This window comes from Lithobates pipiens, unplaced genomic scaffold (assembly GCF_037356315.1).
Source record: "Lithobates pipiens isolate NorthernLeopardFrog02 unplaced genomic scaffold, aLitPip1_a1.2 Scaffold_16, whole genome shotgun sequence".
Lineage (NCBI taxonomy): Eukaryota > Metazoa > Chordata > Amphibia > Anura > Ranidae > Lithobates > Lithobates pipiens.
In genome coordinates, this window is record NW_027507748.1 from 571,862,126 (window position 1) to 572,006,304 (window position 144,179).

The 144,179-nt window shown below is 44.9% G+C and overlaps 1 protein-coding gene across 2 annotated transcripts; it reads right to left on the reverse strand.

Annotated features, from left to right (window-relative positions):
* Window positions 1–24,908: 24,908 nt before the first annotated feature.
* LARP4 (La ribonucleoprotein 4) lies at window positions 24,909–113,908 on the reverse strand. Of its 2 annotated transcripts, none has more exons than XM_077483729.1 (16): window positions 113,740–113,908; window positions 86,528–86,672; window positions 73,550–73,711; window positions 63,977–64,064; window positions 62,933–63,069; window positions 62,588–62,691; window positions 62,226–62,336; window positions 56,019–56,072; window positions 46,368–46,577; window positions 44,297–44,400; window positions 41,877–42,092; window positions 38,732–38,780; window positions 37,537–37,695; window positions 36,692–36,825; window positions 32,053–32,212; window positions 24,909–29,781 (listed from the first exon to the last, which is right to left on the reverse strand). In XM_077483729.1, the coding sequence occupies exons 3-16, from the start codon at window positions 73,665–73,667 to the stop codon at window positions 29,446–29,448; spliced, it is 1,980 nt and encodes a 659-aa protein (XP_077339855.1). In that variant the 5' UTR covers window positions 73,668–73,711; window positions 86,528–86,672; window positions 113,740–113,908; the 3' UTR covers window positions 24,909–29,445. The 2 variants fall into 2 exon arrangements, with proteins under 2 accessions (XP_077339855.1, XP_077339853.1); XM_077483727.1 differs by lacking the exon at window positions 113,740–113,908 and adding an exon at window positions 113,286–113,642.
* Between the last annotated feature and the right edge of the window lie 30,271 nt (window positions 113,909–144,179).

Consider the following 144,179-nt stretch of genomic DNA (forward strand, 5'->3'; position numbering starts at 1 on the left):
CCTAATTAGAAAATAGAGTCCACCAGGTTATACATATTATAAATACAGCTGTTCTGTGAAGTCCTTGGAAGTTTGGTAGAGAGCCTTAGTGAACAAACAGCATCCTAAAGACCAAGGAATACACCAGACAGGCCAGGGATAAAGTTGTGGAGAAGTTTAAAGCAGGGTTAGGTTTAAAAAAAATAAAACATATCCCAAGCTTTGAACATCACACAGAGAACTGTTCAATCTAACATCCGAAAATGGAAAGAGTATGGTACAACTGAAAACCTACCAAGACATGGCTGTCCACCTAAACTGACAGGCCAGGCAAGGAGAGCATTGATCAGAGAAGCAGCCAAGAGGTCCATGCTAACTCTGGAGTAGATGCAGAGATCCACAGCTCAGGTGGGAGAATCTGTCCACAGGACAACTATTAGTTGTGCACTCCACAAATCTGGCCTTTATGGAAGAGTGGCAAGATCGGGAGCAGGACCTGCATACCAAGAGCTCCATCTATTACTCCTTCTTTTAGGTAATCCTTTAGTCCAATAATCCTCACATCCAAGTTGGCTGCTTGTCTGGGGACCCTCTCCATACCCCACCTGATTTCTGACCCTTGGCGGCCTGATCGGAGAGACGATCTTCCCGCACGGTGACCTCACTCAGGCAAGTCCGTGGCTTCGCCCTACACACGGAGGTTCACGGCCATCTTGGAACACCCAATCTCCGAACCAGTGCTGGGCCCTGTGCATGCCACCCTCCCCCCTCCAGTCTGGCCTCTTCAAACCTTCATCCACCCGACTGCCCGAGCGGAGAGGTGAGCCTCCCACACGGCGACTGCACTCAGGCGAGTCCATGGCTTCAGCCTGCACATCTTGGTACACCCGATCCTCAAGCCAGCACTAGACCCTGTCTCTGTCACTCTCTTCCCATTCTGCCTGCCCTACCCTGACTGGCTCAAATTGTCACACTTAAGCCTGCTATCATTTCCCCTCCGAAAAGCCAAAAATCTGCTGCGGCAAAGCCTGCACAGAACCGCCGGAATGAGGGAGAGGAGGCTGAGGAAGATGGCGACACTGAGAAGACGAGAGGAGAGCGTGGGCAGGGAGACACAGATAAACTACTGGAAGTGATCACACGCTGCAGGACATCCCTCACTGCCCAGATTGAGGAGGTCAAGATGGACATATCTCTGATTAGACAGGATTTCCAGAAAATCCGCATCAGCATGGTAGAAGATATCCTCCTGACATTACAGGCTGGAACTGAACGCATGCAGGGGCAGATTAACCAGCTGCTCGCCAAGCAAGACGACATGGAAAATCGCCTGAGGAGGTGTAATCTCCACTTCATCGGTCTCCCGGAGGGAGCGGAAGGTAAAGACCCGGCATGTTCCTGGAACAACTACTGATAACCACATACGGTTAGAAGGCCTTCTCCCCCCTGCTAGTGGTGGAATGGGGCCCATAGGATGCCGGCTAAACCTCCTCCTCAAGGGGCTCCACCCCGTACCTTTAGTGCAAAACTTTTAAACTATAAAGATCGGGATGCTGCATTGAGGCTGGCAAGAGAGAGGTGTAACATTCCAGTAGCAAACATGAAAGTGGCAATATTTCCTGACTTCTCGGCCAAGATATAGAAACGCAGACAGAGCTTCATGGAGGCCAAACGTAGACTGCACGACCGTCAACTGAAGTATTCCATACTTTTCCCTGCATGCCTGAGACAGGGGCGGATCCAGAGTGCAGTCTCGGGAGGGGCACTGCTATAAAATATGTTTTTTTGGGGGCAATTTATATGGGAAATGGCTGGTATTGGCGCTTCAATCATTACGGCACCATGGTTGTTATGGTGTCAGGATGATTGAAGCGCATTATTTCTATTAATACATTGTAATATAAAATTAAATGGTTCAACTCACCATAATGCAGAATCAGTGGGAGCCCTGAGGGTGTCATTTGCCATGTCGCCTGCCACCAAATGCGGATTGTCACTTGCCACATCACTTGTCACCAAATGCGGATTGTTACTTGCCACGTCACCTGCCACACATTGCGGATTGTCACTTGCCACGTCGCCTGTCACCAGATGCGGATTGCCACGTAGCCTGCCACACATTGCGGATTGCCACTTGCCACGTCACCTGCCACACATTGCGGATTGTCACTTGCCACGTCGCCTGCCACCAGATGCGGATTGCCACGTAGCCTGCCACACATTGCGGATTGCCACGTCACCTGCCACACATTGCAGATTGTCACTTGCCACGTCACCTGCCACACATTGCCGATTGTCACTTGCCACGTAGCCTGCCACACATTGCGGATTGTCACTTGCCACCTCGCCTTCCACACATTGTGGATTGTCACTTGCCACGTCGCCTTCCACACATTGCGGATTTCCACTGGCCACGTCACCTGCCACACATTGCGGATTGTCACTTGCCATGTAGCCTGCCACACATTGCAGATTGTCACTTGCCACATCGCCTGCCACACATTGTGGATTGCCACGTAGTCTGCCACACATTGCGGATTGTCACTTGCCCAGTCGCCTTCCACACATTGCGGATTGCCACTTAGTCTGCCACACATTGCGGATTGCCACTTGCCACGTAGTCTGCCACACATTGGGGATTGCCACTTGCCACGTAGTCTGCCACCCATTGCGGATTGCCACTTGCCACGTAGCCTGCCACACATTGCGGATTGTCACCTACTGTGTCACTTATCTGCTAAGGTGTTCTTTTGTTGAGTCCAGAGTGAAGATAGGCAGCAGAAAGATGATGTAATCTCTCTGCTGCACACAGCTTCCCGCACAGTGAGGGCGGAACTGGAGGGATGCAGGGCAGTGAGAGATGATGTCATCTCCCTGCTCCCCTGCCTGCTGGCTTCCTGATTGGCCAGCAGCCCCCCTCACCCGCCCAGCTGCCCCCCCTCACCCGTCCAGTCAGCGCAATCCCCCGCAGAACCGGCCGCGCTGGAACCTGCGGAACCGGCCACGGAACCGGCCGCGCTGGTACCCGCGGAACCGGCCGCGATTGCACCCGCGGAACCGGCCACGCTGTCATCAGCTGGCGGTATTCTCGGAGGGGGTAATTGACCCGTTGCCCCCCCTGGATCCGCCCCTGGCATGAGAGTGGAACATGATGGCCGAATATCATTCTTTGAGGATCCTTGAGAGGTCATCTCCTGGCTGGAACGCAGACCTGCACATGTCAGGGGTGACTGATCGCACACCAGGTGAGCCATATGGCTAGATGCTCTTGTTACATGTTTCCACCACTACTTGGCCTGACTCAACTACTCTTGCTGAATTGCCACCCTGACCTACACCACAAAACTGTTCCTCATCTTCTCCTTACATGTGAAGTTACGGTTTTTCCCAGATGGTAGTTCAGAGTTGTTAAGGGATCATGCCTACACAAGCTGGGGTGGGTGTAAGGCACGGAGGGGGTTGTTAAAGTTATTTTTGCAATTTGTAAATGTGCATATAGAGTCTCAGGAACCGATTATGGGAAAATGTATATTTGTGGAAGCGATGCCTCATACGGTGTTTAATGTACCTCAGTTCTATTATATACTATATTTTCCACTAGACCTTAAGATGTGCTTTACTGAGGCGAGGTTATGGTCCCTGTATAGCACCATGGCAACTATAACATTTCTCACGTGGAATGTTAGGGGCCTGTGTGGGAAAATTAAGCGCTCAGCTGCCCTTACATTCATCAAAAAACATGCAGACGTGGTGGTGCTGGTTGAGACGCATGTCAAGGGCAGACTCCAAATGGCCCTTCGCCGCCCCTGGGTTGGGTGGGTGTACCACTCCACTTACACGACTCATGCTAGCGGTGTCTCGACATTGATTGCCGAATTGGTACATTTTGAACTGAGTGTGCTTCTCACTGACCCCAACAGCCGGTATGTATTACTGCATGCGGAGCTATACGGTGAACCGTTCCTTCTCATGGCTTTCTACATATCTCCTCCCTTTAGTATAACTGTGATCCTGGACGGCTTTACCTTTATGTCACATAACCCCACAGTACAGGTGATATGGTTAGGTGATTTAACACTACATTATGTCCAGCCCTTGATAGGCTCCAGACGACACAGGCGACAGCCGCTAGTGCAGATACGACCAAATTCTCTAAACTCATCTCTCCCTTTCATCTTGTAGACACATGTAGGCACAACTTCCCACACACACACACACACACACACACACACACACACACACACACACACACACACACACACACACACACACACACACACACACACACACACACACACACACACGCCTACTCCTGTTTCTCCCGTACTCACAATTCTACATCCCGCATAGATTTCATTCTTGAATCCCATACCCTAGCACCACGGATCCTGGAAACAGCGTTCTGCCCCAGGTTACTGTCTGACCACAGTTCATATTGGACCACCCTCAGTATCCCTATTGATAAACCACCGAGACCATGGCGACAGAACCCGTTGGCTCTCACTGCTTCCAGAGGATGATGGGCTCATCACCAGGGGCGATAATGGAGCTAGTCGCTACTGAACAAGAATACGCGGCCAATCCCACCCTAGCAACGGCAGCCCAGCTTCAAATGCAGACTGGAGTGGTAACTCACCTCCAGTATACGAAGGCTCGTCAAAAGCTCTTCTTTGCTAAACAAACGGGGAAAAGGCAGGCAAGCTCCTCACATACCTGGAACATAGAGAAGACAGGCCCCCAGTTGTCACCACCCTTCATGGACCAGGGGGTAGTCAGATCACGGACCCACGCAGTGTAACCTCTAAGTTCAGGGAATTTTTTTCAGATCTATATAAAACAACAGTAACAAACCCGACAGACGTGCAGACCACTTTCCTTCACAGCATCACCTTCCCCCAGTTGATGAAAGAACAAGTGAACTCACTTGAGGCACCCCTTACCACAGAAGAAAGAGACACCGCGATCGCCAGCTTCGCTAGATCCAAATCCCCTGGATCTGACGGCCTCCCTGTCGAATTTTACTCCCAATTTAGAGAATTACTAACTCCCAAACTGCTTTCACTATTTAATCACCTATTTGAAACCTTCACCCTGCCCCCCTCCATGTGGAAAGTGACGATAGTCCTTATCCCCAAACCTGGGAAGGACATGGGCTACCCCAAATCCTATCATCCTATTTCCCTACTACAAGTAGATATAAAAATACTAGCCAAAGTACTGTCCCTTAGATTAAACCAAGCCATTCTGTCCCTCATACATGTAGATCAAGCAGGCTTCATGCCAGGCCACAACACATCCTTCAATCTACGCAAACTGTACATTAACTTACAAGCTACACACGCAGAAGTTGGGTCACGGTTGGTGGTGACATTAGATATGGCAAAGGCATTCGATTTGGTGGAGTGGAGCTATCTCTGGAGCTGCTTGGAGGGATATGGCTTTGGACCATGCTTTATCAAGTGGGTTCAACTGGTATATCAGGTGCCCATGACCAAGGTTGTGGCCAATGGCTGGCCATCTAGAATGTTTGACCTCAGCAGAGGCACGGGACAAGGCTGCCCTCTTGCACCACTATCATACACCCTGGCCGCGGAACCCTTGGCAATGTCCATCCAAGCTAACCCAGAGATCAGAGGACTGAGCCATGGCGCCCTAATCGAAAAGATCAGCATGTATGCTGATGACACACTGTTATACCTGGCTTTAAATTTAAGCCCTCTAATTTCCTACATTAAATCCAAACTACGGGCCAGGGCCCGTCTGCCGCTGGGGATTTGGGGCCGGATAAATCTCATCAAAATGATCCTCCTACCCAAGGTACTCTATATTCTCTGGCATTCCCCGGTGTACTTACCCCTGAAGAATTTTAAATCCCTCGAGGCCCTGCTCAAACCCTTTGTATGGGGAAACAACAGACACAAATTAGCTTGGCAGGTGCTTAAAAACCCCACGGACCTGGGGGGCACAGCCCTCCCCGATTTCAATCTCTATAATGAGTCATAATTATTCCAACTGTATCATATTGCCAAGATGGACAGGGGGGCTATTTCTCAAGCTGCTTTGCCCAAGATGGGCTTGACGCACTGAGGACTCAATTTACACGCTGGTGATGGCCTCTAGTGGTACGGGTCATGGGGACAGCAGAAAGACCTTGTTATAACATTATAGACGCATATGGGACTTAGCTTCTGCCAAGCTAGGGATACCACTCTATAATGATTATACTCCATTATGGTATAATAAAACGCTGTCAGAATTTCTACAACTTCCTGATGCAGACCTTTGGTCTACTTATGGTATTCTCTATATGCACCAATTGTTTGTTGACAGAACACAGAACCCTTAAAACCTTGCAACACTGAGAATTTTCACTTCCCAGATCAATGCTCTTTCGATTTTTACAGGTGAGACACGTGGCCCGGGCTCAGTTTTCAGAATCCACCCAACAGTCTACCCCTAATGCACTAATGGCCATAATCAAGAGTTCTGACCCCCGTAAATTAACCTCGTCCTTCTATGGCATGCTCACTACCCCCGTTTCCACAAAATTGGCATATAAAATCAAACCTAGTTGGGAAAGAGCGATAGGCCCTCTGGAGGATGTGGAATGGGAGGAAGCTTTGGAATCCTGCAAGGCTGTCTCACCCAAACTTGCCAACAGACTGACTCACATTTATATTATCCACCAGGTATCTCTCACCCCCCTTTCGGGTTGCCAGATATAGAAGCTCTCGATCTACCCTCTGTCTGATGTGTGGGAGGGAGGTGGGTACGACGTTCTTTCACTTAATATGGTCATGTCCCAAAATACAAGGCCTATGTGCGCAAGTTGTAACCTTTATACACAATCACATGGGCTCTCCGGTCACATTAGACCCAAAACAATGCTTACTTGGTGTTGGAATACATATAAAGTTCTACACATCTGTTTGTACAACCGAACTCAGCCATATTGATATTTGAGAGGAATGTGGCACCAGACAGAATCTGCATAGCAGAATGAGTTCTATTCAGCCCACCTGGTGTGTACGGGGCTTCAAAGACATTTAGGACAATGGCGGCGCCGGTCTGTCTGTAAGGGCAAAGAAATAACTAATGAGCAGGAAGGGCGTCCGAGATCGAATCACAAAATATGAACCCAGTCGGAGCAGTTACAATTCATGGGCAAACACTGCCCCCCAGAGGCCAATTATGGCAGGACTGTCAGAGGTAGTTAGCCTGGGGGAGGAGACGCCCCAGAGACGCTGACTGGTCCACAGGCAAAGGAGGGAGGGCAATGGGGTGTGGCTGAGGTGTGTTTATCAAAAAGGGTTTCATCAATGAGTTCTGCCTCTGATTCCATCAGAAGGTCCAGTCACGAGGGTCTGATAAGTATAATGCTTGTATTGTATTCTGATTGTATGTTATGTACTCTGGTAACTTCTATTGATACCTTATGTAAGCTTTCTTATTTCCTTGGAAAATAAATGAGATTTGATTGATCTTAGACCGTGTATTAATTTCATAATTGTGGTAGTATTGTGATATTAACGATAGCATGTGCTTGGAGTATAGATAGACTAACTAAACTATAGGGACTAGACAAAGTAATACATAACTGATAATAATAATAGATTGCATTTATCAGTTACTTCACTTGGGGTGCTTCTAGATACCACAGACAAATACACAAAGACATTCCTGCATAAGACTTTGTTCTCAGTGCGGAAGGTTATTGCCCGGAATTGGATGCGACCCATACCCCCTAAGCTGGTGGAGTGGAAGGTGAAGGTCAGTAATAATTTACCATATAAAAAGGTTATGTATATTAACAGGGAATGCCCAGCCAAATACGACAAAATATGGGATTGTTGGTTACAAGACTCTGATACCTGCACGTAAGGCTCCTTGAATCTATGTTGACAGATGGGTAGTTTGCCCCTAGCTTGTTTCTTGTTAAAGATCTAGATGACCCACAGGGTCGGCACCAGAGATCGCTCTTTCCCTATTTTTGTCCTTTTTTATATTTGTACTCGGAGTCAATCTGTGGATAGTAAGGAAAGGAACAAAGAGAAACAAAGAACAACGACCTGAAGTGTACCAGGGTCACGTGGTCAGTATGCCTACAAGGGGGCATACTCAAGTATGAAATGTAATGAATGAAATAAAAAGAAAAAGGGAATGGGTGGGTGGGACACGAGAGCCGACGTCCACGAGAGGAGGAGGCAGAGGAGGGCAGGCTTTATGCAGCCTGACAACACCTACAAATACAGGCTGACCTGCGGTCAGCCTTACAACTTGTACTCGGAGTCACTCTGTGGATAGTAAGGAAAGGAACAAAGAGAAACAAAGAACAAAGACCTGAAGTGTGCCAGGGTCACGCAGTCAGTATGTCTAAAAGGGGGCAAAAAATAACACAGTAGGATGAAAGTTTAACAACCAGATCACGCAGTGAATAACGTTTAACCTGGGGTGGCGGCAAATTAGGTATGTATTTGGCTGCAGAAAAGGAAGCGCTAGGAATGGCAGTAGAGGACCAACCCAGCGTTAGACAAACGTAACACAAACACGCTTGGAATAATATGCACCAAGACGCAGGAGTTAAATTATAAAATCCTCACGAGATGGTACCTGACCCCTAGTCGCCTCCACCTTGTCTTCCCTGACGCATCTGCATATTGCTGGCGCTGCGGGGAGGATAGAGGTACGATCATACATGTTTTTTGGTCCTGCCCCAGGCTCTTGGACTTTTGGACGGCAGTCTGAAACATTGCCCAACAGTTTACGGAGTGGCAAATTCCGAATGACCCAGCCTTTTTCCTCCTACATATGTCAGACATACCCCCCAAGAGATATGCGCGGTCAATACTGCGCCATCTCACCAATGCGGCCAAATCTTGCATCCCTTTGCTCTGGAAGCAACAAACTCCTCCTTCCGTGGCGATGTGGCTACGGCGGGTGGAAGAAATTAACAAACTGGAAGATCTGATAATGACTGCCCAGGATAGGCAGGAAATTTACCGAAAGACCTGGTCCCTTTGGAACACGTTTGTGTACTCGCCAGAAGGCAGAGCCCTCCTTGGGCGGTAAGAGACGATACTGTTGGGAACTCCGAATCTCCTCCACTCCTTTTCCCCTTCCCCTAATCTTTCTCTTACTTTCCTTCCCTTATCCCCGCCCTCTTCCACCCCTTCCCTTTCCTTCTCACTGCTTTTCTCTTTTATTCCACCCCCCTTCTCTTTCTCCCTTCTCTCCTGTTCTGTAATTTTCACCCCCTCTCTTTTCTCTCTTGTGGGTATGCTAATTGTTGACCCCCTTTTTCCTTTTTATATCAATACGACCTGCTAACTGCTTACTATGGCCATGATCCTGGCCTATGGGTCCAGTAGCTGAGAAGTTGACTGGCTCTGGTATATCTTCGGCCCCCTCTGCCGGAACCGACAGAGGGGATGTTTATGGTACAGTCGACTAACTATTTACGATGTATTATATCAGCTGGGAGTCGTATTTCTGTTAATGTGCTGCACATTCTGGAGGCTGCGACCTCCACTGACTATGTTGTTATTTTTTATTTGGGGGCTCTACCCTTTTTTGTGTGAAAAATTCTTGAATAAACTTATATTTGTAAAAAAAAAAAAAAACAACACCAAGCACCACACCTAGCCAGGTTCCAAGAACCTAACAGTGCCACCCCCGAATGCTATGTCTTGCGAGCATGCAGATGTAACAGAAAGGGCCGGGTGCCAATCAGTAGATTAGCTACAGTAAGTGAGACCCTGGGCCAGAAGCACCACTCCTCTGGCTTTAGGAACCACAAAGCCAGCTATAGCACCCCCTCGAGCCCCAAGCCGGTAACCCACGCAAAAAAGGAGACCTGCGAGAACGTCAAAACGTACACGAAAATAAAACCCACAAAGGAAAATCAGCTGAGCACAGCAGGGAGTCTACTCCGCTGGAACCCTGGACGGCCTCAAACAAAAGTGCAGAAAAAATAAATAAAACAACCTGACGGATCATTCAACATGAAATACTGAGACTTAACTCGATACGCCCAAAAAGTGCTGAGGGCCGATACAAGCTGGAGGAGGCAAAAAGGAAACAAAAACAAAACAGAAAAGCAAATAGGAACTAGATGTCAACCATCAGGACTGGAAACCTGACCGGGAAAGCCCAGAAAACATGTCAAGCAGTGTCATGAGCCTTCCTGGTATGCAAAACAAAACCCAATGATCAAGGCTGCTGCGTCAGCCAAATGGAAAACCAATCTACCACAACTGGAACTGAAAAGAAAGTGCGACGCTGGTACCTGCTTCCACGACCCGAGCCTACAGATACTGGCCCGGGCCCGAGATCCACGAAAGCCCCTGAGCCCGTAGAAGCTGCAAAGCAGCGAAAGGCCGACTAACCAATCGCTCTGTACCCTAGCGCAACTCCTGGCCGGACGCAGCTAGGAAATTTAAAAGATAGTGACGAATGACACCCAATTGGACAGGAAACACAACTAGCGAGAGAACCGTGAGCAGATAAAGAAAACCTGCAACAAAAACGTCACTTGCGAGAAGGAAATGTGACTGAACAAGAAACATGAGTAGTGTGATCTGATAACCGTGAGCAGCATAAGAACCGAGGTTGCTAGAAAACACGACCTGCCTAAGAACTGCAGGTTGCATGAGAAACGCGAATCAACGAAACCACCAAGAGAAAACCCTGGGGGTACAAGAGAAAACCCTGGGGGTACAAGAGAAAACCTGGCAAACGAGAGAAACCTGGAAAACGAGAGAAACGTGACATAGCATGAGAAAACGTAACATTGCATGAGAAAACGTAACATAGCATGAGAAAACGTAACATTACACGAGAAACGTAAATTGCACGAGAAACGTAAATTGCGCGAGGACAAAGCGTATGAGAAACTAACTGCATGAGAAACGTGAGTTAGAACAAAAAGTGAGTGGTGTAAGAACAGATGAGAATACTTGCCACTGACCAAGCTAATTAAAAATGATCACCTCAATCTGTAACCCATAGGCGTGATGGGAAACCCGAGGTGGAAGAACATGGACAACCTAGCTGTGTGAGACGACCAGAAAACCTAATAACAACCCACCCGTGACACAACAACCCCCTGGTGCCTAACAAGTAAAGGACATAGGACCTAGAGTGTAAGAACGTGGGTGCTGAAATGACAGGACCAACAGCGCATGAATGTGAACCTGATGATACCACCCTAATAAATGCAGAAGTGAGCCCGAGCAACCTGCAGCGCCAAGACAGGAAATTAAAAATGAACACTCAGGGCTAAGGTAGTAAAGGTGTAACGGTGAACGTGTACGTATGATGTGTGGGCTACAGGCGAGAAGATTGTGGGACGACAATCAATTAACAACAAAACTTCAGCCCGTATGGACCTGTAGACGTGACAGATCCTGGATGTAAGTACCAGCTAATGAAAATGCCGCAAACGAAGGGCAACATGAAACATGCGACACATGGGAAAACGTAAACATATTGGGAAAAACTTAACCATATTGGGAAAGACGTAACCATATTGGGAAAGACGTAAGAAACATGGGAAAAACGTAAGTAAACATAACATAAACATAACAGTCACCCGTAAATTAGCAAAATGTAAAATTGCGTAAAAGACTCGTAACTTGCATGAGACCGCAAATTAGCACGACTGCAAATTAGCACGAGAAACCGTAAATTTGCATGAGAGACCGTACACTCCACGAGGAATCGTAAATTGCATGAGAAACCGTAAATTACATGACACCGGAAAAAAATTTGAAAACGGCAAATGCATGAGAAAACGTAACTTAGCATGAGAAACCATAAATCGCATGAGGACCATCACCAGGCAGACAGACTCCCCCCGGCGACCAAATCCTCCCCCCAGCAGAACCACCAGGAGAGGGAGGCAGGCGGGAGAAGCAGCTCCCCGGAGCCACCAGGTGGACGAACCCCCCCTCCACGGCAGAAGCAGGCGACCTGGCCCTCCCCTGTAGCAACACCGGGAGAAGGTGGCAGGAGGGAGAAGCCTCCCCCCTGCAGCCACCAGGCGGACTACCCCTCCCTTTCCCTCAGAAAGGGAACAAACCACCCTCCTACCCCAAGCAACAACCTCTGCCCTCTGGCTTGGATGGGAAGCAAGTTCCTCTTGTCTTAAGTGGAACTGGTGGACCCAGTTGGTTCACGGTCTCAACTACGTGAGATGTGCCCTTGAATGCAGCCCTTTTTGCTTTCTAAGTTCTCCATCTCAGTGGGGCTCTGGAACGTGCTCCAGCTCGCTGGCTTGTGGCCCTCCCTACTTTCCGACAAATGGGTCCACAAGCTGATTGTGTCTGGGTACAAAATATAATTACGTTCCTGTCCACCAGAGGTTCTTTCAAGTCTCTTCCCATCTCACCTGCAGGTGCTCTATGGAGCGGTGCAGGATCTGTTGTCCCAGTGAGTGATTTCTCTGGTTCCAGCTTCGGACAGGTTTCAGTGTTTTTTCTCCAACCTGTTTACAGTTCCCAAAAGGGAAGGAAATTTTAGCCAATCCTGGACCTCAAGGCCCTAAATTGCTTCATGAAGGTGCAGAAGTTTGAAATAGAATCCAACTATTCAGTGGGTGGCCTCCCTTATCCAAGGGGATTTACTGACCTTGATAGACATCAAGGATACCTACCCACACATTTCTATTTGTACCAGGCACCGTTTCCTCCAACCTGCAGTAGGAGAGGCACACGATCTGTTTATGGTGCTGCGCTTTTGGTCTCTCCTCCACCGCTAAGGGTTTTCACCAGGGTGCTGGCCCTGACTTTGATCTTGCTGAGACAGCAGGGGATCACTATGTTTCTCTATCTGGACAAGCTGTTTTTCACACTAGGACTCACTCAGCCCTAACTTTATTGTACAGCAGATTGGAAAATTTCAAGGGGTATGAATACTTTTTTATTTCAAACCAGAAGAACCGCGCTCTCTAAATGCACACACTTCCCACAACCGTGTTTGAAAATGTAAAAAATTTGAAAATGAATAGATATAGTGTACAAGTGATTTAAACGATCATAGTGAACATGACTACCACTAACCCATAGATACAGTTGTGAATCACATATAAACTTACAAATTGATAATCTGAAAGTTAAAATTAAAGAAAAAAACAAGCAAAATTGCACATATAAAAAATGAATCAAAAGTGTCCTCCTTAACAGCTGAGTGTGTCCTCATATGACGGTCCTCAAAACAGATCCAACTAATGAAATCAATTATTATCAAATACAAAACACCACGTGTTCATTATAGTGTCCAAGAGTTCTGATTCCTTGCTTCATAAACCGTGAAACATGACGCAGTGTACCACCACCAAAGATCAAGATTGGCTCCTTACCAGATGTTCAAAAATTATTCGCACATCAAAAGATCAGATCACGCTACACATGTTCCTCAATCTTCCAGAGCTCTACCCTCTTTCGAGATCATGGTTAAAACGGGCTTCCAGTATGAACAGATTACCAAATTCACCATAAAAAAGGAGAAAAAGGCGCTCCAATAGTGTAAAATCACTTATTTAATAAAAATTTAAAAATAAAAAAAACACACTTACAATAAAGCAGTGAGATATGGCATAAACGAGTGGGAAGCGTCGGCCGTACGCTGGTCTCCACGGGTCTGTCCTTCTCCAACTGATATAATTCACTAGGCAATAAACAGCATGTCACACCGCCCGACGCGTTTCGTGATACTTCACGTCGTCTCGGGGCATGGGTGACACGCCATATTGCCTCTCTTATATAGTAACAACTAGCCCAAGCATCCTCCTCCATAGAACGCCCAGACCCTGCTCGTATTTCCGCGACAGAAGTGATGCTGTTGCGCGTCCTCCCGCATACCCAATCACCATATCGCCGGAATCTAATGGCCAATAGTATCTGGTTGGCCATAGTTCGTGTGCGAGGACCAAGCCTCGTTCTCGATATCACAGCGGAAACAACCCCCGATGTGACGTCAGAAGCGGAAGTCATGTACAAATGCGTCCCCGTCAACACAGTTAGCTGTAGTGCGTTCCAGCCCCACAGCCAATCAGTAATGCTATCCTAATGTCCATGAGTGAGGACCAAGCCTCTCTCTCAATAGTTATTACTAGAAAGCTCATTAAGGGCCAGGCCTCGCTTCCGGATGCTTTGCTGGGACATGACACAATTTAAGTACCATCCCATCGCCCATCCCAGCGGGAACATCAATAAAAATTCTAAGATTTGTAGTTTCTCTTCCACAAGCACACAGAGGACATATGAAGTAGAACCGTTCATTACGTGTTCTTCAGAGGCGGTAGTATACCTTATTCAATGTCCCTGTGGTCTTCAATATGTGGGGAGGACCAAGAGGGCCTTGAAGGTAAGATTAAATGAACATATTGGAAACATCAGACGGGGGTTCGACAAACACCCAGTATCCAGACACTACGATGAGGTTCACAATAGGGATCCGTCCAATATCCTTTACATGGGGATAGACAAATATAAACCACATTGGAGGGGAGGGTCATTGGTGAGAGAAATTTCCCGCCTTGAAATGTCGTGGACTTATAGGTTAAAGACATATACCCCGTTTGGGATGAACGTAGACACTGATGTCAACGCTTTCATCAATAACGCTTGAAGTGTCTGGGGATTTGACGAAGGATGAGCTTTGGGTAATGGGGCGGTTCAGGGACCTAACATGTTTTTCTCCACTGTTATGGAGTTTATGTTGGGCAATTTTTTGTCTCCGATTACTCCTTTCCGGTTATTTCATGGAATTCTTGATTTAATCTGGAGTTTTGGGGTCCTGTTTGACTCATGGTATTTTAATTTTTGACCAATTCATTGATTTAGATTTTTTGGAATTCATATATATGTTTTTGAAAGATTAGATTTTTAAAAAAGATATTTTGTATAAAAAAAGTTTTTTTAGAAAAGAAAAAAAGTTTTTTTGTATGTTATCCACATGTATAAAAAAAGTTTTTATTTTTATAATCATGAGTGCTGACAGGATTAATTTGATAGTAGGAAGTGAGTGCTGACAGGATCAATTTGATATTAGGAATTCTGTGTTATCTGTTTTAATGGCATTTGTCTTTGATGTAATTGTTATGAATTATAGATAATATGTGGGTCTAAGCTTCCTCCTCCGTTGATACTACATTCTGCTCATTAAACTGCAGTCATATATTTGAGGCGACTCCTCGCCAATTTTTTTCCCTCTCTAGCCGCAGCTTTTGCTGTGTGGGTTGAGAGGGGCGGGTGGATGGGGGAGGCGCCGCTGGGATTGGCGATGGGATGGTACTTAAATTGTGTCATGTCCCAGCAAAGCATCCGTAAGCGAGGCCTGGCGCTTAATGGGCTTTCTAGTAATAACTATTGAGAGAGAGGCTTGGTCCTCACTCATGGACATTAGGATAGCATTACTGATTGGCTGTGGGGCTGGAAAGCACTACAGCTAACTATGTTGACGGGGACGCATTTGTACATGACTTCTGCCTCTGACGTCACATCGGGGTTGTTTCCGCTGTGATATCGAGAACGAGGCTTGGTCCTCGCACACAAACTACGGCTAACCAGATACTATTGACCATTAGATTCCGGCGATATGGTGATTGGGTATGCGGGAGGACGCGCAACAGCGTCACTTCCGTCACAGAAATACAAGCAGGGTCCGAGCGTTCTATGGAGGAGGAGGCTTGGGCTAGTTGTTACGCCATATTGCCTCTCTTATATAGTGTCACCCGTGCCCCGAGACGGCGTGAAGTATCACGAAACGCGTCTGGTGGTGTGACATGCTGTTTATTGCCTAGTGAATTATACCAGTTGGAGAAGGAGAGACCCGTGGAGACCAGCGTACGGCTGACGCTTCCCACTCGTTTATGCCATATCTCACTGCTTTATTGTAAGACCCCTTTCACACTGGGGCGTTTTTCCGGCGCTTTAGCGTTAAAAAAAAGCGCCTGTAAAGCGCTTGAAAGAAGCCTCATCTGCAGTCCCAATGTAAAAGCCCAAGTGCTTTAAGAGCCCTTTCACAATGTCAGCGCCCAAAAAACGCTTGTAAAGAGCCGCTTAAACTAGCAGCGTTTTTTGAGCGTTATTGGGGCATTTTTAACCCCTGCTAGTGGCCAAATAAAGGGTTAAAAGTGCCCACAAAACGCTGCTGCCAATAGCGTTTTTCAGGCGCTTCCCATTAATTTCAATGAGAAGGGGCGCTTTAGGAGCGTTGTATTCACCGCTCCAAAAGCGCTGCAAAGAAGCTGCTTGCAGGACTTTTTTTGACGCCCCGCCAGCGCAGCGCCTCAGTGTGAAAGCACTCGGGCTTTTACATTGGGATTGCAGTTGCAGCTTCTTTCAGGCGCTTTTTTTTAACGCTAAAGCACCTGAAAAACGCCCCAGTGTGAAAGGAATCTCGGTGTGAAAGCACTCGGGCTTTTACATTGGGATTGCAGTTGCGGCTTCTTTCAGGCGTTTTTTTTAACGCTAAATCACATGAAAAACGCCTGAAAAACGCCCCAGTGTGAAAGGGGTCTAAGTGTGTTTTTTTTTTTTTTGTTTTAATTTTTTATTAAATAAGTGATTTTACACTATTGGAGAGCCTTTTTCTCCTTTTTTATGGTGAATTTGGTAATCTGTTCATACTGGAAACCCGTTTGAACCATGATCTCGAAAGAGGGTGGAGCTCTGGAAGATTGAGGAACATGTGTAGCGTGATCTGATCTTTTGATGTGCGAATAATTTTTGAACATCTGGTAAGGAGCCAATCTTGATCTTTGGTGGTGGTACACTGCGTCATGTTTCACGGTTTATGAAGCAAGGAATCAGAACTCTTGGACACTATAATCAACACGTGGTGTTTTGTATTTGATAATAATTGATTCCATAAGTTGGATCTGTTTTGAGGACCGTCATATGAGGACACACTCAGCTGTTAAGGAGGACACTTTTGATTAATTTTTTATATGTGCAATTTTGCTTGTTTTTTTCTTTAATTTTAACTTTCAGATTATCAATTTGTAAGTTTATATGTGATTCACAACTGTATCTATGGGTTAGTGGTAGTCATGTTCACTATGATCGTTTAAATCACTTGTGCACTATATCTATTCATTTTCAAATTTTTCAAACAAGGTTACCTAGTTGGAATACTGGTATCACGTGGGAAGTGTGTGCATTTAGATAGCGCGGTTCTTCTGGTTTGATATATCTTTTATATATTATATATATATATATATATATATATATATATATATATATATATAATTTTTGGTTATATAATAGAACTGCAGCATTTCACAGGATTTAAATTTTCTTGTATTTATAGTCTGTAGCGCGATTTTTCTTTGTTTTTTCTATGAATACTTTTTTCACAGCACTGTATCTACATACCCAGGTCAGATTTCATGAATGGGTTTTACATCCACTTTAAGGGAAAAAAAAAAAACACATTTAGACTTTAAAATACAGGAACTGTCAAGGTTTTTACTTAACAGACAGCAGCCAAATGCAGTTGTAGTTTTGTCTCTAAACCTGTTTTGTGCACCATAGTTTGTAATGCACTTATTTCAGCTTTGCTTGCTAACAACCCCTGTCCTACTGACATGTTTTAATACATTTTAAAATGTTTACATTTAATTATAAGAATATATATATATACACACACACACACACACACACACACACACACACACACACACACACACACACATTTGAGCTTTGGGGTGCATACCCCAATGCAATAGGCTGCACACACCTATGACTAATGTTTCATTGGTGTTTAATGCAAACCTCACTCTGCATAGCAAAATGTTATGACACTTGCTAGAAAGAAAATGTCTAAAGATAACACTTTTATAAAAAACATTACAACTAATGTAATTGTTTCACTGCTAGCAGTGTAATACAAATTATTCCACATACAGCAATGTGTGTAATAAATTCATCTAATACACCCAAATGTTCCTTCTCCTTCACAAAGTTCATCTTGCAGAGAAGAGCTTACAACCTATGTGTATCCCTGGATCCCAGTATAGTAGACAGTCTATTCAACTAATGCTCCCAACCTGACATGTGTACCCACATACTAATCAGGGTCATACTATTCTCAAGGGTAAAGCCCAAGTTTAAGGTTTGTTTGTTTTTTCAGCACAAGGGACTTACAGACTTGCATTCAATGAAAAGTCCTGGTGGTTGCTGTCTTCGTTTACATCTTCAGTCCTCTGCAGCAAATCTTCATTTTTTTTTTAATCAACAAAAAGGTTTTTATTGATGAGAACGAAGGCACTACAAAGTATTTTTGCACAGGTATACAATCAATGCACAACAGTGTTTGGTACATTCTAAACAATCTATAATTATTTGAAAATGCATATCCATCTGGTCAATTCTATATCATACCATAACCAAAGGGGTGCAACAAACAAAGCGGTGAAAAGAAAAAAGAAACAGATCATAAAATAAAATAACTCTCTCTAGTCTCATTGGTGATGTGTATATCGATAACATTAAGTTACTAGTAGACCTCCTCCAATAGGCCACCTAATCTGACTTTTATTTCCCAGGAGTTCCTGTGTCAAATCTGCTATCCCATTAGCAGTCTGTATAATGGCAGTTGTGGTGGTGCCACATCTGGCGCGTTCAGTCAATTCTGTTATATACCATAGAATTTTTTTTTTGGTGATTTCTTATGATGATATGCATTTTTTTTCTCAAATGAGAGTAGCATTAACCTGTTGGATCCATTGTGTTATTTAAGGTGCATGTGCCGAGAGCAATTTTCTGGCTATGTACAGGAGTCTCGTGAGTGCAATGTACACCAAGGGGGTGTACAGTTCCTCAATAAGGCTCCCCAATAGGCATGTCAGTGGCTCCATTTCCAGCTTTACCTGGAAAGCGATATCAATTTTGGCTACAATGGAGCTCCAGAACCTCATCAGTTTAGGACATCTCCATAGCATATGGATAAGATCTCCTGAATGGGCTTGACACTTCAGATAGGGGTGTCCCTTCTTCCCCATTTGTGCAACTGCACCGGCGTGCGATACACATGATGCAATATGAACAGATGGGATAGTCTCTGCTGCGGACACTGATACTAATTGTCCCACCTCCAAAAACTGCTCCCATCGTTCTCCATCAATAGGGCCGACATCCCTCTTCCACTTCCACTTCTCACTAGATGGTAGAAGGTTGGGGGCTTGTATATGTGATAACAAATGAGTATAGATTCTTGAGAAAGCCCCTTTCGTCTCAGGTTCAGAGAATACAGAAACATCAGGAGTCATCTAGTTTCAAATTAGAGTGTCTACCTTGGCATCTAATAGTACAACTGAACATATTACAAGTGGTGGCCTCTGAGCACAGGGAATTCCTCTAGCAATTGAGAGTATGGCTTTGATATGGAGCCATTCAGAATTTGGTAAAGAAATCTAATCCCCACTCTCTACCAATTTGGGTGTTTGGGAACCTTAGAAAGGTCTGTGTAGAGGCGATTTCGTCAGATGGGGGTTTGACACATAGGAGTACACTTGGAGTGACAGCGTATATATAACTCCCTTCCATATTTTCATTAGTAGTTGGGTTGTGGGGCAAGTTAAGGGGGTGTTAGGGAATCCAATTTCCATGCGAGACAGGGCTGTGTAAGCTACATCCGTGGCAACCAGAAGGCTCCTGGAGGGGTCCCTGACTGTCACCAGGTTCCACCCCATAAAGTGCTGGAACTGGGCCGCAAAGGAATACATTTTTGGATGCGGGACAGCCGTTCCACCTTGATCTTTTGGGAGCTGCAGAGTGGCACGCTTAATACATGCTACTCCACTTCTCCAAATAAGGGCCCTGAATTGCGAGTCAATGCATCAGAACCAATATTGTGGTATCTAGATTGGTGCGTTATGTAAAATGTATAATAGTTGTGGTGCCCAGATCATCTTGATAAGATTTACACTCCCAGTAACTGATAGTGGTAGCCTAACTCCAACTAGCTTGTTTTTGTTAAAATTTCCACAAGAGGTTCAGTGTAATGTAGTTTCCTGGGTTTTTGGTCACCACAATACCCAAATATTTGAAGGCGGTAACAACTTGTATATATTAGAGATCTTCTGATAGAAGGGTTAATAAAGGTTAAAATTGATTGATAAGGGACATAACTGCTCTCAAAAAATCCCCAGTATCTGCCAAGTACAGCAGAGTATCATCTGCGTACAATTAAATTTTTTTTCCTCAGTTTGTCCACGCCGGAAGCCCACGATGTTAGGGGAGGGCGGGGGGAATTAGAGATACTGGACCTGTCATATGCAGTCGTCAAGAGTGCAAACTAGGTCCACCCGCTTTTTCCATTTATGGAAGCTGTACAATAGGTGCCAGCAATGAAAAGCTATCTATGAATGGAGGATGGGCAGGATTAGTGTAAATCCACATCTGCCATTCATAGAGCCCTTTTCATTTTCGGAAGAAATAGTACAGCTTGTGAATGGATGGACATAGCTGGCACTCTTGTTGAATACCAATGATAGGTCCAGCAGTTTGTATTAATCCCCCCCCCCCCCCCCGGGGCTGGAAGGGGGTGGGGTACAGAGAATTTCAGCTAAAACAGCTGCCAACAGCACAAGGGCAACTTCTCATTGAATGTAAGTATTGTACTTTGTGCAGATTTAAAAAATAAAAAACACACTCTAAATGTAAGCTTTAATTGCACAGACTTTAGTACAGTGATGACCCTTGGCACCCCAGATGTTTTGGAACTAAATTTCCCATGATGCTCAACTACACTGCAGAGTGCAGGAGCATCATGGGAAATGTAGTTCCAAAACATCTGAGATGCCAAGGTTCACCATCGCTGCTCTAGTGCTTCAGCATTCTCTGCAGCACATAAAACTCCAGTTGCTGCTCTCCTTCACAAGCATTTTCTTTCCGCACTGCACGATCTGTGAAGGTTGCACCTCTTTCTGCACTGCTCCATTTTGGCGATGTCGGAAGCCAGGACTCAAAAGCCTCAGTCGATCAGATTGTTGGCCAACGTTAGCCTTTTGTCCGAAGGGCATGTGGCAGGAACTTGTCTTGCATACTAATTGTTGGCTAACAAACATGAATGTTGTAACGTACTACGTAGAATTTCAGCTCTTGAGCACCACCCTTTGGGCACCTTTTCTGCTAATGCAGTGTTTGGTGAGCATTTAATCTGAGCATGTTTGTGTACAGACGAAAAGAAAATTTAACATACCAGTGTCCGCCGAAAATTAAACTAGCCTGCCATGCAACATTTGTTGGCAGAAAGTTGGACAATTGTCTGAAGGAGCATACCAAGTCAGATTTTAGTCTCATCACACAATTCCCTACCAAAATTCCCGATCCTATGTACGAAGCCTAAGAGTACTAGGGGGCCGATATCTAAGGTGATTTACTGAAGAAGGGAAAAGTCATGTCAGCACAAATCTTATTGGGGGAGATCAGCCAGAAAATTGACCATGCTGTGCTCTCATGCTTAGTGTGGTCAGTTTTTAGTACAAAAACAGACTGGCAGAAACACCAGGTATTTCACACAAAGGAAGATTTTAGGTACCCAGCTCCCACTTAAGCTTCCGATCACCTAGACGATTGGAGCAGAAGTTCTCTAAGCCAGTGTCTTCTGGGACATGGGCAAAATTCTTACCGCGATGCAGTTTGCCATAATTGCCGCACATTTTATCACATGGCAAACCGTACTACGATTTGAGGTGTCAGTCAAAAAGATCGGCATCTCAAATGCGAGTTCCGCAATTCGTCATTCACACCTCAGCCCTGTAAAATCGTTGGCACATTTGCAGGAAATCTGACCAAGATTCTAAACACTGTAGCTAGTGTGAATGCAGCCTCAGATCCCGACAACACAAATTTCCAGCTCCTTTTATCTCCTTAGCATGATAACTGACAAGTTCTCCAACAAATAGAGGAACTAAGCAGACAGAAGCCAAAATGCAGTTCTAGTTTTGTCTCTAAATCTGTTTTGTGCAGCAATGTTTGCAATCCACTTATTTTAGCTTTGTTTTTTAGGCAGCGACTGGGAGGACTATGACCCACTAGAGGTTACCACTCATCTCTTCTGACCAAAACTCATTGCTAGGACCAGTGCATATACATAACTGATTAGGCAGTGATGAGAAAACCGGATTTTAACTCTTTCATAACTAAGCCCATTTCTGACATTTGGTGTTTACAAGTTAAAATCTCTAATTTTAGATTGAATTTGAATATAAATAATATATTATATATTCTGAGATAGGTCCTCTCTCAACAGCGGTTGCCAGGGAGCGTCTGCGTACCAGGGCTGCTGAGGCCAATCTGGGGCAATCAGGAGTACTGGAATCCCCTCGGCTTCCACTCTGCAAAGCAGACATGGCAACAGTTTCAGCGAAGCAAAGGCGTAGATCAGCTGGTACTGATCCCACGGAGCCACCAGCACGTCTGCCCACGGATCTCGTCCTGGACACGAATCTCAGCACCTTCCGATTAAGCCCGGAGGCCAAAAGAGCCACATCTGGTGTGCCCCATTTCAGGCACATCAGCCTGAATATCTCCGGATGCAATACCCATTCTCCTGGGACCAGCATCTGTCGACTCAGTCTGCCTGCCAATTTTCCACCCCCGGGATGTAAATGGCCGACAGGGCAGGAACGTGACGCTCTGCCCACCGAAGTATTTGAGCGACCTCCCGAGCAGCCTGTGAGCTTCTTGTTCCCCCTTGGTGATTTATGTACTCTGTTGTCTGACTGTATCCTGGTTGCACACCCTTGAAGACATGTCGACCACGTGTGGAGGCACAGCCTGATCGCTCAATTCGAGCAGATTGCTCGGCAACTTGGATTCTTCCGTTGACCAGAAGCCCTGAGCCGTTTGAATCCCCCTCACTCCAGCCCAGCCGGACAGACTGGCATACGTAGTGACCACTGTCCATTTCAGAGGAAGGAACGATTTTCCGGACTGAATCACCAGGGACCTCAACCACCAGATCAGGGAGTCCTGGCTCAAAAGGGACCGGTACATCAGCAGAGGAATCCGTTGGCTCCTGAATCATCACGGTATCACGCAAAGCTGTGATAAGTGCTCCAATAAGAAACTTGTCGTGCCTGGACGGGGAATCCTCCTCACTATCTGAACGGTCCTGGTCAGCCACGTCTGATAGGTGAGAGCAGGGGTCTCCAGCCGCAGCAGGGCCCAAGTCTGCATCAGAGCTCTCCCCAGAGGACGGGGGGGGGGGGGGCAGGGGCCTCTTACGTGCACCTTTCCTGCCACGTGCCGCCTCTTCGCAACATAGGAGTCGAGGACCGCCATCAGGGTGTCCATGCAAAAAACGCTAACTGTAGGTGACCCGGTTGCTATAGCCTGGATTTCGGGGGAAGAAATACCAGTTTCTGAAGCCTGCTGCCGCCGCGTGGGTGTGTGGGGGGGGTACTTAGCAGTAGACTCACCACTCTGGGGCATTCTGTGATAGCCACAGCAGTGCCTGTAGTCCCTAGGAGGTTCCCAGTTGGAGAGGAGAAAACTGTCAGTTTTTGGAAGTTGCAATTTGCCATAATTTTATGGAAAATTTTACACTTTAACATATCTTCACCAGCGCAGTACAGTGTCGTGACTGGGTGGCGGCGATCAGGAATATTGACTGGTGACAGGTAAAAATTGTAATCAAATTTTAACTTTTTTTTTTTTACACACACATAGTACATTGTCACAGTATGACTGTACTACCGAGGGCGATAAGGGATTTTATTATATACTTTGCTGTTAAAATGATCATCCCTGTAACAGCAATATTTTGAACATCATGACTGGGTTATATTCATAACAGCAGTGATTACTCGTGATCTACTACAGTTAATCACATGGTACAGGGTGCTGTGAGAAAGTAAATTCATAACAGCTTTGTAGATGTGATCGCACAGCAATCACATGTTCCCCCAGCTGCTGTACAGGATCTGCAATCATGGAAGCAGTGTGCGGCATGCCCCTAATCCAAAACAGGCTTGATGACGTACATATATGTAAACCACCCTGCTCATGCCAGCCGCAAAAGTGTACTGTGGACGGTCGGCAAGTGGTTAAACACCTGTGTGCATGGACAAATGGGCTAACATGCAGGGACATTTAGAGGTGGTGGCAGGGAATACACCAAATGTCCCTAGGAGCAGCAAAAGGAGAGAAAAGAAAAAAAAAAAAAAAAAGTCTAGTGTGCATGAGGCCTCATTGTAAAACTGGTGCACATAAGAACTGGAGTAGGGAAAATTTATGAATTAAAGCACGTTCGTATTAATTTTTTTAACAGTCTCTGCAGACCTTCCATTTTAATTAACCCTTTGTATAATGCTCGATAGAGCGCAAAGTATTTTTTCTCTTTTGCACCCTAGCTTCTTTTAGCTTAAACCCCAATATGTTCTGGTAAAAGATAACCATAATCAAAATAAAATTTTAACTGGACCTGACATTAAAACCACAAATCAAATAAACAACCTCCCGTGTAGTCAATATGCATGTTGTCAATCTTTGTGACTAGACTGTACAAAATTTCCAATGTCTACATAAGGGATCGAGAACATGAAGGAATGAAGTCAACCTCTCATGTACTTTTCTAGAAATCAAATATGGTAGACCGAACACTACAAGAGGCCATCAACTAGACAAAATACACTATGTGGCGTGTACTGTCTATAAGAGCACATGCCTGTAAATTTCTGAAAAAGCCATAGGCTAACATGGAGGGGAGTTTCCGGTCAGAAAAAAGGAGAGCTCAAAAGCCTTTAGAAGCTTTTGAGATGCAGTGTGCAAGAGCCCTTAAACTAAATGTTTTTTTTTAAAAAGGCGATGATTTACAATCACCAATAGTTGCAACATAAAAAAAAAAAAAAGGCTTGCAAATATTCTACACAGATACAAAAAGAAAACAAAAAAAAAAAAAAACACACACCAAAAGACTTCTGTACCCTTTAAATCAGCTTTATTCTTCTAAATCTGTTATTCAATATTTCATAGCACCTTGGCAATGTCCAGAATAGAATACAAATACATGTATACATTTAAAGCATGAACCCTACTTCACAATTTTAAATTAAAATAAGCTGGAAGGAAGGAAAAAATAAAAAGAAAAAGAAAATGCATGTTCATTTTGACTAAAAAGCCCCATATATAACTGACAAGATGCCAAGGCAAGTTAGAATTACCGTGTAAAAGTTGTTACAATTTCTTTCAGTTCGGCCTAAGTTTTCCAAAGATGAATTTTGAGTATAGTTCAGATTTAAACATAAGCAGCTCTTTAAGTGCCAAAAAGTCTATTTTATTTTTAAGTGTTTCTCAGGTAAACAAAGTTCCAAATCATGTTCCAGATTGAGTATACAAATATTGTCATGAATTCCTTGATTATCCACATTTAAATTATACAAGCTGACAACTGAATGGTACCATAGTATAGAAAGCCCTGACACAATATACAAAACAAAGCCAGATTAATGAAATCACACGGTTACCAGAATAAAACTAAAAAGGGAGAATTAGGGCAAGGCGAAAAAAAAAAAAAAAAATTGCAAATAAAATACATAAAAACAAAAGCAATCACCTAGTGCATATGCAACAAATGATGCACTATACAACATTACTGGGGGTAAAACTAACCTTCTTAAAATGCTGAAGTGTGTGATTTGTGTTTTAGTAGATCATAATCCAACAATAAATTTAAGCAAAGGCTTCATGTTAGCCAACAGGAATGTTACACCACACCGTTTTAGATGCAGAATATACTTGTTTGCCTAGAACTTTGCAATGTAAAACGTATTAGTGGTAGAAATATTACAAAGAATAAAAAAAAAAAAACAGCTCCTGAAACATGCAAGTCAAAAGATCTATTAAATAGATTATGATTGCTATGAACAAAGCTGAAAGTTTAGGCAAGTATTGCAAGGTTTGGTTAAAAGTAGATGCTTTAAGTTACAAGATTGCCTAACAGAACAGACAACTGTATAGTCCGGTATCTGAAATTTGCCTGAGAATATACATATTATGTGGAGAATATGACAGAATGCAGCCAGCCAAACGAAGGCTGTGTGCTTGTCATGCAACATACTGCATTTGTAGTTCATACACAAATCTAAATATTTCACAGCCTTAGTTATACTTTGATAGCCCCAGTCCACACACGAGGAGAAAAAAAAATACCTACAAGGGCACCAAAACATCTTGCACAGGAAATTTAAATACTTTTTTTAATGGAAAAATCCTAACATAGCGCTTATACTGAAAAAGCAAAAGCGCTTCCACACATTATTTCTGTACATGAACTATAAGTCTGAAAAACAAAAAATGCTATACACACACAAAGCATCCTCTCAAATTCACATATCAACTTACATTATAGGATTTATGCAAGTCACAATCAATGATAATTTATTTTACATCTAAAAAAAAAAAAATTTAAACATACAAGAAATACTCAAGTCCTATTTCAAAATCATATGGTCAAACGCACTGCATCAATATGTTCAGATTTCCACTAGAACAAGATACAGAGACCAAGATATGTTAAATGAACTGTACCAAGATCAGAGTAGGCCCAGCATGTCTTCATGTAAAGATGAATGACAACTAGTACACTTAGACATGTATTTGCTATGACAAACGCAAATGCCCAGCAAAACTAAAGAGTCATCTAGATGGATTAGGGAATAAAAGATACTCATACCAGCTACACTATACACCTAAAATGTTAGGATAACGCTTTAAACTTGAAGGTGGATATTTTACACACCATTAACTGTATTGGTATTGTTGCTGTATACAGCCACTAATTGCTTTGCTAAACTGGCGTTTTTCCAGTTTCAATACTGCACATCCCAACAGCCACCACTAACCTACCAATCATAGGATTTCAAGTGATATTTAGGCTTACTTACAAGGTTTTAGGAACACAGCAGCATATGGTCATATAATGCCATCAACGGTCACAATTGTTACAAAACGTAGTCTCCGATGTTATCCAGGTGTGCAAGATCAAGAAGCTCCCAGCATAGCAAAATCTTTGAAACATTCATAGTAAACACACCATGTGCATAATGTGAAGCACGTGTTAACGCTAAGCTGCGTGGCTGACTTCAGCATTACTAAAACCAACCATGGTTAATCGAGATGGTGAAAAACCTAATGGAGCAAATCTCAAATGCCACCCAATAGCACATTTGTGTGCACTTTATCACGGTTTCTTGCTACTGCAGGGAGCCATTTCTCCCCAATCAGCAAACAATCTTTAGTGACTGGTCACAAGCAATTTTAGCAATACAGCTGCTAAACCTGTGCAGCCCAGGCCCCAGTTGTCAGTAAATAAGCAGCATTATACATCCAGATATTAATCTAGTGTATACATAATATAGAACAAAAACCAGATCAAGGTCAGAAAGACCACTACAGTGTGTGGCAAATTTGCTGCATGAGAACTGTAAAGTTGTGGTGTATACATGTGCTGAGCCTAAAATTGTGGCAAAAGCAAGCAACTGCCAGTTTTTATAATCCAGCTGAAATTCCCTGCAATAGCATAGACAGTATGTTAAAGTATGGTTCTGCACTCCTGTGACCTCTTTTCAGAGGAAAGCAGACTAAAGTCTGCCGTTATCACTCGGCAGATCAGTTTGCAATCTGCCAAGAGCCTGTGCCAACCACTCCACAGCCCAGCGCTACAGTAAGCGCTGGAGGGGCACAGCAGAGAGCCAATGACAAAGTCATAGCTCTCTGCTCAGAGCCGAAGGGGGGAACTGAGCGATCAGCATTGTTTGATTGCTCAGTTCTCAATGTAGAGCCGGAGGGGGTCAGCTGTAGTAATGGTCAGATGCAGTAACGGATCGATGCTGCGCCCACCTAGGTGCATATAAATGTTTTTTGTAAGCAAACACTTTTAACCTCTCTAATAGATTCCTTACTACCCTCCATCAGGCTCTTTGCCATTTAACACTGTTGGATGTGTCAGATGCCTGTGCCCATCATTGCAGACTGTGGTGCTGCCCTCCAGTCACATAAGTCACATAGGTATCAGGCAGATGGATCCAAAGCAAACAGGGGGACACATGCCAAATAAATAGTTTGATAGAGGCTGCAATGCTGAAATGCAACAAAAATGTATGAGGCCCAGCCTGCTAGAGGAGACAATCTCTTTTCACTGCAAGGAACAATCAGCTGGGGTTTTTTTTTTTTTTAAAGTGACTGTCACTTTCAATGCTACATCAAAAACCTTGAATTTTTTTAAACATGTAAAAACGTTTTTACATTTTCCAGGCTTTAAAAGTAATTCTGACTTTAGGCAAAAGGTCCCTTGAAAATCACCTGCTCCAAAAATGAGTTAACAGCAAATCAAGTCTAATTTGCTTTACAAAAGGAGACGTGCCATTAATATGAAAAAAGGGGGGGGGGGGGGAGAACTACTTAAGAACTCCTAGCGTTAAATTTGCTGAGAAGATGAAAACATGTAGGGCAAACTTTAAAATGTAACTATTTCAGTGTAATTATGTCTACCAAAAAGCGTAAGATTTTACAGCGCTAAATTAATTTAGGTGAACAAAAATCAGACTACTACTTTATAATCTTGTACTAGGGTAGAAAAAAAAAAAATTATCAAAAAACAAAACAAACATTTTTCAATGATAAAGGAACAATTATATCAGTCACGCCAATGAGAACCATATGAATTCATAGGTCAGTTATGCATAGCCCTTTCTGAAACAAGACATACACATAGTTTGGATTGATAGATTTACAGTTGTGACTGAATCATGCACAAGATGGGAAAAAATTAAATTAAGAAAAAAAAAAAAATTACTGATGCACATGCCTTTGCTTTAACTAAGCCTTTTTGCTATCTTTCAAAGCTTTTTTTTCCTAAAGATAGTGAAAATGCTTAGAGAAATTTTAGTAAGGTCAAAAGACAAACTAATATTTCAAGCTAACTGACATTACATATAATCTGTACATTCAGGTTTATAATTTGTGACGAAAACAGTATCTGGCCACAGTTACACACTGACCACACACCGCATCCATGATTTTAACTTCAAGGCCAAAATGGCATACACATACTACCAGCAAAGCCTTAAATAGATTAAAAAAGTAATTTTAAATTTCTATATTTTTTATATTTTTTTTTAACATCTATTTTTCAAAAATATTTTCTTTAACCCTCTTCTAGGTTTATGTCACAACCCTGAAACTGACATATGGCAGGTAATTTCTGCAACGTAAATTCTTAAAGATGAAAACAAGAACAAAAAAAAAAAAAAAAAACTGAAAAAAACATACTGATTTATATGCTTTTTTTTCAAATCGCATCTGGAACTCACTATCACCTCAAATCCATTATCTCTGAGATGAATTTTGGATTCCATTATGTCCATATTGTGTTACACATTTAATGACCATTTCCAATTTCAGTCTTTGCTGTCATCAGTCCAGTTAGAAATTTTAAATTAAAGACAAGAAGTTTTTACTTTGGTGATCTGGGTGGCACATATTGCTCCTTGCCATTACGCCGTGTTGCTCCCTGAGGTGAAGACCTGCGCCCAAACGGTCGTCTCTGTTCCCTGATTTTCCCTGTACCTCCTCTCTGGGTTCCATTGTTGCGATATACAGGGGGATCTTTTACTTTTCCTTCAAGCTTCTCATGGGGCTTTTCAGTGTTTTTCTCTGGAGTAGTGCTTTCTTCATTTTTGGCAGGTGGTGCTATGTTGGAGCGAAGCTCACGAAGTGGCTGAACTGGAGCAGGAGTAAGCTCCTTAGGAGGTTTCTGACAAACTTCAGCATAACTTAATTTACGTGGTTCCTTAAAAAAAAAAAAAAAAAAAAAGGGGGGGGGGGGGGGGGAAGAAAACAGTGGTTACTAAATTCTGGAATTAAATAAATATTGAGATTACTATTAGTCAACCTGATTTTTTCAGACCGTGGGCTCAAGTCTAAAAAACATCACATGAGAAAACTGAAAAACTTGACACTTTTCCCAATAATCTCATGCGATGCTGAAAATAACAGCTAACAATCGCTTTATGAGGTATCAAACCACAAAAAGCAAAAACAATCAGTAAATAACTCCTAAAACTGCATTCATTTCACAAAAGGGAAAAAATTCAAAATAAATGCATGGAGATAAATAGGGAGTGGGCCGGGCATGCAGTATTCAACCATTTCCCACCCGCACTATAGCCGAAAGACAGCTACAGCGTGGAGGCTACCTGCCAGGAGTGCGTCCCTGGACGTCCCATTTACTTCCGCAATGCGCACTCCTGAGAGCGCGCGCAGTGCGGAAGTTCTGTGCTGGCCATGTCCCTTGGACACAGCCAATCACAGCGGCCGTTTACAGAGCAATTGGAGTGTGCAGAGATGTTCTTATATGTAAACACATGAGATCATCTCTCAGCGCCGCTCTCCCTCCTCACACAGACAGCGTGTGAGGAGGGAGAGATGAACAGCTGCAGCGGCTGTAAGTTACATAAAAAATAAATAAATAAAATTAACTGCCATCCGCCCCCAGTGCCACGTATCAGTGCCGCCAGTTAGCAGTGCCCTGGTGTCATTGTCCCGGTGCTCCAGGGCCTTCAAAAGTGTAATAGGTAGTCAACAATTTAGATGTGCAATTTATGCTCCTAGAACACGTGACGGTGCTCCCTGCATGTTGGGCCTCTAAGTGGCTAGGCTGTGGAAAAGTCCCACACAAGATATCGTAATACTCAGGAGTAGCAGAATTTATTTTGGGTTGTCATTTGTGGTATACACATGCCATGTGAGAGAAATAACCTATTACAATGACAATTTTGTGGAAAAAAAAAAAAATCTTCATTTTGCAAAGAATTGTGGGGAAAAAAACCATCAAAAACCTCACCATGCCTTTAAATACCTTGGAACGTCTACTTTCAAAAAAAGGGGTCATTGGGGGGGGGGGGGGGGGGGTATTTGTACTTTCCTGGCTTGTTTGGGTCACAAGAAATGATAGGCCACCAGTACATCAGATGTGATCAATTTTGTATGATTCGCACCACAGCTTGTAGACTAACTTTCAAAGACCAAATATCCACTAATTTGGGTTATTTTTACCAAAGATATGTAGCAGTATAAATTGTGGACCAAATTTAAGAAAAATAAATTGCATAATTTAAACACAGAAAAAAAATGGGTTTCCTCAAAACTTTCGGTCTTTTTTCCATTTATAGCACAAAAAATAAAAAACCCAGAGGTGATCAAATGCCACCAAAAGAAAGCTCTATCTGTGGGAAAAAAAGGACAAAAAATTTATTTGGGTATAGTGTTAAGGGTTGATTCAGACATTCGGCGGCATTTCAAGCTTCTGTAAGCAGCATTATAAAAACTCTTGGCTCTCAATTGGGTTGACAAAACAGGAATAGAAGGGAAATTTTCCAATAAGGACACTGGTTCTGATGACACCAGGATTCCATCACTGGAAGAATTTCCTCACTTCCTGTTTGGGCTATGGGACAGGAAGTGAGGAAATATCCCTAGAGAGACACAAAAGGCCAAAAACTGACAGGGGCTATAACCCTCCCTCACCTAAAATTAAAAAGGCTTGTCTTTAGTGACACTTTAAACTAGTGCTTTTATGAATAGATGGCTTTGTTCTGCACATCATTTTCAGTTAAGATGAGGAATTTGTGAACAAAACTTGTAAATACATAAGCATAGCTAGTCGGGTTGGGGGGTATATATATATATATATATATATATATATATATATATATATATATATATATATATATATATATTTATTTATATTACATATACATACACAATCCCATACCCACATTTGAGGGAAGGCTAAAAAAAAGACCAGAAAGGCAGGATCCAATTTGCTACAGCAGGGGAAAAAATAATTCCTTCCCAATCCCAGAGAGGCAATTGGATTTTCCCTGGATCAACATTACCTAGAAATGTTAGTACCCAGTTATATTACTGCATTAATAAAGGCTGCCAGAAAAATAAATGAAGGAATCTCAAAATAATGGCTGTTGACAAATGAGACAAAAAAAAAATTAAAAGCATCAGCATGGTGACAAAAAAAAACAAAAAAAAAAAAAAACACTCTTACCTGCATGCTCTGAGCGGGAGACACACTTGCTATAGGTGCAGCTGTGGTAGGTTTGGGTGGTTTTACAGAAGTAGCATTGCACACTGGTAATACTGCCGATGTCTGACTGGCAACATCTTTGTGACAAGAAATTTCTGTAGCCTTTTTCTCATTAGGATTACTAAAAATACAATAAAAAAAATCATCTATAGCTATCTCCTAAACAAATAGTAACCATCCCCCCCCAAAAAAAAACTCACTACCAGGCACCCATAAGATAAAGGATGCCTCAATATAATAAGTATAAAGCCCTCAGATCTCATAATCTTGCAATCATTGGAGAGAACACTACAGTCATATTCTGAGCATAGCGGGGGGAGGTAAAAAAAAAAGAAAAAAGAAAAAAAAAAAAAGAAAAAAGAAAAAAAAAAAAAGAAGGAGTGTGAGCAAGATAGGGCAAGAGAAAGGAAGAGAATATAAAGAGGAAAAAATGGGGGTAAATGAAGGACAAACTCAGATTGTGACTGCGTGTCCTTTTTTCCTCTAAGCGCGATACTTAATCATCACAGGGCTAAACATACATTAACCTCGCCATCCACACCCCAACTTTATTTCTGCAAAAAAATATCTGGCCTCAATTAGTGAACACTGTGCCAGTCAAAAGAAAAACATGTCAAGAAAGAAATCTAACCCCCACTGCCCAAGGCAGGTCCACTTCAGAGAACTGGTTACCCAAAATCTATTTGGACATTAACTCTTTCAGGAGTCAATGCAGTAAAAAAAAAACAATGCGAGCTGTTGGGCGCCCACAGATTGATACTTATGGAAATGTAGATTTCATAAATGACTTCAGGGGACCAGTTCTCTGCAATGGAGCAGAGCATGCAGCAGGAGGGTCAAGTATTCATTACTGCAGTGTAGGTTTCCCAGCAGACGAGTTCTCTGCAATGGAACGATGTTGAGTGGCACAGGCAGCAGAAGCAAAGTATTCAGTCTCTTCTTCACAGGTATGTGCTTTGCTGAAAGGGATTTATAAATGTAAAGTGCAGGACATTACGGTTGACAGTTTGACCATTTCCAAACCAATACCCTTAGGATCCCTTTTACCCAAACACTAAGCAACCAACCTTCAGTTCCTAAATTTAATGGGAGTGATCCCTTAGCAGAAAAAAAAATTGAATTTTGGCTTAACTGTAAATTCCACATCTTAGAGTACAGTTCATATTATTTAAAGAACCTGGGTTGTAGGCTGGTACCTTGACTGGATACCAACAGTATTTTTGACACTCCCCCCTGGGTGATCCTATAGCCCTACTCAGTCAGTTTTGAAGCATGCAATACAGAGTAAACATGGACTATAAAAAGGGAGGGTGGGCCATTTCTTGTACTAGAAGATAAGGCAGGCACTAGGACCTGTCATTTGGATCACCTTGTTGAGCTTCGCTAAATTGCACTATATTTTAAAAAGGTTAAGGACATTTTTTGAAGGATTATATTTTATTTGTTTTACACTGAAAATTTTGGTTGGAGGAAGTTATACATGTAAAAGCACTAATGATATGCAAGCCATGGTATAAAGTTTCTATGGTAATGGTTTAATACATACAGGACTTCCTGTAAATTCCATTTCATTCTTAAAATGTACAGCAAAGGACACAAGCTGGTGACTTAAGACTCTGGGTGTCTGAAAAATTAATAAGTGGATAAAATGAACAGTGCCTGCAGGCCCAACACTAGATTTCCACTGCAAAATCCTTGTGGCTGAAAACTGTATCCTCAGAAGACTTTATGACTATCTGATAGAAATTCTTAAGGCTGACCCCTGGTCCCGAGTAAGCTCTTGCAATGGATTCTTATGAAGCAGCCTGTCCCTTGCAAGAACCTGGAGGGAAGGATGCTTAGGCAGTCATTCTTTTTAACTGAAGTTGTTGCTTTGAGGTAAACTGGCTGACTGCAGTTAAGAGCCAGGAAGAAGTTATGGTCCTGGGCACAAGACTACTTTGTGGGGGGGGGGGGGGAAAAAAAAGGAAGGATTGGCACCTTTACGAGAGCCATCAGCTCCTAAACATCTGACAGGCATGATTATAGCAAACAAGGCGGCCACTTTAGAGGAGAGATCTAAGAGGATTTCCCTTCTGAAGGGCAGAGTGAAGCAGGTTGAATCCCAAGGAAGCATAGCATGCTGTAAAGGGGGTCTGATCTGAGATGTTTGGAATTTTCAGCTGTGAAAGAAAAAACACTTGCCTCCGAGACATCTTTATGAATTTTTCAAGTGCCTTACCAAGGATGTCCTCAAAAGGCATGTGTGTGGTGTCCTACAGACAGCTTCAGTTGTCCAAACTTTGACCCAGATTTTTAACAAGTAAATTGAGATTAGGGCAGAAATCAACTGCGCAGTCAAAGCACCTGGAACATAGGATTGGGTCAACTTATAATTGCCCTAGTCATTAGATGCAATTTGACAGAAATAGCAGCAATAGTTGGTTGCAGAGCTGGGCCTGCAAATGTAGAGAGTCTTTAAGAGCATCTCAAACATCTTAATTCAAAGACTCTGATTTTAGGAACATCTTCAATTAGTACAGTAAGCCATTTAAGACTAAGGCGGGCTCTACTACTGGAAAAGACCACTTTAAAACTTTAGCCACCGGATAGTGTTTGCCAATGTTTTTCGGAGGGTTGAAAATCTTCTGTTATGACCCAATTGTCATAGTTTGCCATTTTATTTGTTCAAGAAAAGGAAAACATCAGGTGTATAGGTGTCTGGGAGTTAGAAATTTTCTTGCAGCCTCCTAATACTTCCCGAATCCTCTTCACAGGCTGGGAATATCATGATCTCCGGTAGACAGGGTGGAGTTGGAGGAGAGTCTTATTTTTCAGCACTGAACAGCAAGGGCTGTATTAAAGGAAACTGTCCAAGGAATTGACAGTTGCAAAAGAAAATCGACTTTAGGCAGGCGGCTTTTTGCATGGTGTTAAAAATTGGGTCCTGCTTTGTTGCAAGGGAAGCATAGTCAACTCCAAGGTTGAGTGTTGTGTGCGACTTCAGCAGAGCAATGCAAGCCCAAGGAGTGCAGCCCATCTTGTTGTGAAGTACTCGTGATGAAAGGGCTGGAGAAAGCACCTTAAGTGTGCGACTTGTGGTAAAATGCAGCTCTTAATGTTAAGAGTAATTTATCGTACACCATGGGACACAGAGCAATAGTCGTTACCATGTGGGTTATAGGCCACCTTCAGGTGATGGACCCTGGCACGCCGTAAATTAAAAAGTGCACTCCCTATATAACCCCTCCCACTGGTGGGAGTACCTCCATTTTTTAGTCAGTGTCTAAGGAGCTGGTCACGAGTAAAGATGTGCTGAGCTCCACTGGAGCAATCCTTGCTGGGGCTAGCCATGCAGACCGGATCCATTCAAAGTTTCTTTTTGGTTGAATTGAACCTGGGCCTCGTATCCAAAGAAACTAGGTTTTGCCTGTAAATGCTTCTTTTAGAGAGCTGGACCCCAGGATCCAGTACCTTTTGGTAGTAAGGCCATTAAGTTTTACTGGTGGAGGTGCTATTACAGGTCCAGGATTGTGGGTTTCCTCAAGGATCCCCAGCTCCTGAAGGTTGTTGTGAATTCATGAAGAAATAATTTAATATTCACTGGCAGAGATTAGAGATTTCAGTAGGCCTCAAAAAGTGGATGAACTATAATTTTAATATTAGTGAACTGTTACCCTTTTGGAGATCTTGAAAAACTTGATCTCACACTTTTTTTCAAAAGTGCAGGGGATTAGTTATCCAACTTTTACAAACCCTGTGTTGAAACAAGAGACTGGAACCATGGTAGCTTTTGTCACCAAACAAAAAGTTGTACTTATTTTGTTGGTTAGATTAAGATCAAACTTGCATAGGGAATGATCACATGGAAATAGCCCTTAACTAGAAAACCCCATTGTGCTCAAGAGAAGACTGTTTGGACAATATACACCCACGGAGACAAAATTCAATAGCTGACACCTTGTCCAACAAAACCTATTGTGTGAATTGTAGGGGCTTCATGGATACAGCTAAGCTATCTAAACATTTATTGGACTGCTCGAAGTCCATCTTAAAACATGGTGTTAGAGGGATATGAAAGTAAGACTTTTCCCTCTCCCAACTGGGCGGCTCCCTGTGCCGTTATTTCTTCCTCACTTCTCAGACAAAGGGCGCCAAAGATTTTTTTTTTGTTTTAGTAAACCCCGGCATGCCACTCAGCGGCTTCCAGGCCCCCCTCCACCATTCCTACGAGTGGATCCTATAGGATCAGGGGCCCGTGCTCACACGGAAAAAAGGGAGGGGGAGGTGGGGAGATGGATGAAGCTTAGTGTGGCGTCCTCCAACGTCCACCGCAGGAAGGTCTGTTTTTTTTAAGCACCATTGCGTTATTTATGCTGCAGGAGGGACACAAGAGCAATGAGGTTGGATAAGGGGGGGGTGTCTATGAATAATCAGCCTGTACTAAATTAGATAGCTGGGCTGGACGTTAAAGGAATTGACTCTACTGGAGTGATACTACAGGTGCCTGTTAATCTGCCCATTGTTGACCATAAAATTGTGATTTCGTGAGACTCATCAATTTAAAAATTACCCATAGATTCACCCAACTACCCTCATTCAGTGACAAAACTTGACTTACCTTGGAGGAGCTGGAAGTGGGGTAACATCCTCTGCAGTACTGTGCACAGAGCATGTAACTGACTGCTGAAGAGTGATTTTTGAAGGTTCATCCTGAGTATGAGTAGACATATTTGGAGGCAATTCTTTAATCTCCTTCAAGAATATAAATAAAAAAGTAATTACAGGATAGCATAAAATTCATACTATTCATAACACAACTTAAAAAAAAAAAAAAAAAAAAAAAAAATAAATGTCAGTCACCTAAAACAGATTTTAGTAACAAGCAAACAAGGCTGAATAGTATGCCCTTTATCCATGGTCTTGAGGTGTATCTTAATCCCAAGATGCCACGGCCATTATGAGGATTCTTCCAACCTCTTTGAACATGTCAGTCCCCATCCACACACGCCTTGGCAAATGTATGCTAACGCACAAGATTACCATTTTCTGATGAAGCCCCTTTAAACCTGAGCATCTTGGAAACCCAAAGTACAGATTCTCCGAAAAACTTTTGGCCCCATAAACAAATGGATGTGCAGGAAAACCCATAAAAAACGTAGACGCGCAATTGTGTACATTGCCCTAGAAATTAGAACTGGAGGTAAACCTATTTTCCGAGTACTGGAGGGTAAAACCCCTGTGGGGGGTTTTTGTCCACCCATCTCCTATTGAGTAGTTTTCCCCCATAAATTGCTGTCCCATAGCCACAAGTGAGGAAACACCTCACCAGAGTAACTAGAATCCATATTGGAAGATTTCTCCACCAATCGCTAGCACCAACAGGTGCAAAGATAAGGAAATAAGAAAATATATTAACAGTCTACAAAGCAGTGGAGAGTTAACATCCCGAAAAACAATACTAACTTTTTCTTTACAAATTCCTTTCACAACATCAGCCATCCTGCTTTCAAGTACTGGCTCTCCAGGTGTGCTCGCTATACTTCCAGGAAGGGGAGGAAAATTGGATGCTAGTAAGTCAAACTTTGGTGTCGGTGCTATCTCTTCCATTGTAGTCAAAGGATGCTGAAATGAAGATTCACAAATGCATGTTTATCAGACCAAATTATTCAGCACATAGGGAAAAAAAAAAAAAAAAACACAGCCCTCAGATCTCATAATCTTGCAATCATTGAGAAGACTGAACAAACATGGTCTGAGTGAAAGGTAAGAGTGATCAGAGATCAGAAAGTAAAAGATGGATAAAAGAAATGAGTGAAGAATGATAAGGATAAGCTCAGACTTCTGAATGCCCAGCCCTATTCCCTCTAAGCGCGATACTTGATCATCACTGGGCCATAAAATAAAAAGAATGCACCTGTTTGTAGTATGGCACAAGCTAAAGCCAGTCAATGCTATATGAAAATTTGTATAGGAGGGTACAAGCGCTTATATTAAGGGTTAAAATAAAATAAAAAATCTCCCATTAAAAAAGGAATCATGTTATGGTAACCATATGAGAAGATGGATGTTTAACACCATCTCTTTAAACCTCTTCAGTGCCAGACACTTTCACCCCTTCTTGTCCAGACCAATTTTGAATGGCAATTACTCAGCCTAACATTATAAACAAATTAAAGGTTTTATTTTTTTGAGAGCGCTTTCATTTGGTGGCATACCTCCACTGGGGTTTTATATTTTGCTATATTAATGAGAAGAAAAAACATGCTGGGTGGTGGGTTATTTAGGAGCTGGCCTATACATTTGTGTCAGCCAGTGCGCATGACTAATGTAGGTAGAAGTACAAGCAAAAAGTGTCTGAATTACTGTCCCCTTAATGGATGCCAAAAAAAGGCATTTGCTTTAGCAGCGCGAGTCATTCTGGACACAGCGGTTCACTAAAACCAATAATAGGGGATAGTTTATGCCCACTGACAACAGGGCATTTTCTAATCCCAATGGCTACAGTCTGGTCTCGAAAACGCGAAGGAGAGTAAACTGCCCCTTTGATAACTAACCCTGTTGTAAACCATGTATTCAATGTTCAAACAGGATACATTTACTTAAAATGGGCTAAGGCCTGAGTCAGACACCAACAAAAAAATGTTAAACTATAACTTACAGTGGTGCGGTCATCTTCTCTTCGTCTTCTGCCTCTGAAGGCACTTCTCCTGTAACAGGAAAAAATAAAAATGTTACTCATTTTAATACAGCCCCTGTAACAAGAAGCTGAGACACTTTTTAAAATCTACAGGAACAGAATGCTATGACATGCAAATCTCAAACCCATATTTTATTCACAATAAAAAGAGAAAATATATCAAACTGAGAAAATGTACCATCTTAAGGCTCCATGCACACTGGAGCTCATAAACTGCAGTTTATTGGAGTTTGGGCATTTTTGTTAAAAGCCCATAAACTCCACTCTATGTTAGCCTATGTGTCCATGCACACATGGACGTTTTTCAGCTTTAATGAGCAGTGGAGTTTATGGGCTTTTTTCTGAACGCCAGAAATTTGCGTTCAAAGTGACGTTTTTCACCACCAAAAAACGATAAACGCTGATAAACGTGCATTAGTGTTCGGCATTCTATTTTTTCAATGCATTGTGGGAGTTTGGAATGTACTGTGGGATTTTTGGAGTGTCCTCTGTGTATTTTTATTGAAAACGCCCATAAACGCTCAAACGCTAGTACAAAACGCTGTTAAAAGCAAGTTTTTCAACCAGCGTTTTCTGCCAGCAATCTGGCGCCCAGAAAAAGCTTTTTTGAGCTTCAGTGTGCATGGAGCCACAGAATATGGTAATTGAGACTGACAGCAGTACCAAGTCTCAAAAAAAGTAGGTACTGAGCAACAAAAAGCTGGTAAAGTTGTACTAACAAGGAAGAGCGGAAGAAAATTTTGCAACCAATTAAAAAGTCCAGCCAAAGCTAGTTTGGCTGGCCTTCTATGGGTCACAGGAGTGCAATTAGCTTTGCACTCCTGTGACCAGTTTTCAGCAGAGAGCAGGCTGAAAGCCTGAGATGGCAACTCCCCACCCCTCCACGGCCCAGCGCTCCAGTGAGCGAGGAGGGGGCAGAGCGGAGAGCTGCAGTAACCGAACCATCGGCAATGTCCAATCGCTTGGTTCTCATTGCACAGGAGCCAGGGGACTGATGCAGTATTGGTCCGATGCTGCATCCACCTAGGCAAGTATGATTGGGAGAAAAGGCCAAATAACCCATACTGTACTTTAAAGGTAGCTGGAAACAGGTCAGTAACATAACTGGGTATAAAAAGGACAGAGGTTCGCCAATCTGAAAGTCGTCATCTAAAAACTGTTGCAATTTCAGAATCGCATTCCTTAGACCCCTTTCAAATTGGGGTGATTTGCAGGCGCCTCCCTGAAAGAGCTGCTGCTGTCTCTCCATGTGAAAGCCCAAAGCGCCGCTAAAAATACTTTTACTTTGGAGTTTTACTGCCGATGCAACCACCACCCCAGCGTGAAAGGGGACTTAATGTAAAATTGCAAAGACTTTAAATATATCTACAGCAGTGGTCATCAACCCTATCTTCAGGGCTCACTAACAGGCCAGGTTTGCAAGATAACCGAAATACATTGCAGGTGATATCACTTGCTGCTCAGTGATTACAGTATTCTAGTCTGCATCTCCCAATACATAAAACCTGGCCTGTTAGTGGGCCCTGAGGACAGGGTTAATGACCACTGATCTACAGCATTGGTCAACAAACCTGTCCTCAGGGGAAAACTAATAAAGCCAAGTTTAAGTTAACAGAAATGCATCACAGGTGATAATGGTCCAAAATTCACATTAACCACTTCGCATCCAGGCCAATTCTGACATCTCTCCTACATGTAAAATTCATAATTTTTTTGCTAGAAAATTGCATAGAACCCCCAAACATATGTTTTTTTTAGCAAAGCCCCTAGAGAATACAATGGCGGTCGTTGCAACTTTATCTCACACGGTATTTGTGCAGCAATTTTTCAAACACTTTCAGAAAAAAAAAAACCTGGTTCATGCTAAAAAAAAATAAAAATAACAGTAAAGTTAGCACAATTTTTTGCATAATGCAAAAGAGGAAGATACGCCGAGTAAATAGATAACCAATATGTCACGCTTCAAAATTGCACGCGCTCGTGGAATGGCGCCAAGCGTTATTTAAAAATCCCCATAGGCGACGCTTTAAATTTTTTTACTGGTTACATTTTTGGGGTTACAGAGGAGGTCTAGGGCTAGAATTATTGCCCTCGCTCTAACGTTCGCGGCGATACCTCACATGTGTGGTTTGAACACTGTTTTCATATGTGGGTGGGACTTGCGTATGCGTTCGCTTCTGCGTACGAGCTCACGGGGATTTACAAATTTGTAAATTAGTACTGCTTGGACCTTGAAGGGGGGGACATACCCCGAAAGCTTGTCCTGAAAAATTGTATGTTAGTGCAAATAAAAAAAAGATCATGGACAGTACTCAATTTTCCTATTACAAGGAATGTAAACATCCCTTGTAATATGAATATGGCAAGATCGGACCTATTTACAGTGAGATATGGGGTCAATAAGACCCCATTTCTAATCTCTAGGCTGGGAAGCAAAAAAAAAGATCCTGGCTTCCCAGCCAAAACGGCACCGTTAATTTGAAAGCAGAGGACGGGCGTGACGTCATAACATCGCACCCGGCCTCCGAATGATCAGAGACTCCGGGGATGATCTGGGCCACCGGAAATCTCTATGGTATTATCTGGGGGGCGGCGGTGAGTCAGTACAAGCCCTGGGAGCCCTTAAAGTGGAAGTTCCACCTTTGGGTGGAACTCTACGTTAATGAATTTTAATGCACAAAAACACAATAAGCAATTTATCTTGTATGGCGATTGTGGTTAATTGTATCTGCATTTTGATATTTATCACATTTGAGGAATTGCATAATATTTAATAAAAGGACAATTTTTGCACAACACAAATTACTATTTTAAAATGCTACAATTCCTAAAGGTGTCACATGTAACAAATATAGCAGATTCTACAACGTTGTGTATAGGGTCTTGGAAAAAAGTTTACAATTTTACATCATGAAGGCTTCAATAGCTATAGGAACAGGCACATGTTTCCTACTTGAACAATAAATACAGTTTTGAATGTTACTGTCAGACAAGATACAGTTGGAAAAAAATACTTAATGGATTAAAATTGTTCTTGTGCATGCAAACATTACTGTGCACGAGGAAGGAAAAAAATAAATAAAAAAAACTGAGCAGCATGGCATACCTGCCTCGGAACCCTCCATCTGTACCATTCTGTTCTGGATGTAGAGATGGCGTGTCTTTTGAATAAATATCCTGGTGCCCGGTTAAAGAAGAGTTATGCCTTTCTGAGGGGAAGGAGCGTGCTCTATTTACATTTATGTCTAATGATACAGGAACTGTAGTGCCACTGTCAGTCCTTTCTGAAGAGTTTGTGGATGATCGAAATGGAGTCTTCACCCTAAAAATTTATTAAAAAAATATCAATATTGTCATGCATGTATGTATATAAATCAACTACTCAAAACAGCAATTCAAAGCTAGAACTCCAGATTGAGACATTTTCTGCAACTCAGTATTCACAGGCTCTGCAGGGATATAAAAAACATGATTCACAAGCTTTTCCGTGTATTGCGCGCATAGGGTCGCCTATTCACTGTATTTAGAAGTGACAGCACTCCTGTTTGGATGCTGCACTGAAACCCGCAAGCAGCTGGGGTACCAAAGTTGGCCACGTACCGATTCTCGGTACCCGCAGCATCGCATTGCCACCACCTGTCACACTAGAGCCGGGGAGGGGAAGCTTTTGCTAGGCAGTTCCACCTTGGCTTTAACGTTTCTTATGACAGGTCAGGAGGAGCAGCATCTGAAGCACTGCATTGAGCGCTGGGTTCGGAGGGGAGACTTTAAAAAATTGTACCAATTGTGCAGGAAGGGGGTTGAGGGTGTGTTGGAGGGGAAATACAGTCCCGTCAAGGATGGCAATTTGGGGGTAGAACTCATTATTTAATATCCCTGAAGCACCCACACCAAGTGGCTGTGGTATGCTCAACCACCCACCGCCCTACTTCGGGGGAAAGGTGTGAGGCTGGTAATTATCTGCACTGGGAATATGTCAAACAGATTCTACCCAAGCAAACATAAATTCACAGACTATTTAAATTAGGTTAAAGTGTCCCCTTCATGCTGCTTATTACATTTTAACTCGGCCTGTGACCTTACAGGACTCAAACCTTACCCAGTCATTAACAAAAGAGAAGCTAGCCAATCCATTCCAGAAAGCTTTCGTCAGACAGTTTTAACACAATACAATGACTTGCTAAAACTATTCTTTTGTTTGCAGAGCTGAATGTCAATCCTCTTTGCGGATGTTTACTATGCCTTTTCCAGCAAAGCAGAGTAAATGGGCATGAGCACTTACTGCATATAACAGCATTACATTTAACCACTTAAGGACCAGGCCTATTTTTTAAACTTGTTTACAAGTTAAAATCAGGTTTTTGCTAGAAAATGACTTGGGACCCCCAAACTTTTTTTTGACACCCTAGAGCAGGGATCTCCAAACTGGCACTCCAGCTGTTGTGGAACTACAAGTCCCATGATGCATCGTAAAACTGACATTCACAGACATGACAGTCATGATGGGAATTGTAGTTCCTAAACAACTGGTGGAGGGCCATAGATTGGAGACCCCTGCCCTAGAGAATAAAATGGCGATCATTGCAATACCGTTACGCAACGATCTTACGAGGGCAATTTTTTGGGAAAAAATACACTTTGAATTAAAAAATAATCAAACTGTGAAGTTAACCCAATTGCTTTATATTGTAAAAGATGTTATGCCGTGTAAATTGATACCCAACATGCCATGCTTCAAAATTGCACCCATTTGACGAATAGCAAAAAACCAACCCTTAATCTCCATAGGAGACGTTTAAAAATGTCTGCCGGTTAAGTTTGCGTTAGAGGTCTTTTGTTAGAATTATCGCTCTAATCACGACGACACCTCACGTGTGGTTTGAAGACAGTTTACATATGCAGGCACAACTTGCGTATGCTTTATGCACGCAAGCACGGAGTGCTTTAATTTTTTTCTTATTTTACTTTTTTTCTCTACACTGTCCCTTAAAAAAAAAAAAATAAATAGGTTTGATCACGTTTATTCTTATTACAAGGAATTTAAAAGTATGACAGGGCCTTTTTAAATGTGAGATCTGGGGTAAAAAGACTTCAGAGCTCACTTTTTATATTGCATTTAAGTGCAAAAGTATTTATTTTTTTAAATATGAAAACTCCCTTTAAGTCCGTTGGGCGCAAGCTTCCGTTATCTAGTCAAGTGGGGGCCACCCTTCCCTCACTCGATAGAGCCTCAGAGGGAAACGATCTGGTAGTCTCCGCCAATACCGACAGCGCCGCTAAGTGGCAGGGATGACCGAAACAGGAGGGCGGGCACCTCTCCTGCCGCCAAAAGCAAATCTGCTGCAGCAACCACTTTTATCTGAAAGCGGATCGCCTGCGTTTAATATAACGGAGTTATGGCAGCTATCTGCCTACGTATAACGGTAGGCGGTTCAGAAGTGGAAAAAGGCCACCACACACTGCGTTAATATAATGGTTAACAGTTACCACATTACATTGTATAACTAGACCTAAATATACACATACCGACTTCTATGGAAAGGTCTTCCTATACTTATTGAGGCAGCACTTGTTTTATAAGAGCCTGAAGAATTAAAACCATTCACAAATCCACTATTAGGAAATGGAGCCTGTGGACAAAAAAAACACCACATTAGATGCTGAATTTTTACAGATTTAATCATTAAGCAGTCCATTTTTCTCCTGGGTACCACTTCACACACTTTTACCTTTAGGGACAGCATCACCCCCAACTCAAGCCCCTGTGAGACTCAGGATTAAAAGACCTAAATATGGTTCCTTCCAATGCTGTGAAGCAAATATTTGACTGCCATCACCTGAGCAAAATAGGATTGTGAAGCCTATTGTGGTAAAGTCTTTAAAGGGATTGTAAAGGTATTTTTTTTTAAACATGTTATACTTACCTCCACTGTGCAGCTCGTTTTGCACAGAGTGGCCCCAAACCTGCTCTTCTGGGGTCCCTCGGCGGCTGTCTCTGCCTTATCCCGCAGGTACTTCTCACATTCATGCAAGTTCCCTCGCATGGTGAGAAGCACCTGTGGGCGCGCTACCGTGATACAGCCAGCAGCAGCTATAGCCGCTCCCTGTATCACACGGCCCTGCCCCTGGTGCGCCGCGTCATTGGATGTGATTGACAGCAGCGCGAGCCAATGGCTGCGCTGTTTTCAATCCATCCACTACAGCCAATCAGCGGCCAGGCTGAGTGGCAAAGAGGACTTCGGGGGCGAGAGCGGGACTTTTGAGGGGTCAGGTAAGTAAAAACAGGGGGGATGGAGGCGCCGGCACTGTCAGATGTTTTTTCACCTTAATGCATAGAATGCATTAAGGTGAAAAAACATTTACCTTTACAATCCCTTTAACCTTCAGGTTATGTGCCCACTTGTAGGATTGTAAACCGGTCACGCTTGCCTGACAATTACTTAGAACCTCAAAACCATATAATTTTCTTAAAGCAAACTCCCTGGAGAATAAAATGGCAGGTTTTGCAGTTGTGTTGTATATTTGAGCAGTGACTTAAACGCAAAATTAAGTTTTAAAAAGTAATTTTGTTTTAAAAATAGCCATTTCAATTTTTTATTACCATAACAAGAAATTATCCATTGTGATCGTATGGGTCATAATAGGTTCTCCTCTATGGAGGAATCTGGGACCCCCTTCCACCACCTGTAAAAGTAAATTGGGTGGCTGTAGATTTGCTCTGAACACTCTGACCTAAAAATCCTTCGGCTACACTAATACCAGGATCCTGGCAGGAGCCCTGAACCTATTATCAAAGCTCCCATCTGAAGACATTTGCACCATGGTGGATGGGAATTGGTTAACCAGCATCACCAGAGCTTAAAATCTTATTTGAACTCCCAAGGGACGAAGCACTTGGTAATGTGATCCATGTGGTTAACTTGCTGCCTGGGCTTCAGGAGGATCCCACTTAAGCCCTGTACACAATGAAATCGGATGAATGATTTTTTTTGCATGCTAATCTCAGATCCAATCTGATGAGTTTACTAAAGTTACGAAAATTCCCGTACAACAAAAAAAATTTAAGTGATGTCATGTGTTGCATTGCATTTTCAAATGATAGCTGTACTGATTAAATTAAAAAAATAAAATAAATTGTGCACCTCCGATAGAATACTACCTGATGAACTGTCTTGATCGGCTCAAGCGCTGTACTAACAAACCGATTATTGTACAACCGCCTTGAAAGTGGTATTTTTCGTACGATTTTCGTGTGTATGGGACATTAAAATGCACATAAGATTTTCAATGTTACAAGCAGCCCTCAGATCTCATAATCTTGCAATCACAGGGAAGGTTCAACATTCATAGACTGAGCAAAAAGGTGCTGTCAGGGGCCAGTAATGATTATCATCCAGGTCTCTGAGAGCTGTACAAATTTAAAAATTTAAGAAACCTCTCGTGTATGAATGTGAACCTTTCTTCCCTCCAGGCGCAAGTTATCATCACTGGGCCACAGACTACCAGAGAAAGAAAATAGCACTGTAGTCTATTCCAACAGAGTGGTGTTTTATTATAAGCTGAAGTAAACATCTTTATATTGTGAGCAGCTGCTTACCAGCGGTGTTTCAAAGTAAGGTGCTGGGCTTGGAGACCATGTTTGAGGCACAAGGTTATAAAGTGAATACTGTTGAGGACTATATACAGGCTGCATAAATAGAGGAGAGGCAAACTGTGCTTGAGTCTGAACAGGCTGAGTGTACACACTGGAGTCCACTGCTCGATATCCATTCTTTGCAAAGAATGTGTTGATGGCTTTTATCCTAGCCTGTTGGAAAACAAACAGAACTGTTAATGTGCATAGATACAAATAAGCTAGGTTTCAACCCTTTGAGAACACAACCTTTCTCTCCATGGCCATTTTAAAACACACAATAGCTGATTAAATGTTAGAACACATGAACGCTTGCTGAAGTATTACACGTATAGATAACTGATCGTAACATGAATAGAAAGCTTTAAGTGCAACTAGTTCTTTTTATTTTACTCTGGCTAGAAACCTTACTACAACCAGGATCATAAAATTCTTGGAGGCAGTTACTGGGCACTTGGTTCCTATTAAAATAGGCTTGCCCCCAAGATGAACATCTACAAAGAACCCTTTAACCTACATACAGTGTAGGTAAACAAGCTCTTGGGAATCTAGGCATCGCCACTTTGCCAGGGAAAAAAAAATAAAAATCTATATATAATATAAAAATCTATACACACACATCTCTCTCTATCACACACTAAATATATATATATACACACACACACACATCTCTCTCTATCACACACTAAATATATATATATATATATATATATATATATATATATATATATATATACACACACACACACACACATATACATATATATATATATATATATATATATATATACACACACACATACATACACACACACACACACACACACACATATATATACACACACACACACACACTGAGGCGGGATAGGAAATGTTCTATGGTCCAGTGGGGGGAGAACTGCGAAAGACTGAAAACGGTTGGCATTTCAATGCAACCAAAGCACGGTTGTCAATTTAAAAAGTTAGCACACTGAATTTCTGCCTAATTACAGGGTGTTTTTCTAGAATTAAACAATTCTACACCAGGGATAAGACTTTGGGAAATGTGCAGGTATTGGCTTCTACATTTTGGTCAAACGTTTAATTATTCCCCTGAACTGCAGTTATGACATCTTTTAATACACCACAAATCTGGTGGTGGGCTACTATGCACTACTAGCCCATTATGCTTTACATTTGCAGGGAAATAAAGAGGAAGTAAAACCAACCAGGGTTTACTTCCTCTATAAAGTGGTATTAAAAACAAAAGCAAATTTAACATATTGCTGCAGCTTACCAATTCTTAGACGCAGTGGCTGCATTCGTGTGCGTTTTTTGGAAACAGTCTATTGATCTGAACAGTAAATCTGTCTTTAAAACAGAACAAGCATTCCTGCAGATATGGCAGGTTGAGAAACCATTTACCACTGACAGGTGCTCTAATTGCTTGTAAATATTTTGCTAGAGCTTGGCTTCAATTTTATTTAAATCTGCTAGAACATCCAACACCCCCCACACAATGCTGCTGCCCATAAGTGTGTTGCTTCATCTAGAGTGTGGGCCCTTAAACACAGGTGATACAATAATGGGCAGACCATATCTAAAAGGATACGCAAGCTGCATTATATAAAAAAAAAATTTGGTGTTTAAAAATCCCTTTAGGGTCTTAAACCCTTATCCCCGACATGCACAAGTAAACACTGGGCACACAATTCTATATCTTGCAGAAATAAAAACCAAAAAAATAAACTTTTTTTGAGAAAACAAAGTACACCAGTAAATTTAGGCAGCAGAAATCCTGACCAACACTGCTTAAACACAATTTTGTACTGAACAAAAACCTTCTCAAAATCCATTGAGGGGCTCAGCTAAAAAGTGTTGTAAAGGCAGGCGGTTTATCTTAATGCATTCTATGCATGGAGATAAAAAGCCTTCTGTGTGCAGCAGCCCCCCTAATACTTACCCGAGCCCCATCTGTCCAGCAGCATCCACGAGTCCCTCAGCCACCTAGGACTCCCTCTTGACAGGCACAGCAGCGGCACCAATGGCTCCCGCTGCCAACAAACTCAGTTACCCAATCAGGAGAGAGGGGGGTATAGCCAGGGCACAGCTTTGTGTCTGGATGGATACACAGAGCTGCAGCTCTGCTACCCCCATAGCAAGCTGTGTGCTATGGGGGCACTCAAGAGGGAAGGGCCAGGAGCTCCAGTCAGGGACCCAAGATGAGGATCCGAGCTGCTCTGTGCAAAACGAACAGCACAGAGCAGGTAATTATGACTTTTCTATTAAAATAACGACAGACTTTACAATCACTTTAAATAGATTGTAAAGGAAAAAAAAAAAACACCATGTCATACTTGCCTGCCCCGTGCATTGGTTTTGCACAGAGCAGCCTTGATCCGCCACTTCAGGTTCCCCGTCGGCGATCTGGGCCCCCCTTTTTTGCTGAGTGTCCACTCCCGAGCTGGTTCTCTTCATTCACGTGGCCAGGAGGGTGGCTCAGCCCAGCCCCCTGCTCCCGTCTCACTGGTGTGACTGACAGCAATGGGAGAGACCTGGGAAAGCCTCAGGTCTCGTGCACATCGCTGGATTGACATCGGGGTAAGGCAAGTATTAGGAGTGGCTGAGTGTAGAGCTGCACACTGAAGGTAAAAACTTTTATAACTACTTTAAAGGTAAAAAGCTTAGGGTTATACTACTACCTACATAAATGGACACTAGACATTAAACAAACCTGAAGAAAAGCCCTCTAGAGGCTATAGGCCTTACCACCGACTCAGTTGCAGCAAAAGTCCAAAAAAGGATGAAAAAGTATAAGGGGAAGGGGAGCTGTGGCGCTTACAGGAAATAGACTTCTAGAATGTAAAAAAGGCTTTTTATTGACTGCATATGTAAAAGCAGGCAGGAGCAAACAGTCCCAAACAGGCATCCAAACAAAAACACCAACTGTATTAGCCATTTACACAGAACCCTTCAAGGAAAATAGCATTTTGTCAAGGCAAACAAGGTCCAGATGACAGCTTAATCTTTGACAGAGATCTGGTGATATTGGGGGGGGTTACACCTCACTGTCCTAATGGTGTGGACAGTTGAGATATTCATCATGCAACTGGTTGGCCTGCACAATGAATGAGCTGTCAAAAACACTTTGACTATATGGAAAGCCAAAGCTTTTAAAACCTCCAGGAAATGGTGTAAACGCAGTTGTGACAAAAAGCAAATATAAAAATTTGAAACCTGAGCTGCTGCTCAAATTTAAGTGTGCCACACACATATCAAGTTTAAAATAAAAAATGATTCAGGGCTGCATTATATCCACCATATGCTTAAAAATAAATAAATAAATAAATAAATAAATGGTGTGTTGAAATAGTCAAACGCTCCATTTTACACTTTTTCCACAATCTCAAAGGCACCTTGTGCTGCACCCCTTGTTAGCACTAGCAGCTCACAAATTTAACCCAAACATGTCCCGTTATGTATTAGATGTACCAAAACTAAGAATTGTAACAAAGTAATCCAGTGAACTACACTCCAGCGAAACCAAAGGCAAAATCCAGAAAACTAAGCCTAGAAACTATAGTGCTTTCCACAGAACCATTTTAGTGATAGAAAGGTGGAAAAATAACTTGCATTAAAATGTGCACCACAGATCAATAGTATAAAATCCTTCAGAGCGGCACGGAGCAATGTATAAAAGCTGAAGCTTGTGGAGCGATTCCTGAGTATCTGTTGCAGTTTACACCGACCCCTTTTAAAGGGGATGGGCATGCCTACAATTCTTCAGTGTTCTCTCTTCTGGTGCTCTCTGGAAAAGAGGTCCTGCATTACTGGCTCTGCCTCCTATATGTTAAGTCACTGGGCATAAAACAGGACATTTTCTCTAGAGTGGGGCAGAAAGGAACATGGAGAAATTATAACCAAGCTCAAAAAGGGACAGTAAAAATTTTTTTGAAGCATCCTTCGTAAAAATAACAGTCTCATGTCTTTTGGAGTAGGATGCTACAAGCTTGGTACATTCTTTGGGCAGTTTCTCCCATTCTTCTTTGCAAGACCTCTCACGCTCAATCAGGTTGGATGGGGAGTGTCAGTGAACAGCCATTTTCAGATCTCTCCAGAGATGTTCAATCGGGTCAAGTCTGGGCTCTGGCTGGGCCACCCAAGGACATTCACAGAGTAGACACATTAATCTTGGCTGTGTGCTTAGGGTCAGTGTCCTGTTGGAAGATAAACCTAAGACCCAGAGCGCTCTGGAGCCGGTTTTCATCAAAGATGTATCTATACATTGCTGCATTCATCTTTCCCTCGATCCTGAATAGTCTTTTCAGTTACTGATGCTTAAAAAAAAAAAAAAAAAAAAAACACTTTCCCACAGCATGGTGCTGCTACCAACATGCTTCACTGCAAGGATGGTATTGGCCAGGAGACGAGTGGTGCCTGGTTTCCTCCAAACATGACGCTTTCCCTTCAGGCCAAAGAGTTCAATCTATGTTTCTCATGGTCAGAGTTCTTCAGGTGGCTTTTGACCAATTTCAGGTGTGCTGTCATATGCTTTTTACTGAGTGGCTTCTGTCTGGCCACTATACCATACCACCAAGCCTGATTTGTGGCGCGATGCAGAGATGGTTCTTCTGGAACGTTCTCTCTTCACAGAGAAATGCTGGAGCTCTGTCAGTGTGACCATCGGGTTCTTTTTCACCTACCTAAGGCCCTTTGCCCAGATTGCTCAGCTTGGCTGCCCACTCTAGGAAGAGTCCTGGAGGTTCCAAATTATTTGCATTTATGGATGGAGGCCACTGTGCTTATTGGGATCGTGAATGCTGCAGAATTTTCTTTTCCCAAAATCTACGCCACCAGACAATTACTTGACCTTAAGGCTGGGTTCACACTGCAGCGATGCGGGAATGCCGCAAATCCGCGGCGGGTTCCCGCATCGCATGCCTCCGGGCGGCAGTTCACACTGCCCTATGCGAACTGCTGGGAGTGTCAGTGAAATGTTAATGGCGCCCTGTTAGAAGTTTTTGAGTTAATTAATATTTTAAGTGATAAAAGTTTTTGAAAATATATGCAAGTTATATGTACAGTAATAAAGCATGGTTTCTGAAGGTCACAGAACAGATAGTATAGGGAGCAGTGGTTTTGCTGAGTAGGTATTTATACTTTTGAGTTACTAGTCAGGACAATGGGTGGAGTTATGCTACTTATCTATAGACTGAACCATATTGGGTATATATGCAAATGTGGGTGTTATTAGGATATGCTGACATAACATCTTGAGACAGTATAAGAATGGAGTAGGATTATGAGAGTGAGGGAGATCGGTGGGAAGAGAAGGAATGCTATACTTTGAAAATGTAACACCAGAAGTACCACCTTAGAAGCCAAAACCATGCCATGTTACCAGATGTCAATCTTGTCTTTGCTTATCTTTCTGAACAATAAACCAACTATTGAACGGACGAAGGATTCTTCAATTTCTATTCCTGAAAGTACGTTTGAAATGCCTTGGATGAAGAAATACATATCTCCGCTACACACCCTTTAGGAGAAGGGATACTGATTCACATATTACACAAAGACTTTGCTAGTACTTAAACGCCCCTGTGAGTATAGTAGAATACTAGAGTATTATGTATTTTTCTGTGAAGTGTAGAGTATGTAGAGTTTCCACTACATTTTACGTTTCTACTACATTATATCTACTACTCTAAATCACTTTCTTTCAAACCCCCAGATTAGTTCGCATATCGCAGTGCGATCTGCAAACTCGGACAGGAATCGGATCGCATGGTGTGAACACCCATGCGATCCGATTCTGCTGCAGACCAAAATAAGGGTCCTATGCGAGTTTGGGGCGGGTGCGATGTGAATTCAGCCATACTATCTGTATGGCTGAACTCGCATCGCACAGAGATTGGATGTGATTTGCACTGCGAATCACATACGGTTCTCGTAGCCGCAGCAGCGTGAACCCAGCCTTAATGGCTTGATACAAGCTCTGATGTGCACTGTTAACTGTGGGACCTTCTATAGACAGGTGTGTGACTTCAAATCCTGTAAGCAATTGAATTTACCACAGGTGGACTCCAATCAAGTGTAGAAACATCTTAAGGATGATCAGTAGCCCAATTTTGACTGTCATGGCAAAGGCTGTGAAAACTTTTATACATGTGATATTAAATTTGCAAAAATTTCAAACTTTCATGTTGTCATGGAATATTGTTTGTAGAATTTTGAGGAAAATGTAATCCATTTTGGAATAAGGTTGGAACAAAAAATGTGGAAAAAGTGAAGCGCTGTGAATACTCTGGCAAGCTCACACCACAGTGCATCACCAAGCTTTCATCAGAATCTTTAGGAGGCAGGAAAGTTAAAATAGCAGTTCGGGCATAAACCACGTCCGGCTGCCAGACCCAAACACATAACCAGAGATTTGGGGGACCAGGGGCCAGCCTGAAAGTTACATTTGCAAAAGACGACTTAACTTCTTTACATATGGTCAATAGGCTACAGCTAGGTACACAGTAAGCCTTCATAGATTAGGACTAGAACACTGTTGCTGTGCTTGGCCTTATAACTCCACAATGAATCACATGACTATTTCAGAGAAAACTCCAGCATATTTAGAACTGTGGAAACTGGCACTTTGCTGGCTGAAAAAACAAGAATTCAGGGCATTCTCAAAGACACCAATGTATCCAATGAAATGGGAAAACCTGAGCTTGTTGGCTGACAGAGTTAACAGGAAGCATACTCATCCTTAGGAGGCCAAGAAAAAGCAGGTGTGCAGTGGGTGAGGTTATAGCCTCTAGTGGACTGGTCTTCAGTTTTCTATGTGCTTGGTGTCCATTTCTCCTATAGGTGGCAGTACAACTTTAGATGTTTCGTCATTAAAGAGGAGGGCCGGTTAGACGAAAAAAAAAAAAAAAAGTCAGCAGCTGCAAACACTGCAGCTGCTGACTTAATCAACACACTCACCTGTCCAGGGCGCCCGCGATGTCGGCCGCCCGAGGCCGACCCGTCCCTCGGGTCCCGGCGCCGCCATTCCTTGTAAGGGAAACAGGCAGTGGAGTCTTACGGCTTCACTGCCCGTTTCCTACTGCGCATGCGCGAGTCCCGCAGCGCTTTCTGAATCGGACGCGCTGTGTTCTGGAACACACAGTTCCCAGAACACAGCGCGACCCATTACCCAGAAGACGCCGCGACAAAGACAGAAGATCTCCGCGGAGGAGGAAGTGGAAGATTAGGAGAAAGTGCCTAGCAACAGGCATTTCTGGTAAGTAAAAAAAAATAAAATTTTTTCATTTTTTTTAAATATTTTTTTGTAATTTTTAATATTTTTTTTGTTTTCAGGGTGGCCCTCCACTTTAAGCTACAGCATATTCCTCAATAGATCAGAAGAAAATAGTGTATGCCTATCAATTGTATTACTTAGCACGTTAGATAGCTAAAAATAATCTGCATAATTAGCTTTCACCTGATCTGAATTTTAGTCCTTATAATATAAGCCTCTATATGTTAACTTTACAAGTGAATGTATGCTTGCTACAATAGCCAAAAGTGGATTTTAGTAGACTTAACTTAAACCGGTTATTTTAAAGTGGAAGTAAAGATAACAAATAAAAAATCATCTCACTGCAAGGTAACGTCATAATGTGCTGGTATGCATGGCATACAGAATTATGAAAGACTGACCTTGAAACAAGGTCATTCCCCTCTAGGTGATCTGTGTGCATTACAAGGATTTTAACAAACTGTTGCAGATTCCTACCTTTTGTTATTCTGAAGAAATCACTGTTTGTGTTCATGTGGGAAAGTGAAACCAATGGGAGTGGTTTCATAATTAGCTGCTGCAAGACACTGAGGAAAGCTGCTGGGCCTGCATTCCTATAGCCATGATTTCCTACTGGGAGTAGCCAACCCAAAATGACATTTTTGTTGCAGGGGATGCCCGAAATCTGACTTGCATCTTAGTGCAGACTTCTGGAAAAGTCAGTGAGCCAATCACACAACAGGAAATTATGTTTCTGGAGGGCATTCTGTACACAGAATAACTCCGGGTAGCCATATTGCATTTTACAGAAAATTACAGAGCTGCACATTGAAAAGGAAAGGCCATTTTTAACAGCATCCAGCTACAATATGACTTGTGTCACAATTGTATATAGGGAATCGACCAATATCGTTTCAGTGCCGATACGATAGTTAATTTTGGCAACCTCTCAGGCCAATAACTGATATTGTCCGCCAATATTTTGTACATCCAACCAGCTCACTATCGCCATATTGTAAAATGACAGCGGCAGGAACTGTTCCTCCCTCCGGGTGGGCGTCATAATCTGCTTTCCGGCATTGTGGTGAGCGTGCCGCATCGCTGGGGACCCGATGCGCGTGCTCTGCGGCTGCGATGTTCGCCCGCGATTGCCCAGCAACACAAAACCACGTCCTGTCAGGGGAGAGCCGTTTGTGACAGTCGAGTGGCCACTGAGCTGCATCGGGTTATTGCAATAAAGCTGACTGTCCGCTTTAACCACTAGAGATCTGCGCTATAGCCAAATGACGGCTACAGCGCGGACCTCCTTTGCCGGGACGACGTCTATTGACGTCGTCTGGTGCACGAGCAGCCTGTGCTTTGTGAGTCTATGAGACTTGCCTGATCACGGATCCGAGCAAGGGGTCGATCCCGACCCCTTACCACGTGATCAGCTGTCAGCCAATAACAGTTGATCATGTGATACAATGGAGCCGGTAATAGGCTATTATAAAAAAAAAAGCCGATCACCGGTGGCCATGATCGGGACATCAGTCCCGATCACGGCCAGCTTACCAGTGCCCACCTCAGGAATAAAGAAGTGCCCCCCGTAAGTGCCACCCAGCAGTGCCCACAGTGCCACCCACAATCTGCCTCAACGGTGCTGCACCCTGTGCCACATATCTGTGCCCATCAGTCCCATCTACCAGTGGTGCCCATCCGTGCCTATCAGTGCCGCCTCATCAGCGCACTTCAATGAAGGAGAAAAATGACCTGTTTGCAAAATTTTATAACAAACTATTAAACATGATTTTTATTTTGCATCTTTTTTTGTTTAGCAAAAAATAAAACTCGCAGCTGTAATTAAATACCACCAAAAGAAAGCTCTATTTGTGGGAAAAAAAATGATAATTTCATTTGGGTACAGTATTGTATGACCGCGCAATTGTCATTCAAAGTGCATCAGCGCTGAAAGCTGAAAATTTGTCTGGGCAGGAGGGGGGTTTAAGTGCCCAGTAAGCAAGTGGTTAAAGAACGGTATGGGGTGATGCCAGCAGCTGCATGCATCACCTCGGTAAACCCCCTTGATGCAAGATCGGCAATATCAGTCTAGTTTGCAACTGATACAGATTTTTCAGAAAATGCTGATATCAGCCTGCAATAATAAGCCTTACCGATAATCTGTCAATCTTTATTGTATACGCTATATTTTTTCTTTATTTTCCATGAAATGCACAAAAGCTGTAACAGACATGGGCAGCCAGTGTAAATGTCCATTTTCTGACCAAATGCACATATGGACAGGCTGCTCTCGGATTTCAAACACTTTTAAAGTCATTACATGACCAGCATAATGACGGTAGAATTTGTTTAAAGTAACTTACCATTATTGGCTTGTCCTGAAAGGTTTTAACTTCTTCCCTTAGATATTTAAATGCCTGGACAAAGAAAAAAAGGTTAAATCTAAAGTTGAAATTGAAAACTGAGGTGACAATTACATTTCTGCAAAATTATTGGACATTGTATCTACTTCATCTATGACTAAATTCAAAGTAATCCAGCGCAATCAGCATAAATATAGATGTAAACCCGGCAGCCTTTCAGGCAGCAAAGTCTTGCAACAGTTTTTAATTTGTATTCTAGCCTCTTGAGTAAAAAACTGTACAAGATTGTAAGATTGTAGATTTTTGGTTAAATCTCTCCTAAACAGAACACCATTAGCACTAAACCATTTTAGATGCAGCTAAAGTTTAGAAAAGGCACTGCACAAATCTCTGCCACAGCATCCACAGAAGATGGGTATTTTTTTAGTTTTGTGAATTAAGCCAATTTCCCAAATTGGACAATTTGGCATTAACTTTACCACTTTAACAAGGGGGAACTTAAAAAGACCCCTATGAGGTCTAGGGACATCAGGGGTCAATAAGACTATGACTGCTGTACCTCTTCATCTGATCAAGCTCAGAGCGTGCTCGATTTGCTGTGAACCCAGCTTTTTAGACATGTTTTGTTTAGACAGCATTGAACTGAGCACTTCTAGTCTTACTGTGAACCGAATAGCACAAGTCCTAGAAAAGTCAGTAAGTGGCTCTACATCCTCCAGACCACTTGCTGGAGGCAGCCATGAGCTTATTGTAACCTTTCAAGTCTTGACATACTAGACACCTACAAAGTGTTAAAGAGGTTATGAATATCTACACGTTAAAATGCTAGGGTGAATTTACCCTTAATTTAACTGTAATTTAACCGTAATGGAAACCTGTTCGAAAACACAGGGTCTGCCATTCTAGACCCCTCCTGAAAATGCTGACTGGCTGCCATGCTGATTTAATGATTTTATTACTAGAACCATAGACCAGAAAAAATATGAGAGCTTTGATTTGTATGCTTGTTCCATGAGGCAAATATTAAAGAGGAAGTAAACCCTAGTGGGTTTACTTCCGCTTTCATTCCCTGCAAAGGTAAAGCATAATGGACTAATATGCATCGCATAGTAGTCCATTATGTGTCACTTACCTGACAGGAGCCAGCGAAATTCGCCGCTGTCCCCTGTAGTATGGCGCATCCATCTTCTCGGTGGGGTCTCGCTGCTCCCCTGCTGTCATTCGCCGAAGCAGCGATGACGGCACTACCATGCATACGCACAGGAGCCGACACGCGCGGCATCTTCGCCATTGACGATGCCGCGCTCAGTGTGCCTGCACACCGCTGTCTACGGCGCATGCGTGGTAGACAGCGGTGCCATTCTTCAGGCAAATATCTCCTAAACCGTATAGGTTTAGGAGATATTTCTTGGACCTACAGGTAAGCCTTAATCTAGGCTTACCTGTAGGTCAAAGTGTGTTGTAAGGGTTTACAACCACTTTAAGCCAAAGATAGCCAAACAAGCACACAATGATGACTATATGGGTTATACGCCACCTACTGGTGGATGGACACTGGCAGAAAGTCAAACAGGAAGTCCACCCCTATATAACCCCTCTTACACAGGAAGGGCCTCAGTTTTGTAACAAAGAAATGAATATCCCAAAAGATGGGAGGGACCTCCGTGTCCCATGATGTACTCAAAGAAAAGGATTTTGCAGGCAAGTATTATGGGGGAAAAAAAAATGGGATTTATGACTTACCGTAAAATCAGTTTCTCTGAGTTCATTGACAGCGCTTCCTTATTCAGAACCATAGGGTTATATCGCCCCCTACAGGTGTAGGACACTAGGCAGAAATGACTTTGCTACGCCCATGGGCAGTCCTAGGCGATATGCACCCCTTTGCTATAGGCTTCAGTTATGCAACAAGCAGTATCAGAAGTATTAAAAATGCCAGAGGGCGGTGCGGTGTCTATTAATGAACTCAAACTGATTTTACAGCAAGTCAAAAATCCTATTTACTCATTCGTTCATTGACACACTGTGGTGGACCTGTAGCTCAACGAGAACTGGATCCCAACCTGAACCTTAAGGAAAAAAAGACCTTCACAAGGGAAAATGCCCTCCAGACCACAGCCTGCAGAACCTTGCAGCCAAAATGGGTCTGAGTCACCATCTGATCCATCTAGAAATGGTCACCAAGGAAGCAGACTGGCCCTTTTTTGGCCTGTCCGCTATCACGAACAGGGAGTCTGGCCAAATGCACCCTGATCGCCGAACGACATCCAAGGTGTGCAAGGAAAATTCCCTTGGATGTAGCGGCCTGGGACATAGGGAAGGCAACACAATGTCTTAACCAGAACAAGTCTGTCTTTCTGAATCACAATGTAGGATAGCACCGCCAATTCCGACAGCCTGCGAGCAGAGGTGATAGCCATTAATAAGGCCACCGTCTGACAGAGAGAGCAGGGGAATTTCTCTAATATTTTCAAATGGAGGCGTCTGTAGAACTGAAAGCACCAGATTCAAGTCCCATGGTGGCCAGGGGGAATCGCACCAGTGGAACCACATCGCACCCCCTGAATAAAAGGTACGCACAAGGGAATGCGAAGCCTGGGGGCATTGAAAGAAAACCACCAAAGCCGACAACTGGCCGTTGATGGTACTCAAGGACAAATGCTTTTCAATTCCCCTTTGAAGAAAAGTCAAAATCCGAGCCACTGAAAAATGTGGGTGAAGCCCCACTGACTCACACCATGAAATGTACGCTTTCCATGTCAGATGATATACCTTCTTGGAAGTAGACTTCCTAGCTTTAAAAAGGGACGGAATCACCAACGCAGGTAAGCCTCTATCCTTCAACACCTGGCTTTCAACAGCCAGGCTGTTAAAGCCAGCGACGGTAAAGCAGGGTGGAAGATCGGCCCTTGGAATAGTAGATTCCCCCCCTTGAGCGGCTGCCGCCAGGGGTCGTTTGCGACCAGACGCACCAGGACTGCCAAGGCCAGTCCGGGGCCACTAGAATGACCAGAGTTCCTTCGGCCTCTATCCTGCATAACAGCTGCGGCAGAAGCTTGAGAGAAGGAAACGCGTAGATCAGATACTGGCCCAGTGAGCCACCTGAGCATCTGTGGCGTCAGCCAAAGGGTCCTGAGACCTGGCTACATACCTCTGCACCTTCCTGTTGATTCAGGATGAGATCAGAACTACCCCTGGAGATGCCCAGAGCAAACATTTGATGAAATACCTCCTGATAAAGGGACCACGCCCCTTGGTACAACACACTGAGGTAATCCGCTTGCCAGTTCACTCCTGGAATGTGAATGGTGGAGACCGCAGGGACAAAGCTGCCCACCGTAGAATGCCAACCAACACTCCTTCTTCCTCCCTGGTGGTTGACATAGGCCAATGTCATGGCACCATCCACAGCAGCCGAATCAGATTGAGGATCTGATGAGAAAGATGAAGCAGAGGAAGGCTTCTTGCTAGCCCGCCACTCAATAGCCACCTCTGACACACAGGACTCCAGGGCTGCCATCAGTGTGTCAGATGGCTGGGACTCATAGGGATCTGCAGCCTCCAATAGGGGGTCAGGTAGGGAAACATGCTACAGAGACTTAGTGGGGGGGGGGGGGGGGACACCCTGCAATGTGACACCCTCCACGATAGCGGATCCTGCAGCAGAGAGGAAGGACCCCACCAGCATATCACTTGCTGCCTCAGGTATAGACCCGCACACGTGGTGTCCGAGCAAGAAGAAAACACAGGAGTCAGCCAAGTTACAAGGGGATCTTCTACCTACTAAAAAATGCTGTTCTAGGCTACACAGTAATGGCTGCCATTGCCTGAGCACAATATCCACCATATAATGGCCACCAGCCAAAGGAAGTCAGGCACTAGGGGAAAAGACGCCAGTTACGGCAAAATGGCCGCAATGCACAAAGCTGCCACAGATTCAGATGAGAACCCTGCAGCCTCCAGGATGAACAAGAGAGACACTGGGCCCAGTGCCTCCAGGACTAAATCTCTCAGTTGGTTCAAAAAGTGGCCTCTGCAAGGACAATCAAGCTCAAATTCAAGTACCAAGGACACAAGAATGGCTTGACAAGCGAGACTGAGAAACAGGCCCTGGGAAAAAAAAATCTATAGGGAGGAACCCTGACCGTTAACGCTACTTAAGGTAAATCTCCTTTCCTCTACCAACTGGAGAAAAAAAAAATCTCCCATTCACATTTCTGTGGGTGCCACTTCCTGGATTCAACCCAGGCAAAAAAATATTTTCAATTCCTGGATTGAAGTTTCCGCAAAGCTGGCTTCCAGGGGCTCAACAGTGCTGCGATGCAGGACTCAAGACCATTAAGTCCTGCTGGACTGGGAGTGTCCCAGGAGCGACCCCCGCAAGACTCACTATGTCAGTGTACCAAGCCCTCCTGGGCTAATTAGGCCATCAGTGTTACCCCCTTCTAGATTCTTCACAAAAGATGTGGCAGAAGTTGAAACGGAGGGAAAGCATTGAATAAGGGAGAACTGGTCCCTAAGGCATTACCAGTGCATCTACCTTTATTGCCAGAGGGACCCTCGTCCCAGACACAACCTGTCCCAACCTGTTGTAGAACTTGGAATCTAGTAGATTCACCTATATCATTCCCCGTCACTATTCTATACCTGGAATATGCAACAATAAGAGACAGCACTTGTGCTGCCCCATACAGAATGTGGTTCCCCTTCCTGAGTCGAACTCTTGGTGAATATATATATATGCGCAATGGATTTCCCGGTCAGAAACTACAACTGGTTTGCGCCATAAACCACAACAAGGCGTACTGGCCAAAAGCGTCAAGATATTGATGGGCAGTATACGCTCCTATGAAGTTTAGTGAACTGTAGTTTTGCAAGTATGTACCTGTTCAAATGCACCAGGCCCCATACCATTTGTGCTAAGTACACAGTACTCAGACCAAATACTTTGAAGTGCACTGTTAGGGGTGTATCGACACTTGTACAGGCCCCCCGGATTAAGCAGTATATAATCGTAACTTGCCTGGCCACACAGATCTCCCATAGTAAGTACTCACTTCACTAGTATCTATGGGCTGCTATGTCTCAAGAGGCCCTGCGGAAGCTGTCGACCGACCACATGGCTTTAACATGGCCACCCAGCAACTTCCCGCCTATATAAAAATAGGCCATACTGAGCGAGCCTACGCTCTCGTGGCTTAAGGAGAAACAGCAGCCCACACGACTAAAAAGTACACAGCATGATTAAACAGCACACAATTCTAAAAAGAACCATCCAGACCTCCAAGTATGCTCCAAGAGCACATGCATCACAGTGACCATGCCACCCTTCAGACACTGGTGAAAAAAAATAAAAACTGAGGCCCTTCCTGCGTAGGAGGGGTTATATAGGGGTGGGCTTCCTGTCAGGTCCATCCACCAGTAGGTGGCCTATAACCCATATAGTCATAGTTGCTGTGTCCCGTGATTTATGATATATATATATATATATATATATATATATATATATATATATATATAAAATACAAATGGCAGTATGTTCCTCACAGGTCTCTAAAGCGGAGCTCCACCCTAAAATTGAAGGTCCACTCATTGGAACCCTCCCCACCTCTGGTGCCACAATTGGCACCTTTCAGGGTGAGGGGGGTGCAGGCACCTGTATAATCCAGGTATCTGCACCCACTTGCAGGACAAGCTAGTCGCAGATGAACCACCCCCCCCCCCCATTTTGTTCTGGGAGACACACAGTTCCCACGACACAGCGGGGACCAGTGGAGACGTGCAGCGCGACTCGCGCATACGCAGTGAAGCCGCAATGGTTCACTTCCCGATTCCCTGACAGAGGATGGGAGCCAAACACGAGCGATCGTCCGTCATCTGCTGCAGACATCGCTGGACCCTGGGACAGGTAAGTGTCAGTTTATTAAAAGTCAGCAGCTTGCAGTATTTGTAGCTGCTGACTTTTTTTTAAAGGTGCAGCTCCTCTTTAAATAGAACGAGTGATACTTTGTTAAACAATGTTAAGGACTATAAAGCTGGAGCTTATAAAAAGGAACATTACAATGCATAAAATATTCACTTGTGGCCATAATTATGCTGAAATACTCACTGGAAAAAAAAACAATTTTTAGCACTGTCTTGACCTCTTTAAGACTTCAAGTAAGCCAGAAAGAAAAAAAAAATAAAAAAATAAAAAAAAACACTTACCTGCTGTGCATCAGTATCAGACTGGAATGTAACATACCAGTTGTTATTGTGAGCAAACTCACAACTTATTACTTTGGGGCAATTTTCATTATCAAATAATGCTTTCACTTCCTGTAAGACAAGCAGAAATTTTTTAGGCTACAATTGGATAGTCAGTCAACGCCTAAACTGCTTTTATAGGTGTACTGAAATAAACATTCCTGGCTTCCCCATATTGACCAATTCCCTGACAAAAGACCAAGTAGTGTGTAGCAATTAAGAGATTCAAAAGTACAAATGGCAGAAGAAAAAAGCCTGGAGCTCACAACGTTTGTGTGTTATAAAAATCAGGCACAGATTTCAACAGGTGCCAGCCATCATACCTCTACAGGAGTGGTTTCTGGGATTTCACGTAGAATGATAATACATCGCTTGTGATTTGGTCTCACTTTTTCTCCTTTCTCATCAACTTGCACCACAGGAGTAGCTGAAAGCAGGAGGTTTAGGATGAGTTTCTTTTTTTACAGTATAAAGCCTTAATCTTTTCTACACATTCACAAGTACAAAAAGTTAATAAACCCTGCATTTTAGGTGCAAGGTGAACTTTAAACCGAAAAAAAAAAAAAACGCAAGTTCACACACACTTTTACAAATGCAGTAACTTTTGACCTGGTTCTTGTAAACTACTGATGCACATTTAATCCATGGCTTTGTAACATTTTACTTACAACGGAGAACATCAACAATGAGGTCCATGTCAGTGGTCAGCTTCTTAATTCCTTCCATGTTTGCAATAGTCCATATTGGTACAAACTGGTCACTATCCATTTGTGACATTAGATATAAATCTTTCGACAGGTTCTCCCTGAGAAAAAACAAATACAAGTTCACTATACCACAAAAATTCTCAAATTACAACGAAAAAAGAACTGTATCAAAAGTAAATTTGATAACCACTACTGCCGACAACTCATTGTGAGAATGCTAGCTGCCTTGGTATTTTAGGCTTGCATTGGAAACATTTTAGCGTACTTTTTTTGTTTTATGTGTCTGACAAGTCTTGACAATAGAAACGAACAGTTGCAGAAAATTTTTAACAACGGCATCCTCGTGTGGGTGTAACTTCAAAACCTTGAACAGATATTAGCAAGGGCTGACTTTCTAGTTTTTATCTGCTATATGCGTCTTATTCTGGATCAGCGACTAACACTCAAAACATATACAGGATTAACATCTAATAGCCACACCCATTGATATGTTTACATTAAATGAGCAACTCCAGGCAATAAAACCAGTTGGCTACCAACAGTACCCAACTACTGTGCTAAGAAAATTTCTTATCCAGTATAATCCCCTGCATCTAGCCACTTACAGGTTGAGAGTTTAATTTCTGGCACCTGTGCGGACTTATCTGTAGCATGCATGAAAGCAAAATACTAATGGGGGTTATTTACGAAAGGCAAATCCACTTGGAAGTGCAGTCACTCTAAATCTAAGGGGTAGATCTGTAATAAGTGGAAGCTCTGCTGATTTTATCATCCAATCCTGTGCCAGCTAAAATGCCATTTTAGATTTTCCTTGCATGTCCCCCTTGGATCTACAGCGACTTTACTTCCAAGTGCACTTGCAGTGCAAAGTGGATTTTCCTTTAGTAAATAACCCAAGACTTTATAATCACTTAAACCTTGACAATTTAACATAGGTTCTATGTTCTTATCAATGATTGAGAGAATTGTAAAAAAAAAAAAAAAAAAAAAAAAAAGTAGGCCTACCTTGAAAAGCAGAATTCAAGTTGTTTTTTTAAACACTCTTTAAGGTCCTCAGCAGAAACCGCTTGTGGAACGGTTGAAGTGCCATCACCTTTATAGGAAAAGTAAAAGGAAACTAAATTGACTTTTTAAATGGTAAGAATATATATTTGCATAAAAAACATTGGCAGGCTCCTGCCCATGCCCTCTCCTTTTACGGAGACAAGTTTTAACTTACAGCAGGGCAGCAAAAACAGATAAGAAAAAAGTCTCATGCTAGTGGCTGCTCTTAGTCAACATCTTCCATGCTCCACCTCTCAAAACTCCTGCAGTGCCAATCTTCCAGAGGTCAACATGAGCCGCTAGACCTTTTGCAGGCACTTTTCAAATTGCTGAACACCCCCCATATTGATAGAATTTGTACTACAGCTTTCAGCAATGAAAAGCATTCTATAAATAGAAGAGGACATTCATCTACCCAGGCTCCATTCATTTTTTTTAAAATAGGTTCACCTTTGTGGAAAAAAAAAATGCATGTTTTTTCTGCAAAACGAAGCATTTAGGTTTACCAGCAGAATCCTTGAAAGCATTGTATCTGATCAGTATCAGATGCAAGCTCCTGCAGACATGTACGCCACCTTTCAGCTCATACCTCAAGGTTCTAAGAGTGCTCACCCCCAGCTCAGTGAAACTACAAGTCCACAGTGGCAGATGGAACTTGCAGTTTGTTCATTCACAAGAAGCTGAATGACAAGGTTGTGTGAGCGAATTTCTCAAAAAGTACCGTATATACTCGAGTATAGGCCGACCCGAATATAAGCCGAGGCCCCCAATTTACCCCCAAAAAAACTGGCAAACTTATTGACTCGTGTATAAGCCGAGGGTGAGACATGCCTGTCCATCCCTGTGTGTCCGTCCATCCATCCCTGTGTGTGTGTGTGTCCATCCATCCCTGTGTGTGTGTGTGTCCATCCATCCATCCATCCCTGTGTGTGTGTGTCTCCATCCATCCATCCATCCCTGTGTGTGTGTGTCTCCATCCATCCATCCATCCCTGTGTGTGTGTGTCTCCATCCATCCATCCATCCCTGTGTGTGTGTGTCTCCATCCATCCATCCATCCCTGTGTGTGTGTGTCTCCATCCATCCCTCTGTGTGTGTGTGTGTGTCTCCATCCGTGTGTGTGTGTGTGTGTGTGTGTGTGTGTGTGTGTGTGTGTGTGTGTGTGTGTGTGTGTGTGTGTGTGTGTGTGTGTGTGTGTGTGTGTGTGTGTGTGTGTGTGTGTGTCCAGCCTACCTGTGTCCCGAGCCTTTGTCCCGAGCCTTCGTCCAGTCCCGTGCCTTGCCTTGCCTCCGTCCCGTGCCCTCTTCGTCGGCGGCCATTGTAAAATTCAAAAGCCGCGCCTCCTCCTTCGCCTGTGATAGGCGGAACACTGAATTTCCCAGCAGCCTGTGTTCCGCCTATCACGGACGTCGTATCATCCTCGTCCGTAGTACGAGGATGAGACGACGCCCGTGATAGGCGGAACACAGGCTGCTGGGAAATTCAGTGTTCCGCCTATCACAGGCGAAGGCGGAGCCGGAGTCGCGGCTTTTGAATCATAGAATGGCCGCTGTCTGTCTGCTCGACACGCTGATCGAGCGGGCAGACAGCGATGACTCGAGTATAAGCCGAGGGGGGCACTTTCAGCCTCAAAAAAGAGGCTGAAAATCTCGGCTTATACTCGAGTATATACGGTAACTGGAAGAGACAGCAGGAGCTGGAAAATTCAGTATTCCACCCAAAATATGGGTGGAATATGTAACCTATTCCAAAAATGAACTTTTGATCCCTACATTTTAACATGATCACAGCTGCAATACCTGTAAATAATTATAGCCTGCTTTCTTTACCAGCTACAAGCTTACAGACCAGGCTGCAAACTGCACAAAAGCCCTAACAAATAAGGAGTACTGGTATGAAGTAGTTTGACTACCTATAGACAAGCATATAGAACATGAGTACTTAAAGCGGAGTTCCGCCCAAAACCTTATCACATTTCTCCCCCTCGCCAGTGCCATATTTGTTTTTTTTCCAGGTGGAGGGTACCCTGTCCCCACTTCCGGGAGACTGGGCCGTGGCGAAGTCAGCAGCTCAGCCCCGCTCCTTCTGGCAGGCAAGTGAGCGCAGTGTGCTTCACGCAGTAGGGACCTGGCCGTGAAACCAAAAAGCTACATTGCCGGGTTCCCTTACCAGCAATGGTGGCAGCAGCACCTGACCAGCCAACAATCGGCTAGGGTGCCAACATTGCTGAACTCCAGGACCAAGTGTCCTAAAGTTAGTTCAGCAGCTACGTATACTGTAGCTACTGACATTTTTAAAGGGGAAGGCAGAAATCCTTTAACTATTGAATGCTCACAAAACAAGGAAATTTAGATACCCAAGATACTTAAAGAAGTTTTTTTATCTGCATGTATTCTATGCAAGCAGATAAAGCCACGTGCGCAGCAGCCCCCCCACTACTTAACTGAGCCCCATCTCGATCAAGCAATGTTTAGTCCCTCGGTCGTCCAGGACTCCCTCATTGGAGGAGACAGCAACGCAATTGACTCCGGCTGCTGCCAAAGCCAATTAGCCAACCAGAAGAGACAACTGGCGGGGCCAAACCACTGTTGTGTCTGAATGGACACATGGACCTGCAACTTGGCTTGGGTTCCCCCATAGCAAGCTACTTGCTGTGGGGGGACGTGACAGGAGAGAGGGTCCCAAGAATCTGGGCTGCCATGTGCAATACCACTGCACAGAGCAGGTAAGTATAACCGGTTAGTTATTTTAACCACTTCAATACAGGGCACTTTCAGCCCCTTCATGCCCAGGCTAATTTTCCAATTTGCAGGGTCATGCAACACTGTACCCAAACAAAATTTACTAATTTTTCCCCAAATAGCATTTTGGTAGTATTTGATCACTACTGTGTAAAAAAAAAAATGTAAACAAGTTCTCCTTAAAGAGGAAGTAAACCCTGATGGGTTTACTTCCTCTTTTTTTCCCTGCAAAGGTAAAGCATAATGGACTACTATGCATCGCATAGTAGCTCATTATGTGTCACTTACCTGACACAGGAGCCAGCGAAGTCGCCGCTGATCCCTGTAGTCCGCCACATCCATCTTGCTGGTGGCGTCTCGCAGCTCCGACCAATGACAGCGGCGAAGCCGCGATGACGTCACTCCCGCGCATGCGCACGGGAGTCGCGTCTCGCAGCTCCTCCGCTGCCATTCGGCGAAGCCGCGATGACGTCACTCCCGCGCATGCGCACGGGAGTCGACAAATTAGGCAAATCCATTCTTGGACTTGCCGCATTTAGTGCGCCTGCGCGCCGCTGTCTACGGCGCATGCGCCGTAGACAGCGGTGCCCATTTTCGGGCAAATATCTCCTAAACCATATAGGTTTAGGAGATATTGCTTGGACCTACAGGTAAGCCTTAATCTAGGCTTACCTGTAGGTCAAAGTGGTTTGAAGGGGTTTACTTCCTCTTTAACTGACAGGCACTGATAGATGGCACGGGTTGTCACCCACGGTGGGCCTGCACAGAATCAATTAGCCGATCATCAGTGCAGACCCCCTTCCAGAGAGCTACTGATCAGTGTGACTGCAATTATGCAAATGACAGGTGGAAACTGATAAAAAAAAACTGTTGGCAATACATTATCAGAAATATACAATGGCAAACAGTTCTTACAAGACTAAGTGTAGGCAAAGGTCCAATGAGTTGATCCTCATCTGTTACCAAGACCTTCCAGGATGGGTATGTGGACCATTCCCACACTGGTCAGTGTTGAAAAGCATCCAGATCTTACTGGTCTAAAGAGACTAGAATGATGCCTAACCCACATTTCAGACACCCCAATTCACAGGGAGACAACAAAAAAGACTGCAAAGGGCAAAATGCTACAAGGGAGTTCCACAAATGTACAGAAGGTGATTTTTTTAGCAATAATATGAACCAGGCAATACCAAAGATGGCCCAAGAACATTAGCTCTAATTTGTATCTAGACAATTTCAGATAGGACTTTTGCCATTACACGAACTGCAAAAATAAAAAACCAGAAGGGCAAGGACAGGCAGCTAAAGGATGGAATCTAGACTGGTCACCTATAATGCACTATTTTAGTAGATGAAAGAAAGGGTATCAAAGCTGGTGTGAAGGACATCACAGTAGGATTGAGTCTCTAAGGCAAGTGGAACCCTCTCACCAGGGCAAGGCTATATAGCATTTCAAAACCCCAAAAATCAGCAACTGATCGTGCAGATCCTAGATTGAGGGTTTAAATTGCAACGCAATATATCTTTAAAAAGAAAAAAAAAAATTAAATATAGGTGCAGATTTAAATAAAGATATTTTATCTGGATATTCTTGTGTAATCCCTGGGTATGTCAAAAGAGCACACACTGTATAAACATACCTTTTCTATTATAATTTGTTAGTAGCATCCCAATTTCCACTTCTTGCCTACTACAAATTCTTTATACATCAGCAACAGTCACTAAAGTTAGTTCCAACTGTGATCCAAGAGTGTCAAAATCATTGAAGGAAAGAATACCATCATCCAGTTTGGTGGTAAGCTTGTACAAGTGTATGATTGGACTGTTTACAATGGGCATAGACCACTTTTTTTTTTTAAAGAGAAAGCTTCTTCACATTGTCAGGAGGGACCTATACTTTTTTAAAGCCTGTATTCACACTTTAGAACAATGTTTTATTACTGAGTGCATTAGGAAGGTCTTTGAAACTGTAAAAAAAAAAAAAAAAACCTAGGTCAAGAACTGCAGGTTTATCCTCCAAAAGCAGCGTAGAAAATAAAGTAATGCATTAGTCAGGTTAGAAACACCTTCTAAACCCAAGTTCAATGGAATTTGGTCAAATGTAGACTAATGCCGCGTACACACGATCAAATTGGCCGGCGTACTTAGTCCGCCGGACCGTATTTCACCAGACAATCCGATCGTGTGTGGGCTTCAGCTGACTTTTTCAGCGCAAAGTCGGAGGACTTAGAAAGTAGTTTTGCAGTCCACTCTTTCCGCTGGACTTGGGTTTCAGCGGACAATATGTTCGTGAGTATGCTAGTCCGGCGGACTAAGAATGACGCATGCTCAGAAGTACAAAAAGGAAGCTATTGGCTACTGGCTATTGAACTTCTTTTCTAGTTCCGTCGTACGTGCTGTAAGTCATCGCGCTAGCAATCGCCGGACTTTCCGTGTGTGGCCAAGTCCGTCCGGTAGAAAGTCCGCCGGACTATCCGCCAGATTGTTTGCCGGACAATTCGATTGTGTGTACGCTGCATTAGTGTATACAGTGAGGTATTGAAATGGATTCAGACAACTCCTTCCCTTAAAGTGCAAGAGATCAGACATTTCTTGGCTGTATTGCAAAGCTATAGCAGAGGAGATGAGTCAGTCCCAGGATCTGAGTTACAGGTATAAGTTCCTTGGCATACAGAAAATCAGACTCAAGAAGTAGAGCAGTATGAGCTGAAGCAGCAAGGTTACCTACTGTAGATCTTTGAAAGGATACGTTGTACCACAGAGCTAAAACTAGTCCCAAAGGGAGGCTAGACCTTGCTTGCTATCAAACCCAAGCAGCTTGTGCTGGCAAGGGTTGGATGGACAGGTGTATTTTCTTCAACTTTACCGTGTAACACTACCGTATTGTGTGAGCTGAAAAAAATATCCCTACAGAAACAAATTGTGTCAAGCAAGAGTCCCAGATATTCCAGACATGGGGAGGGAAGCATGTAGGGTGTCAATGATGAACAGATGTGCTCAAAGTCTGAGGCTGACTGCTTGCAAGAGTAGTATCAAAATTCTAAGTTGGTGTAGGAGGGCCAACACCAGGACTTTGGTGAAGACCTGTGAAGCTGAAGCCAGGCTGAAGGGGAGTGTCCAACTGAAAGTTCTGAAAAATCAAAAACTAGTCTGATGCAGCTAGCGATCTGCAAACCAAAGACAACCTCGCACTTTAAATTGAGATTTGCAACTTCATGTGGAGGGGGATATCTCTGCAGACTTGGTCATGAAAAAAGCACTAGCAACCCAAAATAAGATGGGCCTGCCTTTCGGCAAGAGTCCTCAGGCTGAGCTTGAGGAAGGAAAGTACTTTTGCCTCATGATATTCTTGATGATAGCATCCAGGGAAAAGATTGGTCACCTGAGCAGCTTCTAATGCCGCGTACACACGTAGCAGACTATCCGACGGACTTAGACTGGCGGACTTCCCCCCAGACTGTCCGTCGGACTTTCCGAACGGGCTACTTGCCCACACACGGCACTTTTTCAGCGGACTAATACGGCGTACTAAGTCCGCCGTACTATCTGCCCTACTTTTGAAATGAACGAACTCGCCCACACACGCGGAGGAAAGTCCGCTCATTTCGAGCGCGTCTCCAGGTAGGCGGGGCCGCGAAGGAGACGCCGCTGGCCCCGCCACCTGGTATGGACTTAAAGGGGAACCCCAACGCCGAAAAAAAAAAAATCGGCGTGGCCCCCCCCCCCCCCCCCAAGTCCACAACAGACCCTTCCCGAGCACGCTACCCGGCCGGCCAGGAAAGGAGGGGCGAGCGAGCCCCCCCCCCCCCTCCTGAGCCGTACCAGGCCACATGCCCTCAACATGGGTGTGCCTTAGGGAAGGGGGGGCCGCGTGGCCCCCCCACCCCAAAGCACCTTGTCCCCATGTTGATGAGGACAAGGGCCTCTTCCCGACAACCCTGGCCGTTGGTTTTCGGGGTCTGCGGGCGGGGGCTTATCGGAATCCGGGAGCCCCCTTTAATAAGGGGGCCCCCGGATACCGGCCCCCCACCCTATGTGAATGAGTATGGGGTACAATGTACCCCTACCCATTCACCTGTAAAATAAAGTACAAAAAAAAAACCACAAACACAAGATAAAATAGTTTATTGCACAGCTCCGGGGGGTCTTCTCGCCGGACTCCTCCGCTATCTTCTAGCTCCTTTGCTAGCGGAGGAGCCCGGCATTACTCGTCGCCGCGGCCTCTTCTTCCGACTTCGGGGGTCTTGTCCCCCTCTTCGGTTCTTCTGCCAGGCCACTGCACCTTCTTATAGCTCTTTTACAGGCGGTGGCCCGGTCTTTTGTCGCCGCCTTCTGTTCTTCTCCTGGAGATGTTGACTCGAAGCTCTCTCCGGCCGCAATGCCAGGGACGCGCTGCGCAGCGACTTATATAGGGACAAGGGGCGGGGTCATCGGTTGATGTCACATGGGTTGATGTCAGTGACCCCGCCCCCTTACGATGTCACAGTCCCGGAGGATGCTGGGACTGTCACCATGTGACATCAACCCATGTGACATCAACTGATGACTCCACCCCTATATAAGTCGCCGCGCAGAACGTCCCTGGCATTGCGGCCGGAGAGAGCTTTGAGTCAACATCTCCAGGAGAAGGAGAACGGAAGGCGGCGGCAGAAGACCGAAGAAGAACCGAAGAGGGGGACAAGACCCCCGAAGTCGTAAGAAGGCCGCTGCGACGAAGAAGAATGCCGGGCTCCTCCACTAGCAAAAGAGCTAGAAGATAGCGGAGGAGTCGAGCGAGAAGACCCCCGAAGACGGAAGACGCCCGGAGCTGTGCAATAAAACTATTTTATCTTGTGTGTTGTGGTTTTTTTTTTGTACTTTATTTTACAGGTGAATGGGTATGGGGTACATTGTACCCCATACTCATTCACATAGGGTGGGGGGCCGGTATCCGGGGGCCCCCTTATTAAAGGGGGCTCCCGGATTCCGATAAGCCCCCCCCCGCCCGCAGACCCCGACAACCAATGGCCAGGGTTGTCGGGAAGAGGCCCTTGTCCTCATCAACATGGGGACAAGGTGCTTTGGGGTGGGGGGGCCACGCGGCCCCCCCTTCCCCAAGGCACCCCCCATGTTGAGGGCACGCGGCCTGGTACAGCGCAGGAGGGGGGCGCTCGCCCCTTCTTTCCTGGCCGGCCGGGTAGCGTGCTCAGACAAGGGTCTGTTGTGGACTTGGGGGGGTGGGCGTTGGGGTTCCCCTTTAAGTCCATACCAGGTGGCGGGGCCAGCGGCGTCTCCTTCGCGGGCCCCGCCTAGCTGGAGACCCGCTCGAAATGAGCGGACTTTTCTCCGGGCGGGAAAAGTCAGTTCATTTCAAAAGTACGGCGGACTGGCATACACACGGCCGGATTGTCCGCTGAAATGCGAGTCCGGCGGGAAGATTGCAGTGCAAAACTACTTTCTAAGTCCGCCGTACTTTCGGGTCAAAAAAGTATGCCGGAGTCTACACACGGGGGGATTGTCTGGCGGACTTCAGTTTGCCGGACTTTTCCACCCGCTTGTTTGATCGTGTGTACGCGGCATTAGAAGTCTAGTCAGCCAACCAGCACTTAAGCTAGAGGAGGACCATCATGGAGTTGGTCATCCGGGAGACCACTTGAACAGAGAGCATGGCTGCATTGAACAAGTACTGGAGACACAGGACCAGTTGGTCCGCTAGCTCAACATAAGCAGGAGAAAAAAACTGTACTGCAGCAAAACCTAGCACAAGAGCTTGCCCCACTCAGTCGGGGTTTGGGAAACCACAGCCGAAGACAGGCCTGGACAACTTAAGGCACGCTATTCTCTCCAGTTTCTTATTTGAGGTGTCCCAAAAAGAGGGAGCCCGCTCAGACGGAATAACCGTAGCCATGTTCAGGCATGAAATAAAAGTTAACAGGTGGGGTAGCCCAATTTTTGACAAACGCTTCCTCAAAAGGATAATGCAATGCAAATCACGAAGGCATGGAAATGGCTTGACTGGTTGCGCTCAAAGTTTGTAGATGATATAGTAATAGCCGATAGTCATAAAAAGGTATCATACGGGAAGACCTTGAATGATCTGTTCAATTCTAACTCCCATATGGGACTTGGGAATTCTGCCTTTATAAAATGGGAGTCCAACTTCTTCCTGGGCTTTTCGTCCCCATGCTTCTGTACACGTTAGCAAGGCAGCTACTTGAACGTCAGTTCACATGTTTACCAAGGTCATAAATATGATATAGGTGTTTGAAAACGACCCCAAACACACCTCCAAGACAACCATTGCCTTGCCAACGTTGATGAGGGTAAAGGTGATGGACTGGCCAGACATCTCCAGATGTAAACTCTATTGAGCATTTGCGGGGCATCAAACAAAAGGTGGATGAGTGCAAGCTTTCCAACATCCACCAGCACCGTGATATCGTCATGGAGTGGAAGAGGAGTCCAGTGGCAAACTGAAGCTCTGGTGAACTCCATGCCCAAGAGGGTTAAGGCAGTGCTAGAAAATAATGGTGGCCACACAAAATAGACACTTTGGGCTTAATCTGGACATTTTCACTTAGGGGTGTACTCACGTATATGTTGCCAGCGGTTTAGACCTTAATGACTGTTGGAGTTTAAAGGGGACAGCAGATTTACACTTATACAAGCTGCACACACTACATTGTAGCAAAGGGTCATCTCTTCAGTGTTAAGTGTACTCACTTTTGGGAGATACTGTAGATGCGGCTTTCTGGGGGAAAAAGGGTAAAATTCTCAAGTCTGACATTAGCCTTAGGGAAAAAAAGCCAACTCACCCGATACATCAAACATTTGGTATCCAAGTTCGTCCTGTACTAATAAGTCCATTCCATTTGCAGCAGTTTCCTCTAAATGAAGACCATTTCTGTTCACTTCGCAAGAGGCAGAATACATAACTTCAAATGGCTTACAAGCTTCGTTCCGAATTTCTAAGTTGCCTACATAAAAATGAGAAAAAAAATGTTTTTATTTAATTCCTTATACTCCAATTCTCCTTTCCTACCACTTTCAAACTGCAACAGTTAGGTTTCATGTACACCGACACGTAGAGGCTTAAAAATATGCTTAGCATTAAATTCTGGCTTTTATCTGTGCCCAGGGAGCCACAGGTGGTACATACAGCCAGACAGATGTGAATGACTAGACGTACATGTATTCCGAAATGCAAAGATGCTTTCGTGCATCGGCTTAAATATATGCATGAATGATGCATTACCTGAATGCAGACGTCCTCTATCAGGGAATACATCCTGCACATACAAGTTTTTTTTACAGTGTTGCACGAAAGCATTGGTAAATATGTATTCTCACAGAAAATAGTGCAGGGACTTTTCCCAACACTAGACTCCGATCTCATGGTTGTTCTCACCTATGCAATCCAATTCCTGTGCGAGTTAACAGTTCAGTTTGCACAAGGCAATGTGAACTGCCTGCAGAAGAGGAGCAATGTGGGAACCATGCGCTGGAATCACATTGGTTCCCACATCACATTAGTGTGAACCCAGGGTTAGAGGCCCTTACCCTGGGTTCACACTGATGTGATGTGGGTACCAGAACGATTCCAGCGCAGGTTCCCGCATAGCTCCTCTTCTGCCTTGTGCAAACCGCTGCGGGCGTCATTAACGTTAATGACAACCACAGTTTAGCTCACAGATCACCGTGCGACAGGAATCTGATTGCTTAGGTGAGAACACCCATATGATACGATTCTAGTGTGGGTAAAAACAAGTGCCTGCACTATTTTTTTGTGAGAATCCAATGCGAGTTCAGCCATACAACTGTATGGGTGAACTCGCATTCCTCAGAGATCGCATGTGATCGGCACCTGCAGTGTGGGTGCAAATCACATGTGATCTGAGATAGCGTTCGTGTGAACCCGGGCTTAAATTCACCCAGTTCAAAATTCAGGCCTTGTTACACAACTGGGAGAATAGCTGTATGCACACATACTCCTACAATGATGCTTTCGTGCATTGGCTTAAACATATTCATGAGCGTATGATGCATTCCTAAAACACAGAAGTTATGAACTCAGAACACTTCATACAAGTGTTTATGCTGATGCACAAAAGCACTGGCATGCATGGTCTCATAATTAAGGCCCATATAGGCCAGAAAAGCATGGGATAATACTGTATTTTATCCTGGATTAAAATAAAGTATTGCACGCACTTCAGAAGTGTCGGCTATACTCATAATCCATGGTTTTCTTACAGCATACACAAAAGCATTGGCTCTGAATCCTCAGGCACATGGACAGGCTCTTAAAATCATGTCCAGTTTAAGAGAACCATGGGTAGAAATTACAACTGGTCACAGAAGTGCAAGGTTGTGTGTGCTTGGAAGTGGGGTACCTTTTTGCTGCATATTATGGGATGTTTGCCTAATCTTTCGCTGACCTAACCAATATTCACTTGATATGTGCTTGGAAATTCAATGTTTTCATGCATTGGTGCAAACATACACATATGACATTGAAATTTGAAGTAGGGTCCTGAGGTCCAGAGAACAAGACAAAGGAAATCAAGCTGATTTAGTAGCCTGGACTTCTACTCTAATGGTTGGCACAACTATACAATGCAGAGAGATTTCTTCAGGTGCCAGGGACAAAGAACTGGCCCGGGCCAAGACTGCTGGATCCATGGTCTGGTAAGCTACAATGTTTTTTGTTTTTTTTAAAGACCAAGTTATGATTAAGACCTGAATGCAAGGGACAGAGTAATCTGAGACTTTAGTCCCTGTGTATATACCAGGGAAATTTTTTTTAAGAGATTTAAAAAAGGTGCATTATTATATCTTTCAGCAAGGCAACAGACTCAAATTCCTTCTCCACACTGCTGAGAAGCAGACTGGAACAGAGGGCCTTGTATGTATAGAAGCCAGGGTAAATAAATGGATGTAAGAGTATGGTCTGTGTACAAGGTTCTTCTGGGCCAGATTGATGCATTTAGAATCAACATTTTCCTCCCTTGCTCTATTTTCTTGAACAGATTAAGTATTTACACTTCAAAAAAGTGTGAATTAGCTTGAAATGAGACCAAGGGATTATGAAGGTATCTGAGGCAAGAGCTAGAGCAGGGGTAGGCAACCTCTGACACCAGTGCTGCACGCAGCATGCGAAGCCTCTTTAGCCAGCACACTGCTCCCTCCCCATTGGCAGAGCAGGGATGCGAGATACTAATGCATTCCAATTTCAGAATTCCCAACACCACACCTGTACTGAGGGGGGAGGCACTGTGCCCCTCACACTGCAAAAGTAGGAAACAGCTTGGTTCTGTAAACTTGCTGTAGCGACAATCGTCAGCTACTGTGATGGGGTAAGATTTTGGTGCAATTCTGCTAGGAAGGAGGGTCCCCGTTTCCAGGACTATCATTTGCCACCACAAAAGCCAGTCCTGCTAGCTCTGCCCAACATCTGGAGGAAGATTACTCAGTTGTCACTACCAATCTCAGAGAGGATTTCACTGTGATTAAGAAAACCACAATCAGGTGACAGTTTTTGGAATTACTTGTGTCACTTACTACGCACTTTGTTTTTTTAAGCCACGGCCAGTATTTAGCGCAATGGGAAAAAATAAACACACAAACACCCAACTTATGCTGTGGAACACTTTACCTCAGCTACAGGGGCCCAACTTATGACCCTGCACAAAGGCCCACTGCTTTCAGAAAATACCACTGACCTGAGATCATTGCACATCTATTCCAGATGCTGGTATGTGACATCACATACAAGCACGTGGGCTGGATGCAAGATGTGGATCAGCAGGCTGAGTTGCCAGGACAGGTAGATGCATCTCATCTCTGCTTCCTTTCACCACTCTGTATATCATAGATGAGAAGGGAATTCAGAAGTGAGACAGAAGAGCATAGGGATACAGTGGTGGGGCAGGAACCGGGGCTGATCTGAGGCGCGAGTGGGGCAGGAACCGGGGCTGATCTGAGGCACGAGTGGGGCAGGAACCGGGGCTGATCTGAGGCACGAGTGGGGCAGGAACCGGGGCTGATCTGAGGCGCGAGTGGGGCAGGAACCGGGCCTGATCTGAGGCGCGAGTGGGGCAGGAACCGGGCCTGATCTGAGGCGCGAGTGGGGCAGGAACCGGGCCTGATCTGAGGCGCGAGTGGGGCAGGAACCGGGCCTGATCTGAGGCGCGAGTGGGGCAGGAACCGGGCCTGATCTGAGGCGCGAGTGGGGCAGGAACCGGGCCTGATCTGAGGCGCGAGTGGGGCAGGAACCGGGCCTGATCTGAGGCGCGAGTGGGGCAGGAACCGGGCCTGATCTGAGGCGCGAGTGGGGCAGGAACCGGGCCTGATCTGAGGCGCGAGTGGGGCAGGAACCGGGCCTGATCTGAGGCGCGAGTGGGGCAGGAACCGGGCCTGATCTGAGGCGCGAGTGGGGCAGGAACCGGGCCTGATCTGAGGCGCGAGTGGGGCAGGAACCGGGGCTGATCTGAGGCGCGAGTGGGGCAGGAACCGGGGCTGATCTGAGGCGCGAGTGGGGCAGGATATTAATTTCTCACTATTACTCAAGTAGTTTACAGCATTTTGTTTATAAAAAATCCTCTGTGATTGTGTGTGAAGTTGACATTTTGTTACAAAATCGGCATGCTTAATTTCTTTGAAAAGAAAATTGAAACACTGTGCTCAAAGGGTCCCCCTGAGCTAGAGGGTCCCTGGTTCTGACAACAGTATGCTGAATCTGGAGACTAGGATCTCAGCATCATGATTTACCCATTTTTGGTGTCAGATCTAAAATCAGATTTAAGACATCTGGAAAGGCCCATTCCCTCTTCATCCAGGCAATGGCAGCTCAGATAAAGCAATAGCAGTTGTGCAGGCTTTCAACAGATCAAATATTCCAGCTTTGAGAGCTATTACTTTGTAAAGTCAATACATTCCAAACAGTCCCATTTTACACAGTAAGTCAGATACCTAGTGAACCTGACTTGCCTGTCTACAAAGCTGCACTGTAAGTCCAGACTTAGTCTGCCAGTGGGAATAGCCCTGAAAATCTTTGATTGGACCACAACTCCTGACTGGTAAAGGACCCTGTGGCTAACTTAAATGCGTTACACCAAGTGACAAGGGACTCCTAGAAGCACCAGTGCCTGGAGCAAAATTACAGGCCACCCCCAGTGTGGGGTCCAGGTAGGGCTACCAAGATTTGCCCCGATCCAGATTCATGACTTCTGTGTAGACAGTACAAGACTGAGGGTTGTCTGAAGAATAAGATAAATGAGAAACTTGGGAAGAAGTCAGTCTTTACTCTAGAAGGAACTGAAAATTCAGTGTTTGGTTGGGTATAGGAGATCAACTCAGAAGGAAATGTGGGGTAGTGGCACGTTTCTTTAAAAGTTTGCCAGCAAGTAAGCAAATCACATGAAGGTATAAACATGCAACCAGCATGCATTGCCTGTCCTGTACAGAATTAAGATGGTTACATTTCAGTATGCTAAATAAAATTGAAATTGTAGGTTCAACAGCCAAAGCAAAGGCCCTTTAGCTTAAACAGCACAAATGGAGACAAGTCATGTCTCGTGACTTCACCTAAACCTCCCACAGTTATTTTACAATGTCTAGAGGTCTGCCTGAAAAAAAGAAAATTCTGAAGCTTTCTAGTGACAATGTTATGTTATCCAAGTGGATAAAGCAGGGGTTGACAAATTTGCTTGGAATCTAGGAGCCAGCTAAAAAAGTTAGGAGCCAGGTCCGTCACAGCGATCTGGACCTGTCCCTGGCCTGACATGGAGACGAGTGAGGGGAAGATAGCCCCCAGCCCCCCACCTGTCTCCAAGTCATTGCCCATAGCTTTTAGAGGGACATTTTATTTATTTTATTTTTTTCAAATGACAAATTTTTTGAAATTGCATTTTAGTGTAAATATGATATGTGAGATCTCATATACAAAAGGACCTGTCACGCGTTTTTCTATTACAATGGATTTTTACATTCCTTGTAATAGTAATAAAAGTGACACTTTTTTAAAAAGAACAGTGAAAAAAATAATAAAAGTTAAAATAAGGAAAAAAATATTTTAACCACTTTAAGACCGGACCATTTTGCTGGTAAATGACCAGAGGTCTTTTTACACTTTGGCACTGCGCTGCTTTAACTGGTAATTGCGCGGTCATGCAATGTTGTACCCAAACAAAATTTGCGTCCTTTTCTTCCCACAAATAGAGCTTTCTTTTGATGGTATTTGATTGCCTCTGCGATTTTTATTTTTTGCGATATAAACGTAAAAAGACCGCAAATTTTGAAAAAAAATGATATTTTCTACTTTTTGTTATTAGAAAAATCCAATAAACTCAATTTTAGTCATACATTTAGGCCAAAATGTATTCAGCCACATGTCTTTGGTAAAAAAAAAGTCAATAATTGTATATTTATTGGTTTGCGCAAAAGTTGTCACATCTACAAACTAAGGTACGTTTTCTGGAATTTACGCAGCTTTTATTTTATGACTGCCTATCTCATTTCTTGAGGTGCTAAAATGGCAGGGCAGTACAAACCCCCCCCAAATGACCCCATTTTGGAAAGTAGACCCCCTAAGGAAATTGATAAGAGGCATGTTGAGCCCATTGAATATTTTATTTTTTTGCCTCAAGCGATTGAATAATGACAAAAAAAAAATTTTTTTTTTTTTTTTACACAAAGTTGTCACTAAATGATATATTGCTCACACATGCTATGGGCATATGTGAAATGACACCCCAAAAAAAATTCTGCTGCTTCTCCTGAGTACGGGGATACCACATATGTGGGACTTTTTGGGAGCCTAGCCGCGTACGGGGCCCCGAAAACCAAGCACCGCCTTCAGGCTTTCTAAGGTCGTAAATTTTTGAGTTCACTTCTCACTACCTATTACAGTTTTGAAGGCCATAAAATGCCAAGATGGCACAAAACCCCCACAAATGACCCCATTTTAGAAAGTAGACACCCCAAGCTATTTGCTGAGAGGCATGTTGAGTTCATGGAATATTTTATATTTTGCCACAAGTTGCGGGAAAATTACAAACTTTTTTTTTTTTTTTTTTTTTTTCACAAAGTTGTCACTAAATGATATATTGCTCATGCATGCCATGGGCATATGTGAAATAACACCCCAAAATAAATTCTGCTGCTTCTCCTGAGTACGGGGATACCACATATGTGGGACTTTTTGGGAGTCTAGCTGCGTACGGGGCCCCGAAAACCAAGCACCGCCTTCAGGCTTTCTAAGGGCGTAAATATTTGACTTCACTCCTCACTACCTATTACAGTTTTGAAGGCCATAAAATGCCAAGATGGCACAAAACCCCCACAAATGACCCCATTTTAGAAAGTAGACACCCCAAGCTATTTGCTGAGAGGCATGTTGAGTTCATGGAATATTTTATATTTTGCCACAAGTTGCGGGAAAATTACAAACTTTTTTTTTTTTTTTTTTTTTTTCACAAAGTTGTCACTAAATGATATATTGCTCACGCATACCATGGGCATATGTGAAATGACACCCCAAAATAAATTCTGCTGCTTCTCCTGAGTACGGGGATACCACATATGTGGGACTTTTTGGGAGCCTAGCCGCGTACGGGGCCCCGAAAACCAAGCACCGCCTTCAGGCTTTCTAAGGGCGTTACAGTTTTGAAGGCCATAAAATGCCAAGATGGCACAAACCCCCCCCCAAATGACCCCATTTTGGAAAGTAGACACCCCTAAATTTAGGGGTACACTAGTGAGACTAGGTAATAAATGGCGGGTGCCCTGAAACTATAAAAAAATAACTAACCAACCAGCGTCACCTGTAACAGTTATATGGTGATCACTGGTGAAAGGGTTAACTAGGGGGCAATCAGGGGGCTTTATGCGGTAGTATATGGGGGTCCCTGGCGTTATAAAAAGCTGCGGCGAACCTAAATACCTAACTGCCGTCACCTGTGACACTAATACAGCGATCAGAAAAACGATCGCTTATTAGGCTGGGTTCACACTGGAGCGATGCGGGAACGCCACGAATGCGCGGCGGGTTCCCGCATCGCATGCCTCCCGGCGGCAGTTCACACTGCCCTATGCGAACTGCTGGGAGTGTCAGTGAAATGTTAATGACACCCCCAGATCAGTTCGCATATCGCAGTGCGATCTGCAAACTTGGATCGCATGGTGTGAACACCCATGCGATCCGATTCTGCTGCGGACCAAAAAAAGGGTCCCGTGCGAGTTTGCGGCGGGTGCGGCGGGTGCGACACGAATTCAGCCATACTATCTGTATAGCTGAACTCGAATCGCACAGAGATCGGATGTGATTTGCACTGCAGTGCGGTGCAAATCACATCCGTTCTCATAAACCGCTGCAATGTGAACCCAGCCTTAGTGACACTGGCGACGGGGGGTGATCACGGGGTTAAACCTTTATTGGGGGGGTTAGGGGGGTACCTTAGAACTAAAGGGGGCTAACCCTAACTGCCCTAACAGTTATTAGTCACAAATGACACCCGCCGGGTGATCAGGGGGTTAAACCTTTATTAGGTAATAAATGGCGGGTGCCCTGAAACTATAAAAAAATAACTAACCAACCAGCGTCACCTGTAACAGTTATATGGTGATCACTGGTGAAAGGGTTAACTAGGGGGCAATCAGGGGGCTTTATGCGGTAGTATATGGGGGTCCCTGGTGCTATAAAAAGCTGCGGCGAACCTAAATACCTACCTGCCTAACTAGCGTCACCTGTGACACTAATACGGCGATCAGAAAAATGATCGCTTATTAGGCTGGGTTCACACTGGAGCGATGCGGGAACGCCACGAATGCGCGGCGGGTTCCCGCATCGCATGCCTCCCGGCGGCAGTTCACACTGCCCTATGCGAACTGCTGGGAGTGTCAGTGAAATGTTACTGACACCCCCAGATCAGTTTGCATATCGCAGTGCGATCTGCAAACTCGGATCGCATGGCGTGAACACCCATGCGATCCGATTCTGCTGCGGGCCAAAAAAAGGGTCCCGTGCGAATTTGCGGCGGGTGCGGCGGGTGCGGCGAATGGCTGAACTCGAATCGCACAGAGATCGGATGTGATTTGCACTGCAGTGCGGTGCGAATCACATTCGTTCTCATAAACCGCTGCAATGTGAACCCAGCCTTAGTGACACTGGCGACGGGGGGTGATCACGGGGTTAAACCTTTATTGGGGGGGTTAAGGGGGTACATTAGAACTAAAGGGGGCTAACCCTAACTGCCCTAACAGTTATTACAGTCACAAATGACACCAATGCAAAAAAAAAAAAAAAAAAAAAAAAAAAAAAAAAAAAAAAATGACATTGGTGTCACTGTGACTGGGGGGCAGGGGTAATTGGGGGGGTGATCGGGGGGTAAAGGGGGGGTGTGAGTGTGCCTGGCATGTTCTACTGTTTGTGTAGAGTGTTGGTGCAACTCACCGATCCGTTCTCCTCCGTGTCGGAACGAAAAATACCGACACGGAGGAGAGAATACATCACTTCCTCTCCTCACAGGAGAGGAAGTGATGTCACGAAGGATTTTCATTCGTCGGGAGCGATCGCGAGGGGGTGGCCATGAATGAATGGCCGTCCCCTCGTCCGGGATCGCTCCCGCACGAAAACCGACCGCCGCAGGCACCGGGCGGGGGCCCGATCGGGCCCCCGACCCGCGGGAAGGCAGGGACGTACATGTACGCCCTTATGCCTGCCCGTGCCATGCTGTCGACGTACATCGTCGTGCGGCGGTCGGCAACTGGTTAAACACGCCCTGTCCCGCCAAGCTTGCGTGCAGAAGCGAACGCATATATGAAAGCGTTGTTCAAACCACACATGTGAGGTATCGCTGCGATCGGTAGAGTGAGAGCAATAATTCTAGACCTCCTTTAACTTAAAATGTGCAACCTGTAGAATTTTTTAAATGTCGCCTATATAGAGATTTTAAAGGGTAGAAGTTTGTCGCCATTCCATGAGGGGGCGCAATTTTGAAGCATGACATGTTGGGTATCGATTTACTCGGCGTAACATTATCTTTCACAATATATAAAAAAATAACTTTACTGTTTTTTTTAATTAAATAATTTTCCCCCAAAAAAGTGCGCTTGTAAGTCCGCTATGCAAATACGGTGTGACAGACAGTATTGCAACGACCATTTTATTCTTTAGGGTGTTAGAATAAAAAATATATATAATGTTTAGGGGTTCTAAAATAAAGGGAAGGAGATAGCTCCATTAGCATTGCAGGTTGTAATTCCAACGGCCACCACAAGAGGGCGCCAGACTCCAGATGGAACCATAGGATCGCAGAAGGCCTCAAAGCCGGCGGCGTGGCCTGACGCGATCACGCCGGGGGTGGCGGGGTCCACGGAGACGGGATATCCCCCAGCTGTGCTGCCCCAGGTCACCAATTCTAGTCGCAAATGCGACCTGGCACCTGAGTTTTGTCGAGCCCTGGGATAAAGGATGTAGAAGGTCACTGACTTGGGAAATGGGATTGACTGAAGCATAAGGAAAATAATTGACATTTAAGAAAAGATATCCCAAATCTCCTGCATTACAATAAATCATTTTGATGGCCTTAAGAGGCATTTAAAGGGAACCTGCCCCAGAAATAAAGTAACTGCCCTTTCAAAGGTTTCTTTCAAGGGCACGCATCTTGGTTTTCTGCTTCATGCACTCCACTACTTGGCAAATAATCTACTCAGAAAAAGTACGCAAGTTAACAGCTCCATCTTCAAAGGCTTAACAATTGTTTCAAGTCGGTGAAGTAGCATTTGGAAAAACTTAAATTTCACATTCTATATAAAACGATCAGACATCAACTTTATGACCACCCACCCAATATTGAGCAAGCCCGCTTGATGCCAAAATAGCCCTGACCTGTTGACAGACACCACAAAAACTGAAGGTATGCTGTGGCATGCTGTACAAGCAGTCTTAACCAGTATACAGCCAGCGAATAGATTGATGGCTGGGCACTTGCCCATCCTGACTGGAAGTCTTGTCAGGATGCACCAATCGCATGGCCGCAGAGTAATCTGTCACTGGCCATGTCCATGAGACACAGCCGATGACCGATCAAAGTACCAGTTTGCTGCCGGTACCATGTGACCGCCGTGACGATTCACATGATTGTTGTACCCAATGGATGGCTTCCTTTCAAGCCATCCAATATGTACAAGTGTGCTGCTAGCTGTGATTTGTCAATTTGATCACAGGGTACAGACCGTGCCAATCACAGCCCATCCGTACCATGCAGTTAGCTTTGACCAATCAAAACAAATAAAATACTTGCTTATAGCAATGTTATACGCAATGTTAAGAAAAAAAAAATAAAAAAAGTTTCCAAAATTAGTTTGTTTTGCAAAAAAGTTAAAATCTAGTGGTAATACCAAAAAAGCCATTTGTGAAAGTGGGATAAAAAAAACAAAAAACAAACATAGGTAGTTTGGGTACAGTTTTAGATGAGCGTGCAATTGTCATTCAACGTGCTAAAAGGTGAAATGCTGGCGGGGAGAGGTATAAGTGCCCGGTATTAGAAGCCATGTAAGTTATAAGGTGGGGCCCTCCATAGATGGGGCTTTTTTCCCAACCCATCTCACAGATGCTCGATTGGAAATCTGGAGCATTTGGGAGGTCAAGTCAACACCTCAAACCCCTTGTGTTTCTGAAATCTAGAACCAAGATGGTCAAAGACAGAAAGGTTTTCTTTATTTTTTTATTTTAGAAAAGCAGGTGTTTCTTGCAGGAAAACCTCTTTAATTCAATCCTGCTATGCCCCATCAACTTGGCTGATTGTTCCGACTCCGCAGCCTCTGCAAAGGGCATGCGAGCCGCAAAGGTGGAGCTCTGCTGTGTGTGCACCTGTGTTAAAGTATCTGACACCCCATCCTCTGGAAAAAAACATGCAACCCCAATTGCAAAAAAGTTAGGCTGCTGTGTAAAACCCTAAAGAATGCAATGATTTGCAAATCTCAAACAGATTTTCTTCAAAGAAAACGCACAATTACAAAAAAAAAAAATAAGGTAGTTTTGAAATTGATGGTGGCAACATCTAAAAAAAGTTAGGACAGGGCAACAAAGCTGGCACAGGTGTACTAACAAGGAAGAGCTGGAAGAGCATTTTTCAACTAATAAGGATACTTGGCAACAGGTCAGTAACATGATTGAGTTTGAAAAAGAGCATCTTTGAGTCAGTGTCTCAGAAGTAAAGATGGGCAGAGGCTCACTGATCTAAAAAGCTGCATTTAAAAATGGTCTATTTCAGAATAACGTTCAATGTAACATTACAAAGACTTTAAAGAGGAAGTAAACCCTTATGGGTTTACTTGCTCTGTCTCCCTGCAAAGGTAAAGCATCATGGGCTACTATGCATTGCCTAGTAGCCCATTATGCGTCACTTACCTGACACAGGAGCCAGCGATGTCACCGCTGTCCCCAGAGCGTCCACCTTCCAGGTATCGCTGCTTTGGAGCAGAGATTACGCCACTTCCACACATGCGCACAGGAGCCGCCACTAACAGCATATCACCGTTAGCAGCGGCATGCCCAGTGCGCCGGCACGCCGCTGTCTACGGCGCATGCGCCGTAGACAGTGATGTCTCTTTGTAAATATCTCCTAAACCGTGTAGGTTTAGGAGAGATCTCTTGGACCTACAGGTAAGCCTTAAACCACTTTAAATATATCACACGCACATTATGTCTGCAGATTTTTTTAATTAAAAAAGTCAGCATCTACACATACTGTAGCTGCTAACTTATTAGGACGCTTACCTGTCCTCGAAAGCAGCAACGTCAGCACCCCAGGAGATGTTTTTGCCGACAAGCTCTTCCTGGCCTGGCAGCAGGGGAAGGAGGATTGAACTGAACTTATGACGTACCTCTCTGTGGTCAGACGGAAGTGAGGACAGGGAACCCGCTCCCCCCTAAAAGGTGCCAAATGTAGCACCAGGGGATCAGCCAAGCTGAAGTTCCACTTTTGGGAGGAACTCCACTTTAATGAATTTCAGCCAGTTACCCTGGAGCCTGTCAAACCTTACCATGTTATATCTTGATGTTAAAATGTACACTTATTTTACAAAGTTAGGTTACACAAAGCCAGAAGCATACCAAATATCAAAATCAAAACAGAACAGTTTACACCTGCCAGAATGTGCACTTTTTAATCAAAAATGTCATGCAGCTATAGCTTTTCTATAGACTTGTGCTATGACCATGAACTATATGCATTAAAAAGCCCATACATCTTCGGTGCTGGCGCTGCCTAAAGGACAGGGGCACCCTGTTCCATATATACTGGACTTGCCCTTTGATAGCCCCATTCTGGAAATCAATCCAACAGCTCCTTATCTGGGTATTTGAGGTGCCTGTCCTGTTCGTACCCAAGTTCTTCCTATTTGGCTTGCCCCAACCAAAGATGGCTAAGCCGTCCAGAAAGCTTCTACGACTTATCCTCACAGCAGCCCGTTGTCCGATAGCTCTTAACTGGAAGAGTCGACTGGCCTCATCTATGGAAGCCATTTATTCCAGGATAAAGGACGTAGAACTTATGGAAAAAATGACTGCCAGAATACGGGACAGGCTGGAGGAATTTGACCAAGTCTGGGAGAGATGGCGGCTGCGGGAGGACTAAGGGCAAACTAGATAAGGTATGGCGACCTGGATCTCTGGCACTCTTTTTCTTTGTTTTTTCCCTTTTCACTTTCACAAATTACTAGCGCAAAGTGAAACACACATGTCAAAACGTAAATCAAGCACTGACCAAGACTGTACTCTAAAAACAGACCTTCTGTATAAGATTCTGTTGGGGCTCCTGCCTCATCCCAAGAATCTTCAGTGCCATTGACAGTTTGTGAAACTTCAGTGCTTCCTTGTGGAATTTCCTGCCATACCTTTGCATTTGGATTCAAACCAGCACCTTTTGACGCCACCTAAAAAAAATGGCAAAATGAAAGGGTACACATTAGGAAAATTTTCAGTAAGGTATTATAAGAATATGCCAGAAGTGTTGGAGTGCAATTTGCATCAAAACACTTTCTTGCTCTATTCTATATTTTACTAAGTCCATTGAAGTTTCATACAAGAAGACAATTTGGCTTAAAGTTGTTTGCCAATACAGGTAAATCTAGCAGTAAGCCACTGGACACTAGCGAAAGAGCCAATCAACAGTAAGGCCTTTATGCACACCTTACAGCCCCTGTGCATAAGATCCCAGTTTTTTCATGCGGGTGGAAGCACAGAGGGATAAAATGTCTGGAATACAGTTCCGAGCATTGTCCAGCCACAGCAGCTTTAATTTTACAGGCCTTCTACAGCAGGGCTTGAAGTGCATCTGTGCCTTCCACCTCTACAAAAATCACTGGAACTTGTGTACAGGGCCTAAACTCCCACTGTGGACAAGGCCTTACATTTAAAGAGGAAGTAAACCCTGATTAGTTTACTTCCTCCGATTCCCTGCAAAGGTAAAGCATAATGGACTACTATGCATCGCATAGTAGCCCATTATGTGTCACTTACCTGACACAGGAGCCAGCAAAGTCACCGCTGTTCCCTGTAGTCCGGAGCATCCATCTTTTCGGTGGGTCTTGCTGCCCAGCCGCTGTAATTCGGCGAAGCCGCAATGGCGTCACTCCCGCACGGGAGCCGCCACTCGCAGCATATCGCCGCTGACCACGGCGCGCTCAGTGCGCCGCTGTCTACGGTGCATGCGCCATGGAAAGCGGTGCCCGTCTTTCTGCAAATATCTCCTAAACTGTGTAGGTTTAGGAGATATTTCTTGGACCTACAGGTAAGCCTTAATCTAGGCTTTTCTGTAGGTCAAAGTTGGTTGTAAGGGTTTACAACCACTTTAAGGCCTCATTAACACAAGGGCTTTGGGTTGAGCACCAAGAATGAGCATAAAGCCCGGGGCAAAGTGCAAAGGGTTTTGCCATCAGCTGTAGCAGCTCAGACTGAACAAAGCAACCAACTGAAAAGTGTCATAATGGTTCACATGTACAGACACTAAAATGGACAGATTTAGCTTGTGCAAGTGCACTGCCGAAAACAAAGGTGAAGACCAGGTGGGCCGCATTCATTTAAGGACAACTTCTACCAAGGATACAAGAAATAAGGGGTGGCGGGGGGGATGTATTGGAGTCATGTTTTGATGCAACAAATTTTACTATATTCTATTATTCACATATGCAGATTTAGAGACGCCACCATCAGCAGCGTTCATCTGTAGTGTGTCAACCAGCATTAGGTCACAGCCTCAGTTGAAAGGGCTTAGAACAATGCTCATCAACCCTGTCCTCAGCACACACTAACAGGCTAGGTTTGCAAGATAACAAAATACATCACAGCTGATATTTGCTGCTCAGTGATTGCAGTATTCTACTGTGCATCTCCAAGATAATACATAAAACCTGGTCCTTTAGTAGGTCCCGAGGACAGGGTTGATGACCACTGGCTTAGAAAAAGCTGGGAAAGTGAGATATTAAATTAGTAATGCAATGCCTTTTTCTTCCACTGTTAGAGAAACACCCTTGTTTGGAACTGCTTGCCATGTCTATGGACAATTTTGATGCAGCCGTATACCAAATAATTAAAACTATACTTATCCCATTATAAGGGGCCATTTACAGCTATTTAACTTAAAGACAATTACAGAAATCAGTCTCTGCATAGTAAGTACTAATACATAAGGCTAAAGATGTTTTATCACTTTGTCTACCAATGTAGGTTTATAAACGTGCCATATACAAGGGGTTAATGCAGGGTTTCGACAAACCCAACCATGTCAACAAGAAGTTTAGTCCTGGCGCCTGGGCTACTGCCCAAACGCTGCCCACACCCCCACTATGCATCCCGGGATCCGCTTGCAAATCTGTAGGTTCGGCATAGCAGGTGCCAGCAGGTAGAGGGGAGGGGGATAACAAGCGTCTGCTTTTCTCCCCTTCTCGTTGACCCAGAAGTGCCATCACTTCTGGGTCAATTTTGACAGTTTCGCTGGCCAACAAGGCCAGGAAAAAATTTAATGCAGTGTGATTTACATTCAGTGAAGCACAGGGGAGACATGTGGGGTATAAAAGACCCCGCATGTCTCAAGAGAACCTGTCACCAAATTATATAGGGGACTTTGTCCCCCAAGATAAATAAAAATTTAGGCCCCACATACGCACAAACGTAAATGCTTGTGTTGGGGTGTTTACACCTGAAAATGCTGAGATTTTCATGTTAAATATTGCCGGGCACATCAGAATGAGCACAATAATTCTAGCACCAGAACTACTTCATAACACTAAACCGATGACCTATAGAGGGCTTTTAAAGTGTTGCCTATGGAAAATATAGTATACCGAAATGTTGGGTATTGAGTTGATGCAACCTCGGCTTTTACCAAAATAAATTTGGCAATTTATTGCGTTGTGCCCCCAAAAAAGTTACTTTTTTAATGTGTTTACTGAAATTTTTTATTTCCTAGACATTTGCATTATATTGGGTGACAAATTTGAACTGCCACTATTTTATAGGGCGTCTTTCAGAAAATATAATGTTTGGGAGTTTTATGTAATCTTCAGGCCTAAAATGTTTTTACACGTGTGTAAAAAATTTCTCTGGCTGTGAAAGGCTTAAAGGATACATTTACCGTGACACTTGTTCTACCCGTAATTTTATTTTATTACTAACAAAAGCTGACTGCTACTTTCAAAGCAAGTTGGTCAAGCCCTGGGTTGGGGTAAATTATATATACAAAAAGGGGGTAGTTTGTTTGGGCCGCCTTCCTGGCAGTTAGAAAAAAGCAATGAAAACTCGCCACCTAACCTGAGCATCCATGTCCCTTGGGCCCCAGGTGATCGGTAGGACCTTGGTACCCAAACCACTATGTAGAATGCAGGGTCCTGCGTGACAGCACTCCAAGTATGAAGAGGAGTTAATCTGCAGACATGTACTTTAGGGTGATTACAGTATAAGGAGACACTGATATCCTTGCCTACAAGTATATGAGGATGAGATATTTAGGCTAATAAGGTGGGGCTACTGTTTACAAGATCCACTTCTCAAAGTCTTCGACATTGTGTAGACTGTCAATCTGGTCAAGTTAAACTGTAAAATTGGGAGTAGTGGCAGTTCTACAGAGCTGTTCAAGCAATCCATTTTTTCTCTATCCATGCCAATGTCCTGCAAAAATGGCCGTACTACAGCTAGGATGTTTTACTTTTAAAAGTACTATATGTACCATATGCTTCAAATTGGTGCAGCTGAGCCACCTGTCTTCTATAGCATTCTGTGACATCTTAGCCCAGGGCTCAACAAAATCCGGGCGCCAGGTCGCATTTGCGACTAGAATTAGCGACCTGGCACCTGGGGCAGCACAGCTGGGGGTATCCTGTCTCAGTGGACCCCCCGGCGTGATCGCGTCGGGCCGTTCTGCCGGCGGCCGGTAATTGAGGCCGCCGGCTTTGAGGCCTTCTGCGGTCCTATGATTCCTTCTGGAATCTGGCCCCATCTTGTGGTGGCCGTTGGTATGACAACCAGCAATGCTAATGGAGCTTCCCCTGCCTGGTTTTATTGCCTGCCTATCTCCTTCCCTTTATTTAGAACCCCTAAACATTATATATATTTTTTATTCTAACACCCTAGAGAATAAAATGGTGGTTGTTGCAAAACTGTCTGTCACACCGTATTTACGCAGCGGACTTACAATCGCAAACTTTTTTGGGGAAAAATTTAATAAAAAAAATAAAACAGTAAAGTTAACCCAATTTTTTTTATATTGTGAAAGATAATGTTAAGTCGAGTAAATTGATACCCAACATGTCACGCTTCAAAATTGCGCCCACTCATGGAATGGCGACAAACTTTTACCCTTTAAAATCTCCATAGGCTACGTTTAAAAAAATACAGGTTGCACGTTTTGAGTTACACAGAGGTGGTCTAGGGCTAGAATTATTGCTCTCGCTCTACCGATCACAGCAATACCTCACATGTGTGGTTTGAACACTGCTTTCATATGCGGGCAGGATAGGGCGCGTTTAAAATTATTTTTATTTTCTTACTTTAACTTATTTTTTTCACTGTTCATTTAAAAAAAAAAAATTGTCACTTTTATTCCCATTACAAGGAATGTAAAAATCCCTTGTAATAGAAAAAAGTATGACAGGTCCTCATATGAGATCTGGGGTCAGAGACCTCACATCTCATATTTACACTAAAATGCAATTTAAAAAAAAAAAAATAAGTCATTTGAAAAAAAAAATAAGAGCTATGGGCAATGACTTGGAGACAGGTGGGGGGGCTGCGCCATCTTCCCCTCACTCGTCTCCATGTTAGGCCAGAGACAGGTCCGGATCGCCGTTACCGACCTGGTGCCTAACTTTTTTTAGCTGGCTCCTAGATTCCAAGCAAATTTGTCAAGCCCTGTCTTAGCCCCGCTCAGATCCTAGGACCAGTGCAAGTAGGAATTTTTTTTTTTTTTTTTTTTACAGATTTTGGACATCTTAACCCTTTTGCTGCAAGAGCCGCTTTTTTGCGCACGTTTAATAAAAACAATTTCATAAAATATTTTCTGAAATCTAACACCCCTACTGAATAACAGTGGTAGTTTCAATTTTTTATATCATTTGATATTGCCGCAAAGGACTAGGAAATGCAAAATGGCATTAAAAAACCCTAAAGTGACTTAGGGCAAACTCAAGAGTAAAATAGATTTAAAAAAATCAAATCTTAAGTTTGTGCGCTTAAATGGCGACAAACTTCAGTACCCCATCATTTCTATAGGCGACCTGCCACCCATATGCAGCATGTCACTTGCCACCCATATGCAGCATGTCACTACTTCTGGCAACCTCTCCCCAGCGGCGTCCGAGCAGGTAAACTTAATTAAATATGGGTCTCGAGACTACAAAAAACAGGTGCACTACAATGGGTACAGATGTGCAAAGTAATCAGCTTTTATTGTCAAAGCTTAAAGTAGAACTATAGACAAAACCCCATCCCTTTTGGATAGAGTAAACAAGGGTTATACTCCCATCAGATTTTTCAGCTTGTGTCCCATTGGAGACTTCCTTTCACTTACTGTTCCATAGCCAAACAAGAAGCCAGAGGAAATCAATGCAAAAGGCAATTCCTTATGAACCCCCAGACCACAAAAACTTATGTCCCCATTTGAACATTTCCCCTTTATTAATTTTCTGGGGACAAACCAAAAGTAGGGATTTTTTTACTTTCAAGAACGGTAAACCGGACAAAGAGAAAGCAAATTCCCTGAACGGGGGGCACAGAAAGCAATTAAAACCTGACGGGGGTTCAATTTCCTCTGCACTATCCAAACCTAAAAAAAAGGATTTAGCCTTTAGTTCTACTTTAATTGAACAAGCCAACGTTAAAATGTAATTGGCTACTATACACAACTGCACCAAATTCTGTGTACACCAGTTTTAGCAAATCTCTCCCATTGTGCAACATCAGGTAAAATTTAGGGTGATCATAATTTCTCCCCTCCCCAAACAAGCCTAGACAAACTAAAATTTAACCACTAAACTGAACACAAATTTAACAAAAATGTGTAGTATTTTATCATTGGGAGCTGGGTACACCCACACATCGAGCACAAATAAGAACTTTGTTTATTATAGTGTTTACTAAGGCACATTAGGGTGCATATACAGTGTATCTAGAAAGTATTCACAGAGCTTCACTTTTTTGTTACAGGCAAAATTCATTATTTTCCTCAAAATTGTACGAACAATACCCCACAATAACAACGTGAAAGTTTGACATCTGTGCAAATTTAATAAAAAAAAAAATAATGTACATAAGTATTCACAGCCTTTGCCATGACACTCAAAATTTATCTCAGGTACATCCTGTTTTTATTATCATTTTTAAGCTTTATATACTGTCCCGCAATTAAACAAAGTGCTATTAAAGAGGAAGTAAACCCTCAAGGGTTTTACTTCCTCTTTATTCCCCTGAAAAGCAAAAGCATAATGGGCTAGTACTCAAGCTGCACAATTCTGGCTAAAATGAGATCCACAATTATTTTGCTAACAATAAAGATCAATTCTCACGTCGTAAAATTACCCTTCATAACGTACAAAAAAAAATTGGGCCAACGTTGCGTTTAGTTTTTTTTTAATGAATTGAAATGTATTTTTTACAAAAATTGAGTGGAAAAAAAATGCTGCGCAAATACAGTGCAACAAAATATAGCAACCATCTCAGTTGGGGCCCCCCAAGGTTCTGTTCTTGGACCACTCCTATTTTCAATCTACACCACCTCCCTGGGTCAGCTGATAGCCTCCCATGGCTTCCAATACCACCTCTACGCTGACGACACCCAAATCTATTTCTCTACCCCTCACGTATCACTAATTTACTATCAGATATCAGTCTGGATGTTACACCACTTCCTCAAACTCTCCAAAACTGAACCTAGTTTTTCCTCCCTCATAAGCACCTTCCCCGAACCTCTATCAAAAATTATTGGCACAACTATAAGCCCATCCCCACATGCCAAGGTTCTAGGTGTAGTCCTGGACTCCAAACCCTCCTTTAAGCACCACGTCCAACCACTGCCCAAATCCTGGAGCCTCAACCTCTGCAACATCTCCAAAATACGCCGCTTTCTAACCAATGACACAACAAAGGTCTTAAACCACTCGCTGGTCATATCTTCCCTCGACTACTGCAACTCCCTTCTCATTGGCTTACTTCTACATAATCTATCACCTTTTCAACCCATCATGAATGCCGCTTCCTGACTCATCCACCTTACCAATCGCTCTGTCTCTGCTACCCCTTTGTCAATCCCTCCACTGGCTTCCGGTTGGCTAAAGAATTGAATTCAAAATACTAACTACATACAAAGCCATCCACAATTACACCCCCAGCTACATCACAAGCCTAATCTATAAATACCAACCTAATCGTTCTCCGTTCCTCTCAAGACCTCCTGCTCTCAGAACAGCCCAGATCCTCCTCTGGTTCCTCACTGACGCTCCTAGCCCCTCCCTCCTGCCCCCACAGCAAGCAGCTTGCCATGGGGGCACCTGGGCAGAGCTGCTGCTGTGTCCATTCAGACACAAAGCTGTGTCCCAGCCCCACCTTCTCTCATTGGCTCACTGACATCAGTGGGAGCCAATGGTGTCTGATGCAGTCTTAGCCAATGGAGAGTCCTGGACAGCCAAGGCTCTTGTTGATCACTGGATCGAGATGGGGGGGGGGATCAGGTATTAGGGGGGCTGCTGCACATAGAATGCATGTAGATAAAAAACCTTCTTCCTTTAGAACCACTTTAGATACCAAGCATGACAAGCCTTACTCATCTATAAGATACCAAAAACTAAGTAATATATTGTAAAGGTATTTGTTTTTCTCATCTTAATGCATTCTAGATAAAGAGCCTGTGCAGCAGCCCCACTCAGCCCTCTAATACTTACCTCAGCCCCATCAATCCAGCAATGTTGCAAGAGACTCAGCTGTCCGGGACTCTCCCTCATTGGCTGAGACAGCAGCAAAGTGCCATTGGCTCCCACTAGTGATAATCAAAATCAGAGCACCAACAAGAGGGGGCCAGTCCGTGGCTATGTGTCTGAATGGACACAGAGCCGCTTGCTGTTGGGACACTTAGGAGGGTGGGGCCAGGAGTGCCTAAGCAGGACCTAAGAAGAGGATCAGCACTCTGCAAAGCCCCTTCACAGGGCGGGAAAGTATAATTTTTTATTTTTTTGGCAAAAAAGAAATATAATTTTTACGCCATAATTACCTGTGAAGTGCTTTTCTTTGAGTACATTATGGGACAGTCAGGCTATTCATTACCTGCTGGGTTATACTTTATCAGGTGAATGGACACTGGTAGACCAAGGGTCTTCAGACAGGAAGTGATCCCCTATATAACCCCTCCTATACAGGAAATACTTTACTTTTGTAGCAAGCACTAAATCAAAAAAATATAAAAAATAAAAAAGGGGGAGGGATCTCTGCATCCCATGATGTACTCAAAGAAAAGGATTTTACAAGTATGACAAAAATCCTCATACATCATGGGACACAGTCCAGCTAATATTGGTTACCTGCTGGGAAGTCTCAGAGCAATAGGGCGGCACAGTGGTGTAGTGGTTAGCACTCACCAAGCAGTAAGAAGGGTCACTGGTTCAAATCCCAACCACAACACTATCTGCCTGGAGTTTGCATGTTCTCCCTGTGCCTGCGTGGGTTTCCTCCGGGTACTCCGGTTTCCTCCCACACTCCAAAGACATGCAGGTAGGTTAATTGGCTTCTGTCCAAAATTGGCCCTAGTATATGAATGGGGACCTTAGATTGGCCCCTACCCTCAAGGAGCCCACAATGTGAGTGTGCAATGTACAGGGATAGGGGTAGACACTCACTCAGGTTGAACTGGATGGACTGGTGGCTTTATTCAACCTTATGAACTATGAATAGGGAGGGAGACACCCAGCCAAGCAATAGCCATCAGAACTCATAGGGCAGCCCGCAGTACATTGTGGCCAAAAGCCAAATCCTCAGCTGCTTGAACATCTACTTGATAACATTTTGTGAACGTATCCACTAAAGACCAAGAAGCAGCATTACAAATCTGAGCCAGATACCTGATGGCGAAAAGTCCAGGAAGTTCCTACACCCCTGGTAGAATGAGCTTTCCCCCTAAAAGGGAGGAGTTTTACGTTTCAGACCTTAGGCCTGAATGACCAACTGACAGACCCTATTGGCAATGGAAGCTGCGGAAGCTACCTGGACAACATCCAAAGAATGCAAGTCTTCCGAACGAGGCTGATTGAAGAAAGGTGGCAAAATAATGTCCCGATTTAAATGAAAGGCTGACACGACTTTTGGCAAAAATAATGGAACAGGTCGTAACACAACTCTGTCATGGTGAAGGATTAAGAATGGTTCCCTGCATGGAAGGGCCGCCAACTCTGACCTTTCTAGCTGATAGCCATCAGGAAGGCTAGCTTGCATGACAGCAAGTCTAATGGAATTTCCTTAATGGGTTCAAATGGTTTCTATAACAGACAGCACCAAGTTCAAGTCCCAAGGACACATAGGTGACCCAACAGGGGGAAGCAAGTGAGTTGACCCTTGAATCAGTGAATGGGAGGCTAAAGGCCTTTAGAAGAATACTGATACGGCCGAAACTTGACCTTTGAGTGTACGCAAAGTAGAGCTGCACGATTCTGGCTAAAATGAGAATCAAAATTTTTTGCTTAGGATAAAAAGATCACGATTCTCGCATCAACATCATTCACATTAGGGCTGAAACGATTAATCGATAATGAAAATCGTTGTCAACGATTTTCATCATTGATTAGTTGGTCCGCACCATACGATCCGTAGCCTTAGGCAAGGCCACGGCTTCAGCCTAGCTCCGGAGCTGGCAGCCATCTTGGTACACCCGCGGCGGCGAGCTGCGCGCTGACGTCACCCCCAGCGCGTTCAGCCTGTGTCAGCCCAAGTGAAGGAATCCAGGAGGAGTCACGCTGGATGCCTTGCCTGCCCTCATTCAAAACTTTTATGCAGGTACCACTACATTACCTAATCTAAGCTAATAACTACTATTAGATAGTAGTTATCCAATCCCACTTGCTCGGCACAGCCACATTGTTGATTTAAATAAAAAGGTACAACACTATCTCCCCCCCCCCCCAAAATAAAATGCAGATTACAAGCATAAAAACATAGCATATCACTGACGATTTGCGCCAATAGGAGTCATCCCGGGACTCATCACAGCAGTCTGTTTGGAGGAACTTTGATCGGCGGTGAGCTTGGCGCAAATCAGTGATATGCTGACTATGTTTTTATGCTTGTAATAAGCTGCATCTTATTGGGGGGGGGGATAGTGTTATACCTTTTATTTAAATAAACAATGTGGCTGTGGGGGGCGGGGATAGTGTTATTTTTTGCAGATCCGAAAATTGATCCGATCCGTGACTCTGATCCGAGGAACGATCCGATCCGTGAGTTTTGATCCGTTGCACCCCTAGGCCACACCTTCACCCCTGCCGGTCCCTTAGAATCCTGTGTATCCTCCCGTGTCCTAGGCATGCACCACGTCGTCCATGAGCACGCAGCTACGCCTACTTGCATTCTCCACCCAGCTGACGTCCCGCCAACAAGGCACCTGCGCTGCTTTCGGCTCCTCCTCCCCCCTCTACCCAGCAGCCTTCCGATAGACCTGCCGCAGAGCGTAGGCAGCCCTCGCCAGTCCACTTTTCAGCGCTGCAGTGATTGGAGGTTGTGCTCTGCACATGCGTGCATCCATCTCCCGGCTTCGGGGTGCCCTTCGCTCCATTTGGAGGAGTCGGCTGAGTCACGTGGTGGGTCCGGACTGAGACTTCGCCCCACACCACCCCAGCACACCGAGGCGGAGCCGCTGTCACCATGAAGGGGTGAGAAAACCTGAGACACCGGGGGGGGGGGGGGGGGGGGGAGTGGAGCACTGAGAGGAGGTGGGGCAGTGACATCATGTGAGAGGGGAGGAATGTGTCATCTATACTGGGGGGGGGAGAGAACACATACATATACACACACACACTGTATTTATTGGCGTATAACACTCACTTTCACCATGAAAATCGGGTGCAAATAGCGTGTGCGTGTTATAAGTCAATACAAAAATTTACGTTTTTCCTGAAACTTCCCTCTTAAAATGAATGTGCGTGTTATACACCTGTGCGTGTTATACGCCGATAAATATGGTATATATATATTTCCCCTTTTTCAGTTTTTTTTATCTATCCGATTAATCGAAAAAATAAAATCGGCCGATTAATCGATTATGAAGATAATAGTTGGTTGCAGCCCTAATAAATTTTATACAAAATAAATAAATAAGGGCCAACTTTACTGGTTCGTTTTTTAAAATTCATTAAATTTTTTTTTTTTTTAAATTGCAAAAATTTGAAAGACCGTGTGACAAAATATTGCAACCATTTTATTCTATATGGGGTCTACAAAAATTATATATATAATTTTTTAGTGGTTAAACTTTTCACTTACAGTCTATTCCACCAATTGTTACAAAGGTTTATACTTAAGTTCAACTGATAAAGAAGGTTTAGTTCTTGGCAAACTGCCCAGTTTCTCTTCCTTTTTGATGGCTGTGGCTTAAGAGCAGAGAGATTTGCATAGAAAGAATCGGGAAACACTTTAGTCAAGATCGCGATAACGATTCTTAACTATTAATTGTGCAGCTCTAACGCAAAGCCAATTTGATTTCCACAGCTAACTGTAAAAAAGAATTCTCCCAATCACATTTTCGAGGATGCCATTTTCTGGCTTCACATCAATACAAGTCTTCCAGACCTTAGGATAAGTCTTCCTAGTGATAGCTTTTATAGTATTCAGTAGAGTAGACACCACTGGTCCCAAGATGCCACGTCCTTTAACACCCTGGCTTCAATAGCCATGCGGTCAAATTTAGAGACTGTAAATTGGGGTGGAATATAGGCCAGAGAAAGTAGATCAGAGCGACATGGAAGCATCCATGGTCCGTTTATTGTCAATCTCTGGGAACCAGGGCCTTCTGGGCCAGGCTGGAGCCACCAGAATGACTGGAATCCCCTCTCCCCATATCCTGGGAAACAAATATGGAAGTAGAGGGATCAGAGGGAAAGCATAAACCAGGGAGTACTGGCTCCATGGAACTATCAGAGCATCTGCTCCAATTGCCAGAGGATTGAGACAAACTGCTGTAGCTTGTTCAACCTGAATGCCAGTAGGTCGATCTCTGGCCATCCCCCAACATTGGCAAATTTCCTGGAACACCTCTGGGTGTAGGGACCATTCCTAAGGGCAGAGCTACTGGCAGCTGAGATAATCTGCCTTCCAGTTCTCTACTCCTGGGATATGGACTGCCGATACAATTGGCACATGTCCCTCTGCCCAGGCTAGCATTTAGTTCACCTCCTTCAGAGCTGAATGACTCCTTATCGCCTTAGTGGTTTATATAGACCACTGCCGTGGCATTGTCAGGCCGATGGGACAGTCTCGAAGCTCCACCGTCCAGGATCGCAGGGCCAGACGTACTGCCCGTAATTCTAGGATGTTAATGGGCAGGGTCTGCTCCGTTTGACCATTTCCCCTGGGCTGTGAGCCCATCTAGGGCCACTCCCCAGCTTGAGAGAATGGCATCTAGTCAGTACTCCAAGTTACTGGGAGAAAGAATTTTCCCTTTTGCAGGTTCTGATATTGCAACCAGTTTAGTCTTAAGCATGCCTGAGGAGATGAGCATATTGGATAATCCAGGGCTTTTTGTTATGTTCCAAGCCAACAAGATGTCTTGTGAAGGCCTGGAATGGCACTGGGCATAGGGCACTGCTTCGGAGGAAACCATCCTCCCTAGAAGACTCATACAGAACCGAATGGAGGATTGTCTGGTGTCGCCTATCTGTCGCACCTGATCCTTGAGAGCATAGAACCTTACGGGTGACAATAATACTTTTGCTTGGATCGTGTTTAGAACCAGACCTAAATATTTTACTATTTGGTCGGATCGGAGTCACGGATCGGATAATTTTTCGGATCAGCAAATTGAATTTGCAAAAACCTGTGAAAATTAAAACCACCATATAGTACCCACTGTAATATCCACGTCATCCCCCCTTTAATATTGGCAGGGTATTGAGGGATGTGACTGCAATTATCACAGATCAGCGCTGTGGGCACACAGCGCTGCTGCCATCAGATCTCTTCCCTACCTTGTACAGATCAATACAGAAGAGGAACTGGTGTCATGATATGACGCCAGTTTACAAGTGATCGCTCCTTCATTTGAGGGAGTGATCACATTGTAAACGGCTGCTGGGTGTACCAAGATAGCCACCGCTCTGGAGCTAGGCCGAAGCCACAGTCTTTCCTAAGGCCAAGGCAGCGGAGCGGTCGGCGGATCACAGGGTGTGCCGATTCAAACAGGTTGACACGTTTAGATCACAGATCGGTGACGATCTGTTGCACCCCTACCTGGCATCCAATTTTTAACAAGCTTTTCATCCATGGGATATAAAAAAGAAAACCTCTCAGGAGCAACAAAAGTCCTGTCAGGATGTTACCAATCAGCATACCCCACCTGTTCCAACAGGGGGTGTAGTGGGAAAGTCTGTGCGACCTGAAAAGGTCTCCGATCCCAAAGAGGGAGGGAGGGGGGGCCTCAGTCACCTCTGCAAGAGGCAACTTAAAGGCAGAACAAACCATTTTGGTCAGTCAGGATCAAAAACCTCTGCGACTGTGGCAGACCGAGTGGATATCTTGTCCAGATTGCTCGGAAGCAGACTCATCTGCCAGGCCCTCCACTGAATCATGAGATTTAAGCTCTTCCCCAACCTCAACCTATTCCTGCTCCAGATGAGGAGACTCAGAAGGGGATCTGTCATGTTTCCTGCCACCCTGCAGGATGGAGGCAATCATGTCACCAATCCTGTGCTCTAACCCAGCTAGGGCTGAGGACAGTTCATCCTTGGTGATAAAGGGTGAAGCAGCTTTGCTTGTAGGTACAATACCAGACACAGCGGCTCAGATTGCCCAGGAGCCTATGGATAAAACACTAGGGATACGACTAGGTTCATCAGGAACTACTGATGTAGATGTGCCCTTCCCTGTGGTGTTAGTCCCAACTCTTTTGGAACACATTCAATGCCACAAACAATAGTACTTGGGTGTAGTTAAAACACCTCAAAAGGGAGACCCTTTAATAGGGCTCACAAGCCCCTATGCAACAATCCCAAGCACTTTTAGCCTGCCAAGCAACACCTGTTGACTCACATGACCCGGGTAAGGAGACATGAACCACTGCAAGTGTCTGTTCAGAGCCTGCTCATGTCCCCACAGCTGCCTTCTGGAAGTCCCACATGCTTGGCATACAGCTTAAATAAGCTGGGTGCGCGCCAGAACGTTCTATGCATGCATGCGCATGATTCCAGCGAGTGGGCATGACTATGGCGCAAATCTTTTTGCGCCCAGATAAAGGCTACAGGCGCATATGCAGCAAATCAGTGTGCGCCATGGCCACCAAAACAAAATGCTGAGCCCAGAGGCGCTCTTGTGAATGCACATGCGCCATGGCAAACCAAGGAGAAATGGTGCACCGTAGTGCGCCATCGTACAGGTAAAAAATAGCCAGATAAGCAAAAACGTACACAGAAAGCCCAGAAGTCCCCCGTATGGTCACTGCACACAGGTGTCAAGCCTTTAGCTAGCTTGACTGATTGTTACAATCACTGGCACAACCCACAATAATAAAATAAAGGCGTTTCACTTACCTGTCCAGGCGCAGGGCCACTTAGGAAATTAGGGCCTAATCTTCACCCTTAACAGCAGGTTCCTGTCACTTGAACCTTCAAGGACTGGGTACACTTTAATGTTTAGGGTGCCCTCCCTTGGACCTGTACAGCACCCTGCAAGAAATGCCTTAGTGCTGTAATGTCCAGAATTTCCACTCCGCAGGGTCCAGCACCCGGAGATCACATTACAGACAAAACAGGATCGAGTCTTCTTCTGAGGCTCGGGTACCATTTAAGCATAAAAGCTTGTGTCAAATGGATCCGATTGGTCAACCCCTTAATTTTTGGAACCGTTTGTGGGACTAGAGACTTGGAGCTCAGAGAGTTCAAAAAAAAGAAGTGCCATCCAACTTGCAGACAGGTTAAAAAAAACTAAAGTACTTTCTGTATGGGAGGGGTTATATAGGGGGATCACTTCTTGTCTGAAGACCTTTGGTCTACCAGTGTCCATTCACCTGATGAAGTATAACCCAGCAGGTAGTGAATATTAGCCTGTGCCCCATGAAATATGAAAAAGAACTAACTTTCATATCACTTTAACTGCATCATTTGCTGAAAACCTGCACATAAGTTGGGCTACTTTCACACAAGCGCTACAACACTAAAAATAGCACCTGTAAAGAGCCTCTCCAGTGTGAAAGCCCGAGTGCTGGAGCGGTGCGCTTGCAGGACTGTAAAAGTCCTACTTTGCAGCGCTGTATACACCGCTCCTAAAGCGCCCCAGCCCATTAAAATCAATGGGGCAGCGCCAAACCACCAAACTGCCACCTCAGCGCTTTTATCCCCCTTTCGGACACTAGCGGGGGTTAAAACCACCCCGCTAGCAGCCGAACAGCTCTACTAAAATGAAGGTAAAAATAGCACCGCTTTACTGCTGATGCCCGCCCCAGTGTGAAAGTAGCCTTACATCAAGTATCCTAGAAATGCTATTCTTCAGGGTCTCTGCTTTCAGAGTGTTTTAGCTCAGGCCTATAATTTTTAAATGTCTAAAAAAAGGCTAAACCGGATCTGGCAGTGGGTTAAAATTTCACCATTTTAACATGAAATAAAAAGTTTGGCTATGAATAAAAGCAGGGCTGTTACTGATTACAATTTTCGCGCTCGATCAATTAAAAAAGAAAAATCAATTCATTTTGATTATAAACGCACATACAGATGCAACTACTTTTAGCTGATCTCCTTGCATTGCAACCCTGCATTAGTCAGTGGTAAATGTGGTATACACTATATACAATCACCCGACACTAGTTAGTTTCCACAATCCATGACCCAACTTCACAGTTCACACATACATTTAAATTGAAAATGTAGCATTGACGCAAGTAATTTTTTATTAAACTTTAAGAAAAATTTTGAAAGTTAGTTCAACTTGAATTATAAAACTTGTCTAGTATATTGACTGTCACTTGATAGTAGGCATTACTTTAGCCAGTCACGCAGATATACGAGTGTTTACATTTTGTTTTGTTTTTTACAATGTTAAAAATGGAGGTTATCAAATTTGCCTACACTTAGTTGATCCCTAATGATCCTAGTTAACCACGTCCATATTTATCATCACTGTCCAGTGACGTCGATGCGGAGAGGCGAGTATCGATCAAAAGAATTTATTTATTTATCGAGGAATTAATCTCTCATTTTGCCAGCTCTAAAGTAAAAAAAGTCTGGATTTTTATTGCCAATTTACATTGGCCTGGCTTCTCAGGACGTAATAATGCATGTGCTATATTAGAAGAATTGCTGGGGATATTGAAAACCACTGTAGAATGCACTACAGTGATATAGCCATGATCTGCTGAAGCAGCTTCTCTGCATATTTCACACAGGTCGCTCACTCAGCAACACTGCCGTTAAGAGAATGTTCTGAAGTGTCAGTAAAGTCTTAAAGGAGACGTATGGCCAAGGCATGGCAGACGGGTGTCTGATAGTTAACAGCTCTCTGCTCAGCGAGCTGTGAGGACCAAGCAATCGTAATGTTAGATTGCTTGGCTCAGTCTTTGAGCAGACAGGGCACCAATGAAATCCATCAGCAAGTTTTTAAAAAGTGTGTTTACTACTACTTTTAAGCAGATTTTCTCAAAACTGGAGCAAACAGAATCAGGCAAACCGCTTCTGTATTCGGCTTGTTCACTTAATCTTTGAAAAGTCAAAGCCTATTGATTACCATGCACAGCTGCTCCAGTTTTGATAGATTCCCTTCCTTGTACTCTTTCAAGGAATACAAGGCAGTCTCTCACTGGACGAGGGGAAAATTTGCTGTCATACGCTCCTCTCCTATGTCTAATTAAAAAAAAGCTTTGAAAAAGGAAAAAAAAGTTAATTTTTTCAGCTTTTGGATAACAAAAAAAAAAAAAAAATGAACAAAACAAACTGAATATTTATGGTTAGAGATAGAAAAAAAAATCAGCAGGAAAATAACCAAGCGGCAAAGATAGTTAATTAGGGTATACCAAGGGTTCATAAAAGGGTTAAATAGGGAGGAACACTTTTACATCCTTTGGCTGACAGTATGCAGATTACATCCTTTGGCTGACAGTATGCAGATTGAAGCTCATCCCGTTGACCCGTAGATGAATGGAATAGTAAACAAAATTGATAAATTGTAGCTATCTTTGAGAGGTCAGAGCAGCAGCTAATGTATCCGCTGTATTTACAACTCTTGGCTGTCATGTAACGTGGCCATCAATCCTTAGACTGCTTTCACACTGAAAGCTAGTAGTTAGCGCTAAAGCACCGCTTGTTTTAGCACCAAAAGGGTTAAAATCTCCCATTTTGCAGCACTTTCAAAGTGCTGCCAATTCGTTCCATTGGGCAGGGCGCCTGGAAATGCTAAATACATGGCTCAACCCACCTTAAAGATGCTGCTTGCAGAACTTTTCAGAACGTCACGCAAGCGCACCGCCTAAAGGTGAAAAGTCACAGTGGAATGAATAGGAGGCGGTTTTCAGGCACTTAGAGGCCTTTTCCTGTGCTAAAGCGCCTGAAAATCACCCCAGTGTGAAAGGGGTCTAGGTCTAACAAACCTGGTAAAGCGACTGGCTTCAGGTGTTTCACAGGTGAAACAAATCACACATAAGTTGTACCTCTGAAGTCTTCTCTACAGTTGTTCAAAGTCCTTAATTTATAAAGCTTGTTTAGAAAAATAAATAAAAAGGAGCAAGAGTTGAAGTTACAGAGCTCAGTGGGGAGTTTTGAGAGCTGATTGGAGGCAAGCGACACACCCACTCAGTGGATGCGGTCAATCAGCTGGAGGTCCCTCCCATGTCACTTTTCTCTTGGTGTCAGGAACACTTGTCAGAAGTGACTCATGCTGATAGAGGAATGAAACAGACAAATGCCAATTATTGCTCTGGATCGAGACAAGTACACACTGAAGAACATGGTTTGTTACCATTTCATGTCTGAGGTTACAACCACTTTAAAGCGGAGCTCCACCCAATTTTAAAATAACTAAAGCTAATTAAATACATATTCAAACAACTTTTTTTCTACAGTACCTTATTTTTTTCTAGTCATGTGTACTTCCTTTATGTGGCGATTGCAGATATGGGCGGGGATAGTGTGGATATTTTGTAATATCCTCTATCCGCACTGTCAAGGAGTCAATGCGGCGGCCTGGTGCGAGTTAACGCGTGATTTAGAAAATCGGCACAGCTCCATTGCCATCACAACGGAGCGGGACTTCTTACGACGCCGCCCATTGTGATAGCAACCTGAGCTGTTGACTGTGCTCGAAATTGCCGTTACTGCACATGTGCTAGATTGGGGATCGAGTGGGCGGTGCATGCTGGTCCACCAGCAGCACAGTGACCCGGAATAGGATGCCTATGGGCTTCACATGCCCACAGGCAAGATGACAACCGTCATACTAAAAAAAAAAAAAAATGTATTCTTTTGTGTTGGAAAAAAGGACAGCCGACTTGAAAAAGGACTGAACATGTGCGTTATATATTTAAATCGATAAATCTGTCACTATGCCAAAAAAAAAAAAAAAAAACGTTTGAGACAGTGGAACCCCGCTTTAACAGCTGGGAATTTCCCGTATGCAGTGGGGGGAAGCAGCCCTGTGGCAGAAGGGCAGGGAGTACTATACACATGCTGTGTACTTAAAATGGAAGTAAACCCTTCCAAACAACTTTGACCTACAGGTAAGCCTAGATTAAGGCTTACCTGTAGGTCCAAGTAATATCTCCTAAACCTATATGGTTTAGGAGATATTTGCCCGAAAATGGGCACCGCTGTCTACGGCGCATGCGCCGTAGACAGCGGCGCGCAGGCGCACTAAATGCGGCAAGTCCAAGAATGGATTTGCCAAATTTGTCTACTCCCGTGCGCATGCGCGGGAGTGACGTCATCGCGGCTCCGGCGAATGGCAGCGTCGGAGCTCCGAGACGCGACTCCCGTGCGCATGCGCGGGAGTGACGTCATCGCGGCTTCTCCGCTGTCATTCGTCGGAGCTGCGAGAGACGCCACAACCAAGATGGATGCGGCGGACTACAGGTGACAGCGGCGACTTCGCTGGCTCCTGTGTCAGGTAAGTGACACATAATGAGCTACTATGCGATGCATAGTAGTCCATTATGCTTTACCTTTGCAGGGAAAAAAAGAGGAAGTAAACCCATCAGGGTTTACTTCCTCTTTAATGCCGTGAGTAGCATGCCTAAAATCCATAATTTAAATGAATGGCCCAGTGTTACCCGCAAGAGTGCTCAGTGGTTCCTCTCAACCCCTAGATCAATTTTGTGTCCTTTAGTAATGTAAGGTGGCAGGAGGATTCAATGCACGCTGGAAGGGACCAGCAATAGAATACTCAGGAAGAACTTTTAAACTGTTGGATGGTTTCATCATTGCAGCAGGATTTAAAGGGTGGACAGAAGGCTAGGAATTAACATTCTTTGCAGGTAACTTCTTTTAGAATTAAGTGGCAGTCAAAAAAACACTGCAATTGAATTACTTAAAGCGGGAGTCCGCGTTTTTTTTTTTTTTTAAAGCCAGCAGCTAAAAATACTGCAGCTGCTGACTTTTAAAATAGTGACACTTACCTGTCCAGCGTGCACGCGATGTCGGCACCCGAAGCTGATCTCTCGATCGTCTCTCGGGTGCTGCCGCCGCCATCTTGGGTATGGGAATCAGGAAGTGGAGCCTTTCAGCTTCATTTCCCGGTTCCCTACTGCGCATGCGCGAGTCACGCTGCGCAATAAGGATGGACCCGCTGCCTCTGGGAGCTGTGTGTTTCCCAGCAGGCGACTTTCGGAAAGGGGCGTAGATTTACGCCCCTTTCCGCAGAGAGCTATCCCGGAAGTGGGTGCAGATACCTGTACTGTACAGGTATCTGCACCCCCCTCCCCCCTGAAAGGTGCCAATTATGGCGCCGGAGGGGGGGAGGGTTCCAATGAGCGGAAGGTCCACTTTAGGGTGGACCTCTGCTTTAAATTGGCAGTATATAAATATATGAAGATAATATTGATATTACTTTTGTGTATTGTCTCCATAATGGATGTATTAATAACCTCCCGATCGTTATCTTTAATATCCCGATTATAATTGAATTTTTGGATGCCATCATCTATGTAGCTAACTACTGTAACTGATCTGTTATTTAGTCATAATTTCTGTCATTTGTCCTTGATAAAAATTTAAACTTTAATAAAAACTATTGATTAAAAAAAAAAAAAACATTGTTACCACAGTATATTTGCTGCAGACTAAACCCCTTTATTACAAGTACAACAGATACAAATTCTGTCTAGACACTAGGCAAACCCGCTTTTCTTTGGAAAAGTTGAATTGCCCAAACAAAAAAAAAAAAAAAAACATTAAAAAAAACTTACAATGGAAGGTTGCAATATATAAAGATGTGTTTGTTAACTAAGGAAAGGTTATACCTTACCTGTGTGTCGTCTATTTGTAAACACAGGTTTAACATTTCGTTTTTAATTTTCAATTTAAAAGGTGCTGTAATCTGAAGTTCACATGCTAGAATCCACTAGCGTCCACCAAATTCTTGATTTCACATTGCTTAAGCAGATAAGGATGTACATACTTTGAAGGCCAGGAAAAGATGGTAGACAGCTTGTCGTCAGCAGTGATCTCAAGCTGAACAGAAGCAGCAGGAAGTGCGGTAACATCCACCGCTGGCTGACATGTTGCTCATCACATGGGACAAACACTGTATGATACACATACAGGAAAAGCAAACTTTCACAATGAGACACCTCAGGACAATAAAAGCATTAAAAACGGATTCTTGAAAAAAGTTACAGGAACTTGATAGCCACACACCACTCAGACATTTCTAGGGACCAGGCTGAGGGATAGCAAAGTCTACATGTGACCACCATATGAAATACAGTGTGGCTATCCTAAAAGGTAAGCATCCTTCTAAAGAACACCAGAATCTTTATGAAGATGAACCCTCCCCTCCAACCATATGGAAACTGACATTTTTTCTCCCCCAGATACACATTCCATGGCTGTCAATGATCTAAACACATAGCCCATAAACTTTGAAAATACTCAAGTCCTGTATACATTAAATATGGGAATAACTAGGCAGGATCAGGGGGGAACCCTCCAATTGTACCAGGGGGTGCTAGCAACTACTATAGTAAAAACAAGTTCAACTCCTGGATTTGTTCCCCTTGTGTGCATTATACCAGAGGGCTCCCCATTCATAATAAACACACACTGACCGCAAAGTCTAAGACAAAAAGCGTAATGCACAAGGCTGGTGCACCCCTCAATATACCAGTCACTGTATAAAAAACACTAGTAGATATAATGACAAACCAAGTGAAAACATCATATGGCAGAAACCAGCTTCAAAATCCACCTTGAACGGTGCTTAAAACAGGCATAGGTGACATCACAAAACCCAACGTGTTTTGAGGGTTATACTCTTCCTCAGAACATTAACCCTTAAAACGCATTAGCCTCTGCTTGCTATGTTATCTATATCTGCCTCGAGTACTTATCAAGGTGGTTTTTGAAGTTTGTTTCTGCCTATGCATCAGAAACTAACATGTTTCAAGGATACCCACTTCCCAAGATCTTTGACCCTTAAAACACATAAGCTTCTGCTATGATGTAATCTACACCCACCATGAGTACTGCTCAAGTTAGTTCTTGAAAATGGTTTGTTATCATGCCCAATACAGCAGCTAGTGATGGAGTGAGAAGAGGTCACCCCGGGTATATGAGGCCTCACCCCCCCCCCCCCCATATACGAGGTTGCAGTCTCCCCGGTATCCAAAGGCACACTCTCTCCCCCACTTTCACATATGAGGTCATGCACTTCCCCTCCATCATATATGAGGTCACACTTCCCCTCCCCCCCCCCCATCATATATGAGGTCACACTTCCCCTCCCCCCCCCCATCATATATGAGGTCACACTTCCCCCCCCCCCCCCCCCCCATCATATATGAGGTCACACTTCCCGTCCCCCCCCCCATCATATATGAGGTCACACTTCCCGTCCCCCCCATCATATATGAGGTCACACTTCCCCTCCCCCCCCATCATATATGAGGTCACACTTCCCCTCCCCCCCCATCATATATGAGGTCACACTTCCCCTCCCCCCCATCATATATGAGGTCACACTTCCCCTCCCCCCCCCCCATCATATATGAGGTCACACTTCCCCCCCATCATATATGAGGTCACACTTCCCCCCCCATCATATATGAGGTCACACTTCCCCTCCCCCCCCATCATATATGAGGTCACACTTCCCCTCCCCCCCCCCATCATATATGAGGTCACACTTCCCCTCCCCCCCCATCATATATGAGGTCACACTTCCCCTCCCCCCCCCATCATATATGAGGTCACACTTCCCCTCCCCCCCCATCATATATGAGGTCACACTTCCCCTCCCCCCCCATCATATATGAGGTCACACTTCCCCCTCCCCCCCCCATCGTATATGAGGTCACACTTCCCCCCCCCCCCCCCATCGTATATGAGGTCAAACTCCCCCCCCCCCCCCCCCATCGTATATGAGGCCACACTTCCCCTCCCCCCCCCCATCATATATGAGGCCACACTTCCCCCTCCCCCCCCATCATATATGAGGCCACACTTCCCCCTCCCCCCCCATCATATATGAGGTCACACTTCCCCTCCCCCCCCATCATATATGAGGTCACACTTCCCCTCCCCCCCCCATCATATATGAGGTCACACTTCCCCTCCCCCCCCCATCATATATGAGGTCACACTTCCCCTCCCCCCCCCATCATATATGAGGTCACACTTCCCCTCCCCCCCCATCATATATGAGGTCACACTTCCCCTCCCCCCCCCCCATCATATATGAGGTCACACTTCCCCCTCCCCCCCATCGTATATGAGGTCAAACTTCCCCCCTCCCCCCCCATCGTATATGAGGTCACACTTCCCCCTCCCCCCCCATCGTATATGAGGTCACACTTCCCCTCCCCCCCCCCATCATATATGAGGTCACACTTCCCCCTCCCCCCCCCCCATCATATATGAGGTCACACTTCCCCCCCCCCCCCCCATCATATATGAGGCCACACTTCCCCTCCCCCCCCATCATATATGAGGTCACACTTCCCCTCCCCCCCCATCATATATGAGGTCACACTTCCCCTCCCCCCCCCCATCATATATGAGGTCACACTCCCCCCCCCCCCATCATATATGAGGTCACACTCCCCCCCCCCCCATCATATATGAGGTCACACTTCCCCTCCCCCCCATCATATATGAGGTCACACTTCCCCTCCCCCCCATCATATATGAGGTCACACTTCCCCTCCCCCCCATCATATATGAGGTCACACTTCCCCTCCCCCCCCATCATATATGAGGTCACACTTCCCCTCCCCCCCCATCATATATGAGGTCACACTTCCCCTCCCCCCCATCATATATGAGGCCACACTTCCCCTCCCCCCCCCATCATATATGAGGTCACACTTCCCCCCCCCCCCCCCATCATATATGAGGTCACACTTCCCGTCCCCCCCCATCATATATGAGGTCACACTTCCCCTCCCCCCCCATCATATATGAGGTCACACTTCCCCTCCCCCCCCCCATCATATATGAGGTCACACTTCCCCCCCATCATATACGAGGTCACACTTTCCCCCCCCCATCATATATGAGGTCACACTTCCCCTCCCCCCCCCATCATATATGAGGTCACACTTCCCCTCCCCCCCCCATCATATATGAGGTCACACTTCCCCTCCCCCCCCCATCATATATGAGGTCACACTTCCCCTCCCCCCCCCATCATATATGAGGTCACACTTCCCCTCCCCCCCCCATCATATATGAGGTCACACTTCCCCCTCCCCCCCCATCATATATGAGGTCACACTTCCCCCTCCCCCCCATCGTATATGAGGTCACACTTCCCCCTCCCCCCCCATCGTATATGAGGTCACACTTCCCCCTCCCCCCCCATCGTATATGAGGTCAAACTTCCCCCCCCCCCATCGTATATGAGGTCACACTTCCCCTCCCCCATCGTATATGAGGTCACACTTCCCCCCCCCCATCATATATGAGGCCACACTTCCCCTCCCCCCCCCCATCATATATGAGGCCACACTTCCCCTCCCCCCCCCATCATATATGAGGCCACACTTCCCCCTCCCCCCCCATCATATATGAGGTCACACTTCCCCTCCCCCCCCCCCCATCATATATGAGGTCACACTTCCCCCCCATCATATATGAGGTCACACTTTCCCCCCCCATCATATATGAGGTCACACTTCCCCTCCCCCCCCCCATCATATATGAGGTCACACTTCCCCTCCCCCCCCCCATCATATATGAGGTCACACTTCCCCTCCCCCCCCCCCATCATATATGAGGTCACACTTCCCCTCCCCCCCATCATATATGAGGTCACACTTCCCCCCTCCCCCCCCATCGTATATGAGGTCAAACTCCCCCCCCCCCATCATATATGAGGTCACACTTCCCCTCCCCCCCCCATCGTATATGAGGTCACACTTCCCCTCCCCCCCCCATCATATATGAGGTCACACTTCCCCTCCCCCCCCCCCCATCATATATGAGGTCACACTTCCCCCTCCCCCCCCCCATCATATATGAGGTCACACTTCCCCTCCCCCCCCCCATCATATATGAGGTCACACTTCCCCCTCCCCCCCCCCATCATATATGAGGTCACACTTCCCCTCCCCCCATCATATATGAGGTCACACTTCCCCTCCCCCCCCCATCGTATATGAGGTCACACTTCCCCTCCCCCATCGTATATGAGGTCACACTTCCCCCCCCCCCCCATCATATATGAGGCCACACTTCCCCTCCCCCCCCCCATCATATATGAGGCCACACTTCCCCTCCCCCCCCCATCATATATGAGGCCACACTTCCCCCCCTCCCCCCCCCATCATATATGAGGTCACACTTCCCCTCCCCCCCATCATATATGAGGTCACACTTCCCCTCCCCCCCCATCATATATGAGGTCACACTTCCCCTCCCCCCCCCATCATATATATGAGGTCACACTTCCCCTCCCCCCCCCCATCATATATGAGGTCACACTTCCCCTCCCCCCCCATCATATATATGAGGTCACACTTCCCCTCCCCCCATCATATATGAGGTCACACTTCCCCTCCCCCCCATCATATATGAGGTCACACTTCCCCTCCCCCCCCATCATATATGAGGTCACACTTCCCCTCCCCCCCCATCATATATGAGGTCACACTTCCCCCTCCCCCCCATCATATATGAGGTCACACTTCCCCTCCCCCCCCCATCATATATGAGGTCACACTTCCCCTCCCCCCCATCATATATGAGGTCACACTTCCCCTCTCCCCCCCCCCCCATCATATATGAGGTCACACTTCCCCTCTCCCCCCCCCCCCCCATCATATGAGGTCACACTTCCCCTCTCCCCCCCCCCATCATATGAGGTCACACTTCCCCTCTCCCCCCCCCCCCATCATATGAGGTCACACTTCCCCTCTGCCCCCCCCCATCATATGAGGTCACACTTCCCCGTCCTATGAGGTCACACCTCTTCCCCTCCCCCCGCCCTATGGGGTCACACCTCTTCCCCCCGTCCTATGGGGTCACACCTCTTCCCCTTCCCCCCGTCCTATGGGGTCGCACCTCTTCCCCTCCCCCCGTCCTATGGGGTCACACCTCTTCCCCTCCCCCCGTCCTATGGGGTCACACCTCTTCCCCTCCCCCATCATATATGTCACACCTCTTCCCCTCCCCATCATATATGAGGTCACACCTCTTCCCCCATCCTATATGAGGTCACACCTCTTCCCCCATCCTATATGAGGTCACACCTCTTCCCCCCCCCATCCTATATGAGGTCACACCTCTTCCCCCCCCATCATATATGAGGTCACACCTCTTCCCCCCCCATCATATATGAGGTCACACCTCTTCCCCCCCCCCCCCCATCATATATGAGGTCACACCTCTTCTCCCCCCCCCCCCATCATATATGAGGTCACACCTCTTCCCCTCCCCCCCCCATCATATATGAGGTCACACCTCTTCCCCTCCCCCCCCATCATATATGAGGTCACGCTCTTCCCCTCCCCCCCATTATATATGAGGTCACACCTCTTCCACTCCCCCCCATCATATATGAGGTCACACCTCTTCCCCCTCCCCCATCATATATGAGGTCACACCTCTTCCCCTCCCCCCCATCATATATGAGGTCACACCTCTTCCCCTCCCCCCCCCATCATATGAGGTCACACTCCCCCATTATATATATGAGGTCACACTTCCCCCTCCCCCCATTATATATATATATATATATATATATATATATATATATGGTCACACTTCCCCCCCCCCCCATTATATATGAGTTCACACTTCCCCTCCCCCCCATTATATACGAGTTCACACTTCGCCTCCCCCCCCCCCATCATATATGAGGTCACTCTTCCCCGTCATATGCGGTCACCCTCTCGGTAGGCCCGTTTGCACCCTCAGACCGGTCATGCGCTCTCCGGTTACTGGTGCCGAGTTCCCCATATGTCCGGTCTGCCCCTCGGTATAACCTTGGCTCTTCCAGCAGCAGCGTCACCAAAAGGTCAGTGCGGTGAGTGCCAGGCCTCCCCTCCCCCTCGGGTGAGCCGTGTGTCCGGCCGCCCTTCTCACCCCACACGAGGCCGGCACAACTCCCCGCCCCCTCTCCGGATTGCTGTGTCAGGCCGGCCTCAGTCACATGGCGGCCTCCTGTACCCCTCTCACCTCTACAAACAAGAGCATCCTCCGGCACGGAGCGGGTCCCGGGATGACGACACAGAGGGGAAAGGAGGGAGGGGAGTGGGGGGGGAGAGACAGGCAAGGATTAGTGCGGGATGGGAAGAAGGAAGGACGAGTGAGTGACAGCGGCGGGCCCGCACTGCTTGTCACACAGGCCAAGCCCCCCACACCCTCCCCGAGCTGCTGCGGCGGCTACACGGCCCGGCCTCTTCCGCCCGCTTCTCCTCCCTCGGGCCGCTTCTGCGCACGCTCCGTCCGACTTCGCTTCCGGCACTTAGAGGTCAGCGGCCAGCGCCATCACACAGCACGTGCCGCACAGCAGCGTCCCAGGCGGGAGCCGCCATCTTACCGCAGGGCAACGGGGGGAGGAGACAGCGGGCGGAGCCAACCAAGGAGAAGGGGGAAGAGAAAACGCCGCTTATCGGAGCGCGTGACCTACCTGCTGTTGGCTGCCTCATGTCCGCTCCAGGAGGCGTCAGTGCAAGGAGCTACAGCTCCCAGCCTGCCCCGGCCTATGAGGGGAAGGGGTTGGTGGGCAGCGCTTTACCCGCTAATATGCCATTTCTATGGCAAACCACGCGAAAAGGCGAAAGGCTTATATGGGTTAATGGGCGGAGTTAGGTCCGACTCGGCATAGTCCTGGAGCTGTTAGTGGGCGGAGTAAGGCCCGGCATAGTCCTGTAGTTGTTAGTGGGCGGAATCACGCACATGACTGTAGCACTTAGTGGGAGGAGACGGGCTGCTTATTCGTGTATTTCCACTGGGCGGGGTCCAGCGCACCACTCAGCACATTTCTGTATCAGACCTCGTGTTTGTGTCATGTGTGCTTGATCAAGGACAGGAAATACCGGTCAGCACTGCTCTGCCTCTGACCCGGAACTGTTTCTTTGGTGTTTGCTGACTGGAGAATATTTGTTCTTGGATCTTTCATATGCAGTACTGACACAATGAACGTCTGTAGTATATGTATGGCTGAGCAGTGGCTCTGTGTATCCTCTTACGTCACTAATGGGATCTCTACATTCTACCCATTGTAACTATTTGCCCACTGGGCACTTTTAGCCCCCCCTCCTGCCTAGACCAGTTTTCAGTGCTGTCACACTTTGAACGACAATTGTCATGCTACACTACCCATATAACATTTTTATCATTTTTTTTCCACACAAATATAGCTTTCCTTTGGTGGTATTTAACCACTTGCGGACCACCCATCGTAGATTTACTGTGGCTGCTCCATACCTAGTACGTGATCTGGCACTTCTGGGTCTGGGGGGGGTGTACGCGCACTCCACACTGTGATCGGACTCAGCGGTTTCGGCGTACATGATGTCCACCGTGACCCGCTGATCATTCGGGAGAGAGGCAGGCCACCGTTCTGTGAGAGGGGATGTGCTGATCTTGTGTTCTGGCTAAGCAGGAACACAGATCTTTACCTTCCCCCAGTCAAAGCACCTCCCTCACAGTTAACCCCTGGATTGCCCTGGATGTTAACCCCTTCCCTGCCAGTGTTATTAGTGCAGTGACAGTGCCTTTTTCTTTTTTTTTTAGCACTGATCACTATTAGCGTCACTGGTCCTCAAAAGGTGTCAGTTCTCCGTCACAATATCGCAGGTCTGCTATAAGTCGCTGATCGCCACCATTACTAGTAAAAATAACATTTAAATTATCCCATAGTTTTTTAGCCACGATTAAAATTTTGCACAAACCAATCAATATACACATATTGGGATTTTTTTTTTGCAAAGAACATGTAGCAGAACACATATTGGCCTAAATTGAATAATTTTTTTAACGGGAATGTTTTATAGCCGAATGTAAAAAATATATATATTTTTTTTTTTTTAAATTTTCAGTTTTTTTTATTTATACCACAAAAAAGAACAGCAGAGGTTATCAAATCCCACCAACCAAAAGCTCTATGTGTGGGAAAAAAAGGGCACATTTTATTTGGGCACATTGTCGCACGAACGCGCAACTGTCAAAGTAACGCAGTGCCAAAAAATGGCCTGGTCATGGAGGGGGACAAACGTTCCAGAGCTGAAGTGGTTAATCATCACAGGGTTTTTTTTTTTTAGCTAAACAAGCTAAAAAAGTCTGAAAATTTTGAAAAAAAAAGTTTTTCTTAGTTTTTGTAATAAAATTTTGTAAATAAGTAATTTTTCTCTTTCACTGATGCGCGCTGATGAGGCTGCACTAATGGGCACTGATTGGTAGCACTGGTGGGCACTGACAGGCAGGGGCTGGGCCCTGATTATCAGTGTAGATGTCCCCTCTGGATTTGCCAGTTATCGTCTCTCCTCCACATGAGGACAGGATTGCTGATGATCTATTAAAGAAGACCTTCACCCAAAAGGGGAAGTTCTGCTTTTTCATGTCCTCCCCTCCTCTTGACAGGTACCCACTCCTACGTGATCCAAGCAGAAATTTGCCCCTGCCCGCAGCCATCTGGGACACGTTACAGGTCCCAGAAGGCTGCAAGACCATTCACAAAGTGACGCATGTGCAGTGGGAAGCTGGCTGTGAAGCCACGAGGAAACTCAGGTGTGAATAGGGCTTAAATCTAGGTTCACACTGATGCATTTTTTTAGTGTATCTATTTAGCATGCTTTTCTATGGGACACAGCTATGCGTTTTTGGAAAGGGTCAGGGACTTTTTTTTCCCGCAGCAGATTGTGTTTTGCCTGTAATAGACTTTAATGGACCCGCACCAAAAACAAGAGTCTTGTGTTTTTGAACGCATTTCATGTTTCGTTCTTTCTCTTTAACAAACTATGAATAGCTAGTTGTTAAGGAGGGGGCGGCCAATGCATTCTTAATTCTTATCAGTGGGGTTCCCCACTGACAGCTAAATGTAAAAAAAAGAATTGCCAACAAAGAATAAAAAACTGTGTGGGGCCCCCCCCAATCCATACCAGGCCCTTTGGGTTTTTGAGGGGAACCCCACGCCAATGTTCTTTTCAAATGGAGTGTGCCCCTTCCCAAAATTCATACAAGACCTTTATCCAAGCAAGCAGCCTTGCAAGCCAGGAAAGGGGGGAGGGACAAGCGAATCCCCCAACAGAACCATAGCAGGTCACATGCTCTCAACATTGAGGGGGTGATTAGGGGCAGGAAGGGCTCTGAATGTTGATGGGGACAGGAGCCTCTTCCCCACAACCCTGGTCAGTGGTTGTGGGGGGCTACAGGCGGGGGGGCTTTTCAGAATCTGGAAGCCCCCTTTAACAAGAGGGCCCCCAGATTCCACCCCCCATACATTGTGCCCCTACTCATTCACCAGAAAGTGTCAAAAAAGAGAAAAAAAACACAGTTTTTGACAATTCCTTTATTTTATAAAAAAAAAAAACACACAAAACAAGGTCCCCCAAAGTAAATCAAGCATCAGTCACGATAAACACCACTGCATACCTAAAAAAAAAAAAGCCACATCAAAGCGCATATTCTAAAATGGGATGGGAAAATGCATCAACTATATGGATGTGAACTTAGCCTAATAGCCCATACACACAATCCAAATATCAGACACCAGATCGTCCTATGCTAGTCGCATATCAAAAATGTAGGGTTTACTAAAGTTACGAAAATTCTTGTTCAACAGAGTAAAAAACAGAACTGATATGTGTTGTAGTGTATTTGTATTGTGTTTTCGGACAAGAACTGTGCTGATTAAACAAAAATCGTATGATCTGGAATCATACGTGACAAATTTTCATGCTTGTCCATTGGATAATATCAGATGAACTGTCGTGATCGGCTCTTAAAAAGCTCTGTACTAAAGAACTGATTATCATATGATCGATCCAAAAGCGGTATTTTTTGTCTGATTTTTGGATCGTGTGTATGAAATATTAGACTCCTTTCACACCGAGGCGCTTTACAGGCACTATAGCGCTAAAAATAGCAACTATCCCCTAACTCCAGTGTGAAAGCCAAAGTACTTTCACACTGAAGCTGTTCGCTGGCAGGACGCTAAAAAAAAAAAGTCCTGCTAATGCCCCGTACACACGAGCGGACTTTTCGACATCCAAACTCCGACGGACTGAGTCCGGCGGACTATCCGATCGTGTGTGGGCTGCAACGGACTTTAGCGAAGCTAAAGTCTGACGGACTTTAGAAATGAAGCATGCTTTAAATTTTCCCGACGGAACTCCGCCGGACCCGGTCCCCTTTGAAAAATCCGCTCGTGTGTGTGCTACTCCGACGGACTAAAACCGACGCTAGGGCAGCTATTGGCTACTGTCTATGAACTTCCTACGTCGAATCCAGTCGTACGTCATCACGTTCGACTCCGTCGGAGTTTGGTGTGATGGTGTGTGGTCAAGTCCGTTCGGTCGAAAAGTCCGCCAGAACTCCGTCGGAACTCCAGCGGAACTCCGGCGGAACTCCTTTGGAGGTCTGTCAGACTTAATTCCTCTCGTGTGTACGGGGCATTACAGCATCTTTGAGGCACTGCGGGTGCTTTTAACTCTTTTTCGGCCTTTAGCGGGCGTTTTTAACGCCCTGCTAGCGTCTGAAAAGCGATGCAAAAAACGCAGACGCCCACTTCAGTGTGAAAGTGCCCTTAGAGTACATCGCTATTCTTTGCCATTACCTTGGCAAACTGATGACACCAGAAACCTCAATAGATGTATTTGTGCTCTTTTTTTTTTTTCAATTAACAATTTTTTTTATTGGTTGTCTCAAAAAGGTTAACAGTACACAGATGCAAAGGAGTCAATAAAAGCAAATTCAAAAACAAAACAATGCTTGGTATATATGCAGCAGTGTTAGGGAGGGTAAACCGTAAGCAATACAAAATGTAATCCAACTCCTTTAGCAACATTGCCAGTAGAGCACAACATAATAGACAGTATCTTATGCCGCGTACACACGACCGGACTTTTTGACGGCAAAGATCCAACGGAACGAATCCAGTGGACAATTCGATCTTGTGTGGGCTCCATCGGACCTTTGCTGTCCAAAAATCTGACGGACTTTAGAAATAGAACATGTTTTAAATTTTTTGCCGGAGCTCCGCCGGACCCAGTTCCTATTGAGAAATCTGTTTGTGTGTATGCTAGTCCGACAGACAAAAGCTGACACTAGGGTAGCTATTGGCTACTGGCTATGAACTTCCTTATTCTAGTCCGGTCGTACATCATCACGTACGAATCCATCGGACTTTGGTGTGATTGTGTGTGGCCAAGTCCGTTCATTCGGAAAGTCCATCGGAACTCCCCCGAAAGTCCGTTGGAAAGACCGTGGGACCGAGTCCGTCGAAAAGTCTGCTCGTGTGTACGCGGCATTAGAGTTGATATCACATATAACTGCAGAGATAGTCTGCGTATCAAAAAAAAAAAAAAGATAAAGAGAAGAGAAACAGAGGGAGAAAAAGGGGGGAAAAAGATAGATGAAATAAGATAAAAGAGGGCAGTAGATTAACGCTCCTGTACCGGCTCACTGCAAGTCCTCCCGGAGATGTCACCTCTCCCAGACCACGTTGTAGTCATCCAACCTGTCCTGCATTCTGGCTGTCATTTTCTCTACGAGTTCCACATCCTGGATCCTGGAGTACAAGGCATCTTGGGATGGGGGTGAATTTTTCTTCCAATTAAGGGCAATTAGGCACCGGGCTGCTGTGAGAATGTGTCTGAGCAGTTTCTTACATGGTTTAGCTATTTTTGGTTGGGAGAGGCCGAACAAGAAAAATGTAGGCGTCAGAGGTATTGGTACCTCAAAGAGGCGGGTTAGTAATTGTTGGGTCGAACTCCCGAACGTAGATATGAGAGGACATGACCAATAAATGTAGAAGAGAGAGCCTCTCTCGTTGGCAGCGCCAACATCAGTCAGAGGTGGAGGGGTCAATTTTATGGGGTAGAGCTGGGATCTGGTACCAAAAGAAGAGAATCTTATATGCATTTTCTTTATAGAGGGTACATAGGAAACGTTTGTCAGCCTGCCTCCAGACTGCCTGCTATGCCTCCACTGGGAGTTCCTCTCCCAACTCTCTCTCCCAGCGTAGCATGTATGCGTGTTTGCCTCGTACTGGTATTGAGTATGCGTTTAGGATCTAATATATATCTGAGGTCAGTCCTCTACGGGTTTGTCCCTCTAGTATGATGTGCTCAAATGGAGAGGGTGGGGAGAATTGCAGGTGCGGGGCTATGGTTTGAGCAAAATTACTGATCTGCAAATAACTATAGAACACCTGTCATGGCAAGTCATGTTTGGTTTGGAGCTCTGAGAATGTCAACAGTTTACAGGATCTAGGGTCCACTAAATGACCAAAATTTAATAATTTCCATAATGCCCAGGGCCAAGACACCTGGTGGATTAGGCTTGCTGGTACTTTAGGATTGCAGAGAAAGGAGTTCATCAGTGAACATTCCTATTTAAGCTTGCATTCACAAGATAACTTGCACCAGAGCTGGCGAAGCTAGGACATTGACCCCAACAATCGTCCAGGTTCCACCTCTACATTCGTATTCCAGAGAAGGCTGTTTGGATGTACCGGGGCTAGCCACATTTTTTCTATCTCTGTCCATTTATTGTAGGACCTCTTGGGGACATAACATAGCATGTCACTCTGAAGTCTGCGTAAGTGGGCATAGGGGATTGGGATGGACAATGTTTGAAATAAGTAAAGAAGTTTAGGGAAGATGACCATCTTGACAGACGTGATCTGCCTCAAAAGGGAGATATGATGGGTCTTCCAGTTCTGAATGAGCTCCTTGATTGATCCGATACAGAGGAGGGAAATTAGCTTGATACAAGGTGCCGAAGGACGGGGTAAGATGGACCCCCAGGTATTTAAAGGAAGCACGTTCCCATTTATAGGGAAAGCCTGACTGCAGGTGGTTGACCTCTGCCTCCAGAATGTTGATTGGACGAGCCATAGACTTTGATGTATTCTTTTTTTTATAACCCGAGAGCACCCCATATCTATCTAGTTCGGCATGGAGGTTGGGCAGGGAGACCCTCAGCTGGGTCATAGCGAGGATAATATCGTCTGCGAATGGAGATATTTTGAATTCCTTTCCTCTAACCGAAATACCCCGAATGTCCGGATTACCTCTAATGGTTGCCAACAGGGGCTCCACACATAAAGCAAATAGCAGGGGAGAGAGTGGTTCACCCTGGCGGGTACCATTAGCAATCAGGAAGGTGGGAATGTGGCGAAGGGTGTTTTAATTGTGAAGTGGGACAGTTGTAAAGGTGTTGTATTGCCCATAAGAAGGGCCCCATAAAACCCATGTGACATAATGTAACAATCATGAAGGGCCAGCTCAAACGGTCAAAGGCCTTTTCTGCATCTAGACTCAGGATCAGAGATTCTGAGTTGCCTCTGTTAGCTACGTCAATTATGTCTATGACTTTTCTCGTATTGTCCCCTGCCCACCCGATCCTTATCAGCCTTATGGGAGGAAGGCTTTATAGGCAACCTGTCCTGGCCAGGGGATTTATGACCCAGGAGGGCTTTTATGGTCGCTGCAAGTTCTGCGGAGCTGGGAGCGTTAAGCGCCTGTAAGTCAGAGTCTTTGAGTCAGGGCAGTCCGGCCTGCTCAAGATACTGAGTCATGCGATCGATCAAGTCAGGCGATGGGGGGGTTGCGTGGTATCTCCTCTTTGTTGTATAAGTCTGTGTAGAAGTCAGCAAAGGTTTTCACTATATCCTGAGGGTGGGACAGCAAGTCACCCATTCTGTTCTTGATTTGGTGTAGGGTAGAAGTATGGGTTTGGTCTGCCAGTTTCCTAGCCAGGAGTGATTGTGCCTTATTGCCTTTGTCATAATATAGCTGTTTCAGTTGAATCAGTGCTTTTTCTACCTGCCCATCGTGAGGTCCCGAAGTATCATTCATACGCAAACGTTTAGTTTAAGGAGTGACATGAATGGTGTATTTTGGAGCTGAGCTTCGAGGGCCCTCAGCTGTTTTTAAGCAAGCAGTCTGGCAGCCTTGGCATCCTTCTTCATATCTGAAGAGAGGGCAAGACAGCGGCCTCTGAGGACTGTCTTATGGGCAGCCCACAGTGTGGAGAGGGAGATGTCCGAGGTGTCATTTTCGATTAAGTACTGTTGCAGGGTGGTTTCCAGTTCCTTTCTAGAGGGAACATGTTGCATGAAGAAGTTATACAACCTCCAGTTGTAGGGTCAGTGGTGGGGAGTGCATAGGTTCAGAGTCAATGTGACAGAGGCATGATCCAGGAGATGACCAGGAGATGGGAAGTGTTTGTGCGGACTCAGTAATACGCAGAGTGTTGTTGTTTACAAAGAGGTAGCCTATGTGCGAGTGAGTGTGGTGGGGGCAAAGTAAAAGGTGTATTGATGATTGCCCGGGTGGAGAGCCCGCCAGGCATCAAAAAGAGCATAACTTCTGGTGAGCTGGCGAAATAGCCTTCAGTCCCTAAGGGTTTGGGTTTGCGATGCCTGGGGACTCGCCACGAAGCATTCGCAAGTTGTGGAGTGAGAGAGATTGAAATTCCCCCCCCCCCCCCCCATCACAAGGAAATCGTGGGGCGTCCGAGGTAGGTGGGTGAGGACCTTGGCCAGTAAACGATGTTTGCGTGTGTTCGGAGTGTAAAGAGCACAGAGGGTGATGGCCTGCGTCTGCCAGAAACCTTGGAGAATGACAAAATGTCCTTGCGGATCAAGGTAAGTGGTGGTGCAAATAAAGGGGTTCCCTTTTTAATGAGTATGGCGACACCTGCTTTCTTAGGGGTGTTAAAGGCCTGATAAACTTGAGGATAGTGTCTGGAAGCAGATGTGAATGAGCCCCCCTTGTTAAAATGCGTTTCCTGCACCATAATAATGTCTGCCCCTGACTGTTTGAACTCTTGGAGCGCCAAATGTCTTTACTTGTTAGAATTGAGGCCGTGGACGTTTAGTGACATTATCCTAGCCATTGTTAAATGTGGGGTGAGCTATAGAGCTACTTAGCTGAATCAGTTGGTGGTATGTCTGGGTCCAGGAGCATGATATCAACAGGTGGAGAGCCAGCGGCCAACGTGACCTTCACAGGAAGCCAGTCTGCGGAGAAGAGAGAAATCTAGGAAAGAGAAAAAAGGTTAGAATAAAACCATAAGCATCATCAATTAGGCCCTAGAGACCCAAAGGGTCATGGGGTCTATGTAGTTCCAATTGGACTCCCTGACCAGGGAATCAGAAGAGTTCGGGCCGAAGTCCAAAAAGGAACTATCGGATGGTGAACCACAGGGGGGGGTCGATAACCTGAAAGTCGGTCTGTCTGGTGTCTCGGCCGAGACCAGCCCCTGATGTGAAACCAAAATGAAGCATTGGCATTCGGGGGGAAATTATCTTGATGGAGCGTCACTCATGGGTGTGAATTAGGAAGTGATGTGGCCCAGCCGGGCAAACAAAGAGGGGCATAAAGTGCAACTGAGTTCCGGAGGAGCACCGCATGGCGGAGTCAACCATTCTTGTGTTTGGGCAATTTGTGGGAGGAATCTGGTCCTCTAGAGTGTGTGGTAGAAGGGACCTTCTGCCAGACCACCGGTGGTGGAGGAGGGGTGGCCACCAGGTCCCATTTAGGTGGTTGGGGGATGGGGATTCCCAGGGCGTCACAGAAGGAATCCAAATCTTCTGGGTAGTGTAAAACAGCAGATTTCCCCTGGTGTCTGGCATTTAGACTGAAGGGGTATTCCCATCTATAGACAATGTTTCTTGTAAGACAATGTAGACAATGTTTCTTGTAAGGTGCGCAGGAGAGGTTGCAATAGTCTGCGTTTGTTGAAGTGTGAGCCATAACAGGTCTAAGTAGATCTGCACTGGGGCGTTGTCAAAGACCAGTTTGCGGATGGAACGGGCTTTACGCATAATGTCCTCTTTCAAGGGTAGGAATGCACTCGGCAGATGACGTCCCGTGGCTTAGAAGTGGGGTCTTTAGGTCGAAGGGCACGGTGGGCTCTGTCCATCTCAATATGCTTGTCTGCGGTTTCTCCCAATAGATCATTAAACAGCGCCTGTAGTGTACACGCCAGGTCTTCAGCTTTTTCTGTTTCGGGTTGGCCTCGCACACGGATATTATTCCTGAAGCCCCTGTTGTCCAGGTCTTCGACATGGCGTTGCATGTCTTGTAACATGAGGCAATGATCTGAGCCCTGTGTTTGGATGCAGTATACAGCTAACTTGGTCTCCTGTATTTCCTCCTCCGCCATTTCCACCCTGTCAGCTAGGTGTTTGAAGTCAACATGGAAGGCTTGGATCTCGGTTAAGCAGGTGGCCTTTATGTCAGCTATGAGCTGCTTAACCACTCAAGAACCGCCTCCTGTATATATACATCTGTACTTTTAAGAGGGATATCTCGGTAACAGCAGAAGCTGCTACCAGAACCGAGATATCCTTCTTTACAGGAGGCGGTCCTGTTTCCGATAATGGTGGTCTCCGCAGCGGGTTTGCCGCGAGCTCACCGTTATCGGCGGTGGGAGAGGGGCCACTGCTCTCCTGTGCCCTCCGCCAATTACCGGAGCCGTCGGGTCCTTTTCTGTGCTGGGTATGGAGACGAGTGAGGCTAAGACGGCCCCCACTCGTCTCTATACCATAGGAGGGCGGAAGCAATGTCAAAACGTCACTTCCGCCCATACATCTTAAAGGAACATTTTTTTAAATGACTTTTTCTTTTTTTTTATAGCATTTAAGTCCAAATATGAAATCTGAGGACTTTTTGACCCCAGATCTCATATTTAGGAGGACCTGTCATGCTTTTTTCTATTACAAGGGATGTTTACATTCCTTGTAATAGGAATAAAAGTGATACATTTTTTTAAAAAAAAAGAGTATAAAAATAAATAAAATCAAGTAAAATAAATAAGAAAAAAATATATATATATTTTAAAACACCCCTCCCCGACGAGCTCGCACGCAGAAGCAAACGCATACATGAGTAGTGCCTGCATAGGAAAACGGTAGTCAGACCACACATGTTAGGTATCGCCGCGATCGGTAGAGCAAGAACAATAATTCTAGCCATAGACCTCTGTAATGCAAAACATGCAACCTGTAGAATTTAAATGTCGCTTATGGAGATTTTTGAGGGTAAAAGTTTGACGCCATTTCACGAGCGGGGGCAATTGTGAAACATGACATGTTGGGTATCAATTTTATCTTTCACAATATAAAAAAAATTGGGCTAATTTTACTGTTTTCTTATTTTTTTATTCAAAAAAGTGAATTTTTTCCAAAAAAAGTGTGCTTATAAGACCGCTGCGCAAATACAGTGTGAAAAAAAGTATTGCAATGACCGCCATTTTATTCTCTAGGGTATTAGAAAAAAAACAATATATAATGTTTGGGAGTTCTAAGTAATTTTCTAGGAAAAAATATGTTTTAAACATGTAAACACCGAGTCTGAAAAAGAGGCCTGGTCTTTAAGTGGTTAAAATCCTCCTTGGTTGGGATTGCCAGGGGGGGTAAGCCCCCCCATCCTGGCCTGGTGAAGGATAAGAGGATAGATATTGCAGGTGGTGTTCCACTGCAGGGGTACCGTGAGCTTGGGAGGGAGGCCGTGATGTTGGGGGGTCCCAGGGATCAGACCACGATGTAGAATGGGGGGTCAGAAGTGTATGCGTCGGTGGGTTCCCCCTTGGGGGCTGCGCACAGGCAAGTGCCACCTGGGCATAGGAGGGGGAAGTTACTGCGTGTCCCCTGGAGAAGCTTTGCTCCCTGGAGCTTGAGGGGCTTTGGGTGAGGCTGGGGCAAGCCAGGTAGTAAAGTGAGGCACACTGCCTACGGCAAGTTCCAGGCATGCCCGTGGGTGCATGGGACCCGGGAGGGCCGGAAAGTCCTCTACAGCATCTGAGGAGATGGGAGAGAGGGAGAAAGTCTTGTGGATGCCTGGGTCAGACGCTGCTCTTAGCAATCTGGGGAAGGCCTCTGTACACTGTGTGTACTGCGATGGAGACTGGGCCTCGGCCTTCTCTCCATGTGACGTGGCCGGGATGTGGAGAGAGTGCTGTGGGTAACTCGCCACCTGCAAGGACCCGTCAGGCCTTAGGGACATGTGTGGAGAGGCGAACTGGTCCTGCGGTGGATGCCAGTTCTGCAAGGACGGCGGTGTGGAGGCCCGACGGCGGTGTGGAGGCTGCGGTGTCCGGTGCCATTTTGTCTTTCCCGCCCGGCGGCATGTCAGGCGATTTAAAGTACTTTCGGAAGGATGTGGCAGAGCCCAGTGGGGGTTGGGACGATCCACTAGCTGAGGAGGATCGTGTGGTACATGAGCCGCCCATGGATGAGTGAGTGTAGCCCCCGAATTTCCAGCCTGTTAGCTGCGGTTTGGAAGAGAGCTCTCAGTCCCCTCAGCTCGCACCCCCCTCCCCTAAAACATGTGCTGATTACCCCCATACTTAAAAAGCCCTGGACAAACCTGAACAACCTAGGACCTTTATCCTTGCCCTCTAAACTTTTAGAAGGATTATTCTACAACCGTGTGAGCTCCTACCTCACTAACAACAACCTTCTTGACCACTTACAGTCTCACTTTCGCTCTCAGCACTCCACAGAAACTATCCTACTAAAATTCACTAATGATTACCAACTGCTAAACAGCCACTACTCCATTTTCTTACTACTAGACCTTTCCACAGCCTTTGATACTGTTGACCACCCGCTGCTCGTCAATAAACTCCACTCCCTTGGCCTCCCAAGATTCTTCTCTGGTGACAATATGTAAAAAATAAATAAATCTTTTTTTATTCAATCTTTCAAACATTTTTTTTTTTTCTTAACATTTTTTTTTACTATTTTATTCATATATCGGAGGCTAATAGGGTAGTTATTCCTGCGCTGCCACTATTATGAGATAGATTGAGGAACTGCTGCGTTCACCGAGATGGATCAAAACAAATCCACTTGGTTATAACGTGAGGGTAGGTTGGTGTCGCGCTGTTCTGGTTTAAGGTATTACACGGGAGGGGATAGTTCCCTATATTTCTCACTCAACAAATATGAGTGGGAGAGGTATTTCTCACTCAAAGATATGGGGGAGGGGTATTATCCCTTAACACAATATGAAACTCTTCCCCTCTAGCTAGAAGTGCATATAATACAGTTATATTTATATAAATTTATCAGACACTGAAATAAACCCCTGTCACGTGATGTGATGTCACGCGTAGGGACGGGAAGGACACCCTCTGCTGCTGAGTTCGCTACTCGTTTTTATGAATGAAAAATTGTGAGTACCTTGTGTAATTTTCTTTAATAAATTGGTTATCATTCAAAATTACTACACTATGGTACCCCTCTTGTATTCAATTACTATGGTCCCCTGGAGCTCCAAACACATTGCAAAGGAGAAGTTTTAACCTGGTGGGAAGAACCTTAAAGAAACCTGCAGTTTAAGCCATTTTTTGCCTTACCATAAGGTAAGGGGCCACTGCCCACCTGAGTGTATGGTCACAAAAAAGGAATCCACTGGGAAGCGGTGTTTCTCCAATCAGATTGCACAGTTACAACAAAAATACGAGCACCTTGAGGAACTATATATATATATATATATATATATACTGTTGAAGTGCCCTCACTGTTCCCTCCCATCACCTGTGTGTTGGACTAATTTGCTAAAGTAGATTCAGCAGCTTGCTGATCCACATGCAGCTCACTGCACATATGAACTTGGCTCTGTAGTGTGTTTATTATTTTGATACTTCTGCACTTTTGCTTTCACATATGTTGCTCTAGAGTCTCTTTAGCGTATCGGTACCTAATCTTTATTGCACTTAGCACTTTTGGAATTGTGTGTTTTAGCTTAACATACTTATCTAGTGGCTCTGTAGGGTATTTACTTTTATCATTTTTTCCCACACTATGTTTTGGTCTACCTTATGAAATTCACGTTTATTAATTTATTGCACTTAGCACTTCTCAACGAGTTAAACCTTATATACCTGATTTAGAGGCTCTGTAGGGTATTTATTTTTCGTTTAGAAACAGATTTTATCATTTTATCATTTTTTCTCACATCGTGTTTATTCTATCTTATGATAAGCACGTTTATTAATCTATTTTGGTCACCTGATTTCACTTTTATTTTAAATTAAGTTTTATACACTGCACCAAGAGACATGTAGTTGTTATTTATTTACCCTGGTTTTATTAGCACATAGCACTTTTTTGCTTGCTGGGTCTGCTGAAGGTGACGGAACTAAGCTTATATTTCCATTCTGGTGCATGTTTAGTCAGCTGACCATAGCTGGCTCTGCAGTGCGTTTACTTTTCTGATAATTCTTCTGACTATATTGTTCGTATTGGTGTACCACAATTACACTGAACTTACCTTTCTGGTCAAACAAGTATTATATTTCTTGTGTGGGGTCTAGGTGCAGGCACCCCTGTAGTGCGTTTACTAATTTTAAAAAAAATCTTTTAATTTTTTTAATAGCCTGGGTTTATTTCAGTGTCTGATAATTTATATAAATATAACTGTATTATATGCACTTCTAGCTAGAGGGGAATAGTTTCATATATGTAAAGGGATAATACCCCTCCCCCATATCTTTGAGTGAGAAATACCTCTCCCACTCATATTTGTTGAGTGAGAAATATAGGGAACTATCCCCTCCCATGTAATACCTTAAACCAGAACAGCGCGACACCAACCTACCCTCATTTTATTCATATATCCTGTCATCACAGTTGTTTAGTGTCACCACTCTACTCCGGGGGACTACTGTTGTTTAGTGTCACCACTACTACTCTAGGGGATTAATCAGGGATTTTTTTTCTGTTCACTGTTATTGCTTACACAGTGATGATCACTGTATAAGCAATAATTTTAGCTGTCATGAATGGGTTAACATTCATGAACAGTAGTGATGGACGAACTTCCGACGGGACGTTTCACGAACCGCGGACGTGGCCAGAAGTTCGCGAACCGCAAAGTTTGCGGTGGACCCCATTGACTTTAATGGCAGACGAACCTTAAAAACCTACAGGTCATATTTTCAGCCACAAAATACTTACTAGCTGTGCACACATAGTCCCACAACATGGACACTGACATAACAAAAGTATTAAGTGAATCTGGGATCGACAACGACAAGCATTCTTTTTTTATCTGTAAAATTTTGACAATTCAGGAGCGCATGAAGGCCATGGAGGAGAGGCAAGGTCAGGCCAGGCTATGAAGGGGGTGCAGGAGATGATCAGTGCCACAGTCAAGGCAGCGCAGTCCTGTGCCAGTGTGCCAACCTGTGCTTGAGCCCCTCCCTCTGCCCTGCCCTTACCCCCACCTATGCAGGGCTCCACTGCGGTGGTCCAGAGGTGCCAGTCCAGTGCTGATCCTCAGCCATGGTGCTGGCACTGCCTGCTGATTGGCTTCTCTGCTGCTATCTCCCTCACTGTCTGAAACCAGCACCGCGATAGAGACTGAGCACTGACACCAGCACCGTGATAGAGAGCACTGACACCAGCACCGAGATAGAGAGCACTGACACCAGCACCGTGATAGAGAGCACTGACACCAGCACCGTGATAGAGAGCACTGACACCACACCAGCACGAGATAGAGAGAGAGCACTGACACCACACCAGCACGAGATAGAGAGAGAGCACTGACACCAACACTGTGATAGAGAGCACTGACACCAGCACCATGATAGAGAGCACTGACACCAGCACCGTGATAGAGAGCACTGACACCACACCAGCACGAGATAGAGAGCACTGACAGCAGCACCGAGATAGAGAGAGAGCACTAACACCAGCAGCGAGATAAAGAGCACTGACTCCACACCAGCACTGTGATAGAGAGCACTGACACCAGCCCCATGATAGAGAGCACTGAGACCACACCAACACCGAGATAGAGAGGACTGACACCACACCAGCACCGAGATAGAGAGAGAGCACTGACACCAGCACCGAGATAGAGAGCACTGACAGCAGCACTGATACCAGCCACTCGCTGAGGGACCCAAAATATGACACGGCTCAACCTCTTCAAACAGGAGGGTATGGGCATATAGTACGGTGTGCTTTTTTTGTACAAGGAAATGAGCCAAAGGTAGAAAAAAGGTCAGTGTGCTCGATTAAATAAATCATTTATAGAGTTATGCATATACATGGTCTACTGGTCACATGTGTTGAATTCCTCCGAGATCCATGCCTCATTCATTTTTATAAATGTGAGGTAGTCAACACTGTCGTGAGCTAGGCAAGTGCGCTTATCGGTCACGATCCCTCCTGCTGCGCTGAACGTCCTTTTGGACAGGACACTGGACGAGGGGCAAGCCAACAGTTCCATTGCAAATTGGGCAAGCTCTGGCCAGAGGTCAAGCCTGCCCACCCAGTAGTCCAGGGGTTCATTACTCCTCAGAGCGTCCACATCGCCCGTTAACTCGATGTAGTCGGACACCCGTCGGTCTAGGCGTTCCCTGATGCTGGATCCGGGTGAGACCTGTCGATGGGTCGGCTGAAAGAATGACCTGATATCAGAAGTCAACACATCTTCAAAACGCCCTCTTCTTGCAGGCGCTGTTGGATTGGTACCCGCAACTCTTTCTCTGGGAGTGGGAATTCCTCCTCTGCTAGTGCACACAAAAGCAGAATTCAGCATTTCTCGAAGCAAGGCCTGGAAGTGCTCCATTTTGACAGCCCTCTGTGACAGTGGTAACATTTCTGCCATTTTGTGTTTGTACCGGGGGTCTAAGTACGTTGCCACCCAGTACTGGTCCTTGACCTTTATGCTTTTTATACGGGGTCCCTGTTAAAACACTGGAGCATGGAGGCCCCCATTTGCACTAAACTGGAAGCGGTGTGGTGACCTGGCTCCTGCTCATCATCCAGGATAATGTCGTCGTCCTCCTTATTCTCCTCTCTCACGCACAACAACAGGGATCCCAGAAAGGTTTAAAGCATGCTCTTCTTGGTCCTCCTCATCCGCCCCGGCACCATCCTCCTCTGACTCCTCTTCAGACTCCTGTTGTTCACTTGTCTCAGATAGAGTAGCCCCCCCTGGGAATTCATCCAGCATTGCGACTTCCTCATCTTCCTGCTCCTGCTCCTCCACGGCTTGATCAATAACATGACGCAATGCACGCTCCATAAAGAAGGCATAAGGTACCATGTCACTGATGGCACCATGGCTGCGACTGACCAGTTTGGTGATCTCATCAAATGGCCACAGAAGTCTGCATGCGTCGCATATGAGCAGCCACTGGCGCGGTGAAAAAAAAATCAAGCACCCCAGAACCTGTTCTGCCGCAGAGTTCGTACAGATAGTCGCTAACTGCACGTTTCTGCTGGAGCAGCCTATCAAGCATATAAAAGGTTGAGTTCCATCGCGTCAGGCAATCGCAAATAAGACGTCTGACCGGCAGATTGTGTCGCCGCTGAATGTCAGCAAGGCGAGCCATGGCCGTGTAAGATCTTCTGAAATGGGCCGAGATTGTCCTTGCCTGCCGCAAGATGTCCTGGACCCCAGGGTATTTGACAACGAATTGCTGCACGACCAAGTTTAAGACATGTGCCATGCATGGCACGTGTGTAATTTTGCCCTGTTTCAGTGCGCTAAGCAGATTGGCACCGTTGTCACACACCACTTTACCAACTGTCAAATTGAGCGGTGTTAGCCACTGATCTGCCTGTGAACGCAAAGCTGAAAGGAGTGCAGGGCCAGTGTGGCTCTTGGCTTCCAGGCACAACAGATGCAGCACAGCATGGCAACGTCTCACCTGGCATGTCGAATAGGTTCTGGGGATCTTGGGCGGCGCAACAGAAGAGACGCTAGCAGCGGAAAAGGAGGAGTCAGCCGAGGAGGAGAGGGAGGAGGATGGAGTAGGAGGAGAAGAAGAGGCAGGCCTGCATGCAATCCATGGCGGTAAAACCAAATCTACACGGGTGCCACGGGTTACATGTTTGACGGCCATCAGAAGGTTCACCCAGTGGGCAGTAAAAGTTATATACTTCCCTGCCTGTGTTTGCTAGACCACGTGTCTGTGGTCAGATGTATCTTGGCAGCGACACTGTGTGCCAGAGATACATTCACTTGCTGCTGAACATGGCCATATAGCTCTGGGATGCCCTTCTGTGAGAAATACTTCCTGGTACCTTCCATTGTGGTGTTGCAATGGCCACAAATTTTCCAAAGGCCTCCGAGTCCACCAGTTTATATGGCAGTAGTTGCCGGGCTATCAGTTCTGACAAGCCAGCTGTCAACCGTTGGGCAAGAGTGTTATCCGGCGTCATAATTTTTTTACGCTTGAACATTTGGCCCACAGAAGCCTGCCTTTTTGCAGAAAAACATGAGGACGGCATGATGGAAGGTGGAGTGGATGACAATTGTGAGGAGAAGGAGAAGTAGAAGACGAGGCTGGACGGTGGGAGCCTGGAGTGTGGCTTTGTGGGTTCCGTTGCTCCCACTGTGCTCGGTGATAGCAGCTCATGTGCCTTCTTAAGGTGGTCGTCCCTAGGTGAGTGTTGGGCTTACCGCGACTTATGCGTTGACTGCAAAGATTGCAGATGGCAACACTATTGTCAACAGCGGACATATTAAAAAAAGCCCACACTGCGGAGCCATGTGACGGCGTCCTGGGAGCGCCAGATGTGACTGTACATGGTTGATGCCTCGCTCCTGCTACATTAGCAGTCTGCTTTGTCCCTCCTGTGCAATCTAAGTTCCGCCTGCTTCTCCTCCCTATCTGCTGGTCCATATCTCCCTCTGAACTCCCCTCCTCTTCCTCTCTTGTGGGCACCCACGTGACATCACTAGATATGTCATCATCAACGTCACCTTCCCCACCGCTATAATTAGAGATCTCGGAGTAGGCAGCAACACCGGGGACCAGCCTCCTCCTTGGGTTGATCTGGGTACTGTCGTCAGACTGCTGAGTGGCGGTTGTTGCTACCTCCTTTTCCTGATCCAATGCCAAGAATGGCTGCGCATTGGCAATGTCTTGTGATGGATCAGAAAATAATTCCTGTGACTCAAGCGGAAGGTATATGGTGGTGGTGGTGTTGGTGGTAGTGTCTTTGGGGTGCACACAGCAGAGAGTGAAGAGGGTGCAGATCAAGAGGATGAGGGGGGGTGCAGAAGAGTAAGGCTGAGTGAGTCACTCAACCAAGTCTGGTGCGTCCTTTGACGTAATCGCACGCACCTTCTGCAATTTGCCACTTTGGCTCAAGCCTGTTGCTCCTGCCCTACCCCTATCACCCCTGCGGAAGGGCCTCCCTCTTCCTCTGCCTGTCATTTTTTAAATGACCCTGTGACAAAAGTCTCTAGAGAAGTGCAGTTTGTATGCGGAAGAAGATATGTAACACCCCGCTTCAATCTGTCATTTTTGGGGGCCACTGGTCTATCACACCAGGTATAATACTTTTTTTAAATTGCGTTTGTCACTCTTTGTAGTATCGCTGCAGAACCGCTCAGCAGTCACAATGCTGCACAGTGGAAATGCACTTTACTATGCTTTCTATATGTGCAAGTATTTTATACGTGTATTACACCCCTATATACTGTACACCTATACCAGTCCTTAAAAGGACCTTTGTGGACCTAATAGTAGCTAGCTAGTATCTAGTGAATTGCAGACTGTCCCTACTCCAAAAACCAAACTGTCCCTCCCTACAGTGAAAACCGACAGCTGCAGAATCGGTCAGCAGCACAGCAGTGAAGTGCACTATATATGCTTCCTATATTTGAAAGAAGGTTTATTATAAGTGTACAACCCTATATACTGTACACCTATAAAAGGACCTTTGTGGACCTAGTAGCTGATTTGCAGACTGTCCCTGCTCCAAACACCAAACCATCCCTCAGTCCCTACACTGATAAAAGACAGCTGCAGAATCGGGCAGCAATCAGCTCAGCAGTCAAGTATAATATGCTTTCTATATTTGAAAGAAAGTATATTATACGTGTACAACCCTATATACCTATACCAGTCCTTAAAAGAACCTTTGTGGACCTAATAGTAATAGCTAGTGATTAAACTGACTGTCCCTGCTCCACACTGCGTCCTGTCCCTACACTGACAAAAGACAGCTGCAGAATCGGTCAGCAGTGTACTCAGCAATCAGCAGCACAGAAGTCAGCAGCAGTGCACCAGAACCCTATATACTGTACACCTATACCAGTCCTTAAAAGGACTTTTGTGGACCTGATAGCTAGCGATTTGTGTCACTACAGTCTGTCCCTGCTCCACACAGTAACCTCTCCCTACACTGACAAAAGACAGAATGTAAAATGGCTGCCAGATCAGGTCTATTTATAAGGTAGGGGGAATGTCCAATTGTCCATGTGCTGAAATGTCTCAATTGGCTGTCCTGTACCTCATGATGGATGTGTCATAATGGGTAAAAGTTCTTTCACAATGTAAACGCATATGTCCTGCAGCGCGAATAGCGGCAGAAGTCCGCCGGTTTGGCGAATAGCGAACACGCAAAATTCGCCGTGAATCAACCGCCGGGCGAACCGCAAGGCCATCCCTAATGAACAGCATGCTTATGGTTGCGATCTGTGATTGGCTAAAGCTAATCACATGGTGTTGGTAGCCTTGTACCATGTGATTGCTGTAGGCCAATCACAGATCACAACTGTAAGCATTCATGACAGTTTGTTTATATTGTTATGTGATTGCAATGACCAGTCATATTGATCACATTAAAACCGGTAATTGTAATCCACTGTGTCACAGGAGCGATGCACAACACGCCCCTAACCCCGAACAGGCTGTATGGCTGTATGACATATATGTACGTGATTCAGTCTGCCCATGCCACCCAGTAAATGTACTGCGGGAGGTCCAGTAATAGTTAACCACTTCCTGTCAGTTCTGACATGGAAATAAAAGAAATTATTTGCTAGAAAATAACTTGGAACCCCCAACCTTTTTTTTTTTTTTTTTGCAGAGGTCATAGAGAATAAAATGGTGGTTGTTGCATATTTTTATGTTGACATAAATAAGTAAAGGGGTCGCATTGAGCCAGTTCCAATATTTTGCGCTTCCTGGATTCCTTATGGGATCACATTGTTTCTGTGCTTGTATACATCAGCAATGATGTAAGTTTTCTACTTTTTTATTAATAAATCAATGTTTTACACTATGTGGAGGCCTTTTCTTTCATGAATGGTGGAGCCGATGATTGTTTTGGTGACAAGACGTTGATTCGTTTTGGTGACAAGACGTTGTGGTACACTGTGTAATCCATCACCAGTGACGGTTCCTTATAGCAACAACCTACTGTTCCATTCTCATGCTTGTCTGACTCTTTGCTGCTGGCAATAGTCCATATTCTCTGGTAAGAGTATTTACTCTCCCCCCTGGGTGGCATATGCATGGTCATTGGTGACTCATTTAGTTGACAATGGTCAATCATTACCCTTATTTATTATTACATTTATAAAGTTAAGGTTCACTTGCACATTAGTTGGAGTGCAACCATATTTTGTTTTTATTTGTATTTGTGTGTATTACACTTTGTGTTGCAGCTTGCTTTTAGGGAAATTTTAATTCCAGCGCAGTCTTTTTTTTTTCTACTACAATCTTTACCCTCACTGAACAGATTTCCATCTTCAGCATTTTGTATTTTTGAACCGTTTAACATGGACTATTTTTACCCATATTGAATAAATCCACACTTTCTTCCTGTTTCATTTGAACTGTTTAACCACTTGCTTACTGGGCACTTAAACCCCCCTCCTATCCAGACCAATTTTCAGCTTTCAGCGCTGATGCACTTTGAATGAGAATTGCGCGGTCATACAACACTGTACCTAAATAACATTTTTATAATTTTTTTCCCCTAAATAGAGCTTTCGTTTGGTGGTATTTGATCACCTGTGTGATTTTTTTTTTTAAATTTTGTTATTACATTTTAAAACGGGTAATTTTTGTCCGTCATCAATGTACGCTGATGAGGTGGCAGTGATGGGCGCCGATGGGTGACAGTGATGGGCACTGATGGGTGGCAGTGATGGGTACTGATTGGTTACACTGATAGGCAGCACTTCTATGTGGCACTGATTGGCATCACTGGTGGGCATTGATAGGTGGCACTTGTGGGCACTTTTATGTTCCAATTATGAGGCATAATTGCCTCTTCCTCTTAGGGACAGATGTCCCTTTAAGCTGAGCCGGTGATCGGCTTTTTTTTTCTTCTCCGCTGTCAGCGTGAGGAGAAAAAAAAAAGATCACCGAGCTTTTGTTTACATCATGTGATCAGCTGTCATTGGCTGACAGCTGATCACATGGTAAAGGGCCGGGACCAGCCCCTTACTCAGATAGGTGATCACCCGAGTCTCCGGGAGCGTGCACAGGGGAGCATGTCACATGACGGCCTCCTGGGAATTGACATCCGCACTGTGGCCGTCATTTGGCCTTAGCACGGATGTCAGATGGTTAATATACAGTGGCAACTTGCAACTTTAGTTTATTATTCACAGGTGGATTAGTCAAAAAGTTTGTATTGTTGTTTTAGCACTTTGCACTTTATATTGGTACATGTCATTATTACCAGTTTTAAAGTTTACAGTATTTAACATGCACTTATTTTGCACTTTTATATGTTTCATATTTAGAATTGCATTTATGCACAATTGATTGTGCTTGCTGGTATTGCACTAGCAACACGGTTTATTTTTAGCGCTGCATTTTTTAAATGTTTTTCAAATGCACATTTTTTGAAAAAATACACTTTTCTGAATTTTAATGCACAAAAACATAATATAACATTCAACTGTTTTGTAAAATATAAAATACATTACGCCAAGTAAATGCATACCATGTTATGCTTTAAAATTGCGTACACCCGTGGAATGGCGTAATTTTATTATACCTAAAAATCTCCATAGGCAATGCTTTAAAAGCCTATATAAGTTACCAATTTAGAGTTACACAAGAGGTCTGAGGCTAAAATTATTGCTCTTGCTTTGCCATTCACGGCTTTACCTTATGAGTGGTGTGATTGTCGTTCACATATGCGTGCGGGACCTACGTGCATGTTTGTATTTGAACAGGGGCACTTAAACATTTTTTCCTGACGCCTTCATGGCAGCACACACTGGGTTGTGACTCCGCCCCCACAACCTGACAGGATTGGTTAACTATAAATTTGAAGGGGACACACCCCGCTGCATTCTCTTTTTTATCCTCACCTGACAGGTTGGATGAACAGGTTTCAGGAATCTACAGAAGAATAAAGCCTCTTAACGCTTTTGCCCCAGCTGGTTCAAGCCTCTCCTGTTTGTAAGTCCCTCCTGTACAGTCTCTAAAGGAGCTTCTATTGAGGGAACCCCCCGTTCTGGTGGTCTCAGGGGGCGTCTGGTTCCGGCAATTTTACAAGCTTTAAATAAGCTTCCCTTTCTGCAGTGGACTCCCTTAGTTTCTCATAGTTTCTCCCTATTTTTTTATTCTTCTATCTTTACTTTTCTCCTTACTGTGGAGTTCTGCTGGTCCTTGCTGTCCTCCACAGCTGTCATGGCCGCCGTTAGTATCTCTATTGCTCTACGTATGGCAGAATCTTCAGCTGGATCAGTTTACATTGGCTAGGAAAGATATTGCCCTTATCCAATATGGCATTGGAATCCTCGGGATGCTCTGCGCATGCGCGGAGCGTCATTTGGGGCGCCGCTATGGCGCCCTTTTTGAATACAGCTGTATGCTCTTCTGCATACTGCTATTTTTATTGTCATCTACCCTGTCTCCTCGGAAAGTTCGTCAGGATCAGGTAAGATTAACTTTTATAATTTCACACGCTGCTCTCTCTGTGTTCCAGGGAAAATATGTATGTATTTGAATAGGCATTTATGGGAATCTTAGCCTTATATATCTTAAAAAAAAAAAAAGGAAAAATAGAAAGGAAAATGTTTTAAATATTTATTGTGCATATATATGTATGGTTTGCGAGGAAATTCTTTTTGCTTTCCTCAGCCGGTACTGTCCGTCTTTTCTATGGAGTCCACTGCCCACGCAGACCACCGTCAGCAAGAAAGGTAAGAGGCTCTACCTGCTGTAGGTAAGTATTGAAGAAAGGGGAGAAAAAAAGAGTGCCGCCTGCTAAAACGCTGCTTTTTTTGGCAGCCCTTCCAGAGCAAGAGGGGTAAGCCCCAGACATGAAAGAAGATCAAGCCGCACTTCTAGCAAAAGATCGCACAGAAGTCGCTCAAGATCTCCATCTCATCATCAGAGACACAGCCATGCTCTGCACCACAGTCGCTCCCGGCATAGTCGGTCAGACCACAGGAGGTCTCCTTCCTCACATCACAGCCATCAAACCCGACCTGCAGCAAACGCCTGCTGGGTATGCGGAGCACCAGCACTGCCAGACAAACTTGCCTGCCGATCTTGCTTCAAAGAAGCTACTAAGGAAAAGGAGGCGGACGCAAGGATGGCTACAGAGCTTATAAGGGATCAGTGCGGGAATCCATGTTGGAGACAACGGTACCCGCTATGGATGTGGCAGTCCCTAGTAGGTCCGCTGCACAACCCTATCACTCCCAAGCTTCAGAATCCTCTTCTGATAATGAGGGTCAGGAAAGGTCTGCAGTATTTGATTTTTCTCTAGTAGAGCCCTTCGCAAAATCAGTCAGACAAGTGGTCAAGTCTTGCAAACAGGCTGGTGAAAATGTATCCTCTAAACGAGTCAAAGGTAAAGCCTTTAATTAATGCTCCCATAGTCGATTCCTTATCTGATGCGCCTAGCCCGTCATGTTACCTTACCAATCGAGGATGCTGTCTCCTTTAAGGATGTACTCGATCGTAAGATGGACTTGGAATTAAAGAAGGCATATTCCATGGCGGGGGGTTCCTGGAGACCAGCTATTACCACTGCGGCGGTGGCAAGAGCCATCTCAGGATGGGCGACTTAAAGAAAGAAGGATCTACTAGATGGCACAGAAATGGAGAAAATAATTTCTTCTCTGCGGGAAATCAGACTGGCAGGTGACTTCGTAGCGGAGGCCTCAGTAGACATAAAGTCCTCAGCTAGAACAATGCTGGCTTCGGTGACAGCGAGAAGGGCTTCATGGCTTATACCATGGATGGCCGATACAGCATCTAAGATTAACTGGTGCAAAATTCCTTACGATGGCTCTAATCTTTTTGGTCCCAAATTGGACTCGGCCATTTCTAAAGTCACAGGAGGGAAATCTGGTCTGATTCCCTCCGATAGAAGACCCAAGGCTCAGAGAGGGCCCTCCTTTCGACGCAATCTCCCAGATAAACACAGTGAGTCTAGATCCTACCGTCCCGGTAGAGCACCCAAAGTCATTTTTGAAAATTCGCCAGCCCAGGTGGGCGCCAGACTGAAGAATTTTGTTCAAATCTGGATGAGTCATATACAGGAACTTTGGGCACTGTCCACAATCAAATTTGGGCACAAGTGTAAGTTCATGAACAAGCTTCCAGGAAACCACTTCCAGCCTACCAGACTACCATCCACATTATTCAAGAGGAATCTGCTGAAAAAAATACGTAGCAGAATTAAAACAGAAGGGGGCTATCGTAGAGGTCCCATCGGCTCAAAGTAGGAGACCATTCTACCCTTTAATTATGGTAAAGAAAAAGACAGGAGATTTTCGACCAGTGTTAGAACTCAAAAGCTCAACAGAAACATCAGAGTGGAAGCCTTCAAGATGGAAAGTCTCCAATCCATACTTCTAGCGATAAATCTGGACGATTAGATGCTATCAGTAGATTTATCAGACGCCTATCTTCACATCCGGATTCATACGGCTTTTCAAAAATGTCTTCGTTTCACCATCAATCATTGCCATTTTCAGTTTCGGTGCCTTCCATTAGGCATCTTCAGCACCCAGGACATTCACCAAGGTTCTATTACAGTTAGTGGCATTCCTCAGAGGGAAGGGTCTACGAATCCATCATTACCTAGACGACATCCTACTATTAGCAAAGAACCAAGAGATATTGCTTCAGCACCGAGAGATTCTTCTTACAACTCTCCACAACTTTGGATGGATCGTCAATTGGAAGAAGAGCAGTTTGCAACCCACTCAGAAAATGGTGTTTCTGGGAACGGATCTAGACACCAAACTAAACAGGGTACAACTCCCTTCAGCCTCTAATACAAAAGATGCGGAAGCTGCTATCAGCGAATCATCTATCAGCCAGGGTCTGTCTAAGTATACTGGGGTCTATGTCTGCGACCATACCCATGGTGCAATGGTCTCAATGGCACATGAGGACTCTGCAGAACTCTTTTCTCAAGCAGTGGGATGAAGTATCCATGCATCAGACCATTTTCATCTCCAGGTCGGTAAAGCAGTCAATATGGTGGTGGATCTAAAGAGATACAAGCCAATAATCCCTCCGCACCCAGAAGTAGTTACTTCGGATGCTTGCCAGAGCGGCTGGGGAGTCCACTATCAAGATCAAGCAGCCCAGAGCCAATGGCAGTTCCGGGCTCAAGGGGTGGTTTCCAACATACTGGAACTCAGGGCGGCTTTTCACGCCTTGAGAGCATTCACACCTCTCTTGAGGAGGAAAAATGTGCTTATCAGAATGGACAACAGAGTGGCAGTGTCTTATGTGGGAGGTACCAGAAGTGCCACTCTGAAGGAGGTTCATCCCATTTTAGAATGGGCACAGATACACCTGGCAGATTTAAGGGCAGTGTATGTCCCAGCAGCACAAAATATGCTGGCCGACTACCTGAGTCGGGAGACGTTATCCAACAACGAGTGGTCTTTAAGTCCTCCAAATTTTTTCTCTCCTGACAGAAGCCTGGGGGATGCCAGAGATAGACCTAGCAGCCACACCAATGAACACCAAGTGTTGCAGATTCCTGTCGGAGTCCACTTCCGTCAGCTGCAGGAGTAGACTGTCTAATCCATCCATGGGATTTCAAGTTGGGGTACATATTCCCTCCTACTCCATTGATTGCGAGATTCCTGTCCAGGCTTCGGAGGTCCTCAGTGACAATAATCGCTGTGATTCCACTCTGGCCGAGGAGGCCATGGTTTATGACTCTTCTGCAGCTCAATCTTCAACCTCCAATTCCTCTTCCATTAAAACCGGACCTTCTCTCATAGGGACAGTTCTTGCATCCAGCTCCCGAGAAGTTACATCTGATGGCCTGGAAGTTGAGAGGTCTAGACTGAGGGCGCAAGGCTGTTCTCAGGAGATCATTTCCACCCTAATGCAGGCCAGGAAGGTTTCTACTAATTTCATCTATGCAAGAATTTGGGGAAAATTCTGCCTCATGGCCCAGGAGAGGGATTGGAATCCTCTTTCTCCAGATCCGCCTCAGATTCTAGAGTTCCTTCAGTCAGGAATTAACAAAGGCCTGAGCTCAAGTACCCTCAAGGTTCAGGTATCTGCTCTTTCCGCTAAGACAGGGACAAAATGGGCTTTCCATCCACTGGTTATACAATTCCTTAAAGCTAGTCTGAAGATAAAGCCTCCTAGGAAACCTATTTTTCCATCATGAGATCTGTCAGTTGTCCTCCATGTCACCGTTTATTCCTTCTGAGTATATTTCACTATGGGACTTAACTTTGAAACTTTATTTTCTCATTGCAATAACATCAGCTAAGAGATTAAAGATTATTTCAGAACCTTACTTGGTATTCTTTCCGGACAGAGTAGTTCTTAGACCCTCAGATCGCTTTATACCGAAAGTAGCTACTTCCTTCCACTATAACTAGGACGTTATCCTTCCATCCTTCACCAATGATCAAGGAGAACCTCATCCGCTGGTCATTAAGACCACCATCAGCAACTACTTGTCAGCCACCATCTCCTTTAGGAAGACTGATTCTCTCATGGTCATTCCTCATGGAACCAGACGCAGACAGGCACCTCTTCACGCACTATTACATCCTGGTTGGTGAGAGCCATTAAAAAGTCATATTCCACTCAGCATTTGGCAATTCCTGAAGACATCAGGGCTCATTCTACTAGGACAGTTTCTACCTCCTGGGCAGCATATTGCAGGGTCTCTCCAGAGATGATATGCAGGGCAGCAACTTGGTCTTCCGAGCATACTTTCATTTCCCACTATAGAGTGAATTCTGCTCATTTGTCCTTAGCAGATTTTGGTAGATCTGTTATAAGAGCCAATTCTTCTGCGTTGTAGGAATAAAATATTGTTTGCATATACCCACCCGTCTGGCGAGTTATTTCCCAGTGTGTGCTGCCATGAAGGCGTCAGGAAAACGGAAATTGTATACTCACCTTTCCGTAATTTTCCTTTCCTGACGCATCTTCATGGCAGCACACAGTTCCCACCCTGTTTGTTTTGTAATGATATTTACAGAGAATGCAGCGGGGTGTGTCCCCTTCAAATTTATAGTTAACCAATCCTGTCAGGTTGTGGGGGCGGAGTCACAACCCAGTGTGTGCTGCCATGAAGATGCGTCAGGAAAGGAAAATTACGGAAAGGTGAGTATACAATTTTCCGTTTTTTTTCCGTTTTATTATTTTTCTATTTCATTTCTTTTTTAACACTGTACCTTTTTTAACTTTTTTTGATCAACTTTATTGCTATTACAAGGGATGAACAACATTCCTTGTAATAACATGGACCGTGACAGGTACTCTTTATTATTATTATTATTATTATTATTATACAGGATTTATATAGCGCCAATAGTTTGCTCAGAGCTTAACGAAATAAAGGCAGACATTACAGTTACATTACAATTTGGTACAAGAGGAATCAGAGGCCCCTGCTAATTAGTGCTTACAATCTAACATGGGAGGGTCAATTGATACAAAAGGTAATAGCTGTGGGGGAAGAGCTGATGGAGGAAGCAAAACAGTGTATTAGTTGTGTAGCGCCGGCTCCTGAAGAGCACGTGCTATTCGTTTTTCCAAGTTAAGGTTATACCTAAACTGCAGTTTGGTTTGGGTATAATTGTCTAAATTTGGACTTCAGCATCAGTCTGACTGGACTATGAGATGTTCTGCCTGACCACAGGAAGCATTGTCTTTTCTGGCAAGTATGGCACTATGGTCTGGTTGGGTGCTTAAGTTACTCTCTCTCGGAGCCCGCCCAGTGGGAGTGGCGCTCTTGCTGTGCTTTCTGGGAGAGAGCATTTAAGATGCGGACGTCATATGGTTCGGTGTTCTGGTCCAGAAGGATGTATGGACTTCATGGTCCTGGTCCTCCTGACCAGCCCCCAAGAAGGCTATGGCCTGGGGTGCGTATCCACCCAATCTTGATGTCTAGGGCAGGGATATGCAATTAGCGGACCTCCAGCTGTTGCAAAACTACAAGTCCCATCATGCCTCTGCATCTGGGTGTCATGCTTGTGGCTGTCAGAGTTTTGCTATGCCTCATGGGAATTGTAGTTCTGCAACAGCTGGAGGTCCGCTAATTGCATATACCTGGTCTAGGGGCTGGCTAGCCCAAGGAAAGGAAACTAAAGGAGGATTCTGAGGTGTTTGGGTGCCGTCTCCAGTTTGAGACCAAGTGACTTCACGCTATCCAGGGGAGTATTCTTCAGAAGAAGGCCACGTATGGGTTGGTTTCTTAGTAAGAGCCTGGAGGAGCTGAAGTACCCAAGAGAATCCAGTCTCGTGGATATCGCCAAGCTGGCTGAAAGATCCAGGTATCCCATGAGTGTTGTTCAAGTTTAGTTTTCCTACGTGTTCTACAACAACGTCTGTGCGCAGAGACATATCTTGTATGTTCTACAACAATGTCCTGTGGCAGAGACTTGTTCCTGAGTTAAGCACCTTGTTGGCTGCTAGGCCTTGTGAGAGAGGGACTGTCCAACTTGAGTGAACATCCAGTTGCGAATGACTATTCTCTGGATGCAGTCAAAGTAAGCAAGTTCTTCAATATTTTACTTTGACACTAAGAGTACCTGAACTTCCTTTCCAACCCTCTGATCCCAATTTAGGAGACTGTTCATTGTCTACGTTTTTTGCAAATAAAATCCATTCAAGTGGATCTGTTGTCAGTCTCTCGAGTTACTGGGCCATCTACTATGGGACACTCCTAGATGTGAAGTGACATATTATGAGTATCGCCTCTGGTCTAAATCATTATAAATATTGTATAACGTACCATCATCCAGAATTTGTAGTTTTTTAAAGGAAAAGGTTCGAATGGAAGTATCGGGTAGTCGCTCACACCAACCCCATATGTAGTTCCATTCAGCCCTATAATAGATTGGACTATACCGGTACTTGGTAATAGAAGAACACCAATAGAATTTAAAATCGATATAATATTTAATCAAAATATAAAACAAGACAATAATGAAATATCACTTGAAGGAGTACAATGATATGCACATCACAGTTGAGGTATTCCTGACGGGTTCTCCATAGGGAACATTCAACCGTAGAGGATGCACAATAATTTTCCCTCGACTAGTTTCGCGGGAAAAGGCCCGCTTCTTCAGGAGGATATCTATACAAAAGTATCACAATCATTAAATAATACACACATGTAAAAATATAAGCAATACAATTATCATGATGTTATTGATTTTACATACACAAATTCCCCATATGCAAAAAAGGAGATCCGCTCACCCCACTTCAAGGAACAGGCTGCAGGTAAGGAGATCCACAAAGTCCCCCCACGGTGAACATGGGGGATTGGTAAGCGCCGGCTCTAGATAAATAATATTATAATAATTTATCAATTAGGTAGAAGTATATCTTGGATTAAGGAAGGGAAGGGGGGAGGGGGAGGGGGGGGGGGAAAGGGGAAAAGAAAAACAAGGAAGGGAAGGAGAGAAAGGAGGAGAAGAAAGGAAGGACCTCGTGATGAGTGAAACCGTGATTTTGGGGGACAAAAAGAAGGGAAGGGGGGGGGGGAAGGAAAAAAAGGGGGGGGGGGAAGGAGGGAGGGGAGAGAGGGGAGGGGGGGGAAAGGGGGGGAGAGAGGGGGGGGAAAGAAAAAGGGGAGGGGAAGGGGGAGGGGGAAGGGGAGGGAAGAAAAAGGGGGGGGAGGGAAAAGGAGAAGGGGGGGAAGGG

Coding starts and splice junctions, on each gene's coding strand:
- LARP4 (XM_077483727.1), bottom strand. Junction 62,337..62,587: donor CAGAAACCACTCCTGTAGAG/GTATGATGGCTG, acceptor CTTGTCTTACAG/GAAGTGAAAGCATTATTTGA. Junction 38,781..41,876: donor GATGGAGGGTTCCGAGGCAG/GTATGCCATGCT, acceptor TTCCTGTTACAG/GAGAAGTGCCTTCAGAGGCA.